This window comes from Peromyscus maniculatus, chromosome 4 (genome assembly GCF_049852395.1).
Source record: "Peromyscus maniculatus bairdii isolate BWxNUB_F1_BW_parent chromosome 4, HU_Pman_BW_mat_3.1, whole genome shotgun sequence".
In the NCBI taxonomy this organism is placed as follows: Eukaryota; Metazoa; Chordata; class Mammalia; order Rodentia; family Cricetidae; genus Peromyscus; species Peromyscus maniculatus.
The window spans coordinates 78725499-78869677 of record NC_134855.1 but is presented as its reverse complement, the minus strand read 5'-3'; the positions used below and the strand labels follow the sequence as shown (position 1 = coordinate 78869677).

Sequence of the window (144179 nt, the reverse complement as noted above, 5' to 3'; positions counted from 1 at the left end):
ACGCAGTCAACGGTGCCTGCCCAGCTAAACCTCTGTAAGAGAGGATGCAAGGGGCTTTTATGTTGGTGAACACAGTAAGTTGTGGGAGGGTGTACCCAGAAAGGCAGGGGCACTCTGAATCCTACTCCTGTATGTGGCCTATGCATGTTTCCACGGCTGATCAAAAGTTGGATCCTTTACCACAAACCAATAATATCAATTCTGTCCATCCTCTGACCTGTTCTAGTTATGAACCGTAAGGCAGGACCTTAGGATCTACCTAGATTTACAGCATCTAAGCCGGGCGCGGACCTTTAACTCTGATACTAACTTTGAGTATATGGTGTGGGGATGAAACCGTCCACAAGAATCCCTCCTGGTGTTGAAATAAGTGCATTCGGAGTAAGGTGTGTCTTAAGTAAAACAAGTGAAAAGTCGAAAGCATAGAAAAGAGGGAAATCTTCCAGCAGCCCACAAACGCAAACACGCCACTCACACCATCAAAGACACCTGGGCTACTTTTCTAATCTTATCGCCAATGGCTTTATGGGAAAGACTTAGCAAATATGCTTGTGGGTGCACAGCACGTGTTACCAAGTAGTCTGCAAAGCCAGGAGGCTGGTGGAGAATCCATGCTGAGCAGAGCAGGCGGCAGGTAACCAGAGTTACGATTCCGAGAACAATGACCGGGAGTTGTCCATGGCCCAGGCATCGGGCCCAGAGTGTGTCACTTACCCCTTGTGTGCCAAACTCTGCTGAGTAGGGGGCATTGCCCCTACTTTTAAAAAGCCTTAAAGAGGTCCATTAACTTTCCCCGAGTCTTAAGCTAAGTGAAGAGACAGGAGGATTTTCTTGGGTTTAAGCCGGGATTCAAACTTCTTCGGAACTGTACAACACTGACTCCTAGACGCTCTTTTACGCAAAGTATTTATTTCATCGTCGACTACTCTAGCATACACCAAGTGTTCTTTAGGTCTCCTCTCCTCTCTTATCTTGCTCGCTGTCTCCACGAGGAGCCCTTCATATAAGCTTGTTCCTGCATGACTCCCTGTTAGAAGTGGCCACACAGTTTTCGGGGACAGGGCAAACTAACAAGCTGAAGCCACTTGTTACTCCAAAGTTCCGCCAAGCACTCCGCCACATGCCCGTGAGGCTGGCTGGCCCTGCTTCTCTGTGTCTGTTTGTTCCCAAGTAATCTGAGATGCTCTTGACGGAGAAATCAGAAGTTCTTATGATAAAGACTCCTCTAATAAGCTTCCTCTCCAGAGACTCTCACTCTTTTATCCATTCAACAAACATCCTGTGAGCCAATGACGGAAGAATCCCAAGGCTTCACTTGAAATGCCCTCAGTGAGACATTAAAGCTACAGCTGGCGGAACAATGACTTTCCTGCTTTCAGAAAATGTGGGCAAGTGGCCCCCTCACTGGTTTGCCTCCGTAGCTGAGCCACAGGCAAAGGGGAAAGGCCTTTGGAGGACATATGGACCCGGGATCAATCTTGGACTCCTAAGGGAGTATATCCTTCAACTGAAACAGTGTTTCCATGCTTACATTAATTTTGTTGCCAACTGGCTTGAAACACAAGCTAGCCCCCTGGGGTGACCAGTTAGTCATTTTGCAAAGAATATCTGCTTCCATGCCTCCATTCTTGAACTGTTTATTCTGGGGCTTCTCCGGCCGTTCAAATGTACTCTGTATTTCCTCGGGTACCTTTCCATCAGCCTTAGAGTACACTCCTGCTCTATCCTATACTTGCCCTTCACCTTAAATAAGTTTGTCGATAACCCAAACAGAAATAGTTTGCACATACCTGAATCCAGAAAAAGGGATCTTTCTTGAACTTTGCTGAGGAGAATCCAGGAGGGTGAGCTCAAGGTGATAAAGTGGATCCAGGGCCAGGGCAGGTAACGAAGACCAAGACTGCCAACTCCGTACAACCCCAAGGCTATCAGTTGGTTGTAGCCCCCCCAAAAAAATGTGGATCTCTGGCTGATTCAACAACTCAGGGTGACTTGGAATGTGAAAACTCAAAGTATCAGGGCTTCTTTTCTTTAAGATCTGGGCAACAGCTGGTGCTGGCCTGGGAAAGGACGATTTGTCCTCTGGCTTGCTTCAGAGTGTGAGGAAAATCCCCATTGCCCAGCCTGTAGCCTTGCAGCTCCACTGCGCCCTCTGCTGGACAAAATGATTGGGCCTCTTTGGGGAACAATGGTGCATGCGTTGGGCCTTGATATCTGGAGCTGACTAGAAATGTATTAAGAGTCTTGTGACAGAGAAAGACAGTAAATGGGTGAGTGCCTGGTTCTCAGAACTCACAATGACTTCTGGGGCAGAGGAAACTAGAAAACACAGAATTTATGCTTTGATTCTATTTTCACTTCAAAATCTGCAGCCTTGGATCCCAATCTAGCAGTAATCGCCCTGCCAATGGCAGAAGGTGGCTGCAGCTAAGGACTGCTCCGGGAGACTCCTAACTGGCTTTTTGTCCTGTCGAAGGTTCCTGGAATGGTTTTTATCCTCTTATTCCAACAGAACCAAAATACAGGAAAAACACAGCAAAGGACCAGAAAACTGAAGCAAAGGACTCTGCTCCAGGGTATGTCGGGGGATGTGTGTGTGTGTGTGTGTGTGTGTGTAGGCATTCTTTTTCAGGCTAGCAGCAAACACACATACTAAAGACATCATTTCTCTACCTGCAGGAAGTCACAGTAAGGGGACTCCATTGGGAATGATTAAATGCTCTGAGATGCTCCCTAGCAATCAAAAGCAACAATTTAGCCACAGCACTGGCAGCTTCTGGTAACTGTTCTTCTTCTAAATCGGCTTTATAAGCAGTTAAACTGTCAAGCCTTGAGTTTTATTCACTGATGCAATTTAAATACCATCTTTGACTTAGATCTCGTCTTTGTGTCTGAATGTCTAATCCATTCCAGCTTCTTGTTTCCCTTTGCAAAGGACGAGGAAAGAGAACAGACAAGGTTCTGAAGGGAGGCAGGCGGTCTCAGGAAACACGAGGCCTCAAAGATGTTCATCTGACTAGAACCCACTGTGTTCTGAAAGAGGCGTGGAGAGGGGAGTTTGTAGACTTTCCCAGGCAGCAGAGCGGGGACACAATGGGCCATGGTAAATCCATTGTTGGCTTCAGGAGATGAGCTGCTGCCCAAATGATGGCTTTTGTAACCTACTTCAACCCTGCTAGCTCTTAGCAATGAAAAGGCTGGTTATTGACTGCTGGGTAGGGATAGTCCATTGACCAGTACCCTATAAAGATGTCCACCTCCCAAGGAGCAAAAAGACATGTCTTGCCAACCCCAGCCCTATCGCTGGTGTAAGCCTATTTCTTCTCTCCTCTCTCTGCCCTTGTGAGTCTCTTTCCCAAAGCAGACAATTCAATTACACCAACATTCACTGGGATGAAGATAATAAGCAGAGGTGAAAATAAATTAAGATAGTCCCGATCCTCAGAGAGATCTGAAAGGCGGGGAGCAGGCAGACCAGAAGACACTTGGCGCAATCTGATCTGATGAAGTGCTGAGAGAGGTCTGAACGAAGCAGAGCAGGACAGCCTCCCTGGAAGACGCTCAACTCAAATGTCACCCTTTCAAGAGTCTCTACCTATTTCTCCCAGACTTACAGGGCCATCTATATACTCAATGGATGCACTCACTATGCTGGGATCGAGGAAGATGCAAAATCAGCTGGTCCTCCGTATTCTAACAGTGCATGAGAGCCAAGTGAAGAAGAGGATAAATAAGCAAGACATCTGAAAGCTGTACTTGCTGCAGTGAAGGAAGAAAACTATGAGGACCGAGGCAGTGCTAAGGAAGAGAGAACCATTCTCGACGGCACAGGGGAGCGGGAGAGAGGGCCCCTCTAGGAAATGGCATTGAAGCTGATCACCAAAGAATGCTCTAGAAGAAGGCACCAGCCAGCTGTGGAATGGTGGGGAAACAATGGAAAGAAATGGTCTGGGAAGGAAAATGGGTATGCCAGTGCAGGTACAGAAAGATCTGAAAGGCGGGAAGCTATGACGCTTCCAAGAAAGCAATGGCTGTTGCCCTGGCTATAGTGATTCCTGTGGCTATGGAGAGAAAGGGCCAGGCTTAAGAAACCTTTTGGAGAGAAGGGCATGCCCGGTAAGCTTGATTATTAGAGCTGAGATAAGAAAAAAAGGCCAGGGACAAAGCTGGCATTAATGACTTCAGAGCCTTGGCGTGTGGTAGCCCTGTTGGCTGAGGTGGGAGAACTTGGAAGGGAGGAGGTGTGAGTCTGTGGAGGAAAGCATCAACAGCTCCATTGTAGTAACGTGTCCCCATGAACCCATGTATTGCACAAATCGGAACACCAAGTAGGCCACGAGATCTGTCAGCCTCGGGGTAGAAAAAGACCTGAAATAGTAATGTTCTTCCAAAGATATCAAGAGGGTTGTGGCATGGAAATGTTCCAGGAAGGATCCAAAGAGAACGCAGAGCCAAAAAACATGACTGAAATAACATTGAATCCAAGGGGTGTAGAGCTAGCTCGGCGGTTAAACTGCCTGCAACACAAGCATGAGGAGCAGAGCTCAGAACCCCAGAACCCACTTAACAATAAAGTGTAGCAGCATGCCTGGAAGCCTTGCACTTAGATGAGCAGGGAGGAAGAGAGGAGAGGATCCTGGGGTGTGTTAGACAGGCAGTCTAGCAAACAGGTGAGCTTTGAGCTCAGTGAGAGACCGTCTCCAAAACTAGGGTGGAGAGTGGTAGAGAAGGATGTCTGACGCCAACTTCTGGCCTCCACATGTACATATAGGGATGTGAGCATTCACATGTGCTACACCACACACATACAACACACCACACACACACACACACACACACACACACACACACACACACACACACTCCAAGAAAATCCACACAGACGTTATATAATGACCTGGGTTGAAGGGGAGAAAAAGGACAGCTCCAGCTAAGGAGACATAAGAAGGCTCCTAACAGGTGAGTGGAGCGGGAAATGGCAACCACTGCCCAATAATGCTATCCTACACCAGCTCCTGACAGCGATGCCACAGAGGCAGGATGAAATGGCTGCCCACATCTTCAGGTCATGAGAACTGAGGATATAGCCTTGCCCATCTGGGCAGGTAGTGTTTCCTTCTTCTCCACTGTGAGTCGTCCTATGGGTGCTGGCTAGTCTTATGTCAACTTCACACAAACTAGAGTTATCTGAAAGGAGGGAACTTCAATTGAGAAATCCGTTAGATCCAGCTGGAAGGCATTTTCTTAGTTATTGATGGGAAAGGGCCCAGCCCATTGTGGGCGGTACCATCCCTAGGCTGGTGGTCCTGGGTGCTATAAGAAAGTAGACTGAGCAAGCCATGAGGAGCAATCCACTAAGCAGTACCCCTCCATGGCCTCTTCATCAGCTCCTACCTCCAGGTTTCTGCCCTGTTTGAGTTCTTGTACTGACTTCCTTTGATGATAAACAGTGATCTGGAAGTGTAAGCCAAACCAACCCTTTCCTCTCCAAGTTGCTTTTTGGTCATGGTGTTCCGTCACAGCAGTAGAAACCCTAACTAAGACGTTATACCACAGGACTGGTTAGACATGCTGTAGGAAGCCTCAACCAAGAATTCCCAGAGACACCTGCTCTCCCCCACAGGAAGCCCAAAGCAAGCAATGAGCTGATTCCAGCTCTTATTCTTGTCTTCGACACAGTCTTCCACCAAGATTAGTCGGAATGCCTTCACTGACCCAGCCTTGCCCTCGGCATATACACATGCTGCATTCACACACCCTCAAACTAAGACAGAGGACCCAAGGTGCAGCTCTGCTGCCCTGTGTGTCACATTTCCTGTTCACCACCTCTTCTTGATTACCACTCCGAATAACAATTACAGTAATAAATTGTAATAATAATAGTAACAACTTTGGGGTGGAGGGATGTCTCAGGCATTGAGAGTATTTAAGGAATTCGCGGAGGATCCAGGTTCAGTTCCCAGCACTCATGTCTGACAGCTGACAACCACCTGTAGCTTGAGCTTCAGGGAACCTAATGTCCTATTCTGAAGACACCTGAACACACTTGAGCACACACACACACACACACACACACACACGCACGCACTCACGCATACCCGAACACACATACATTTATACATAAAAACAAACCTTTAAAAAATGTCTTTCGTTCATTTTCTCTCTCTCTACCAGTTCAAAACCTCCATCAGCAGCATGACAGAGCCATCACTGTGCTGACTCTGGTCTGGCAAAGATGGCCTTGGAACTGATTCATCCAATGGCCACTTTGCAAAACTTGCCTTTTCAGTACGTCTGTAACAGGCGACATCATCAGCCACTCTGAGACACCGAGTCCCTTCTGATCCTTACATCCCAACGTATCCCAGCTTTAATGTCCCTCATCCCCAACCTTTACAGACACTACAGCTCACCGGGGTCCTTCCTCGGTGCCATTCTTAATCCGTGTCATGATCAGTCAGGATGAGTCTGTTTACCTTTCCCATCACAGTCGCACTCCATAAAGACTAGGATTCTCACGTGAGCGTTTCTGCCTGCTGTTCCACAAACACGAAACTGTTAACCCAGCACACGAGATAAGTTCCTTATCTTCTTCTCCCTTTATGAGGTCCATCCCTCCCCTGAATTTCTTCTCTGCACTCATCCTACCCCCATTTGCTTCAACCAGAAATCTGAGAGCTAGCTTTCTCCTCTCCTTGCCTCCATAGGCACTTGGTCATTGAGTACTCCTAACAGCACCAGAATATTCATGCCATGCCCTAATTCTCCCCACTCTCTCCTTAACTTGTCCACCTAAACCATCACTGTTATCTTCTCACTGGTCTGGATGACCATGCTTCTGCCCACTCAGAACCCACCAACATCATTATCGTAATAAAGACTCAGCAAAAACCCACATGTCTAAAAGAGACTGGTTAAATGGATTATTACATAACCATTCTGTGATCTACTATTAGGTATTGAAATACATGTTTTATATGTAGCATGTACATAAGTATACCTTTATATACATATGTACCACAAACTTAAACAACTGAAAGCATTGGGTGAACAGACAGACAGATTCAGCGGTTTGTACAGAATGTCCAAATTCGCATATTAAGGTTAAGATGTTTACATATGCATAGAAAAATGTTCCAAACATGAAGATTTCAAGAAGACAAGATCAGAGTGGGAGATATGCTTTGCCTTTATGCCCTCCTATGATATATGAGGCTTATATGTTTGCTTTTAAGAATGTCCATACTTTGTCTTATAGGGGGAATGGTAAAATTTTTGTTAAAAATAATTTTTGACAGTGACAACCAATTCTTTCAGACCTATCCAAGCCTTTCAGACCTATATGTTATTTCTATATTCAAAATATACTAAGTGTAGATTGAATCTAATCAGTGACCTCTTTACCAAAATCCTGGAAATGCGCACCACATCTATCTTCCATGGCAGGAGTGGGTGTTACTTATTTAGAAGAGGTGTGGAGAAGGAAGGAAGGCGATATCTAATGAGAGCAGCCAGCTGGCTTTGGTTTCTGTTGTCCTGCAGTTGTGACTCCTTGAACTGAGTTGTGCTGCTGAAAACACATAGTGACCACCAGTGCCATAGACTCGGAACACAGCTGAGGGACATGAGGAAATAAAGGGACACCCACAGAGGTATCCTCTCAAGGACTTGGGGTGTGCACAAAAGTGTTCTTCTATCTCAGGAAACATCTTACTATTCACCCATGGAACCGAGGGGGAAATGCAGAGGTGACTTTGCAGATGTTGACAAAATGCCCAGTGTGGGTCACTAGAACAGCACAGCAGATACTCCAGAAGGGGCTCACCAGTTTATGGCTCACTCTCCTCAGGATGAGGACTCCGGGGATAACACCGGGGGGTGGGGGGGGGTGGGGGGGGGTGGGCGGGAAACAGCTGCTGTCGAGGCTGCAATCGTCGAGAGCAGTTATACACTGGCTCTGCGATTTATTGTTATTTCTGGCCCAGCTCATTAAATTCACCATTCCAGACAGGAGTCAGACAAATGGAACCCCAGTTGATTTCTCTCTCTAGGACATTCCAGATAGCATCTTCCCACTGGGCCGGGCTTCCTCAGAAGGACTTGAGCTGATGGCTGGCGGGGTGGGGGGTGGGGGTGGGGTGGGGAGTGTTATAGCTAAAGCTAAGGAAGATGACAACCTCCAATAGTCCCTATTTCCTCCCTAGGGATTCATGCCCCCTTCCATTTCCCCCTTACCACACCCTGCTTTCAAGGTATAGTTTGGTGGATTGGCTGAATTACTTTTAATTGTAATTGACAAATAGTTCTATGTACTTTGGGCATGCAATGAGGTTTCAGTATGTATATATTACTAAACGACTAACTCAAGTTAATTAGCACACTGATTATCTTGCATATTTTTTTTCTAGTAACCAGACTTAGACTACAGTCCTAGCAATTTTTAAATACACAATACATTGTTGTTAGCTGTGGTCCCTGTGTTGTGATCTGGGAACTCGGGACAGGGAGATGGCTTAGCAAGTAATGTGCTTACGGCACACATCTGGGGACGCCTAGCACACACCTGGGGACCCCTAGCACACACAAAAAGGCTGAGTAGAACAGGTGTGGTAGCTGTTTGTAATCCCAGCACTTGGTGGGCCTGGACAGGGGATCCTTGGAGTATCTAGCCGAATTAGTGAGTTCTGGGTTCAAGCGAGAGACCCTGCTTCACTATAATAGGTGGAAAGCAATTGAGAAAGACACCCAACATCAACCTTGGAACAGCACACACATACACACACACACACACACACACACACACACACACACACACACACACGTGTGCCTTTGAACTTACTTATCCTGTCTACCAGAAATTTTGGAAATTTTGTATTTATTAACTGGCATAGCATATCCTTTTGCTACAGATGATAGCATTGAGGAGGAGGCTGTCATCTACTTCAATACACAGATTGAAGGCAGCTGAACTGATTATGTTGTTGTTTCCCAAACACTTATATGAGAAGGGAAGTAGCTACTGTAGTACACTACCCAATGCCCAGGCCTTCAACTTCAGAAAAATGGCAAAAAAAAAAGGGGAGGGGGGATTCATTGGCTTAGTTGTTAAGAGAATTAGATGGACAACTCTTGGCTGTGGCTCTTTCCAAACCCTTCATTTTACCCACATAGAGCCATGCCCCTGCCCCATCACAGCTCCACTGAATGGCTGGCTAATGCAGGGTAGAAAACGCATCTTTCCTCAGTCAGGGGGCATTCAGAAGTGCTCTAGATCATCCTGTAGGGGGGATGAGGCCTTGGTTGAGTTTCCACTTCTCCATCTGCCTTCTCCTCCTGCTTCCTTTACCCCATCTAGGGGCTTTTAGCCAACTCCATAGACTTCCCGTAAACTGCACACTCATCAGCCTCCAGCTCAGACCCTGCTCTCTGTGACCCACCAGCATCAATATTCCAAACCCAACATGTCAAGGCCTATGGAAAAATCCAAACCCAAGTGGGTTAGCTCAGATAAACTCGCTCAGTAATCAGTTTTTTATTTGAAATGCTTGCAATTAATCTGTGGCCACAGCACCTAATTTCATCTGAAATGGTTATGGTCATGATCTTAAAACCAACGTTTACCTCAATGCTACAAGTCCATGGTGATTTCAAAATGTTGGCTAATGGATGACTTTGAATTTCAAGAAGACACTGGGAATTAGATTCGGTCTATAATTCTGTCACTCTCGAATCCATTCTTAGAAGTTGGTTCCATTTTTATTCTTGGCATTTGTTTTCTAGACCACATGTTGCATAGAAATATAAACAACAAGAGCTGAAGCCATTTCCAGTGCCATCCATCCCTATGGGACACCTGAGCTGTATACTGTCAAGTGATGCCCATCCATTTCCACCCTAAGTGAGCACTTCGCTCAGAATGGCTTCCCCCTACTTTTCTGTAAAATCTGGCCATCAAATCCCAACTGGCTATTTAAGTAAAGACTGAAATAAAAACAAGCAAACAAACAGACCACTAAGGTCTGGGAGGCTGACTTCCCCTGGCACTTAATAGGGGATGCTCTCCTTCCGCCCTGTGTCCTTTCGCCTTATCTCCCCTCAGCACTGCTGCCTTGTTTGAAAGCCCTCTGGTCTGATGTCCACAAACTGGAATGCGACAATAGTCGGCCATTACCTAAGCTTCCTCTTACGTCGTTTTACAGCGCCATTTTCTCCGAAGCATCCTTATTGGAGATAAGCTCATCTCTTTCCTTCTTGTGCATAACCTATGACATTTGTCAGAATCTCGTTTTTTCTTTGGGGGCGCTTGCTTTCTCTTATCAAAATGACTGGAGACACACACTCACAAAACTGGGGGAAAAAAGAAAAGGAAGGAAGGTTTATTAAAGTTGGAGGAAATGGAGGGGGGTAATTGTGAAATGTTCAAAATGCTACATTAGATGACAAAGGGGGAGGGGCTTGGAACCCAGTGACAGCATTTAATCAAAACTTCTCTAAGTCTCAGTGTCTATCTATAAAACGAGCACAATATTATGAGCTTTTTCCAAGATTAAATTAAGTCATAGACATGCAGTCATGGGAAGCTGGAATAAAACTAAACGAACGTCCCTACTTAGATCTGTCTAGGGTGACATCTTCCATCACTCCAGTGTATGACAATTGTCTCGTGACTATCAGACTGTGTGTGTGGTGGAGCGAGTCTGTTTAATCAAAAGGGAATGGGGTGCGGTGCTGTTCTGTGCTCTGCCCTGCTGTGGGACCTGGGATTTCCTAGGGGCGGAAGGGCTTCCAAAGGGACTCAACATTTCCACAGACACTCACTGCTCTTACTGACCCCTGCTGGGTGATCAGCAAACTCTGTTCTCTTTAAAAAGGGGTGGGGGGTGGTTTGGGGTGGGGGTGGGAGGCAAGGGGCCAGAGAGACAGAATAGTGAGCAAGAGTACTTGCTGTTCTTCCCAAGGACTAGAGTTCAGACCCTAGCAGCCATGCTGGGTCATTTACAACAGCTTAACTCTATCTCCAGGGAATCCAATGCCCTCTTCTGACTGTCTCCATCATGGGCACACATGTGGCAGACACCCAAACACGCACAGATACAGATAAAAAAAAATAAATAAATCTTAAAAACATGTCACACAGATTTAGCCTCTGAGTCCTTGCCAATTCAGAGAGTGTCCGGAGAGTCATCACTATTTGCACTGGGCAAAGTAAATGACATCCAGAAACTGAATAGGTTAAGTCACTGTCCACATAACCACATTTGATGACTGCTCAGCTACGTTTGCCTCAAAGAAGCACAGAGGCTCAGCCTAGCGATTGGCCCGCATGATCCTCCCAGGGCAGTTTGAATGCACTGTGTAGAGATGAGGCAATGCCATTAGCTTTGTTGAAATCAATAATTATGGAGGAACCCTATTAAGAGCAACTCAGGGCAAAGTTTAAGCCGATAGCAAGAAGTGGTTAGGGGAAGGAGTGGTTACGGGTTACAAGAAAGAAGTTGGGGGCTGAGGAGATGGTATAGAGGTTTCTGTTCTTGCAGTGAACCTGAGTTCTGTTCCCAGCACCTACCATGGTCACTCACACCATCTCCATTTCTAGTTCCAGGGTACCCAATGACCTCTTCTGACTTCTGTGGGCACCAAACACACATCATACACACACACACACACACACACACACACACACACACACACACACACACAGGGAGAGAGAGAGAAAGAGAGAGAGGGGGGAGGAGAGGGAGGGAGAGAGAGAGAGACAGGCATTTGTACACATAAAATAAGAAAAAACAAAACGTTTAAAGTGTCTGGAATTACATGGTATTCTGACAAAGTCTTCCAAACTCAAACTGTAAAAGCACTTAGGCATAGTATATGGATGTATACCATGTATGTGTATATATACAATAATATATGGTAACAATGTGGGTTCCAAGCTTGCACTCTCGGTTACTGTCCCAGAGAGGTAAGGTATTGTGCACAGAACATGAGCGACATGCCCTCCCAACAACGGTGCCCCACCTGAATGACATGCCCTGTCTCTGGGTTCTGTCCATGCCTCATCTAGCTAACCACTGCCACGGAGAGGAAGGAATGTGACCCACTAGTTAAAGGCTCCATGACCCAGGATCACTGAATTTAAGGTCTAAGAAATTTGGGGCAAATTACTAAATTATTTTATGGCACGGTTGCTATATCTGGAAAAACAGGACTAATAATGATGTTTGCTATAGCATATACTATAAGAATTAAGTAAATTTGTAGATACAAAGTGCTTTAAAAATTGTTAAAGCTGTGGGGCCTGCTGGATGGCACAGGCCTGTAATCCCAGCTCCTAGAGAAGCTAAAGCAGAAGGGATAGCAAGTCCAAGGCTATAAGTGAGTTCAAGGCCAGCCTGAACAACTTAGTGAAATTTTGTTTAAAAACTGGGCGGGGGAAAGGGGGGGATGAAAAGAGAGAATGGAATGTAGCTCAAAGGTAGAATGTTTGCTGTCAGATGCAGTCTCTAGTATCAAACACACACTCATACATGCAGGAATACAAACATATACACCCACACATACACAAGATATTGGCTTATAATCACATAATAAATGTATTAAGACAGAAAAGTGAATTCTTTGTCAACAGATTTCCAATTTTCTAGAGCAGCTAAAGTCAGGAATTAGGGACTAGAAAGACAGCTCAGCAGTTAAGACCTCTGGCTGCTCTTCCAGAGGACCCAGGTTTGATTCCAAGCACCCACATGGCAACTCACAACAACCTGTAACTACAGTTCCAGGGGATCTGACACCCTCTTCTGGCCTCCATGGCATGCATGTAGTGCACAGATATACCTGCAATCCAAACACCCAAACACATAAAACAAAAAGAAAAATTCAAAATTAGGAATTGTTTTCCAAGTAGGCAAATAATTTGAACATTTTCAAAATCCACTGAGAGCCGAAATAAGAACACACTTCTGGGCCACATGTGGTCTGTAGTGTCCAGCACCTCACATTCAACGCTACACAGGAAGCAAAGCCAAGGCAAACAGAGGCTCTGAATCTGTCTCCAGTTCCATGATCCTGAGAGAAAGCAGAGGCTGGAGACCAGGAGTGGGAGCATGTGATTCAAAGTCCTGTGACAGATTAGGAACAGCAAATGACAGATGGTCGTCCTGACCAATGTAACAAAAGAAAGTCCCGCCTGCCATTTAAATGAATCTGTTAATATACATGACACACAGGGACAATATCTACATCTTTGTCCCCAAGGACCTCATACAAGGTCCTTGTCATCATCCATCCTAGAGGGGACTGGGGTTGACACAGATCGAGTCCAGCTGCCCAAGTGGAGTTCATTCCCTTCCTTCTCTGTTCAAAGGCCAGCCCTTGCTCAATGAGTCCATAATCCAAGGCAGCTGGCGACATCACCCAAAACTCCAGCTGACAGTTCTGCTGTCAGTGACCACATCTGCTTGTCTAAGTGAGGCATTAAGTAAACAGATGAAAGAAAATATCAGTGCCGTTGAGAAATAATCTTGAAAATGCAGCAAAACTATGAAAACAAAGGTATACCCTTGAAAAGGTGAAGAGTCTGCTTTCCCTGGCTGTCAATATAGCCGAGGCCCATTGTCTTCTCTGATGTTATTTGAAGCCAAGCAGACAGGTTCATAGTGAGATATCAGTCGTTGTCTCCTCCGCTGATGAATATGCAGCCCATCTGCCTCCAATCAATAAGAGAGCACGTGGAGATGGAGCCAGTGAGATATTTTTAAACACTCCCCCTAATTAATTCATTGTAAGGACGTGGCTCTGCAGGGTGAGGGGCGGGCAGCGGGAAGGGAGAGCCATCCCACAGCCCTGGTAAATAAAGAGATTTGCTGTAATCTGGATTCCAAACCCTTTCTCCGAAGCATGCCTCCTGCCCCACAACAAGCAGCTAAGGGCAGGGAAGGGGTGGCTGTGGGTAGGCAGACACTGTCTGCCATTTGTGAGATGTATTCTTCAAACCGTGAGGACAAGTTCTTGAAATGCAAACCTAACTAAGACTTTTTATCCTGAGATCTGTGCTTCTGCCTACTAATGCTAGAGGATTTTAAGCTATCCATGTTTCAGTAGATTAAAATAATGATAGCAGGCGATCAAAGTGAAGACTCCGTTCACTCCAAGAGACAAGGCAGTCCAGTGAGGGAAACAATTCACTATAGAAAACAATTGAGCTTGCCGTTACAGGGGGGAAATTCACACACCTTTACAGCTGATACAGCCATGAGGGAAGGTGCACAGGGCATTGTTAAGAAATTACTCTGTGTTTGAGCTCTGAACTGTGAAGCAGCCAGGCATATCTGGAACTGATACAGCACACTGACCCAGAGTTGCTGTGTGAATATTGTTTGTTTGTGTGGCCAGGTCCGACACATCACAAAATGTGGACGCCCAAGGAGAGGACGCCTCATTGTATGACAGAAAGGGGAAACAACGTGGCCATTCGGTTTGTAATAAGCTGCCATTTCTACTTTCCAAGTCTCATTTGGATTTAGAAATTGTTTCTGGAGAATTAAGCTTTCAACTGCTCACATGAGATTGCCTTGGTAAACGTGGAATGGCTTTATCATAGCTCCATTCATATCCATTTAGCCCTAGGAAGACAATTTCTATATTCTTGAAAACAAGAAATGAATTCCAGTGGAGCCTGAGGCATACAATACGCAAGCCCTTCTAGATACCATCTCCTCTGCCCTCCACTCACCCCGTAATAAGCCCACTCTACGAGCTCACCCCCCTGCTCCCTTTGATTTCATTTTCAGAGGAGGGGGGCGGGTAAGACACTCACTATGTTTAGCATCGTGCGCTGGGAATCATAAATTCAGGGGTCTCCCTTGGCAGGGCTTTTTTGCTGTCAGCAGTTTTCTGTTTCACTTGCTCTCAAAGTCAGACTGAAATCCAAGCCCTCCTGATTGGTGCAACCCTGACCCCTTGGCTCCTGGGAGCTGATCAGAAGATAGATTGCCAGGAGTCTCTGATATATGTGGAGACCTGGCCATCCCTGGCCCTCAGAAACATATTTCTAAAATGGTTGTCTCTTCAGCATCTGGCCACTCCACTTTGACCCAGTCAATAACAGACACTCGCTTGCCTGTCACCAGCGACTTATAATCTCTTTCCAATTTGGGTCAGGAACCTAAAAGCCATCTCAGTAATTCCAGCCATGCCTAGGACTCAGGAACAACAACAACAAAAGCCACGCAACTGTCAAAGGAACCTTGCTTTCATAGGAAAACCCTTCTCAGAACCTGGAAACTAGAAGAGTTCCTGCTGAATTTTACAAAAGCCACGCTGATATTCCCAGTGCAACATGATCAGAAACTTCAGGTAACCCAACAGTGGTAGGTATGGTCTATAAAAGGGCAAGGATCAAACACACCAGATATAAAATATTCTAAAGGGCAACTTGCCAGGGATGTACACAAAGATTTTAAAGGAAGCCGACAATAAGCACCAGCCATGCCTCTCATACTCATTCCTGACAACTGACATTTCCAGATGATACCCCAAAGCTCTGCCAAATCCCAGAATCTTCCTGGAAAGATGGCTTGACGTTGTACACAGTTTTTTGTTTTTGTTTTTGTTTTTTTGAGCCCTGAAGTCTATTTTCATTGGATTGCCTACTTCATAGAGCTATTGAAAGATGTGAATATAAAGATATACAAATAAGCTTTGAAACGAGTGCTAAACAGTTATATTTATTGCCTCTAATAATTCTATAAAGAGTAGTAATTAGCATATGCTGTTGTTGGCAACTTGATCACCAAATAAACATTCACCAGATCGATTGGTTTAATATACCATCCCACTCCCCCAGTATTTTGGAATAGAGTTGAGCTGAACATGTATAAACTGAAAGCATGTAATTACAGTGCTATTTTGGCATCCTTCTTAGCAATGTATATTTCAGAAAAAGAGCTTTAATATTGTTAGAAGACAAAGGCTAACAAAAGAGATCAGCTTGGGGACTCTTCCTGAATTTCCTTTTCAAGGTGCATTACCCAAAGATATCAGAAGGGGCAAATGGATCTCACCAACCCATGAAAACAACCTGGTAATAAAAGTCCTCCACTGGGAAAGCCTTCTGAAAGTCATCTCCAAGGCCATTTGTGTCTCTTTATCTCCACCAGGGAAGCTAGCAGGTGCATTCCACGCAGCAGAGATTCTGCAAAGGCTTCTGGGAGACAACAAGGGTTTTGAGAATGTCTCCAACTGACCAAATTACTGCTCCTAAATAATAACATATTTTTCTACATTTGTTTCTCAGTTTTCAGGGTTTTTTTTCCCCCTTATTCTTTCATCTCTTAAATACAAGTTCCTTTGACAATCATTTCCCAACCCTGCCCAATGCACCAGGATGGCACTAATTGGACTAGAGTTGGTTTTCAGTCCTGCAAATCACATCTGCTTTACGTTAAATGTCAAACCACTTGGCAGCTCTCACTTAGGATGAAGGAAAAGGCAGCACATTTGAGCAGTTGTATTGCTGTCTCTACCTTCTCCCTCTGGCCAGCAGAGTGGAGAGTAAGTTGGGTGCAGCATTTGGAAGACGATATTTTTTGAAGAGGTTTTCCAGCTGAGACTCTGAAGGCTGAAGTAATTGTAGAAGGCTCCTGTAGGTAGCCAGAAATACCTTTATACCTGTTCTAAGATGAAAGCCTTTTAAATCAAACACAGAGGAATGCTGATGTTAAGCTACATGGGTTCTTAATATTTAACTCTAAAGATGTGTCTGAACACAAGATACCACCTTCCTTGCAAACAAGTACCAATTTGGAGCATCTTTTTTTGGATAAGTAATCATTTCAAAGGTTCACCCTGGCAAATAGGGCGATGTGAAGAAATTCTGATGCCAGGCACCTTTGAAAGGACTCTAGGGAAGAGAGAAATAGATGAATGGGTTCTTTCTCTCAGATACAGTTTTAGAAGTATTTTCCTTGTCTGGGGTTGGAATCTAGAAGTCTGGCTGTGAACACCATCTTTCCACTCCTGCTTAGAGATCCACCACCCACCACCTCACTAAAAGCTTATGGAGCTGGTGATTTCTATCAAAAAATGCTCCAGAAAATACCAGAACCAGGGGCTCAGTGTAGAGTCCTGAGAAGTACCGGATACTTGCTTTGGACATCATGTGTGGATCCAGTGATCTCTTGCAAGCAGCTAGTGCCATTTTGTGAAATAACCTGAAAGATGGGGTCCCCGACCATTCTTTTGATTCACTCCTAGGCTCTGGAAAGCCTGAAAAGTTTTTGTTGGAGACAGGACCAGGATGCCTTGGTATGAGTCTTCAAGGGGCTCTGTTGCTCTTGCATCCCCCATGTCACCTATACTAAATACAGTTGTCTTTTTATATTACAGAAGTGATCACCATGACAACTGCAGCCTCAAGAGGCAACCCAAAGGCCACAGGCAAAATAAAGAAGCCAGTGATATTCCCAATAGAGTCTGGAAACTCTTGCCCTGTTTCAAGCTACAGGTTTTCTCCCCTCCTCTCGGGAAGCACCCAAATCTCTTCCACCCTTCCTTGCTGCTGGCCAGGGAGATTCCAACGTCCAAGGGCAAAGATCTCTTGGGCCAGGGCTCGCCCCCGCCCCCTACCCGCGCCCAAAGCCAGAGTTCAAAGCCAGGTGCTGCTCCTCGCCCCGCCCCGGGCTCTGGTACTGGCTCATTCATTCCAACCGGTCCCCACCTTGCAGCCCAGACAGTGTCTCCTGCACCACGGACAATCTTTTATTGCCTTTAAATCCCTGAAATAACCTCCAAAGGGTTTATTTTCACACTTTTTCACACCTCCATGGTACTTCGCCATTAGATCCAATTCTCTGCCTCCCGCATCCTCAAAGGACAGCTAATCCACCAAAGAAATCAGTCCCCTTCCCCACCATCTCCAGCCTGGCTGTCGCTCTGCCAGGGTTTCAGAGGTCCGGAGACACAGTTCTCTGTCCCCATCTGGGATAGGGCAGCACCACCCCGCGCGCGGCTCCCGCTTCCCAGCAGGTACCCAGAAAAACCCTCTCACCCTTCCGTTGATGCCATGGCGTGGGGAACGCCCCCTCCTCCCGGGCACGGTCTGGCGACGGTGGCGGCGAGCTGGGTGAGCCCCGAGTGCGGCGGGGAGCGGTATTTAACGGGCAGCCTCTCCCCGCCCTCGCACCCCCCTCCTGGGTAAGCCCTTTAGCGCCTGGCGCGCGCGGGAGGCTGCTGCGGGCGCTAATCCACGTCCCGGCTCTCCACCGCGCGCGGTCCACGTTCCCGTGCGCGGCTCGCGGCCAGCGCTCCGAGTGGCGCTGCGGGGATCCCACACTGGCTCCTGCGAGATCGCGCTGGCCGCAGGGCTGCAGGAACGCGCTCCGCGCGTCCCAGCCGCTACCTGTGTGTGTTTCACCCGGGGGCAAACCGGTGCGGCGAGTGGCCGGCACCGAGGGGCACCGGGGAAGACCGGGAGTGCGAGTGCGGGGGAGTGTGTGCGTGCGTGCGCGTGTGCTGGTGTGTGCGCGCCGGGGGAGGCGGTGGAGGCCGCTGCGCCCTGGCTCGGCGCCGGCCCGGGAGGGATTGTAAGGTTTAGCCCCGCCGGAGCTGGGGATTTGCAGGCGATCCCTCTCTATTTTTGTCCAGAGCTGACATCACCCGCGTCGCAGCCTGGGGCGACTTCTTTAACCGTCGCCCCTGCCCCCCATCTTCAGACGCTGTCCCTCCTCTGTCGTCCCTCCCCCACTAGCCTCCAGCCATAAATTAGCCAAGGGAAGAAAAAAAAAAAAGGCCCTCCGGTAGTCCGGGAACGCTTTGGACAGCCGGTGGCAGGAGCCCAGGATCTAAGGAGTCTCTATTGTTTCCTCTCGAGTCTGAGTGGCCCCGGGTCACCCTTTGCTGGGCCAAGAGCAGAGACCCGGGATGCCCCTCCGTCCCCAATCCTTGGAGAAGCCTTGGCGCTCCCCTTCTTTCTCTGGACACCTGCTTCGGCTCACATCGCACAGGCGGGCACACCCACCCTTATCATACCACTTCTGGGGTAGAGAGTACAACAGAATCCTAGCCGCAGAAACCCTCAGGTGGCCGGATGGAAGCGCGACCCAGCTGCGGGTTCTCCTTCACCAAGGCCCGAATAAATCTCGGGCATTAAATTATTCATCTAGATTAATATTAATGCGATTCCTCGGGGACAGGCGGGGTGTGAGGGAGGCCATAATTTCAGGGGGTTTGTTTTTTAATCCGAAAGAGGTCTGCCTGGAGGGCTCGGGCTAGGAAGGAGCAGAGAAACTGTCAGAACCGAGGGCTGGGGACACATCTCCACCCACCCGGCTCAGTTCTCCACAGGCCTCTAAGTCTAGGGGGCGGCGCGCAAAGACAGATGGGCTCCTGCAAGGGAGAGTCCAAGCCTCCTGCCCAGCTTTGCATAATAATGACAAGTTCCACGCAGCTTTTATTATCTCGGCGACTGGGACACAGCAGACACCTACAGCTCCGCCACCTGCTGACCGACTGTGTGGCCACCTGGGAGGCAATGCCTTCCTTTCCTGGGCTGGACAATGAGACTCAAAACAACCGCTTTTGCAGGGCCGTGATGAGAATTAAACAGACTATTCTGAAAGGTTTGCAAAGTGTAAACAAAGATGTCAAAAGGTGTGAGCCTGTCACTTGGCAGCTGTCAGGCTCTTCTGAGCTGCATCTCAGAACCCCAGCATTCTAATTTCTTTTCTGATTCTGCCTGGTCCGCTCCAGCGCTCCTAGCCCCAGGAGGAGCTCTTCTCTTCCATCTCCGCTTCTCTCCGTCAGCGGCAAACTCAAGATACCACCTTCAAATTCACCGTGGGAAGAAGATAAGTAACTGAATGAAAGACATTCAAAAAAAGGTTCAGCTAAACCAGGCATGGTGATGTATGCCTGTAATCTCTGCACTCAGCAGACTGAGGTGGGGAGTTCTCAGGTTCGAGACCAATCTGTGCTAGAGAGTAAACCCTTATCTCAGACACACACAAAAAAGAAAGAAAGAAAGAAAGAAAGAAAGAAAGAAAGAAAGAAAGAAAGAAAGAAAGAAAGAAAGAAAGAAAGAAAGAAAGAAAGAAAGAAAGAAAGAGAGAGAAAGAAAGAAGAAAGAAAGAAAAAGAAAAAAAGAAAGAAAGGAAGGAAGGAAGGAAGGAAGAAAGAAAGAGAAAGAAAGAAAGAAAGAAAGAAAGAAAGAAAGAAAGAAAGAAAGAAAGAAAGAAAGAAAGAAAGAAAGAAAGAAAGAAAGAAGGTTCAGTTAATTTTAAGGAATCTTGGAGGATTGTTTCTTGGGCAAAGGATTCAAAGAAGACTAGGCAGATGAGAGAAAAGGATAAGAAGAACACCAGGCGTGACTAACAGAAGTCAGCTCCCTTCGATTGTTTCCCTGCCAGTTACATTGACCAGACCTGTTCGGCCCAAGAGTCGGAAGACTGCCTCTGGTTTGGAGAGATGGCTCTTGCAGTGGGCCCAGGTTAGATTCTGAGCACCCAGAGCAGTTTCTGTCTGTAACTTCCCTTCCAGGCGATCTGACACCCTTTTCTGGCCTCTACGCGTTCCTACATGCTCCCAGTGCACAGACACATAACACATAAAAATTAATTTTTTTGATGAATTAGAATTATTTTAACATGTACTTTCTTTAAAGAATAAAATCTTGGATTGTCCCTTCACACTTGGGCTTTTGACTTTCATTAAAAAGAAGAAGAAAACTGGCATCTTGAAACCTGGCAGCGTGCTTGGCATTGCCTTCCAGAAGCCCTGTAGACTGTGACTTTGCATCTGAGGTTGCCATTTACTATTTAGGGTTTTTCCTTGCATTTCTGCTGAGGTGGCAGCTGGAGAACAAAGCCACGAGGATCTCTCGCAGACTGGGTATTAAGAACCCCAGAAGTACTCTTCTGTCATCAGCATCCCCTTTAAGCAGAGCCTAAGTGAACTGCTGTATAACGGTTATCCCTCAGCATCTACATAGTCCCAGAGGGCTCAGCACACCATTCACCAGCACTCTGCTACCCACAGGCTCCCGAGGCCCACAAACACAGAACACATTAAAAGATGGGGAAAGGAAAGCAATGAAATTGTTTCTATTTAAAAAAAAAAAAAAAAACTAATCTCATTGAAAATCATTCTTAATTATGTTTTCCGTGGTGAGGACCTTAGAGGGTTCAGGTGAATGAGTCATTGGGCATGCAGGATTAGATAGGTAGAGCCATTCTGGCTTGCCACGGTCCCTGTAAAAGGCTGTATCTGGATGCCCTGACATCACCTTCTGCGTTAGAGAGACATTTGCATTCAGCTGCCTAGGGAATTAGGTCTATTAATCATGTGGACTATGCCACAGATGATTCCGGCTCAGAAGAAATTGGTTCTCTGTCAATGCCCCAAAAACCCTGTGAATATCCAGTATGATTCCAACACTGGGTGTGAAATAAGATATTTTGATAGAGATTTAATTTGCTTTAGTTTGGTTTAAACCAGTAATATTCAGGCTGCTTTTTTGAGGTTTGGTTTCTGTCAGTCTAGAACTGATTTGATATTCATTCTTCTACCCCAGGCAAAAGCTGAATATTCACATATACAAGAGTAAATCGAGATCTCTATCTCCCACCTCATCCAAACCCACTCAAAATGGACCAAAGACATTTAGTGCAAAACCTGAATATGTGAAACTGCCAGAGCAAACACTCCAAGATCTCTGCATATGCATGTGCTTCTGAAAAAGACCCCAACATCTCAGGAAGTAACAAGACCTGGCAGGCAGGACTCTTCGGAATCCAAAAGCTTCACAAAGTGAAGAAAAGCCTACAGACTGGAAGAAAATCTTTGCCAACAACACATCTGGCAGGGGAATATCTAGAATCTATACAGAATTTAAAAATTAAACACCAAAAAGTCATGCTATGGGCAAGTGAATTGGGTAGTTTAATAAGAAGCACAGGTAGCCAATAAATATGTGAAAAGATGTTTGACATCTTATCCACTAGGAAAACTCAAAACTACACTGAAACTCTACATCACCCTAGTCAGGATGGCTACCATGAAGAAAACAAGTGATAATCAATGCTGCTAGAGATGTGGGAGGAGAGAAACACTTACACTCTACAAAAGTGAGTGCAAACTAGTGTAATCACTATAGAGATCAGTATGGAAGTTCCTCAAAAAAGTAAAAATTTAAAAACCATATGATTCTACTGTATCAATCTTGGATACACACACACACACACACACATGCACACACATATGCGCACACACACATACACACACACATACACACACACACACACACACACACACACACACACACACACACACGCATGCTGTGGATATTCGTATGCTGTGAATGTGTTGCTCTGATTGGTTAATAAATAAAGTGCTGATTGGCCAGTAGCGAGGCAGGAAGTATAGGTGGGACAAAGGGAGAGGAGAATTCTGGGAACAGGAAGGCTGAGGAGGAGACGCTGCCAGCTGCCACCAGAAGAAGCAAGATGTGAAGGCAGAACTGGGAAAAGGTACAAAGCCATGTGGCTAAACATAAATAAGAATTATGGGTTAATTTAAGTGTAAGAGCTAATCAGTAATTAGCTTGAGCAAATGGCCATACAGTTCATAAATAATAGAAGCGTCTGTGTGTTTACTTGGGTCTGAGTGGGTGTGAGCCAGGTAGGACCAGGAAAACTTTTGGCTACACATGCAAAGAAATTTTAAGCCAGCATACCACTGAGGTAATACATACCCATGTGTATTGATTATTCAAAATAACCAAGGTATGAATCCAGCATAGATGTCAACCAACAGATGAATGGACAAAGGAAATGTGGCATATATTCACAATAGAGTTTTATTTAGCCATAAAAAAAGACTGAAGTTACATAGTTATCAGGAAAATGATATAACCAGAGATCACTATCTAAAGCAAAATAAGCCAGACTCAGAAAGACAAATATTGGATGATTTCTTCCATATACAGAATCCGGAATATATATATGTGAATCAAGCATGGGTATACTTTCTCAGTAATCCACTTTTACCAGCCAGGCTCTGCCTTATGAACAATCCACAGTCTCCAAATCAAGGGAATTTGTATTGAAAAATATAAGCCCATGAGAAATATTTAAAATTCAAACCACAACAGCAGCAATGGTCATCTTAGTGTCATGAGGAGTAGATAGGATAACATGTAGGATGATCTCGACCTCATACATCAAGAGGTCTCTCAGACAAGTGCTCACAGGTGCACACACTGAATTGTGTTTACTACTTTTAGCTTACTTGTGAAGCCAGTCTCTCCAATCCAAAATATAACTTGCTTAACCCTCACCTCACAGCAAGCCCTAAATCCCCAGGGAGTGGATGGAGCCTTGATTCTGAGAATGGAACAAGTCCACCCCTACAGGTATTGGCAACATTTTTTAGTGTTGCATTGGTCTGACTCCTCAGAATTCCACACTGCAGAGATGGTAGAATGACATTTGCACATAGATTTGTCTTTGTAAGTCAAGTTCATGTATTCTCTGCTATCAATGTAAAAACTATTCTCAGAACTGAATAAAAAAAAATCAACTATGTGCTCTCTGATTGGTGATTTGATGGATTTTTTTAAGAAAAGGGATTCTTTTGCTTCTTGTTTTATTGATTTCTGACTTAAAACCTAACAGAAATTGAAGGAAGTGACTTAGAGTTGCATTAAGGTAGTGTTTGAACATCTTCCTGCTGGTCATAGCATTACCATAACATTTACTGAGAGCTTACAATGCACGGAAAGGCCCCCATATTCAAAGCTTTGTTTTATTCTCAAGATAACTTTCTACAGATGATATTAAAGCTGTCCCCAATTCACAGAAGAAAAATTGAGGCCAAGGATATTACAAAGGTTACTCTTGCTTTCGTAACTCTTAACTTTCTTAAGGTTACAAAATTGTTGGTTGTTTCAGTCTGGATCCTAGCTAGAAAATGATGACATACTCAAATTAAAAAAATAAAGTTGAGCTTAGTTAAGAGACCATTTTGAAGGGTGCACAGAGAGTGTGGAGAAACTGCTCGGGCTACGGCAAATCTGGTCTAGTCACAGTGTGGCACCATTATCCATTCAGAGCTGGAAAAGAGGCTACCCATAGCAAACTTTCTTGTCTGAACTTCTTGGACCACCAGCATGCAAATAATGACCCAGAGACTTTTTATTAATTATGAAAGCTTGGCCTTAGGTTAGGCTTTTTCCCAACTAGCTCTTATAACTTAATTAATCCATATTTTTTAATCTACATTCTGCCACGTGGCTCAGCTACCTCTTCTTAGTACGGCACATTCAGTTTGCTCCAAGTCAGCTAGCAAAATCCACATGCCTAGATTCCTCCTCCTCCTTTCTCTCTCTCTCTTCCCAGAAGTCCTGCCTATTCTCTCCTGCCTAACTATGGATTATTTAGCTCTTTATTAAGCCAATCAGAAGATGCCTTAGGCATAGACACATCTTTACAGCACAAACACATATTCTGCAGCAGTTACCCACTAGTTACTGTAGCAGGAATCTTAAAAGGTCTTATTAATAAAGTCAAACCTGGGAGCCAGTTATTGGGGTGAATGCTGGAAGATCAGAGAAGCAGAACAAGCCACAGCTAACCTCACCTTGCAGATTCCTCAGCTGATCCTGTTTCCTCAGACTGGAAGCCTCTGAGTCTTCATCCAAAATGAATCTCAGCTGAACTGCTGCTCAAAGCCTAAAAGCTTAATCAGCTCTAGTTCCTGGTTTTCATGCCTTATATACCTTTCTGCTTCCTGCCATCACTTCCTGGGATTAAAGGTGTGAGTCACTATGCCTGGCTATTTCCAGTGTGGCTTTGAATTCACAGAGATCCGGATGGATCTCTGCCTCCAGAAGGCTAGGATTAAAGGTGTGAGTGCCACCATTTTCTGGCCTCTGTGTCTGTCTACTGGCTGTTCTGTTCTCTGACCCCAGATAAATTTATTAGGGTGCACAATATATTGGGGAACACAACATCACCACATTTCCCTTTTTTGTCTAAAATTAAAAAAGCTTATAACTAATACAAGAAAAACTATATCCAATAAGTACAATAACTATATACAACATATACAAGCAATAAATACTTAAACAATGTCTAGTCCATTTGCATTTGACAAATTCAGAGAAAATAATTCCATTATCTATCCTATTTTGGTAAGTCCAAAATGTACCTGATTCACTTTCTATCCTAACTTACATTACTAAGAGAATTATCTTATAATGTCTTTCAAATTTATACACTTACACCTCTTTAGTGAGTTTCTTTTCTAAAAATGTCTAGTCCATTAACATTTGACAGATTCAGACAAAAACTCCATTATATATATTAACAATGCCCAGTCCAGTAATATTTGATAAACTCAGACAAAAAAAATTTTCATTACTTATTCTATTTAAAAACACATAGTTCCTTTTAAAAAGTAGATTCAATAATCTCCCTTTTTATCTTATCATGTCCATATTCTCTCTTTTTTCTTTTCATAATAGATTCAGTAATCTACCTATTGTCATTTTTATATCTTCTGTTTTTTCTTTTTAAAGTAGACTCAATGATCTACCCATTTATCCTATTGTTTCTTTATCTTCTTTCACAGAATAGATTCAATGATCTGCCTCATATCTATATTCTCTTTTTTCTTTTTTTTTTTAAACAAAAACTCTGAATCTAATCTCCTTGTTCAGCTTTTTTCCTGACCATTAACAATTAACAACTTGTAACCAACCATCATAAACAATGACAGTTATCCATAAGTCATTGAATGACCAAAAAACACCCACCCCACCTCTTGGGAATGTGGGCATAGTTTTCTTAAAATTATTTCCTGCTTTCTGGGGGTGAAGACATCTTTAGGGGATCCTGAAAAGAAAATTTTTGGGTTAATTTTCAAGTCTTGGGAAAGGAAGCTGTATCATTTGTTGTCCAGTCTCTGCATGATGGGAAAATGTAGGGCTTGTCTCAAGTCCTTGCTCTAGTTGTCTGTGAATCTGGATCATCTTAGCTAGCCATCTTGAAATTGTCCTGAGCAATTTGTTGACCAAAGCAGATCTTTCCGTGGTGCTAATCAGCTTAGTGCCTTTACCATAGTCCATGTGGAATCATTGTTGTGGGGTCCCACCATGCTTTTGAAGATTTCAAAGTTCCTGTTAAGTGTGGTCATGGTTCCCTGCAGAAGTGTGTGTGTGTGTGTGTGTGTGTGTGTGTGTGTGTGTGTGTGTGTGTGTGTCCTCTGTGGTTTGGAGCAATCACAGTCTGATAAATGTCTGTCTCTTAGAACCATGAATATTCTTCCCTAGAAGAAAAATCTTTACAGCAATTTCTCCCTACCATTTGTCATGCCAAACTTTTCCAAACTGACCTAGCTTTTTTTGTAACATGATGGTCTTGGCAATTCTTCTCTGAACAAGCAGCAGTAAACCCTTCGTCCCAGGTAGCAGCATCACCACAGTCATCAACACAATGAGAAGCCAGCAACTTGGAACAGTAGCCGCTGCTTCCATAGTCCCACCATCGTTTGTGGCTAGGCCCCGGCCAAAGCTTCTCCTTAGCAAGCCTCCTAGGCAGGCCTCAAACTCGGGATCCTCTTGCCTCTGCTTCCTTCAGTAAATCCAACCAGTGTGCCACCACAACTGGCAACGTGTAGCTCAGGTCTGAGCTGGGACCCACAAGACCACAGGCAAGTAGCTTTTTCAAGAATTCATACCATGAACGTTGAGCGCCAGATGTAGCACAAATCTTAAAAGGTCTTATTAATAAAATCAAACCTGGGAACCAGGTACTTACTAGGACCCCAAAGAACACCCAGTGTGGAAAAGGCCACCTGACAGAGGCTTTGTGGCTGTGGCAATCCAGTGGAGGGGACACAAGGCTAAACACTTCTACCCCACTTCCTTTCCATCCTTCAATCCCTACAGGGCTCCTTAGTGATTGGAATTTGGAGGGTGAGATCAGGAAACAGGTCATGGAAAATCCTGTTTTTCTTCTTCCCAGAAAACAAGGGAGGAAGAAGCCAATGCAGAGGGATCTCCATGGCAACAAAAGAGGCTGGAGTTTGAGTGCTAGCTATCTTCTTGCAGAACCTTGTTTTGCCCCCTCTCTGCTAAGATGTTTATTGTGGCAACAGTGTCATTCACATTAGGACAGGCTGCCCCTATAACGTGCAAGGACACTCCACATTTCTGGCAGAGAAATTGGTTTGGTCAGTTTCTAGAGATCAGAAAAAAAAAAAATTCTCATTTGTATCATGGGAGGAGTCACCAAATGGCCCCAGAGAGACCATGCCTAAATTCTATAATTCTCTGAGGTCTTCTCCAATGATACAGGAGCTTAGTTGAGTCAAAGAAACAGAGGCTCATCTTCCCATTGTAGCTTCTGAAAATTCTATTTCTATCTTGCTTTGCTCCTAAGTATTTGAGAATAGTTTTTGCACCTCCACACAGGGGCCAGAGAGGCGGGCCTCCTAATATAAGAAAGCAAAAGGTCTTGTGTGCTTTCCCATAAATGACTGATGAATTAGACCATTCTCCCTCGTGATGACAGCAGAGGAGAAATGTTTTAAACTTCAAAGTTTATCAAAGAAAATGACCTAAAGAGAGAAGTAAAAGCCAGTGATCCCAAGATTACCCATTATAGAAAGAACGTAGACTGTTCCCCAACAGACTCAAATGCTTGTACACTTACTTGGTCTTAGGCCTCTGGTGCTCTTTGAGGAGGTTGTGGAAACTTCATATATAGAGAGAGGCAGAGCTGGAGAAAGTGGGTTGCTGGGGGCGGGCTTTGATGGTTATAACTCTTCTTGCTTAGCCTCTCTGCTTCCTGGACAGTGCCACCTTATAACACACAGCAGCACCCTCCTTCTACCATGGACAGAGCCTCTCACATCATCACACTTGTGATGGACTCTGCCAGATACTTAGCCACAGCAATGGGAAACATAACTAATACATCCTCTCAAAGGGGACTGTCATTTGGAATGTCTGAGGAACTATGCATTCAGTTCTTCCCCCGAAGTCAATTACTGTTGCATCTGCCCTGTTCTTTCTGGTGATCAATGCTCTCCAGAACTTAGTAATGAGAAAACCGCCCACCACCAGCTCATTAGGAAAAACAACTGTGTCTGTGGTTCTTTGAAAAGTCAGAACTACCCAGAGATCAAGGGTATTCTTTCCCAGTGTCTAGGCAGGTGTTATTGGAAAAAAAGACTGTGCTGTGGAGGCAAACCATCCTGTGTTTGAATCTCAGCACCTCCACAAATAACACCAAACATGACATGGAATGTGTCACCCAACTCTTTTGACTCTGTGTTCCCCTTCTACACTTGCAAAATAGAAATTATTCTTATAGCTTTAAAATTTTTGATCTATAAAACAGCTATCATAGGGTCAGGCATATACTGTGCATTCATTAAATGTCTGTGCTCTGACCTCCATATATACTTGAGGAATTGTAAGCTATCTGTCTGTATTGCCTTTAAAACTTTGGTCCAAGGTGATGATGCTGGTGGCCTTGGCTGCCTGAGGGTCATGCTCCAGACTCTTGACAGGGGATGTGGGGGCTGTAGCCTCTGCCAGGGACTTGATTTCTCCGTAGAGTGAGTGCTCCTATGACTTGCCTCCCTCCTGGTGATAAAGGACCAAGAAAGGACCACCATAAGGAGAGGAGGCTGTGAGAAAATGGCAAGATATTGGTGCTCATGCCCAGCAGGTATCATAGTGGGATCATCAAGAAACAAATCCTGGATACCAGGAAGTACTCAGCCATGCAAAGGCAAGGGGGTGGGGCACTCCCAGCTGGACAAGGTGTGAAGTGAGTAATAGATGGCGGAGTGATGGGGGGGGGGGGAAGAACCGAGAGAATAGGTGGTGGAGAAATGGAAGACGAGTGGTTTGTGTGCTATGAAATGAGGCGGAACAGGAGACTTGAAGGTAGTTGCTGTCATTGCTCCCTGGGAAAAGGGGAATTACACCACCCATCAACAGAGCCAGTAACAAATGCAAACGCTAGTGGGCCTGTGCTGTCTTCCTTCCAGGAAACTGACTACTGTGTGAGTCACTGTGACTCCCAGAACTGCGTCTTAGTCCAGGAAGAAGAGCAGTGCCTGCAGAATGGAGACCCACACCAGACTGGACATGTCCTGCTGTGTTGACTTCTCATCATTGGCCTAGCTGCTGACCTCTCTAGCTGGCTGTGGTGGCAGTTCAACCATGAGACTGGACAGCTGTATGTTGAATTGCAGTTTTACTGAGCTGCATCTAACTTTGGCCAGAGATTTATTTCCTCTGGAAATTTAGGGTTGGACAGACACTTGAAGACACCCAGAGGCCCCACTAATGTGTGGCTCACCCCCAGCATGAGCCACTGTGATGTCCAAGTAGGAGGTGGAGAAACAGATAGTGGAACAGATTGAGCACTATGAAGGTCTGGAGACACGAGGAACATTTGAAGCCACTTGAGACCACGGTGAAGTCCCGGCCTATGCTGCCACTGAGGGCCACGTCTGGGTCCATGGCCATTTAGTAGCAGGGGTCTGTGTTAATGTCTATAGCCCATGTTACCACCAAAGACTATATGAATGTCCCTGGTCTGGACTGCTACCTGGGACCACATTGATATCCAAGGGCTTCACAGAGCTGGTCCCGCCCCTCACTGGCTACAGCATTCAGGAGAGTAGCCCCCTGAACCTCGCCCGGAAAGCACAGCCACAGCAGGGCTGGCCCTGGTGACTGGGTTGCAGGTGAGCTGGCCCTGAGGCATAAGAGTGGAAGAACTGGCCCTGTCCCTCATCTGTCATTTGGTGGCATGAGCAAGGGAGAAATCTCCCCCTCCACACACACACCCCTAGTCACTCCTCAACACCTGCAGAGCTGGCTGGCCTCAGGGGCATGAAAGCTGGTCCTGCCCCTCACCAGCTACAGCACTTAGGAGAGCGGGCCTTGCACCTCACCTGGGCAACACAGTAGAGCTGGCCTGGTGGTGTGGGTACAGGTGAACTGGCCCTGAGGTTGTGAGAGCAGAACTGGCCCTGCCCTTGGCTGCCTGTGGCATTGGGTGAGCTAGTTGGGGCAGTGCTGGAGCACTCACCCGGGTGGTGAGGATACAGGAGAGCTGGCAGATAAACCAACTCAGCTACCATCCAGGGCTATGAGTTGGCCCTCCCAATCTATGAACTGCTGGAGCATGTGAAGGGGCTGGTCCTGCAGAACCAAGGCTGCAGGACCTCCATGACACAGGACAACAACAGGATAACCAAGAGGAGTCCCGGTGAGGATCCTGTATTGGTAGTGTAAAAGAAGCCAGAGGCCTCGAACAAGACCAATGACTCATTGCAATAAGCACTTTCAAGTAAAGGTGTATGGACTAAAGGGTATACTGTGTGACTCTCAGTGGCACACTACAGCCTCCACAACAAGACTTTTTTTGGTGGGGGGAGAAGTTGCAAGGGCAGAAAGCAGATACAAAGGGACAAGGAGATGAGTAAGATTGGGGTGCATGGTATGAAGCCCACAGAGAATCAAAAAAAAAGTTAAACAAAAGAAACTTTGATCAAACTAGAGCAGGGTGGCACGCCCATGTAATCTCAAAACTCAGGAGGCTGAGGCAGGAAGATTGCCAGACTCAGTAATGTAATGAGATCCTCATCTCAAAGCAACCAAAAATAAATAAATAAATAAAAACTAAACTGCCAAACAATCACTAAAGCTGTAAGGTTAGACATTTGATGGTTTTTAAAAATTAATAAAGCATAAGTTCCTTTCATAAATGAAGAGGAGTATAAAGATCAGTGTAGAGTTTCTATTTTTGAGGAAAGATATGTTAAACTGTTCTCTACACTGCCTCAGAAGCCAAGATCACTCAAGACGAGAACTAGAGATGCCTGGAACTAAGAGGTCTAAGAAAAAGAAGGGAGACTGGAGCAAGAAAAAGCAAGATGGGGGTTTCTACTGGTGGTACCTGCTCACTCCAAGAATAAGCATGAAAAGAATGGGCACTGGAGCTATAATATGATCTTCAGAATTAAACCAGCCGGGGAACCATCCATCCCAAGCGTGTTTGGAGCACTAAGAGGGTCGGGTTGATTTCATCAGCTTCTCTTTCCATTTTGAATGACTGTGAGTAAGTCATTTAATCCTCTGGCTGTCCATGAGTGTAGTAATGAATGGGATCCGTCACACAAAGCCCTTGGCACAGCTCCAGGCACATGGCAGTAACAATTATCACCTTTAAGATGCCAGCTCCCCGGCTGTCACTAGTTTGTCACTCAGAAAGTCAGTAGTGTGCTTTGAATTCAGCCACACAGCACCACTAGCATTGAGCCAGCCTGTATTGGGGAATATTATAAGGGCCACTCCACGTAGTTAAAAGGAAGATTTATTTAGTGGATGACTTACAAATGAAAGAATGGATAGGTCGCGGGGGTCTGGGGAAGGCGTATAGCAATCCAGCGGTGTTCTCTGGAGCTCTGCACAATCAATCTCCACCATCCAGGGTCCAGGCGCAGAGAGCGAGCCCCGAGCGAGCGCTTGCCCATCCAGCTCTCAGGTTTCCAGCACCTCCCCTCGCCCCGCCTCGTAGGCGTGACAGTTGCCAGAGTCTCAATGGGGGTTGGAGCTTCCAGATCCAAGCTGGAATGACTACCCACTACATCTCCCCCTTTTTGTCTAAATAAGAAGGTTCTAAACTAATACAAGACTATATACAAAGGAATGGTTATCAAATATTGTCCAGAAATAATGAGGGATAATGACCTAGATAAGATGTAACTACAACCAATGCAAACAATATCAAGCAAGAAACACATTCTAAAATCCAGAGAAGTATAGAGCATAGGTAAACGGCATGTTATAAAGATCATTCAAAGGTGTCCTATCCTAAAGAACCTGAATCTAATACTTAATATGTTCTATCTAAGATATTATATATACTAAGTTGTAACTATAACTGCTAGTCTTCAATCCCATCAAAGACCTGAGAAGGAACATAATGGTACTTGAGAAATGGTAGACGGATGCAAGCAACTTCGGGAGTCTTGCAAGAGTAGACCAAGACAGCTGGCAGCCTGGACAGTTGGGCGCCAGATATTGGGGAATATTATAAGGGCCACTCCACGTAGTTAAAAGGAAGATTTATTTAGTGGATGACTTACAAATGAAAGAATGGATAGGTCGCGGGGGTCTGGGGAAGGCGTATAGCAATCCAGCGGTGTTCTCTGGAGCTCTGCACAATCAATCTCCACCATCCAGGGTCCAGGCGCAGAGAGCGAGCCCCGAGCGAGCGCTTGCCCATCCAGCTCTCAGGTTTCCAGCACCTCCCCTCGCCCCGCCTCGTAGGCGTGACAGTTGCCAGAGTCTCAATGGGGGTTGGAGCTTCCAGATCCAAGCTGGAATGACTACCCACTACAAGCCTGCAGCCTTGTCTTTACACCATGGCCACTGGATAGAAAAGAAAGGCAGTTATCCTTTCATGTGTGCGAACTTCAAGATACAATTTGAGTTCATTCACTTTTCCTTGTGAGCACACTTCACAAACGACAAATGAAGAAGTTCTATTTTTGTCTCACTCTCTAAGCTAATGAGAAAAGAGATGTTTCTTCATTGCAGCTTCAATTCACACTGATAGCTTGGTCTAAATATACTCTCTATGGGCATAAACCCTCTCATTAAGCACCCAGAAGGTTGAAACATTTCACAGTTACACTTATTGCCTGATGAATTCTAATAGAAAAGAGTGAATTCATTCTTGCTGAGTGTAGATGAGGTTGTCAAGAGAACAATGTAAAAAGGGGGAATTGTGAGATCTCTGCTTACCATTCCCAAATCAGTATGTCTAGCACAAGATTCCCTGGGGCTCAGTGTCAAGGTTAGCTCAGATTCACTTGTGTGTGCCATAAAAACCACAACGTTTTAAATGAGAACGACTACCTCTTTCTTGGTAGGTTGATACTGTTAAAGTGGGGAGACTTTAAGAGTGACTGGTGATATTTGAATTTCTACACCCAGTTTCTCCCCAATCTTGGTAAAAGTGGACTCTTTCTTCTGCTGGGACATTATGATCTTCAATAGTGATGTCCTCCTAAACAGCAAGAGGAGAAAAGAGAAACTTATTGTCTTCTAAGGGATTTCTTCACTTGATAATCAGTTCATTGTGGTTAAATACTTTCTTAACCAGGAAAGGGACTGGACCAAGGACCTGGGCCTGGGCCTGGTGCCTCCAGAAAACCCAAAGATGTTCTGCTTTCTCTATTTACTTCTTTGAAAATTCCTTAATAATCACAAGAGAGGCTGTGCAGCAAATCCCAAAACACTGTCTTAAAAGATGACCTCCACTAAGGAAAAAGCTAGCTCTTCAAGAGGATTCTAGATTCACAGATCATGTTTTCCCACTGAAGGCTAAAGACCTAAATTATGCCTTGGCATACTCCAGAGAGCCGGGGCTCTCCCCAGTTCACCTCAAAATTCCACCATTCCCACCTGGAGACTGTTTTGTTGTGGCACCATTTCCCCTCCAACTGCAAATAAACTTCCTGAGTCCAATTAGTAGCATTCTTTCTCTCTCCAATGTGAAATCACATTCCTAGAAACCGTAAGTACAAGAACAGAACCGGGTGTTGATTTGTTTTCCTCAGATTGCAATCTGGAATTTTATTCCTCATCTGAGAACATTGTTCCCCAATTTGATGGGCTGGTTTTGTTTGCTTCCTTGACAAAGGTCTCTCTCCCAAGACTAGACCAAGCTTCTGGCTAAACACTGAGTGAACTGGGTTACGAACGTGAAGGGAGCCCTTAAAAATGCAGCCATTGAGACTGTCTTCTTAAAATGCTGGGCCTCAACTGCACATCCGGGCAGAGCCCAGCCAGGGAAAGCGACAGCCACTGCCAAGAAAAGCAGAGAGAGACCACACTTTGCTACCAAACCACTCCCAAATGTCCTCCTCTCTCCAACAGTGCAGAAAAACATAAACTTCCCCAAGCCCCAGGGAGCCCAAGTATACAATCAGAATCACCACAGGATCCCAAAGAAAGCGAATCAGGTGGGATCGATGGTGCCAGCCTTGCCCTTCACACACGCTGTGGCTGCCACCTTTCCCCTTGAACTCATCTCTCCCATAGAAGATAATTCCATGTTAGAACAGTGCAGAGTTGGGCCAATGCTGAGTCCTTTACATCCAAGCTAAACAATGGAAAATCCGAAGTCAAAGCCAAGGGATCTGGCTGATGTGAGCCTCATGACTAACGCCTGGTGCACGTCCTAGGAATTAATAAAAGTCGATGGGGACGGTGCAGCCTGGCAGTGCTCTCTGATCTGATGTTCCCAGCTTTCAGCACGGCCCCACGTCATGTGACTCTGTCTCCAGCCTTACACTCACCACTCTGCTTGCCGTACATTCCTCTGAAGCCTTAGTGGTTTTCTATTCTACAAATGTGCCAGGAGCCCACCTCAAGATCTCTGCACATTTCCCCTCCTCCCCTCCTGAATGCTCTCCCTCACTTTCCTCCTCATTCTAGAGCTTACATCCTCAGCTCAGCTTAAGGAGGGCAAGGCCATTTTCCCCATCCCTTCTACATTAAATAAGAGCCCCCCAACCCCAAATAACACACCCTTAAAGCATGCTGCTTTTTCCTCTCCAGTACTAATCATGCTCTCTCCCTCCCTCCCTCCCTCCCTCCCTCCCTCCCTCCCTCCCTCCCTCCCTCCCTCCCTCCCTTTCTTCTTCTTCTTCTTCTTCTTCTTCTTCTTCTTCTTCTTCTTCTTCTTCTTCTTCTTCTCTCTCTCTCTCTCTCTCTCTCTCTCTCTCTCTCTCTCTCTCTCTCTCTCTGGTATTTATTGGCTTAATTTGTTTTTCATATGATATATTTTGATCCTGTTCTTTCTCCTCACCCAACTCCTTCAAGATTATTCCCACCTCCCTATCTACCCAACTTCATGTTCTTTCTCTTTCACATAAAAAAAAAAAATCAAAACAAGCAAACAAAAAACCCTAAACCAAAACATTAAATAAAAAAGAAAGAAAGAAGCAAAAAGCGCACAAAACAGTGAGTCCATCATGTGTTGGCCAAATATGTATGGGAATTCGGCGTGCCCTGGAGTCTGGTTGATATATTCAGTGTCACTACATTGGAGAAAGCAGATTTTCCTTCTCCCAACAGGTATAAATTGAAAATAGCTTCTTGGGTAGGGGTGGGACTTTATGTCCACTTCCCCTTCTCTGTGCTGAGATTTCTGTCTGGCTTGAACTTCTGTAGACCTTGTGCACGTTGCCACAGTCTCCCTGAGTTCATATCTGACCATGGTTTCTGCTTCCGTGCGTATGTCTCAGCTGGCATGCCTGATTTTCCACCATGAGTGTTGCCCTAATCCATTCCATATAGAAAGCATGCATTAGACTTTGGTTGAGGAATGAACAAAAGATAGGTGGAAAATAGATTGACTCATGATCTCTGGTTGAATTCAAGATGGAAGAGGTTTTATAGAGGTAATGGCTGATAGAGACAGTAAATGTAGCAGGCCCATTGAGTTTTTAGCAGGTGATTTGATAACACGAAAGTTGTTAAATCCCCAAACTGTGAAGATTCATATTCAAGGCCTATTTTCATGACTCCAGAAAATGGTGGGTATTGTCCTGTAAAGAAGAGTTTTTTGGGAACAGCAAACTATGACTGTGCAGCTGAGCCTAGTTCCTTTTAATAAGTCCAGTACATACCACTCCCCTTCCCCCACATCTGCACAGAGAAGACTGCATTTTAAAAGTCCCTTCAAGCCCTGGCTCCTTGCCTCAGAAATTTGTCCAGATGACTCTTACCTTCTAAGATCTTTTGGCCTTTGGCCTCAGAGGTTTCTACTCATCCTTTCTCATGATTAACCCCACTCCAAAGTTACTTCCATATGCTCAGACCTCAACCGCATTCTAACACTTTCTTTTTCTATACCCTCCCGACTCTGTTTACATTTCTCATAAATGGCTTCTTGAACTCAAATCTTTTCCTCCTGGGAAACAGAAACAAAACAAGCACTGCTCTAATAGCAGAGAGGATTTGTAGAGTGAAATAGGCCAGGTACTATTCATACCCTTAGCCCTTAGATGCATCATCTCTCTGACTTAAAACCACATCACTCGCATTTACAGAGGAGATACTACTGTGTGCTAGATAGAGACTATCTCCTGCTCAAGGTCACATCATGTCTGACAGAGCTGGGACTGGGTCTTCTAACCTCAGTCCACTAATGCCTTTTTAGAGCATTGCTTCTGTCTTTTTACTCTCCCGACAATATGAAATGACTGCACATTAGAAATAGAAGTGTATTATTAGAGGAGATGGGTCAGTGAGTGAAGTGTCCGCCTTGGAAGTAGAAGGATCTAAGTTCACCTCATCCCAGAGCCCACCTCAAAAGCTGAGCAGAGTGCTGTGTGCTTGGGAGATGGAGACAGGAGAATCCCTGGAGCTCACTGGCCAGCTAATCCTTCTGCACTGTGAGCTCTAGATTAAGTCAGAAACCTTGTGTGTATCAAAACAAGATGGAGAAGCTGCAAAGGGTGGCACATGGCTTTAATCTCAGCATTCCAGAGACAGAGGTAGGTTTATCTCAATGAAGTTGAGGCCAACGGACTCTATCTCCCCAAGATATCCTCAGCTGCTTTCTCAGCTTCAGATCTGTCTTGAGGAGGAGGAGGAGGAGGAGGAGGAGGAGGAGGAGGAGGAGGAGGAGGAGGAGGAGGAGGAGGAGGGAAAGGCATGATAGAAGAAGACACCCAGCATCAAGATCTGCTTATTACATGAGGTGTAGAATGGGATTGCTTGTATCTCAATTCACCACAGTCACAGGATGACCCTTCATGTTAATGTCATTCTTCAACATGATTTGTCTTTAAAAGGATAACACCACAGCCTTGCCATTAATGCTCAATCAACCTCTACATACAAAAGCCAAGCCAATAGAATATTGAATATTAGGGGTTACAAATGTATATAAGGACCAGAAACAAGCCTGTGAGGTGTCTCAATTCGTGAAGGCACTTGCTGCTAATCCTGACAACCTGAATTCAGTTCCTGGACCCACACGGTGGAAGGAGATAACTGACTCCTGAAAATTGTCCTCTGACTTTCACATGCATGTCACAGCATGCGTGCATTTGTGCAGCATGTGCAAACACATGCACACATAGCCAGAAATAAATAATAAATACATGCTTTACAAGACAAGTTAAAAAGAAAAAAAAACAGAAGCAACTACTGCATAAGAAATGAGGACCACACTATTGGAGATAAATCAGGGTCCTGTTGGCCTCTCTCCAAGGTACCCTCAGTTGAGAGTCACTTTTTCACAGTGGCTCTCCATGACTTGCCATGGCTTTACATGTGTCAGCCTAAGGAAGAGAGCTTTTGTCAGCCTAAGTAGAGCTTTGTTGCAGAGGTCCTTGCCCTGTGTGAGTCTGGGATAGCCTGGGCTTAAGAGAAACATGAGCTTTGGAAAGAAGAAAGCTGTGGTGATATTGTGTTCCCCAATATATTGTGCACCCTAATAAATTTTACTGGAGTCAGAGAACAGAAGAGCCACTAGACAGCCATAGAAGCCAGAAAAGGGTGGCACACACACCTTTAATCCTAGCATTTTAGGGGCAGAGATCCTCTGGATCTGTGTGAGTTTAAAGCCACACTGGAAACAGCCAGGCATGGTGACTCATGCCTTTAATCCTAAGAAGTAATGGCAGAAAGGTATATAAGGCGTGAGGACCAGGAACTAGAGCCCTGGTTAAGCTTGTAGGCTTTTGAGCAGCACAGTTTAGCTGAGATCCATTTGGATGAGGACTCAAAGGCTTCCAGTCTGAGAAAACAGGATCAGCTGAGGAATTGGCGAGGTGAGGTGGCTGTAGCTTGTTCTACTTTTCTGATCTTCCAGCATTCACTCCAATAACTGGCCTTGGGTTTGTTTTTGTTAATAAGACTCTTTAAGGTTCATGCTACAGAAAGTGATGGCTGTCTTCATACTCCGAAAGGCGATACAGTCCACAGGACACTGTAGCAGTTCACATCCCGTGTCACTTGAAGTTCACCTTGCAGCCAGCTGCAGCAAATACCCAGGCCCCGATCCTCCAGAACCTATCAGAAACCTCCTTCTGGCTTCTGTGAATCCTGGACCATGTGAGAAGGCCTGGATCCTCCACCAGGCCACTCACCTTAGAGGCTAAGGTAAGCAGAAGACAAGCAGGGTTTTCATTTGTCTTCATAAAACCCAGCGTGTCTCTCTTCTGCCGACATCACGTCATTTTCCTTCCTGAGTGCTGGCCTGGTTGATTCAGACCCACCACTGGAAGCAGAGGCATCGGCTTGGCACACCCGTTTCCAGCAGTGCCCACTGCCGCATATGGCCATCACAATCCCTCATTTTAGGTGACTCTCGGGGGTTCTGGTTCTTAGAAAAACCTCTGATCGATGAAATGCCAAATCTCCACCTTATAGGAAACCTCTCAGCCTTCGAGCTCTACTGGAGAATTCCACACCGGGCATGGAGAGCATTCCAAAGCAGTCAGATATGGCCAAGGAACAGGCGTGTAGCTGAGCCTCCTATCCTGACTTGGGTCTTAGTGTTGTGGATGCAGAGACAGGGCTGGTACCTCAAAGGAGGCAAGAGATGGTTTATTCTTAAGTCAAGTATGAGTGACGATGGCTGGGTGCATGGATGAAGGTTACCCCCAAAGACATCTTTCGTTGTGGAAGCTATTATGAGATAGTTTATTACTTACAGAGCAAAAAAGTTATAAATCAAGACACTTCCCAAATACTTTGCTGGGGTTCACCAATGGGTGGGTCACAGGCAAGCAGGGAAACTCTGCTATAGGTTTCAGATGCCATCTAATGACAGCTTTTGGATTGGGGGAAGATAGTTGTTTGCTAAAAATACATTTTAAAGGTTATGCTAGTTACAGGGATGTCAGGTCAAACACAGAGGTGGGCAATAAATGGCTTTTGAAGGGACTAAAAATAGCTCAAGGTCATTGGCTTTGGCCTGCAACAGTTTAACTCTATGATTGTGATTTTCACTCATTTGGCCTTGTAGAATATTTAATTAATATTTTTCTGTGTTTTCTGGAAACTTCAGTTTACAAAGTGAATGAGTACTTAAGTCTACAAGGGCAGTGCTAACACTGCTGGAGAAGCTTGTGGCCATGAAACCACGAACCAAGCACCTTGCAGTGGAGTTGTGTGACGTCACAGGAAGCCATGACCTAGCGTCTATTCACCTCAGATAGGGCACTGACAGCAAACAAGAGAAACTAGCCCACCAAGTCTGGCCTAGTGAACCAGCGAGTTGACTGCAGCTACTTCACAGGAGCCTGGGTAAGGGACTGCCAACAGGAACGTAAGTGACTCATGGGCAGCAGCATTAGCAGAAAGCTCACCCCAACATTGGTGGTGATTCAGGAAAGCTGGATCTCTGGAACTCACAGAACAACTTACAGGAGTCTCGGTGGGCCTCAGATTTCCCCTCCCCGGCAATTGTTGCTGCTTTTACAACCTGGGGTGGTGGAAGGGAGGGGTGCATTCCACATCTTGTAAATTTCATGGGCCTTATAAGTTTCACTTGCTTCCTAAACCTCGTAGATGACACTGTACAGTAAAGAGGGTATAGAAAAGGTGTGGAAAACGATGGTCTAGGTTGGTTGGGGATGGGGCTTCAGATCAGGAATCGAAACAGACAGGTAATAGACACGTAAGAATAGGTGCCCATGTGCGAAATGCCCACTGAGGCAGGTGCAGAAGCTTTGTGAAGCTGTGCACAGATGACTACTCAAGCCCTGCCCAGTATTATAGGAGCCAAATAATACGACATAGGTTTAGTCAGCTTTCCTGTCCTATGACAACATACCTGAGATGAATAACCTAGGCTTTACCCTGAAGGAGCTATGTGAACTCTAGTCTCTCTCTCTCTCTCTCTCTCTCTCTCTCTCTCTCTCTCTCTCTCTCTCTCTCTCTCTCTCTCTCTCCCTCTCCCTCTATGTATCTCCAGTTTCCATCATGAGGGGGCATTTTTCCCCACCGTGTGCTCCTTCTATGATGTATTATGCCACTATGAACTCAAAGCAATAGAACCAAATGATCATGGATTGAGCCCTCTGGCACCACGAGCTGAAATAAAATAAGTCATTCTCTGAGTTATCCGTCATACCAATCAGAAGGAAATGGGAAGACAGGACCTTGAGTCCAGATCTCCTTGACTTAACTCCCACCATACTTTTTGAGATCCTAGCATTCTTAAAACACAGTTTTTTTTTAAATAACATCATGACTATCTGAAGAATCAATCCTCCAGCCTCAGCAAGGCTGCTGGTGACTCCTACCTCAGATTAAACCACTCTCCAATTCCCAACCTACCCACACTGCATGAGAATAAATGTGTCTTTGTTTAAATCCCCAAATGTTGGGTAACTTGTAATCAATCCATTGCCCCTTGATGAAGCCAAGAGGACAAAAAGAAGGGTTATGTGAAGGACAGGAGATTACTCATGGAAAACCTCAGGAACATATGAAAAGAGAAAGTAGATGTAATTCTCTTCTGGCTCAGAGAAATGTATGGAGGCACAAAGAGAAGAGAGAAAGCAGGACTGCAAACATACCTTTACTCCTGTCTTAGGGCTGAAGCCAGCAAGGTTAAAGCTCTCTGAAGCAGGTAGCAGGAGAATAAAGCTCCTGTTTGGATGGATAGGAAGCCAATGTCTTCCAGGATGGTCTGTAACAGGCCTGGGTTCTCCTCTCTTATATAGGACAGAAAAGACTGAGCAGTCCCCACAAAATAAGAAGCAGGTACCACTGGGAACGTGGCTTGGCAGTCTCTAGAGAAGCTGCCTCTGTGGCCAGTAAGTTGAGTGACCCAGACCAGGGTCAAATAATAATACCAGATTTAGGAATGCCAGTCCCCACAAGAGCTGAGGAGAGGCCTGGTCAGCAGGAAGGACCACAGAGCCACATGGAAACCAAACAGACCCTACACTAAACATTAGGAAAACACTGAGGAATTGGAAAGACCCAGCACACACGCCCAAGACCCAGCATGAATTTAGGAGTTCCCCCCATTGTCTTAATGCTCATAGGACACAAGAAAACTTGTGATGAGAAAAGAGAGGGAAATATTAGAAGTGTTGGTCAAGCCCCAGGAGAGAATGTACTAGAAATATCATAGAAAGTATTTGTCAGGTTGAACTTGCTTTTACCTCCATTCTAGTGAGAAGGGGGCTTCCAAGGACACTCATATTCATTGTAAGGAACCTCGAAGCCTTGGGTTCTTGGCAGATCAAATCTGGTGTAAGCAAACACATGATTCTGATTCAACTGTTTTGGAAACACAGACCTGTGGAGGTACAGGGTGGTCACATGGCTCAGTATGTAACTGTGCTTGCCACCATGCCTGATGATTTGAGTTTGATTCCAGGGCCCACATGGTGAGAGGAAAGCCCTAACTCTGAAAGCTGTCCTCTGGCCTCCACACTTGCATGGTGGAAAGCATACACTACACTACACTACACTACACACACACACACACACACACACACACACAATTGTAATTTTTTAAAAAGATTTGTGGGGGCTTAAGGCAGTTTTACACTGAGCCTGGAACATAGGAACTTGGAATCGGCTACTCCACATTTAACTTTTCTGTTACTGTGACCTGAGAGAAACAGTTGAAGAGAAGAAAGAGCCTTTTGCTCATGGTCTTAGAGATTTCATTTCATGGTAATGGAAAAGGCATGGAGGAGGGGAGCAGCTTGCATCATGGCAGCCAGGAAGCAGAGAGAAAATGCCTGCACTGGCTTGCTTTCTCCTTCCTCCCTTTTATTCCAGCTGAGCCCGCAGCTACTAGGATGGAATGTGGGAAGCTTCCCACCTTCAGGGTACGCCTTCTCTTCTTGACTAATCCTCCCTGGAAACAGCCTCACAGACACCGAACTGTGCGTTACTCATCTAGACACCTCTCCATCCAACTGAGCACGCAATCAAGATCAACTAGCATGTTACTCATACTGTCCTCTCTGTCTTATCTGACTTGCCTGCCCCATGCCCCTCCAAACTCCAATGACTGGTATAGAAAAGACAGCTTTTGATGGACACATTGGAAAAATCACACCCCTTGGCTCTATGTTAAAGCGCCCTTACCAAATCATTGGCCCAAATCTATGTAATTTATAAAAACAGCATGCAAAAATGAGAGTGGGACTTTTATTTTGGAGCCAACCCTTGTCTTATTGAAATGTGTACAGAAGATTGGAGAGGAAAAGAATCAGAAAATCTTGTGACAATATACATAGGAGCACGTGCCACACCTAAGTTCCTTTGCCTTGGGCTGCCATGCAGGCTCTTCTTTGGAACTTTGACCGAAGCCTGGTGCAGCCCAGAGTCGTCCCCGCCGCAAGTCAACTCTTTCAACCAGAACTGACTATGACATTCATGTAACTGTGAGGTTTACAAAGTCTGGGAAATTTTCTTTTCTAGTCACATGGCTTTCTTTGATGAAATTCAGTTCTTGCAAGCCCTGGCATCTTTTGGATGGTTTCCAAGCAGTCAGAAAGACAATTCCCTGCCAGGAAGCAAACACTACTCACCCCCTACTGAGGTATATCCCTGAAACCAGAAACCTTTCTGTAGCCAAGGTCATGGGCAAAATCATACTTCAGGTCCACACTGAGCCATATGCCATATATACAGATGGATGCTAGGAAAAGCTTCTCGGTGGCCTTGCAGCTGGTTCATTTCATGTTCCTCTCAATCCAGTCTTTGAAAGGCAGCACCTTGGTGAAGGCAGTGGACAGGCCATTGCTACATGTCTTGTCATAGCTCCAGCTGACCAGCCCCACCAGATGCCAACGGGGCTCAGGGGATGCTCGGCCTGGGAAGGACAAAGCGGCGATGCCCCCTGTCTCTGCAGTACAGATGTCAGAAGGGGTGCTGGGGTCTTGGCTGGCACAGAACATGTTGTCAGTGACACTAACGGGAATGCCATGGTCTTCGTGCTGTTCTTCACAGAGCAGTGAATCTACCACCCTGACCATTCCAGAATGCAGTGTGTCATTCTTAAAACCAGGGCTCCTCACATCTGCCAGGATGTTCCAACCAGCCACGGTGATGTGGGACTCCTGGAAGGAGGTGCTGAGGTCCCGAGTGGTAGCCAAGCAGATAGGTTGGACACGGGTACTGATGCGGGCCTTGTCTAGGAGCTTCAGAATGGCAATGTCAGTGTCCAGCAGGATGGGGTCGTAGTTGGGATGCAGAATGATAGCAGAAATCTACAAAAGCAAGAGACAGCAGCAGTGAACAGCCCGCTCTAGTGTGAACAGGAAGAGGCCAGTTGGGGGTCAAATTATTGAAAGAAACTATCTAAGTGACAGCTACAATTATTGAAGATACATTCCTCAAGGAATCATAAAAAATAATTGTGGTATTTTTGGAGTTGTCAACTCAAATGCCTACTGGGCCCTGGAAGGTGATAGTACATAGGTGGAGTCAGCAAGTAAGGCCATAGAAGTGGGTGTCCACGTCCCATCTGAAGTGGGCAGCCCATGTTTGTTCCAGATGATTACTGCTGTACAAAAATGTGATAAGCATTCTTATTTTTACCAGAGAAGGACACCAAGTCTTTCTTTGAAACATCTCAATCATTTAATGTTCAATCAACTGATTAAGAACACATATGTTAGCATTACCCATGTATAAGCCTTACATGTTAGCACTATCCATGTGTAAGTTCTATGTGTTAGCACTATCCATGTGTAAGCCCTATAAGTTATGTATTTACAATCTCTGGCCACTGTAAGCATTTCATGTACCTTCAAACCAGTAAGACAGAGCTATGTTTCCTAACAATGGTCCCTAAGTCTTTGTCTATAAAGATGTTCTCAGAATACTCTATAACACTTTTCCACAGGATATTTCCTAAGTATTTTATGCCTTCCTTGTCAATGTTTTTGACTGGAGCTTCTGAAAATTCATATTCCTGTCTTTCAATTTTTAAATGTATAGTTCTATTACTTGATCCTATTTCCTCGGGGGCTTCTTTCATGACATATTGGTCTGTCCCTCCCATTAGACTAGAGAAAATAGCTATGTTTTATTTTTCTCTCTCTATTTTCCATGGATAACATGTTGTAGGGGCTCAATAATAAACAGATAGATGATAGATAGATAGATAGATAGATAGATAGATAGATAGATAGATAGATAGATAGATAGATGGGTGGATGAACTGAGGCACATACAGAAGGATGGGTAGAAGAATGAGTGGACAGGTAAAAAGAAGGGTAGGATAGGACAGATGGACAGATGGATGAATGGAAGGAGGGTTCAGAACAAGTGAAAAGTATTACAGTTAGAAGTATCCTGGATAAAAACCTGCGTCCTCAAAGCCTACTTAAAATAATTCCCAAATTCAAATATGATAGATAATTAGTTCTCTTCTTTATTCAAGAAACACCTATTAATTTATCTTGATCTGAGTAGTCAGGGCCCTGTGACAAGTCACAACATCCCTGCAACAAATCATTTGAAACAGAGATAGCCATTAAACAAATAGCTTCATCAACGTTTAGCGTACTATAATTTATAGTACATGCTACTAGACACAGTACATGTATATTTTACTGTCATGTGAATGACTTTTGAAGACGACAGTCATTGATGATACCTGGCTCTACCTTGTTTTCAAAACAAGCAAAGCTGTGGAGGACAGCTGCATGGTTTGCTAACTTTCTCTATCGAGAGTCTATCAGTATGAGCCTCTAAGCCCCTGTTGCCTGCTAGGCTTTGGGATGGATATTGACATGCTGAAGGATGGGGCTGACACAGGCTCTGTTCTCCTGTGCTCATAGCTGGTTAAGTCAAAGCTCCAGTTTCCAAGAAAGCCCTCTCTTACCCGTAAATTCTGGATGGTCTTCTCATCCCGCTCATCGTCCCTGTAGAATTTTCCCAAGACAACCTTGAGGTCTGCTGTCTTGAGGATGGTGACCTTCCCCAGGTCAGTCACACAGTGGGCAGCCACAACCACGGTACGCTCATTCACCAGGGCACCACTGCAGACCAAGAACCATGCACCTTTGTGTAGCCCACCATCATGCACACCACTGGTCCTCCGGTAGATGGCTGCCTGCCATGGCCAGCGGGTCCCTTGGGTCTTCGCAGAGGCAACATTCTCGATTTTTCCACAGACTGTGGAGAAAACAGTTTAATAGGATCAACTCAGACCATTGACACCTGAAGGCAAACAGGTCACTCAACCCTGACAGCACAAATCTGAAAGGAAGAATCCAACAGAGGTAAGAACCACTAAGTAAACCAACCAGGTTTTCTCTTCCTTTTCATTTAATTTAATGTACAGATGTGTGTGTGTGTGTGTGTGTGTGTGTGTGTGTGTGTGTGTGTGTGTGTGTTAGCGCATAGACACATGTGTGCATATATGCGTGAATGTCAGGTATTAATGCTGTTTTCATTTCTCTCCACATTATTCTTTGAGACAGGACCTCAGCAATTGGGCCCAACTGGCTAGCCAGAAAACCCCAGGGATCTTTCTGTCTCTGCCACTCAGAACTGTGATCACAGGTGCATGCCACCGTGCCCAGCCAAACTCATGTCCCTAATGCTTGTACAGTAATTTACTTACCTACCAAGCTATCTCCCTAGCCTCCCTCCCCTTGTTATTAATCAACCATCTACATGTAGTGGGCTATAACGTCTAGAGTTAAAAGTGGAGGTTTTGTAGTTCACTGAAACGATAGGACTTTGGACAAATTGTTGGCCCCTTAGATCCTTGGTTTCTTCGCCTAGAAAATATACAGAGAAATAACTATGACTTTAGGGGCTTTTTGAGAAGACTGAATGGGATGATGTAACAGATAAAATCCCTTGACTGTCTTCATAAGCATGACCACAACAAACTCAGCCATACTATTCTCTTTTCACAAAGAGGATGAAGGTGGAAGGCGAGAATGTGCAAGCCTCGAATCTAGAACTTCCACATTTTATCTTACATTATCTCCTATCACCTCATCATTTAATTAATGGCAATTACTTACAGTCATTGGATAGGGAGTGTGAAAAGCGAGCCTTAGCAAGGCAGTCAAGGTGACATAAGCAGAGATCCTCTCACAGGTTTAATTTGGTATTTAATTGTGGCTCTTTCCTTTTTCTAGATGTGATAAATCCTCTACCAGAAAATATTCCTCTCAGAGCTAATGAGTCAATTTCTCCTGACCAGTAAGTTTAAGCCAAAAGGAGGGAGCTCTCATTGTGGAATTCCAGAGGTCACCAAACTAGGGGAAGCCCCGGAAGACCATCCCTTGCTCAATTAAACTTTCCACAAAAGCCTTCAATGGTCAACAATTCTTCACAAATGGTGTTGGAAATGGAAAGAGGCTCACGGATGAGACTTGACTCACTTGGGATACAGGATGGGGCCCGTCCACTCCACTTCCCAGTTCTCAGGCATGTTCTCCTGCTGCTTCCCAGGCGGCGGTAGAAGGGTGAGATGCACTCATACTGGAGCTGGGTGTGCAAATGTTGGTACCCAGGAGGGAGGTCTCCAAATGGAAGGACCTGCTTCTTGGTAGAGGCATCCTGCAGTTTCTGCTTGCTGAAGGCTGTGGAATAAAGCTGGTGTAATGGTGTCTCCCTGGATCAAGGCACACAGGACCAGAGAAGAAGAGCAAGACTTTAGTATCCAATTCCCATGCTGCTATTGGTTACACGAGAAGAATACCCCTCCCGTTTTCCATTTCCTGTCTTTGTCCTTTTCTCCCTATCTTTGTCTGCCCACTTCCTCTTTCCCTCCCCTCTTGTTTCTTCTTCCTCTCTTTCTCTCCCTCCCTCCCTCTCGCCCTTCTTCCCTCCCCTTCTCACTCTCTCTCCCTTTGCTACTGAACACATTCTCTTATGTCACTCAACAGTGTATTCCTTTGTTCTTGGCATGCTTCCAAGTACCTAGGGTTTTAATCAAACAGAATAAAGTCTGACATAATACCGCTACACAGAGGTACATGGTGTGTGTGTGTGTGTGTGTGTGTGTGTGTGTGTGTGAAACAGAGAGGGGGGGACATTTAACTGCAAAATTAAATAGGAAAAGAAGTTAATTTGAATGAGAGAAAGCCAGGCACATTCTTTTCTCTAAACATTATTATAATGGGGCAATATTAAAAACTGACTTGAGCTAAACTGTGTTGATACAGTAGCTTGATTTGGCAATTAGCAAATGTAATTAATTCACCTCGGAGACTTGAACTTTTTCTCAGGCAACACTGCTTGGGAGAAATACAAAAACTTGCATGTAAATGTGAGAAGGGGCATTAAATGGCCCTGAAGTCCAGGCCCCTAGAGACACTCTTTAGGGAGAGATGCACCACACGTTTCCTGCAGATTGTCCTTGCTTTACATTGACGCATAATGGCTGTCAGTCAGCAAACTGAGATTCCTTCAGGAACTGGTGTCTTCATCCCTATGTAATAATGAATGGGGAAACAAAGCCTGGAGGGCTACTTGGGGGGAGGGGTGCCTTGGGGATGCAGTAAAAAAAGACACCCAAGGTAGTATTTAGCAGTCACCATGTCCACTCTAGAGTCTCTGCCAAATCAATCTGATGATGTTGAAAATGAAATCTACTTCTTGTACCTCTATGGTGATTGGCTCAGGAAATATTCAGTCTACGTTGACTTCATTCAGTAAATATCCATTCTATGTTTACAGCCAGGTGTGGGGGCTTCTAAATGTGCAGTGTGCTTACCTTTTGGTTGCTGAAGCTACTGTTTGTTTCAGGAGGCTGCGGAACCTAAGAATACCCCTGGTTCACTAAATGCTAGGCTTGCTTTCTCAATTGCAGTAGTCACCTAGCACCTTTTAATCTTCCACGACAATTTCTGTAACAATAGGAAGCCCTGCTGTCTCTGTGTAGCTCAGGACCCCTGTACAGGCATCATCGCCTAAGTAGGGTGTCTTCTTGGAAGCTGGTGGATGGTACTTAGCAGAGAGCCCACCCCAGGGAAACCAGAGAAAGATCAGAAATGAGGCAGTCTGCATTCTACGGCCATTGTTCCCAAGGGAACACCTTCCCAGGAGAAAGACAAATATGGAGGAGAGCCTGAGCAGGGGTGAGATATAAATGGTGATCTTCCCTGAAGGGTAATCCAAGCAGTTCTGCTTTAAAGAGGCATCTTGTCGGGGCCTTTGAGGAAGTTACTTAACTTCTCTGCACCCCAGTTTCCACATATACAAGGAAATGTTAGTAAGATGCAAGTAATAATAAAACATGCCCAGCTTCAGAGGTTAGCACTAAATAAACTAACATCTGTCACATGACAAGAGCAACAGCTGGCACACAGCAAGGGTGCTGTCTGTGTCATCTATTAGTGTGGTTTTAATCCTTATAGCAATCTTCCGGGACCATTATTAATCACCTCTGGTTTTCAAAAGAGAAAGTGAAGGCCCAGTAACTTCAGGAAGTTGCTTAAACATAACTAGGATTGAAGAGAGCCAGAAGCAGATTTTTGAACCCTTGACTGTCGATCAGATTTACTCATTCAAGAACTACTGCAGCTTCTATGCGGCAGAGGCAGTATCAAGCAAGAAAACTTCAGCATAAACAAAGCAAGCAATATTCCTTTACTTGTAGGTTGTATATTTGAAGGGGAAGGGGGAAAGGAGAGAGAGGGGAGGGAGATAGAGAGAGATGGGGGAGAAAGACAGGAATGCCAAATGAAATCAGAATCATGGGGAAGGTCAGAGGAGACCAGGTAATGGAAACTGCCTGATGTGGTATCAGGATACGCATGTTGTTGCTGGTTTTGTTTGAAATGACAGCTGCGATCTGGGGATGTAGCAGTAAAGTATTTATCTAGCATGTGTGAAGCTCTGGATGCATTCCTCAATACCATAAAATGGTTTTTTTTTTTTAAATAATCATAAAAGAACAGTCAGAGATGGTCTCTCTGCTAGGTGAAAACAAGCTGAGAATTAAAGGGTGGAGGGGGCTAGAACTCTGTGGGATCCAGTAGGAACAGTTTCTAGCCTAAACAAGCAACAAGTTTCATGTTTCTGACATAGAATTATGCTTGGACTGGTAGAGGAAAACCAAAGATGTCTGCAACTGCAGCAGAGAGAGTGAGGAAGAGGAAGAAGGAAGAGAGTAGGAATAGTCTTTCTTGCCACAAGGTGCGTCTCATCTGTCTTCCCAAGAGAAGCATTGGGTTTGCACACAAGAGTTCATGTCCCACATCCATCAGTTTGCCTCATCTGGTTGGTCATCATCAAGACCATCTTCCTAAACCCTAGCTGGCTGCAGTGTTTAGCAGGATTGCCAACTCCTAGAAGCTGCCGTAATAAAGAAGCAGTCATTTCAGGAAGACTAAAATACTAAAATTCAACTCCTCAAAGATCATCAGGGAAGCCTCGCTTCTTCTCATCAGCCATCTGCTTTCCCACGATCCAGTAAAACTTGTACCTCTTCCAGTAGGAGCTACTTCTTGGCCAAAAGCAGCTGGCTAATGAGCCTCCATCTAACAAGCCCCATTCTTTCATGACCCGTTAGCACTAAATGTCCCTAAGAAATGCCAGGCTGCCTTTGGCCAAATACAACTGGAGAAGGGAGATAGTCATTAGCCTTGAAAGTGGAGTTCAGGGGCTTGGTCTCACCTTGACTGAACCTGCATCGGAAGGACCCTCTTTCTCACCAGGTCTGAGATCTTTGGTTCCCGGCAGGCTAAAAACAGATAGACCATGCTGTATGATTCTTTCCCATCTTCACCATGCATACCACGTCATCTAGATTCCCACCCTTCCAGACACTTGCATTCATTCCCCGGTCTCAGAGCCTAGATGTGTTAGGAAAACTTCAACAGTGTGTGTGCTTAGCAAAGATGTCAACTGCTTTTGACATAACCTGGAAGCTGCCTCTGGAGAATCCAGTAGTTCTCTCTGAAAAAGAACTGTTCTGCCGAGGTGTCTTGGGACAGTGGCACTTCATAGATTAGAGCCATCTGTTCCTGGGAATGGTGTTAACAAACTAGATCATAATGGGATAAAACTCACAGTGAAGGCCCACAGAGGGAATTCAGAAGTCCTTGTTTAAAACCAGACCACAGTGCCAATAAATAAGTCCCGAGGAACCAACCATTCCTTGTCCTGTCTCTGCAATGAAGGTCCTTAGCAGTCACCAGAGGACAACTCAGAGCCCAGTTTCAATTCACTGAAATCTTTCTTTCTTTTTTTCTTCCAGGGAAAACGAATCCTTCCCATCTCACTTTCCCAATCTAGCAGCCAACATTTGTCTAATTAGCAACTTAGAGTACTTTGGTTGTATTAATTTGTAAGAGAAAAGTTGACAAAAACCTCCAAGGACATATGCAACACCATTCCCATACTTAATGAAATAAAACATCAGGCCCTGCACTTGGAGGATGAAAGTCGCTTCTGGCGAAAGTCTAAAGTGATTTATCCCTTTCACATTTATCCCTTTTTTTCTCTTTTATTCCTTTCCCCATGATTCGGGGTGTTGACAAACACCCAGCAGAGAGAGTGGAGAATGGGGGCAATGATCTTGACAATCTAGGACATGAACACGCTTTTCTTTTCAGTTAAGGAGGTGTCAACCAAAAACAACTAATGGGTAAAGTCAGGAAGAAACTGAATCTCTGCTGGGATTTAGGGGGGGGGGGCTCCAGCCTCCCTATACAATAGTCCAGGGTTTTCTGTTCCCAATCTATATTTTAAATGTTCCTTTCTAGACAGGCTTTCTTTGAGCTTACCATAAGACAGATGCTTGCATTTCCATCTACACCCACTTCTTCTCCTGTCTTTCATCCGGTATACCATCCCAGCTCCTCCTAGCATCCTTAAATCTCTCCTGACGGCTACAGATCCTACCTACCTCACACCATCTACTCCATTTCAGGAATACTGATTTCGCTCTCTCCTTTTTTTTTTTTTTTCCTGAACTACTCATTTGTTCTTCTAACATCTTGCCCATTAGATGTTTCAAGGTCTACTATCTTAGTTTTTAGCCATCCACATCTGAAGTCTCCCCTTAGAGGGGGCCAGGAACGCATGCTTATTGACTCTTTTATTAGAAATGTGATAAAAAGCAGCTAGGCAAAGGCTTACAAATTCTATCCTTGGATTTACATATCTAAGACTAGCCTTGTCATGTTTCCCCAACTGCTCTTCTCCATCACCTTAGAGAAGATGAGAGTCAGGTCTTCTTGGAGTCCAGAAAAAAAGAAGCGAAAGTTTTACAAGATACTCTCCAAGACAAGAGTCACAAACGGTTTGAGGGTGACTCTGCAAAGAAACATTATTCCAGGGACTTAAAGGCAGACATGGGAGCCGTCAACGAATTACAACGACTCTATGCACATGTACAGAATCCAGAAACAACCCTGAGTTACCTTTTATGCAGACGGGCTGCTTCCCTGACCACTCTCCATCCTGCTGGCAGGTTCTTTTCTCGTTGCCACTGAGAACGTATGAGCCATTACAGAAGAATGACATAATTGTGCCAATTTTGACATGGCGCCCATTGAGAAGCCCAGGACCTCCTGTGATTTTCTTGTACCCATTGACTGGGCCCCCAAGGTCCGAACAGTTTCTTTCTTCAAGGACTAGAAGTGGAAGAAAGAAAAAAAAACTGTGAAAAGTCTGAGTCATCCGATTTTAGAATAGACTCTTCTCACATTTCATTGAATTAAAAATACAGTGATAGAGTGCCTGCTAACAGCAGTGCGTAGAAGAAACTCCGAGAGGAACTTCATCATAGAGAAGCATGTGTTAAACATGTCTTCGGCTTGTTTTATGACTTATTCTTAAATCAAGAAATCATTCGTTCTAAATATAAATCAGTTGGGCACTAAATCTGGGCCTTAGATGATATTGTTCATTTCTTTCTCAAACTGCGGAAACTGAGGAAGCCTGGACAATGTCACTATTTCACCTAGATTTTTCAATTAATATATCATGGTTTTACTTTTTGGTAATATTGTCTTATATGTTTCATTTCCTAACACTCAAGCAATTAAGCCAGACTCTACCGGTTTCCTACTTAGATTATATACTCCGAAAGCAGAATTGACTTGAAACAAGAATGCATATCTAAAATGGATTTAGACTTTAGTTTTTATCTCCTGGAAGAAAACAGTATGCTGAAACTTTTAGTCAAAAACAAACAAACAAACAAAGAAACCAGAGTGTTGAGGGAGCGCTGGAGAGATGGCTCAGCAAACGAGAGCACCAGCTGCTCTTCCAAAAGACTGGGGGTCAGTTCCCCGCATCCACAGCAGCTCACAACTGCCTGTAACCCCAGTTCCAACAGGATCTAGCTCTGTCTTCTGGCCTTCAGACATCAGGTGTGTAAGTGGTTCACGGACACAGATGCAGGCAAAACACCCATGTGCACAAAATAAAGTAAAACAAAATGGCACTATGTAATATAATTGTAGATCTAGCAGACTTCCCTGATCTCCAAATAGAACCTCCATCTGCGCAGCTAACATTCATTATGAAGAAATTTCTATTCTTTCATTCCTGTCTGACAGAGTCAAATGGCATCAGCAGCTATTCTGAGCATTTCAGCCACGGCCTGGATAAGCAGCATTATTGTCTGAAACAGATTATGACACAGTAATGACTCTGACCAGCCTAGGGAAAAACAGCGAGTCTCCTGAAGAATCCAACCTTTAATTATTGAATTTGGGACCAAGCTTCTCAGCTTCCCTTATTTCTTTTTGTTTAATATTTACTTTATTTTATGTGTATGAGTGTTTGCTTGCATATATATGTGTGTACCACCTATATACCTGGTGCCTGCAGAGGCCAGAAGAAGGGATCAGATTCTTTGAACTGGATGGTTGTGACCCACCATGTGGGTGCTGGGAACAGAACTTGGGTTCTCTGCAAGAGCAAAAAGTGAGCTATTTCTCCGGTGCCTATCCCTGATATCTTGCAGCCATTTCTTCCAAGGCATAGACTCATTCCTTTGGAACAGTCCCCAAGTAAGGCAATTGTACATTCTACATGCCTTTCTTCCTACAAATGCCCCAATCACCTTCCCAGCAATTTATTTACTTGCTCCCAGGCAAGAAGAGAATTTTCATTTAGATAATACCTTTAAAATATTCAAAAATTTAAAAAATATTGTTTCTATGTGCCACTTGGGAAGATTGCTAGAACCAGCCAAATGAGTGGCTTGACTCTACTTGGAGACAGTCCAGGCCATATGGCAATAGATCAATCATAATCTGTGTGCCTTGGGGTTATGTAATATAAGCAGCTCCTCTTGTGAGTGAATCCTAAGCTCCTATTTTAAGTGTAAGAAAAAGGACCTCACTGAGCAAGCTGTTCAAAAATACTGAGATGGCATAACAAAGCACTCCACCTCAAATGGACTCAGAAAACCTCGGTGCTATGTTTTCAGGAATGAATCCAGCGTGGGAGAAACAGGCAGAGAAAGCAGCCAATGCTGTAGCCTTCAACTAGTACAGATGCATTTAGTTCTGAACACACAGCTGGAAGGCCACTACCAGAACCTAGAGACTACAATAAAAAGGACAGTGTATCCCACTTGCATGTTTATCACTGTGGAACTAGTCATAACATAATAATTGGGAGATTTTAAGTCGAGTTACTGGCCTTTAACATGATTCAAGACTGAAATGTCTGGATCTATGCTCCCATATAGTAACAATCAACCGGAGTTTGGAGTTGATAAGTAGCATTTTGTCTACATGGGGCAGAGCTACTCACTTGGCCGTGACCCTCAACTAGACTGCCTAGCTATGGCTTTTACTTAAATCTGTGGCCAATTAGTCTAGGAGCTGAAGATTGTGTAATACAAGTGTTGTTCTTCATGAATTTTGAGCTTTGCTCATGGCTCATGGTGGTATTCAAAGCAGTCCTGAAAGTGAGAACTGAAGAATAAACTGTAGCCACATCAGCTTCAGCAGAGGGAAGAAATCCTTTCTACTGATGGTTCAGACAGGAAAACCTGAGAGCTGGGATGTTCTTTCCTGGGAAGGAGGCACTTTCATAGTATGACAGATTCCCACACTATGATTTAGCATGGGCTAGACCCTCAGGGATCATAAATCTGCTACATTTACTGTGGGTTTGAACACTGCAGAATTCTTGAACCTTTGGAGGAAATAGATTTAGAATATTGAAGTCATTCATTTCTCTCACTGGAAAGGCTTTAAAATAAGAATGGAAGAGAAGTTAATCTGGAATATATCACCATCTCTACCCAAGCTGTGAGGATATGAGTCTATTTTCACAATTCTTCAATGTGTACACTTTACAACATGACATTTGTCAAATCAGGTCATATGTAAACTTTTCATATAGCACATCTTATTTCTGAGCTAAGAAAAGTCACAGTTAAATCAACAGAGCAGCTGAAATTTGGTGAGAACTTAGGACAGAGAATTCTGAGACCACGTAGTGGTTTGAAGTTATTGCATATATAATGTCCCCAGGATAAGTCCAAGCATACTTCTAAGAGAAGAGCCAATGGAATACTCAGTGTCTCCCTCAAAAGCCTTGTGTTGAAATCCTAACCACTCCCAATAGCATGGCATTCAAAGGTAGAATGTTTGGGAAGTACTTAAATCATGAAGATAGAGCCCTTGTGAATGATATTACTGCCTTTATAAAATGGAATCCAGAGAGTTCTCTCTCTTGCCTTCCTTCATTTCAGGACTCAGCAAGATTCTAACACCTAGGAAGTGGGAAGCAGATCTTTTCTAGGCAAGTCATCTTCCAGTGTCTTGATGTTGGACTTCCTAGCCTCTTTAACTATGAGAAATAAATGTTAAATCACTCGATCTCTGCCATTCTGTTGTAGTAGTCACAACTGACCAAGATGGAAGACAAGGCCGGGCGGTGGTGGCGCACGCCTTTAATCCCAGCACTCGGGAGGCAGAGGCAGGCGGATCTCTGTGAGTTCGAGGCCAGCCTGGGCTACCAAGTGAGCTCCAGGAAAGGCGCAAAGCTACACAGAGAAACACTGTCTCAAAAAACCAAAAAAAAAAAAAAAAAAAAAAAAAGATGGAAGACAAGACCACATTACTGAATATCAAGAGAAGCAGATAATAGAAAGAGCTTCATTAAAGATCTAGAGAACGTAGTTTTGTGATACCACTTTAAAAAGTAACTATGCTGAATATGCTCAAGAAAACCAAAGACAAGACTGATAATTTTAGCAGGAAACTATAAGCCTTGAAATATAACCACAGGAAAAATCTAAAATGGAAAAGTACAATGATAGAATAAAAAATTCAGTGGATAATTTAATAGGGATTCTAATGAGACTGAAGAGTACTAATAAGCTGAAAGAACACTTACAAGAAAAGAATTATAAATAAGCCTAAATGGCCAAAAAGGTGAAAATGTATAGGAAAATAAATATGTATAGAAAAATGAATAAATATGTATGTAAATTGGTGTCCCTGGATGAGAGGAGAAGGAGGAGACAAAGCTATGTGCTAAAAATATTCTACAGATTCATAGTCTCAAATCCCCCCAAACACGAAGAAACTCATACACACACACACACACACACACAAAGCAGTGAGGGGGTGTGGAATAATGTAAAATAGTCATTATCTATGGCTTTTAACACTGAGAATAGCTTTTTGTTTCTTTATATTTTGTTTTCAAATTTTGCAGTCATACAATGTCAACAGACAAAAGTTTCTTTTTTATTATTTTGTATGCTGTTTCTATTGATAGGCTCTCAAAAATCAGGCAAGACAGCCTGGATCCTCTCTGGTAAGTATCTGAAGTCAACATTTGCTGTTCTGTGCCTTTTGGTAAATGTCCCATAGCCTCTCCATCCCAAGAAAAATCTCTTTAATATCTTGCATAATCATTGACCTAAACAAGTTTTTCCATGAAATCTCTTCAGTCACTGGGCACTGGTGGAAAGTAGAGGCCTTCTAGCATCAGAGTTCAAACAAGCACAAAATCCACCAATGAGGTAGAATTCATTCAATTTTCTACTGAATGAACAATAATTGGAAATTTATGTCTCCAAACCTTATTTTTGTTGTGTGTAAAGTAGGACTATAACATGTATGTGCTTGGGCTGAAAATGTAAAAAAAAAAAAAAAGTTTTATTTCCTATGTTTGCATTTGTTTACAAAGTAGTCAACTACTTTTAAAATCCATTTTCCCAAATTTAAAACACATTACAGAACATCCCAAAGAGAAGCCTTAAAAGGCCATTATTAGCACTACTAGGGCAGTGGTTCTCAACCTGTGGGTCATAACCCCTCTGGCAAGCCTCAATCTCCAAAATTATTTACATTACTATTCATAACAGTAGCAAAATCACAGTTATTAAGTAGCAACAAAAATAATTTTATGGTTGGAGGTCACTACAACATGAGGAACTTGCATTAAAGGGTCTCAGCATTAGGAAGGTTGAGAACCACTGCTCTAGGGCATAATGCAGTGTTCCTCTCCATTTTCTGAACTTTGGGTAGTTTACCAATGATGAGCTTCCAAGTTCAAGTTGACTCAGACTTCTGGGTACCAAGTGCAGTGTCTTTACTTTCTCATTTTAATCCTACATAGTAAAACCTTACATTTTTGCTCCTATAGCAAACAGCACCTGGACATTATTGTCTCTTCTCTCCCATTTCCCTATCTTCCAAAGCTGCACACCCACTTATGATGCCTTTGAAGGGAACTCTAAGACTTGGTCCACTCACTGTTGTTTCTCCTCATTTAGATATCTCCCTGGTGGGTATACAGATCATTCGAATCTCATCAGAGGTCCTTCCCACAGGTTTCAAAGCAATTCCCAATCCTCCATGTATTCTCTTTTTAGAAACCTTTGTATCTCCCCATTGGACAGATTCATGATTCTTTTCTGTTTGATTTTTTTTTCAAGAGCTTTATGTCTCATTTCACCTCAGTGGGATGGATATTTCAGACACAACCAATAGAGAATTTGAAATACCTCTATCTCTGGCTTAAAGGAGCTAGAGCCCCTACTTGGCTAAGTAGAACACCCAAGATTAATAAGAGATAGCACATTGCCTTGTTCCTGTTGATACTCAGCCTGGGGACACAAACCCATTAAATGCAGCATGCCCTTATAAGCTAGTTCATGAACAAAACAGTCACCAGAGGGGCATCTTTATGGAATATTGTTTCAGATGAACAGTTAAAGGTCTTCCATATCCTTAGTTCCTCTCTCCCTGCAAGGCACTATATGAGGTGGTTCATTATGATTCCATTTACAGGCATACATGTGATGATGTTAAACTGTTCTTATCTTGAATTCTACAGGAACCCCCATCAGGTTCCTCATATCTCTACACCAACATAAGATATCTGCTCTCTACTTCTCCAGGTGTGTCTTGCTGCTTGGAGCTGGCACCTGCATCCTTCAGAGGACTGCCCTTGGGTATGAAAGCTAGCTTGCCCAACCTTGATCTTTTCTCACCCTTCATCCAACCAAGGGTTGCCAATAGGATGGGCATGTTTTATGAGCTGTAATTTTCACTTTCCAGAACCCTGCAGGATCAGGCTGCATTTGGGAATTTAGTAGAAAACATCTGGACTGGTTTCCTCCTCTTTTATGTCTTCTCCAGTTCCCTGACTGTCTGACTCTAGGAGTGCTTGCTTTAACAAAAATCTAGTCCCTAACACTTGAGCCAGGAGAAACTAGCCTAAGAGAGCTCTACTGTTTTCTTAGCCTGAGGCACCAGAGCCTGACCTGCCTTCAGTTCTTGATTCTACAGACAGAGATGGGCCCCTAGTGAGGCAATTGTCAGAGCCATCAGCATGACTGGGTAATGAGTTCTTGAAGGAAGGTGAACAGGAAATTAGAGAATACGCCCTTAGAGAAAGAAGGACTTCCAGCTTCCATAGACACTCTCATGCTCCAAGCTATTGTACACAAAGTGGTCAGGTGGTGTAGACAATGGGATTTCTCAGGATGAAGAATAAAGACTTGCTCAGGATTCTCCTTGATGATTCACTGCTGTCTACATAACCCGATTCTATACAGCCTGTGTATGAAGAAGGTGCTGCAGTGACCAATACTGGATTCCCAATTATAGATCTGAGGGCTGGATTTAAGTTGATTTAGAGCAAATAAAGTTATATTGTTTTTCTTCCTCCTGACTGGTCCAGTAAGAATCACTACTGACAGCTGAGATGACCAAGGTCATAGATCTATAAGAAGTGGACGTGAAGATGGCAGCATTATACAACATGTCAGGACCTTGTGATATTGTCCTCAGGAAGAGTGGTTCATTTGTGCACACTGATAACACCACTTTTGGGCATCCAAATAAGTAACATTGACTATCACAAAAGGAAGTTCCTACTGGAGCTGCCTCACCATCCTCTGATAGGTATCAGGCCCTGGGGCAGAGCCCATCCACGGAAAAACAGCCTGCTGTCTCTTCCCTTATGTCATTATCCATATAATATTCCTGTTCACAAAAGAAATGCATTTCATGAATGAATCTAGAATTTTAATGTGATACACTAATCTTCTAATAATATTCTGTGAATATTTATCAATTTTCTTTTGTTTAGATCTCTAAGTCTAAGCTCAGATTTGTAGACAAGATGGGTTTAAAAAAATGCCTGGAAACAAAAAACCAACTTAATTTGTCTTTCCAAAATCTATCACGTCACTTGTTGGCGGGCTGGGATGATGCTGATCGATCACTACATATTTAACAAATGACCCCTACCCATGTCAAGCAGAAAAAGGCATCGGCAGATATTTTTCTGTATCTTTTAAAAACATTTTTTGTTTGAGAAATACATACATGAATATAATGCATTTTGATCCAGTCTCCTCCCTCTTCCCTCACCTCCAATTCTTTCCCTATTCCCACCACTACCTTTCCCTCTTAACTTTATGTGCTCTTCTCTCTCTCTCTCTCTCTCTCTCTCTCTCTCTCTCTCTCTCTCTCTCTCTCTCTCTCCCTCTCTCTCTCTCTCTCTCAATCTTGGTTGCACAGGTATGGGAACATCTACTGGAGTGTGGGTAGCCTTTCAGGAACTATATCCCCAAAGAAAATTTATTCTCCTTCCTCCCAACAGCCATCAATCACCAATATCTTCTCAGCAAGCGGGGAGACTTCATGAGTCCTTCCCCCATCCATGCTGGAACTGGCTGGCTTGATTTTGTGTGAGTCTTGTGCAGCTGCTGTGAGTTCATGTAAGTAGACAGAGTGGTTTTTCCATATCAAAACCAGAAACACAAGTGATGTTAGTTCTGGCTTATTCTAAGATGCTTGTGTGCCCAGCCTTTCCTCAGCCTCACTTAAGTACTTACAAATGAAAAGGACTCATGACATTCCATCAATTTATTTATTCTTTGGGTCTGGTTTCTACCATGCTAAATCTTTCTGAATGAAGAAAACCCTTAGCCAGGCCTGGTGGCACAGACCTGTTATCTCAGGGACTCAAGAAGCTGAGTAGAGGAATGGAGCAGGAATCTGAAAAGGTCTTACTAATAAAAACAAACCTGGGGCTAGGCATTGGGGTGAACACTGAATGATCAGAGAGACAGAACAAGCCACAGCCACCTCACCTTGCCAGCTTCTCAGCTGATCCTGCTTCCTCAGACTGGAAGCCTCTGAGTCCTCACCCAAATGGATCTCAGCTGAACTGTGCTGCTCAAAAGCCTAAAAGCTTAACCAGGCTCTAGTTCTTCGTCCTCATGCCTTAAGTACCCCTCTGTTTCCTGCCACCACTTCCTAGAATTAAAGGCTCTTGTCACCATGCCTGGCTATTTCCAGTGTGCCTCTGAACTCACAGAGATCCAGATGGATCTCTGCCTCTGAAATGCTAGGATTAAAGGTGTGAGTGCCACCATTTTCTGGACTCTATGTCTATCTAGTGGCTGTTTTGTTCTCTGATCCCAGATAAGTTTATTAGGGTGCACAATATTTTGGGGAACACAATACCACCACAAGGGAATGCTGCAAGCTCAAGGCCAGCCTGGACTACAGAGTGGGCTCAATGTCAGCCCAACTTAGTCAGGCCCTAACATGGCAAGAGGTCTGGGATGTGGCTCAGTAGCAGGGCGCTTCCAGAGCACGTGTGACACCCTGTGTCCAACCTCCAGCCCTACAACAATGAAGAAAAAGAAGAATCTCAGGAGTTCAATTAGATGTAAGAAACTCAGTTTAATTTCTTTAGGCTAACTGACTCCACTCATTCAGATGCAACACGTGAGGGCGTGGGGGATAAACAAATACACACATCCTTTCCATTAGCATCAGCTTGCCTGTGACTAATGCCTTTATTCTAAAATCACATCAAAAGAGAGCATGCTAACCAAGGAATAAGGAAGGTAACTGTGGGGCTTTCAGCGAATTTGAATAGGGTTTGAAGGACCTCAGCAAACACTAGCTGACAGCAGGAGCTGGCTGGAATATGGCTGGCTGGCAGCACAGGTTCCATGAGGTCAAATTGCTGGAACTGCCTTGAGACCACTTAGGCAGCTGTGTGGTCCAAAGTAAAGCCTCTTACTCTACAGGTAGAAAGCCAAGTGAAATGGACCCAGATTGTAATTCAGATGTTCTGCCCAGAGCAACGATTGGGGACTTGTAATTAGAGTTCTCAGTTTTATCACACTTGTGCCATCTCTAAGGTACCGCACAGTGACTGCCACTTAGTTAGGGCACATGTTGGAGTCAGTGCAATCCATCCAGTATATCAAGCACAAGTCCACGAATCATAAAGGATGAGACATTGAGAAGAGACTCAGAAATGCTTCTTCATGATAAGAGCAGCTGTGTACCACACTGCCTGGAAAATGCTAGGTAGCAGTTTGAATAAATCTTTAAGAGGATCCTAAATTCTCAAGTTTAACACTTTACAAATCAACAAAATGGATATTTCATAATTTGAGCATCCTTTAAATAACGAAGCCCTAAAATACGTGCCACTTGACATTGATTGAAAGCTTGACTAGTATTTTAGAAGTACAAACAGATGAGGATCTAATTGACTGACTGCCACAAGTCCATCCCTTGTCACCTTGACACACAAACACATCACTTGTTAAAACATACCATGCCACCCTACAAAGTTCTTGTTCATCTCATAATGCAAAATAAATTCACTTCATTCCATAAGTCCCATTAATCTTCATATTCTCACTATTGCTCAAAAGCTCAAAGGATTTTTTTTTTTGAGACTCAAAGCAAACTCTGAGACATATGAACCAGTGTGGAATAAAAACAACAAACTTCCATACCTCCAATATTGGCACAAAGTAAACATTCCCATAGAAAAGAGGGGTGACACCAGATTGAGCCCCAAACACAGCACAGCAAAAGTCAAACGCTATAGTCCCATGCCCAGCTTCTGGGGGAAATGCTATCCTTCTTGAACTCCAAGAAGCTTGGGAACCCTGGCCCTGTGGCTTTCCATTTCACAGCTCACATGGTCGCATCATTGGCTCTCCAACCTTCAAGCTTCATTACCAGATATTCTGGGTCCCTACTTTACAGACAGCAGGCAGGGGGGCTTCTCAGCCTCATAGTCATAGAATTGTGTGTGTGTGTGTGTGTGTGTGTGTGTGTGTGTGTGTGTGTGTGTGTGTGTGTGTAAAGGAGTTCTGGTCAGAATAAAAGTAAATGTTTGTACCCATAGATAAACTTGTGGTGACCTTTCTCTAATCATAACAGCTTCTTCTGTTTTTTTATTGTTCTTACTCTACTCCTTATTATTTTTAATTAATTATTATTATTGACATCCTTCTTGATTTCACAAATGGTCTATCATGAAGCACAAAATGATGAATGAAGAAGTATATTTGCCTTTTGGCAAATTTCAGTCATGAAATGTTTGTGAAAGCTGAGTTATCCACCGAGCAAAAGTTGGGTTTGGTATTCTCCCTAAAGCAGTTTCTGAGCATTGTAACAAAGGACACAGGCCGGAAGTCTACACAAGTGTCACCCTATGATCTAGCTGTGGTGGGAGCTGGGGTGGAGGGTGTTAGCTTCAATTCTTAGCGTACTCTTGACATCCACCCAACCTCACTCGTCACCAAAATCAAGGAAAGAACTTGGGACAGTTTGGGTTCTGTTGGGACAAGGCATTTGCCTCCTCACTGAGGTTTTGTTGTTCTAAAATCCAACTCAGCACAAAGGCAGTGCTCTGAGACAAGCGAACCGTGGCCCCTGTCTCTTCCATGCCTTCTCTTGTCGGGTTCATGCTTGGATTTGGTGCTCCTGGACCAAAGCAAGTGTGTTTTACTCTCTTGAAGGTCATCACCGGTCGGAAATAATGGCGCCAGCTGATGATATAATCTTCACCAAAATCTCCTTTTATCCCTTTCCAGCGGGTAGAATTCGGCTTCCCCGATGTTTTCCAGCCCTCTGTGGGTGTGAATGAGGTGCTACCCATGTGAGGTTGGCTTGGATGGCACACACTGCTATTTATTCATCCGGCAGCAATTTGGAGACTGGGGCTTAATTGGCTATTTGATCTTAATCAGTATTGTCTTGGGCCTCTGGTACACCGTGTCTTTCAAACACCACTTTCCGGTGCTTGAATGGCCTATTTATTTAAAACAGCCTGTGTCCAAGAGACGGTCAACAGTGACCATTGTTCAGAAAGTCAGAATTGTTTAAAGGTTTTGTTCAAAATCAACCTGGCATATTACTGTGATAGAGTAAGTGGGCCACTTATGTGATATGAGAAGCTCGATGGCTCTGCTTCTGGCTCTGCTTCGATAGAATAGTCTTCTTTGGGTTTCCCAACATTTCAGGGTTTGTTTTTGAGTCATCATCAAGATGGATATAGGTCTGGAGAGACAGCTCAGGAAGTAAAGTGTTTGGCACACAAGCTTGAGGACCTGAGTTTGAACCCCAGAACCCACATGGAATCCCAGCACTGGAGAAGGGACAGGAGGAACCCTGTGGCTCTCTAACTAGTCAGGCTAGCTGAATGGGGAAACTTCAGTTCAGGGAGAGACACTCTGAATAACAAGACAGATGGCCTCCGGGAAAGACGCCTAAGGTTGATTCTGGCTTCTACACGCACATCTGGACATGTGTGTATGTGTGCGCGCGCGCGCGCACGCGCGCGCGCGCGTGCGCGCGCGCGCGCGCGCACACACACACACACACACACAAGGAGCTGGGCACAATGGTGCATGCCTGGAATATCAGGACTTGGAGATTGAGGCAGAAAGATTGCAAGGTTGAGGTCAACCCAGGTGACAATAGTGAGAACTTGTCTCAAGAAAAATACTGTTGTTTTTTAGCACATGGATGCCCACAAGAATGCCTCGGAATTTACAAAGAGGACATTTTCACCTTTTGAAGTTGGTAGAGACCAAGTAAAGAATGTTCTGCAAGGCAGGATTTAAGAAAGATGGGAGTTTTATGACCTATGTCTGGGGCTGGAGTTCCTCTGGGGTTGTGGCCTCAGGAATGCTTGTTTTCATTTCAGGTTAAATTTATTTATTTATTTATTTATTTATTTATTTATTTATTTATTTATTTATTTATTCATTTATTCATTTATTCATTTATTCATTTATTCATTCATTTACTTACTTACTCACTCACTCACTCACTCACTCACTCACTCACTCACTTACTTACTTATTGGTTTCTCTGGGTAACAGCCCTGGCTGTCCTGGAACTCGATTTGTAGACCAGGCTGACCTCGAACTCACTGAGATCCACCTGCCTCTACTTCCTAAGTGCTGAGATTAAAGTTGTATGCCACCACCACCTGGTCCATTTCAGGTTAATTCTTTGGTGCCCCCACTCTCCATGGACACACAGCCCATTCCAGCTCTAATGGATTACCAGTGAACCCAGGACCTACCTAAACTCTGCCTCCTGCATTAAGTCCTGCCTCAGTGACCTCATCGGCCAAAACAAAAGCCAGGAGGGCCAGGCCAAGAGCAGGTCGATGGACACAGAACCTGAGCATCCCTACAGCAGGTGGCCCTTGCCACATGGTCAGCTCCATCCTATGTCTGTGGGAGCAGTTGAGCTAGTGAGTAATTTCTATGTCTTCACCTATTTCTCCACTCTTTGGGGAGAACACTGTTTGTTAATCTCTGACTAGGAAGACACTCAACCCATTACATACCCTACATGAAACAAGAGACAGAGCAGGGAAGGAAAAGGTTGAAGAGTAGATGGGCATGATCCATGAATGCCATAGACATGTGTAGAAATATCACATAAAAGTTCATTAATTATACAGTAAGAGGGAGGAGTGGGGGAGGGGAAACTGTGGTTGGGATGTATTGTAGGAGAGAAGAATCTATTTTCAATAAAAATTTTAAAAAATCTTGTAGCTATGTAGGAAAGAAGAAAAGGGATTTGAAAATAAATTAAGATTATTTTATGAATGAGATTAGATTATTATAAAATGAAAAAAAAGAAAGGTCAAAAATATAGTCACTTTTTTCTTTGATGTATCTTAGTGAGATTCTATCCTAATGTATCATTTACATTACTGTCAGTCATTATTATAAATAATATGGAATATTTTAGTGGTTTATTCACTGAAACTTTATAATAAATTTTAAATGGCATTTTATTTTAAAAGAGTCATTAATAATCATAATCTTAAAATAATAGCTCCTAATACTCAACTCTGTCTTATATGAATCATTAGACTTCATCCCCACAAACACCGTGAGAACTACCTATTATTTTTCTGAAATTTCTAACAGGAAAATGGAGGCCCAAACACGTTAAATCACTCATTCGGGGCTGACAGACTGGGAAATGCAGAGTCACAGTCTACCCAAAGTCATCCAGCCTTGAATTCCACCACCTCCCATTAGACAAAGATGTATCCATCTCCCGAATGTTCAGGATAAAAAAAAAAAAAGCCTTTGGAACTGAGAAAAAAGGCAAAAAAGACGGTGAGTCTATTTTTTAAAATGCCTCACCTGCCAGATCTCAGGGCAGTTTACATCAAGCCCTCTCCATTTCATTTACCCATCTAAGATGAGACGTGGCTGCCGCCCACTAGGTGTCTCCTACATTCTCTTTGCGTCATGTTTTCATGGACCCTCCCAAAGTTCCCAATGGCTCATTCGGATGAGAAACTTGGGCTGCTGCTTTGAAGCTCAAGAATAAAGTGTGCCTCTTATCCTGCTCTTTCTCCTTGGTCCTTGGGACAGACCAGTGGGAAACCTTCTGAGACTCCAAAAACCCCAGTAAGTCCAGATTCACTGTTTTCCTTTAATTGGTGAGGACTGATTTGTTTTGTTCCAAGGAGCGTCAGAGCCTGCAGTGTGAACACTGTGACTGAAGATTTAGCCCATTTCATTGGCCTTCATTAGGATGCAAAGGGAAAGCCCAGCTCTGTCAACTGGGCCAGAGGAACAAAGACAACATGGAAATTGGAGCAGGCGATGAATCTCTCACTCTCCACTCTTTCAAAACAAGATTCGGACCATTTACTAGAAGACCCGCTTTGTCCTTGTGCTCCATACAATGAAACAGGAACCCTCAGAGGAAAGAAAGGGCCCCGTTTTCTCACATGGTGGCCCGGGGATCCTGGAGGTCGCTGGGGGTGTTGGCAGGAGGCTAGCTGAGCCTGAGGGCTAAGGAGGGGCCATTCCCCCTAGTTAGGTTTCTGAGAAGGTCACTCAAGAGTAGAGGGAAGGTTTCCACCTTGGGAAAGGATTCAGGGAAGGCGAGGCTGAGAGCTAACATCTTCAGGCTGTTCTGTCAGGGGCTTCGGCAATCCTCCTGACCACTGGAATAAAGTTAAACCACCTGAATCTAATCAGGAAGTCTCTCTTCAGACCAATGGGTTCCTTTGAGTAGAAATCCATTTCCAGTTTGATGAGGATCACCTCTAGTTTCTGAAGTACAGGGTCAGTTCTTATTTTGAAGAGCAGCAGTTATATTAAGGATCATCCTGCAGATTTGATGCAAAGGTGGTAAAGGCCCACCTAAGGGAAAACTAGTTCCTTACAGTCAAGGCAGTGAACTATCAGGCCCAGATGAGCCCAACTATTCCAAGCTACCCTACGTATAAAGGAATTAATCAGATGGACCGCTCAATCACCTGGCCAAGGGACCGCCCTTCTCCGGAAGGCAGGACCACTCCTAAAGGCAGGCTCACTTTAAACGGAGCTAAAGAGAAAGGCAGAGCAATTGCTCCTTTGATGAGTGTCGATATTTTCCCTTCCCAGAATTCCTGCCCCAGCGTACTCTGTTAAGGAGCGCAGTCTGTCCACTTTTCCAAATCACTTAGAAAAGCCTGTTTTTTTTCCTTCTACGCCTTTTCCAACCATGCTTTCCCTGACACTCGGGACTTCATTGCCCCCCTAAAACTGACCCCCTCACCATGTGTCTGCTGGTGCACGACTGCCCTCCACACTGCCTTAACTCAAATGGGATGGCTTTTTTCCCTTCTCTCCTCCATTCTCCTCCTCGATTTACAGCTCGCCTGACCAGGAGGGTTTTTTTTTTTTTTTTTCAATTAAACTCTAGTAAAATTGTCCTCTTTGAATAAACATTGACTTTGATGACTTTCCAACTTTTCCTGCATTTTTAATCCTTTAATCAGCAGAGAAAAGGAACCCATTACTGCAACCCTAGATAGTATCAGATTGCTTAAAAGCAAATCTTCCTGTGTCCTTTCAGCAGTGGCTCTCAAAAAATATAACCATGTGTGCCCTCTGAACAGACAGTACAGCATCTGGGAATTCAGTTTCCATGTGAACAACAAAATAATGTAAGGATCTGATTGCAGCTCTCTTCATAATAACAAAATATTTAGAACAGTAACAAGTCCATCTTAAGGAATTAGAAGAGTGCATATTTTCACATTCACCGTAGAATAGTCAACAATCATTTTGTCTGGGAGAAAGTCTATGCCGTGGACGTTGACAACACATTGAAAATTCGTAAGCATGCTTTCATTTACTTTCGTTTAAAATAGAGTCTTCCCACCTTGTCACTCCTGACACTGAGGCTGGATAACAGCAGCAGAGCCTGTCCTGTGTCTGGAAGGATGCTCAGCAGCATCCTTCAATCCACAGGATGCATCACCATCCAGTTTTCATCCAAATCATCTTCCAATATTTCCAAATGCCATGTATGTGTGGATATGGGAGGCAGAGCTGAGAATCACTGGTTTAAAGTATGATTTAGATATCTAACTTAGAAAAAGTCTGAGAAACATAGACCTAGCATTCCTCAAAGTGGTTCCTCTGAGAACAAAGATGGGTCAGGAAAAGTAATATTTCATTTTTATTTTATATACCTAATATTGCTCAACTTGTTAAAAATAAACGTATGTGATGTGTGTGTGTGTGTGTGTGTGTGCGCGTGCGTGTGTGTGTGTGTGTGTGTGTGTGTGTGTGTGTGTGTGTGTGTGTGCGCGCGCGCACGCACGCGCATTTGTGTATGTTAATGCTGTGCATACACACAGGCCATGACGAATAAATGGAAGACAGAGAACAACCTCCAATGCTGGTTCTTGTCTTCCACCCCTGCCCACACACTGCATGCACCAAGACCACCAGCTTTCCAAAATTCTTCTGTCTCTACCTTCCATTTTCCCATAGGAGCATGGAGATTACAGATGTGCACAGTAATACATCTGGTTCTATGTGAGCGCTGGAGGTTTGACCTAAGGTCCTCACACTTTTGTGGCAAATATTTTGCCCATGGAGCGACCCTCTCAAACCCCTCTTTGATTTTGGAAAGTATATGTTTCTTCAGGAATTAAGTGGGAAAATCTATTCCTATTCCACTCCCATTCACAGGCATGAGAAATGAGGAGAAAATCTAACGTCAAGGACTGTTTGGAACAGAGGGGCTGACGAACCCTACCTGGGGGAAAGGACTCAGTGTTGAGCAGAGGTCGTCAGTCACCTGGACTCTCATCACACTACATGCTATGATCTGCACCTGAGATATCACAAACTATGAGAAATGTGCGCATCTCCTGGCTCTGAATTTGCTGGGGACCAGGTTTAAAGGTGCATCAGTAAAGGACAGGACTCTCATTCATGCCTTGGTGCTCTTGAAGCTGCTTTTAAAAGCAAGTGCCAGGTCCAATTTGGGTATTTTGGAGTTTGGCGATTCTCCAAAAGCTTGCCTGCATTTCTTGCTAATTTTGAAAGAATTCCCTCTGGGGATATTGCTCCAGCCCATTGATATCCTCGGAAGAAAAACAAAAGTGCATGTGCGTGTGAGCACACACACACACACACACACACACACACACACACACACACCCCTACTCAGTTTTACTCTCTTCATGGAAAGGCTGCCATGAACAATGGCCAAGATCTGCTCAGAAATAACCAGGTAAACTGAATGGCTGGATTTTTGTGATGCCTCACCGACTGAGTGAGTTAGAATTCACCCTGAACTTCTTATCAGGAGAAGCAGACCTAGATCTTACAAAAACAATAAAAATATAATTTCCCAGACTGCTATTAGCAAATGACAGATGACCGCCCATCCCCAACTCTTCACCCAGCTGCAAGTATGCAGTGCCGGGTTTACAGTTTCTGATCTGTATTGAAACATGGACAGGGAGAATTAATTCCCTTGACCATCTCCCTAGGGGGTCATGATGGTTGTTTGTTTGCTTGTTTTCATTTGTCTGTGGCTTTTTGTTGTTGTTGTTGTTGTTGTTGTTTGCAGTGCTGAGGACACATGCTATGCAAGCACACCATCACAAAGCCACACCCCAACCTTGCCTGGTATTTAAAGTGATTTGAGACCGTTTATGAATCAAGCTACAATCCACGTGCCTTACACTACATTCTTTCTTCATGATGCTTGTTTTTCTTTTGATAGAATAACTTTACAGAAAAATCCACTTTTGACTTGCACGCCACCTATGCATAGTTTAGTCATAACGTCTGGAGCAACTTACTTTTCTCTCCTGATCTGAAACAGTTCTTAAAGGTGTCTGGCTTAAGTGGTCATGTTTTGCTTTCATCCAGTGTTACCTGTTTATCAGAACTGTGGCTAGTCATCCAGAAATGAAGCCTACCTTCCCTTCATTTCCCTTCTGAATCTCAGAGCTTACTGTTGCTCAGACTCTAGACAACACATACAAATCCTTGAAACGAGGAGGAAACAACATTGCTCTCATCTGCCTTACACATAACACAGAAGCCTCAAATCAGGGAGGGACCATGGATCTCAGCATCATTTTCTAAGCCTCCTACACACTCCCGCCACTGTGCTGAACCAGAGGTTTTAGCAGAGCACAGTAGCATACTCAGAGACCCACTGTTGAAACGCACGGTTCATAAGGAATGCTAGGAAACATGTGCCTGAAAAACACAGCAACTCTCAGATAGCAGAGGCGCACAGAACGCGTGTGTGTGTGTGTGTGTGTGTGTGTGTGTGTGTGTGTGTGTGTGTGTGTGTGTGTGCTAGTCCGGAATGACTGGAGAAGACATGAACAGTGCTCTCCCCTTGAATCCATTCCTCCTGTTCGTATGCTCTCCTTTTCCTCCCCCACTGAATCCTGTGGCCTGTATGATTTCAGGAAACTGATCCTCGGTTCCTGGAACCACACTGAGCATCTGCTCAGGAAGCTAGGCATATGTTCTAGTTTCCTTTCTATTGCCAAGATAAAACACTCTGACCAAAAATAACTTAGGGAGGAAAGGGTTTATCTCTCTTACACCTCTGGGTCACAGTGCACCATTGAGGAAAGTCAAGACAGGAACTCAAATCAGGAACCTGACGGCAGGGAGGCTTGCTGTTCCACACAGCATTACCTCCAAGCGGGGAACGCACTCCTAGCCCAGGAAGAGCGTCAGAAATGATGGAAGAAGGCTGGCTACTCACTGGCTCATTTGCAGGCTCATGCTTACTTCTACAGCCCAGGAACACAGGTCCAGAGAATGGTGACATGCTGGGTCCTGCTATAATCAATTAACGAAAGAGACAATCCCCAACAGGCAGCTCATAGCCTTGCCCGTCTGACCTGGGCAATCCCTCAACCGAGAGGCCCTTCTCAGGTGACTCTAGGTGGTGTCAAGTTGACAGATAAGCTAACTAAGACAGCGTGCCTGAGTTCACATTTCCCTTCTCCCCCAGGGCAGCCTTGGCTAGTGACTAGCTGCTGTGTGGTTAGAAGAACCCAGTACCCTTGCGCGCACTTCACTAGCATTCCAGATTTCAATATCGCCAAGCAGTGGGCCCAGGTTTTTTCTTGAAATTGCTTTTTGCTTGACTTCTTTCCATTTCTAGGTCAGGTCTCCCAAGCCATAAGAGCACCTCTGGGGATCTTGTCCTTACAGCCTCACTTGCACACACCCCATCTCTGGATCCATTTTGAGGAGCCCTGCTCAGCACATTATCTTCCTCCACTTGTCTTCAAAACCTTCATTCTTGCTCTGCACATCTCATTCTGCACACTCCATTGCAGAGCAATAGGTGGAGGAAGTGGCACGAATTTTAGGTCTCAAATTTCCGCTAGGACACACATTATACATAGAATCTTGGTTACCAGGCACCATAATAAAGTATTTCTGGTCATGATGGTGAAGTTCCTCTTTGCCAATGGCATGGTCCTCAGCACCACACAGCAGAGCTGGGAAGTTGTGGTGTCATGGGACACATACTTCCCAAGGCCAAAGGATATGCCCTGTTATATGTATGTATAAACTCAGTCGGTTCAAATTTCTCTCTCTGGCAAAAGCTCAAATCTAGTATCAGAAGAGAATTGTGTCCTGCCTTTTCAAGGACATAATTTAGAAATCCCTGCTGCTTTGGTGTGGGTCATTTGTTTTAGTTTCACCTGGTTTCCTTTTTTAAGGGCCCCGGGTTCCTGAGGGCTGCTACTGCTCTGCTTTGGACTGTCCATAAGAACCAAAGAGCTAGCAATTTAACAGTAGAGCCAATCCATGGCACAAGGAAGAAAGCCATAGCTCAGTGGAAAGACTTGTGTTTAGCATGAAGGAAAGCCTGGGTTCAGTCCCTAGCACCCAAACCAAGAAAGAGGCATAGACAGAGAGAGAAAGAAGGAAAAGAGAATGTGGCTTGGGGGACTGTGGAGATGATTCAATGGGTAAAATGCTTGCTGTGAAGGCATGACGGTCTAAGACTAGAGTCCTAGCATCCATTTCTTTAAAAAGTCATTCTGACAGTACACATCCGCAGTCTCAGCACTGTGAGAAGCAAACAGGAAGATGGCCTTGCTGTCTGGACAGGCTAGCCAGTCAATGAGTCCCAAGTTCAATGGAGAAAAATAAGGGGGAGAGCGATAGAGGAAAACACCCAACATCAAACTCTGGACTCCACAGGTGCTCACTTACACACACACACACACACACACACACACACACACACACACACACACAATGATGACAATAATGATGGCAACAACTATGACTCAGAAGCCCCTATGATGTGCCATCTCCGACAGACCACTGGAGACACCAAGAAACCAGAGTGCTGTAAGCCCCCAAATCCCTGTGGATGCCCCCACTAATACCTTAAAACCCACCAGGAGGCATACTCACGGTTTTCACAGCGCTGCCCAGTGTAGCCAGCCAAGCAGGCACATTTGTAAGACCGAGTTGCATCAAGGAGGCATGTGCCATCATGGAAACAAGGGGATGAGGAACACGCTGAAAGAGAAAGGCATCTGTCAATGTCACCACCAACAGTGAATCCACCTCCTCAAGTGTAGCAGGATCTTAAAAGTTCTTATTAATAAAATCAAACCATGAACGCTGGAAGATCAGAGAAGGAGAACAAGCCACAGCCACCTCACCTTGCCAATTCCTCAGCTGATCCTGTTTCCTCAGACTGGAAACCTCTGAGTCCTCATCCAGAATGAATCTCAGCTGAACTGCTGCTAAAAGCTGAAAAGCTTAACCAGCTCTAGTTCCTGGTCCTTGTGCCTTATATACCTTTCTGCTTTCTGCCATCACTTCCTGGGATTAAAGGCTCACTTTCTAGGATTAAAGGTATGAGTCACCATGCTTGGCTGTATCCTTGAACACACAGAGATCCAGGTGGATCTCTGCCTCTGAAATGCTAGGATTAAAGGCATGTGCTACCACTGCCTAACCTCTATGTTTAATATTGTGGCTGTTCTGTTCTCTGACCCCAGATAAGTTTATTAACGTGCACAATATTTCGGGGAACACAATACCACCACACTCAAGCCTGTAATCTGAGCCAATGTGTTTACCCCAACTTCTTACAATGGTATTGTTCATTTTACTGAATTCATGATGCTGTGATTTGAGAATGCAGAAAGCACAATGACATTAAGTGTCAAGTGGTGCAGATGCTGCTTAACATGTCCAAAGCACCTAACAGTATGTTCAAGGTACCCACATGTTGTGGAATGTTATTTTAAGATGTGTTACCTTTGCTTATGCTGTGGAACATTTGTTTAAATGATGCAAAGATGTGTTGCATTCTTTTATATTGCATGTGTTTAACTCTGTGAAGCTGCGTTACTGTGCCTGTCTAAAACACCTGATTGGTCTACTAAAGAGCTTAATGGCCAATAGCAAGGCAGGAGAAAGGACAGGTGAGACTAGCAGGCAGAGAGAATAAACAGAAGGAGAAAAAGAGAGAAGCAAGATCAAGGAGCAAAAGAACTCAGAGAGGAAGATGCTATGGGCCAGCCACACAGCCACACAGCCAGCCATGGAGTAAGAGTGAAAGTAAGATATACAGAAGTAAGAAAAGGAAAAAAATCCAGAGGCAAAAGGTAAATGGGATAATTTAAGTTAAGGAACACTGACTAGAAATAAGCCAAGCTAAGGTCGGGCGTTTATGAATAAGAATAAGTCTCCATGTCAATTTATTTGGGAGCCAGGTGGTGGGCTCCCAAAGAGCCAAAGAGTAAAGAGTAAAAATAACCAACAACACCCACATACAGAAGGCAAACACACAGGGGCATTGCACCAATGAAAGCAGCATCATGCAGTATCTCTCCCACAGGGACTCGGCAGGTTCGTCCTCGAGGTCATGCAACCAGCAAACAAACGCTGGGGAAAAGGAGACTTTTCCGTGGTGCAGCTGCCTGCAAACTGCACAGGCAACTCCAGCCATCAGGAATCATCATCGTGCTGGGTTATGCCTCCTGAGTGGCACAGTTCCTGCAAGGAACTCTTCACCCAGGTTCCTGCAAGAACCCCTAATAAACCACTGTTTCATTAAACCAGAATTAGATGGGGTGTTTTTTAGACTCCCCAAGAAGTGCCACTCAACCGGTAATAGGTCAGATCTCTTTGCTGCAGAACTTCCTAGTTCAGTGGCCTAATGTACCTGTGAAGTTCCAAGAACACACATAGTATTCAGTCTTTTCAAATCTTACTGAAGCTCAGAACCTGTGGCTTACTGAGCATCTAAGGGGCTTTTTTTTCCCTGCAAAGGCCAATGGAAAACATTAGTGTATGTGTTAGCCCTCATTCCTAAATCCATGTATGCTTATGTAGAACTCTATCCCTGGGCTCAGTTCAGTGAAATAGTAGTGAGGGCCCTGGAGAGACAGACACACAGGACTTCCAATTTACCAGATCAAGGCTATGTAAAGGAGAATACACAATGACTGAAGCATAATGTAGGTAGTTTACGGTGGACAAAAGAAGTGCTACAGGTTAGTTAACAAAAGGGCAACGTCAGAACTCAATGGAGAAAGAGAAAGGTAGCAGAGAAGAGAGAATGTGGGAAAGGCCTGCAGGACAGATTTCAAAGTACAGGTTTGGGCCGAGTGACCTTAGCCAGAGGGAATAAGTCAAAGGTGAGCCGACAGCTGGGAGTGTTTGAGGGACGGATGAGAGGTGGTGCCGCCTGCTGTCACCAGCCCTCCTCAGAAGAGGAAGATGCTTCTTTAGTCACAGGGCCACAAGCTAATGACCTGCCACTGTCCACCCTGGCTACCTTGCCAGCCAGCTCCGGCTGCATGTTCCAAACATCCACCGATGCTTCTCACTGCATCTCCTCAGTCTACTCTGCAGGGTGCCGTTGTGGAATGAGGAGCTAGCCACAGACTGACCACACTCCACTCCAGCAACACTACATCTTTCCCTGTACAGCACCGTAGGACCCAGCATGAGAAGGAACCAGACCCTCGGACAATAAAGAACAACTACAGAGAGCTGCTGTGGGTACCATCTTCAAGGAGGGGAAGACTCGGCAGTCAGGATGCTGGTCTTGAACAAAGGGTGTGGCTGAAGAAGCCTGATTCTGGGGCCTCTTATTTCTTCCTTCCCTGAGACTCTCACCTTAGCCCTTCCTCCCACGGCCTCGCCACTGCAGGCTTGTTCTTTCTTCGTTACTCTCACACAATGGCTTTAACATTTGACCTTAGAGCAGAAGCTTGTTGTGTAAAACATGAGAAATCCAGACTCACAATAAAGAGAGCTGAAGTGACTCCTTAGAATTCAGGGTTCTGTCCAGATGGTCAAGCCTACCTCCGGATAAGACCAGATAGGGCAGGACTGAAGTTGACCTTGGAGTAATCAAGTAAATGGTGTTTAAGGTTTAAGACTTTAAAAAATATATTTCTGGGCCTGGAGAGATGACTTGGAGGTTAAGAGCATTGGCTGCTCTTCTAGAGGACCCAGGTTCAAGTTCCAGACCCCACATGACAGTTCACAACTGTCTGTAACTCCAGTCCCAGGTGATCTGATGGCCTCGATGGGCACCAGGCATGCACACTGTACACAGACTTACATGCAGACCAAACACACATATGCATAAAATAAATATTTTTAATTCTAACTTTTCGACAATCCACACATGGATACTGTGCATTTTGATCACTTTTACATCTGCTCTCAGCCTTCCACGCCCCTTCCTACTCCTGCTAACCCCCTTCCTGCTTTCCTGTCTTTCTTGGTTTTGTTTGTTTATTTTTGTGACCCACTGAGTTTAACTGGGGTCATTTGCCTGAACACAGTGGGAGTTATTAGTGGAGCATGGGCTTGTGCTGAAGACCTGCAATGCCTATGGCTGAGGCGGTCATGAGTGCTTAGACTATGGAAGCTTCTTCTTCCAGAGTGTCTTTAAGGATCAACCCATCTTTACTTCCTTTTATTATTTCTTAGAAAATTGAGGCCCAGAAAGGCAGAAGAATTTCCCCAAAGTCACATAACTTGGTCATAAAGCCAGCACTCTTAACCATGAGTGGCCTCTTCACATGATTGCTAGAGTCAAAAGCTTTAATACAAACCCTAGGCTCCACCCTCATACCTGTGTGACCCTCAATATACAACGCAGCCCATGTGGGATCCAGCCACCTCCTCTGGATAAGGAAGGCATAATTCCTTGTTCCAGTTTTGGGTGAGCTTTGCTGAGGGGAGAAAAGGAAAGTCCTCATCTTTCCGCTTATTTTTTCCCTCTCTACGTAGGCTGCTTCTGAGATCTGGGCATCCTATCGTTGAATAAAGATGAACAAGGAGACCTAGAAAGGTTCTTTTACGGAGCAAGTCCTTCACTGCAACATTCGTCACTGTGCTTTTTACCTGTGATCTCCTCAAAGACAGCATGGAATCCATCGAAGTTCTTGGAGCCATCGGAGCGGAAAAGGACATGAAGGGAAGAACCCGTGCTCCTGATGGGAGCTGGCCGCTCGTTGCCACAGAAACGCTTGATGATGGGGCTGTCACTGTTATCCCCATCGCGAACCTCAACGTAGTCATACTGGCACATGTAGTCAAACTCCAGGCTCAGCATGCCAAACCTGTGTGGGGGAAGAGTGACAGAAGGAGCAGGTGGGCCCCCGTCCGTCCTGAGACCCTGCGGGTGAGCTCAAGATCAGATGACTTCATGGAGATAAACTAATATAGAAAACAGATAATAAAGAATGGGACTCGGGACAGGTGCAGAATAAGCCATATAAGAGTAGCGGGGAAAGATGGAGGAAAAAAGGCTGCTGTCAAGGTTACTGAGACATCTCCGAAAGCCTGACATCTGAGCCAAGATTTAAGTAATGCAATGGAGTCAGATTTGGGAAGGTCATGGGTGAGTGGTCTAGGGAGAAGAATGTATAAGTGCAGAAATCCTAGTGACTGTAATGAGTGTGGCATGTATGAGGACCTGAAAGAAAGTCACAGTTACTGCAAGGCCGTGAATAAAGGGAGGGTCAGTGAGAGTTAGGATGTGAGGGAGGGAGGACATGAGAGCTAGGCTGTGAGGGAGGGTGGTCAGTGAGAGCTAGGCTGTGAGGGAGGGGGGTCAGTGAGAGCTAGGCTGTGAGGGAGGGAGGGTCAGTGAGAGCTAGGCTGTGAGGGAGGGGGGTCAGTGAGAGCTAGGCTGTGAGGGAGGGAGGGTCAGTGAGAGTTAGGCTGTGAGGGAGGGAGGGTCAGTGAGAGCTAGGCTGTGAGGGAGGGAGGACATGAGAGCTAGGCTGTGAGGGAGGGAGGACATGAGAGCTAAGGCCAACAAGGAGAGCCAGAGTTTCACCCTGCATTCTGGGGAGTTCAGATTTCATTTTAAGTCCAGTGGGCAGCCATTGGCAGGCTTCAACAACGGGCTGATGGTTGAATTTCCACTGCACAAAAATCAGTCTAAAGGGAGGAAATGGTAGCATTGGTCAAAGTGGAAGCAGAGAGATGCGGCCAGATCCAGGACCTCTCACGGGGAGGATGGGTGATCCTTGCACTAAAATTGTGACAGTGGGTAAAAAGGGAGGATGTGGACGACTTTGAGATTATTTTACAGGCGGGAAGACAGATTTGCATAACAGCATGGATGTGGTTAGTGCTGCAAAAGGAGCACTGGGGATGACCATTGAGCTTTGGGCAAAACATTCTACATGTGCCTCCAAACCTTCCCACCATTTCAGCTGTCCCTGGCCAGGAAGCCCGTGTTTAAATAAGTCCAGTGAAATCCCGTGTCTCTGTGCTTCTCTGGGACTCTTGAAGAGCTGACGTGCTTCTTCCATTTTATTTTAGGAGAGATTTATTTTTGTGCCCTGAGTCTTGGAGACACTCTCAGAGGCTCTGAAATACCCATTTGTCTTGGTCTCTGAACTGCTGAAATATTAACTTGCAATATTTAACATCACAGACCCAGCCCAGAGTCCATTAAGCAGGAAGACGATGGCCCTTCACTGGCTCCCTGGATCAGAAAAGCCAACCATTGAGTCTCGTTCCCAAGCCCAGGTCCTGGGGTTGTGGGGGCACCAGAAATCAAGTCTGGTTTGGCACAGGAGGATTTAGGAAGGGGTCTAGTTTGCTTCTCCCTGTCACTTTTGGTGACGTGTGTCCCCTTTTGAAGGGCAGGAAGCCATTTAAGGAGCCAGATCGCACATGGCAACATTGGCATGAACTGGTTCACTCAGAAAATACTTACTGAAAACTTGTAACCCAGAGAACCAGGGGTTTTAATCACCTCCCCCTCACCGCTAGTTAGAGAAGAACAATAGCCCCGGAAATCCTGTGAATGATGGAATCATTCCGTCCTGCTGGAAAGGAAGAGGAGCCCTGTTCAAGGAGGTGAGACTATTCTGGAGGGAAGAACTGTGTCAATGTTTCATCCCTGGTCACCCAGACACAGGACCCTCCATCCCATCACAGTTTCCTTATAGGCTCTTACTCCTACCTCAGCTGGATGATAAACCCAGGTCTGGCGTGAATGGTCCACTCACAGTGTGCATTTAAGGGGTAGCTCTCCAGCAGAATCTGACCCTTTGAGGCTCGAAGAACCTGGCCACACCCTGAGAAGAGAAGAAAAGATGGAGACACAGACAACAGGGTCAAGAGAAGAGATACGGGAGAAATTCCAACAGGGCCTTTTGCCCAAGGAGGCTGAGGCAGGAAGATTGTAAGTTTAAGGATAGCCCAGGTTACAGAGCAAGACATTATTAAACAACAGTAACAACCAAATTTTCTTGCTCACAGCAGCGCCCACCCACTGGGACACTGACTTTGGCTCTTCAGCCCAATAGTAGCAGAGCTGAGAAGTCACAGAGACAGTTGGATCTCAGCAAATGAAAATATTGACCATCTAGACCATCATGAGAGAAACTGATCTACTCTGGTTCTATACAGAAATTGAGGTATCATAAACTCTAGATATACAGTAGTTCCATTCCAGAGCCAGCCCTCAGAAAAGCTAATCTCAAAGCTAATAAGAAAAATAGTATCAGTGGGGGTTCGTCCATGGCAAAATGACAGTAGAAGCGTGGATATGGTCTTAGGGAAAGAGGGTGAGACCCAAGGCTGTTGTGACTGCCTAAGATGTCTAGTCCGTCTCTTCACTGAGATGTGGGGCCGCTGCCCTGCTCCACCATGAGAATGTCATCTGCTGCTGTCCACTGTGGACCCCTGCAATAGTCCAGCCTCCTCCAAGCTGTCCTGCATATGTCCTAAACACCCAGCATTCTATTCTCCACAGGGACCCCAGACCTGTCCTTATTATCTTAAATGAATAAATAAATCAGATAGTATCACTCTCGATTTAAGCTCGCCAAAGTTCACCCCATGGGAGCACCTCCCCATGTGTTGTATAGTTATTTCCTCTGCATTGAAACATTTCTTCCAGAAAGAAGGGGAGGCTGGTAAGACTAATGAAGTCAAGGAAGCTTGTAAGATGCAAGAAGTTAATGAAACCTACAAGGCTAAGGATGCTCCAGAAACTTACAAGGTTCACAAGGCCCCTCCCCAATGATTTAAAAGTAGTAACAATTGCTGGGGAGAGGAGACTCCGGTGGGCTAAGCAGTTTGTAACGTGTGCAGTGCATGGTTGCCTAAAGGAAATTTATTTGTCTGTCTGTCTGTTTGTTTGTTTATTGTGAGGTAGCTGTCTTTGAGAGATCCATGCTCTTATCAGTAGCTCTACACATGAACTCCTCCTGTAAATAAGCCAGGTAAACTCAGTGATTCACCAAGCTAGACATCAGTGTCCTATCTAGAGTGGACAGACATTCCTTCACATCTCCCCAGGGAAAGTCACACAACACAGTGACATTCACAGCATTGCTTGTTGACCATGTGACAGCGCCTCTTAATCCCCTTCTGCCTGCCCACTCTGCTCCAGCAACAGCAGCCTTCCTAACACTAGGCCTTCAACTGGCTCCTCCTTCAACCTAGCAAGTTCATCCTCTTCCTGTCTCAGATAACTAACCTCAGGGGCCACTTATTCAAAGACCCTTCCTCAAGCATCCGTGGAAATGTCTGCCCCCACTCTGCAGTCTAACTTTATCATGTTTTGTCTTCTTTATAACACACCAAACACACACACACACACACACACACACACACACACACACACATACACACACACAAGTTGAAATCATTTGACTTTACTTCCTTACCTACTTTGGTAGAGCTGGGACCTTAGCTAGCTTGTACAGTTAGAATAGTACCTGGAATGTATGTCAAATGAAGGAAGGAGGGAAAGAGGGATAACCCTCATCTTAAATCTGGGGGGAAGAACATACATCTTCTCATTGCCTGGATGCTGAACACTGAGAATAAGAACATGATGCTCCCAGGCTCAGATGGCCAACAGAAGACCCTGCAAGTCTCTGAGCGTCATTACATTAGGACAGAAATTTCAAAGTCTAACTAACTGTCCTCTGAGGCTCAGCTTCAAGCTCACTAGCTGTGCAGCTTTACAAAAGTTACTTCACCTCTCCAAACCTCAGTCAACCTCGGTCAGATGTGAGTAAAGCAGCACTTAGGTCTTACGGTTTGTGAGGCTTCAGACAGATTGCGTGTGGAGGTGGTAACACAAAAATCAGTGAAAATCAGCTGTTGCTACTGGGCGGGGGGGGGGGGGGGGAGCAGGGATTTGAATGTGTGGATCTGCCGAATTCAGGTAGTGGGTCTTGGATGATACATCATACTGCCTTAGCGACCTTCTGATCTAACCCTCTCTCTCTCTCTCTGCATTAGGAAGCAGCAAGAGCTTGCCTCCTCTTTCAGCACGCAGCCGTTAGTGAAGTGCCCCCCACCGGAAGCACACCATCTTTCTTCCCACACACCTCACTCTCTTTCTCGCCCACATCTGCCCATCTGCTGCAAGGCTGAGGAAGTGCTCCGTGCTACACTGGGTGTGAGAGACAGAAAAAGAAGCCTTCCCGCACAGCCTCAGCCCTCCAGAGCCTGGCGGCTGCCCAGCCTGCAAGGTGTTAAATCCCAGCTCCCCCTACAAATCTCCTGCTGGGAGCCCCAAGTTAGAAGCAGCTTGAAGGCTGCCAGCCTACTTCCGGTTTCTTCCTCCCGGTGGAAGCTGAAATCAGACAGCCTGTCTGTGGGCCCCTCCTCATTCCGGTCTCTTTTGGCGAAGCTAGGACAGCTCCAGGGTTTCATGCAGCCTCTGGAGGGCTTGGAGCCCCCAGCCCCACCCAGGGAAGGCTGGTCCCTTTATGCCTGCCTGCCTGCCTGCCTTAGAGCTGTCCTCCAGAGGTAGCCAGAACTGCAAAGCATATGCAGGGCCTGAGCTCTTCCTGGTGTGGTTCCCTCTCACTCTGAAGGGGAGGGGATCTTTGGCTCCAAGAGGAGGAACAACTTCCAGCCAACCAAAGACAAAAAGGCCGCTTTCTGGAAATGTGCTTGGAGAGGGGGCACTGAGCAGAGAGGAAGAGAAGGGACCCCACTCCCTCCCACATTCGGGGCACCCTCAGCTCCCTTCCCTCTTCTACCGCTCCTCTGGAGCTGATCTGGGTGCAAAGACAAACTAACACACCTCTCTGTCCAGGACAGAACAGTGAATCCAGCCAGAGTCCCTGCCAAGGAAGTGCCACAGGCCAACCAGGCAGGTGGTCCTGAGTTAGAGGGCCAGAACAGGCTCAGGGCCCCGGAGACATGAGTGGGTTCCCTAATGATGTCTTACTGCACATAAGCGCGCGCGTGCGTGCGTGCGTGGTGTGTGTGTGTGTGTGTGTGTGTGTGTGTGTGTGTGTGTGTGTGTGTGTGTGCAGACCATCCCCAAGGCTTCCAAACGCTGGATTCACCCCTCTTCTTGCCCACAGTTACAGCTCAACATGGATGGGATAGGTGGACAGATCTGCTTCTGTTTTACAGAATCGAAAAGATGTCTTCCTTAATTTCCAAACTAGTAAGAGAACAGGAAGGTTCCCTCACAGAAAGGAACACCTCCAACATTCACGAAAGTCTCATCATCTCCAGCACTAGGTGTGGGGAGTGAGGGGCGAGAGAGACACAGCACACCTCTGAGAAGCAGCTTTTTGTTGTTGTTTTTCTTTACTCTTCCCTGATAGGGACTTGGAGAAAAGGTCCAGACAGTGAAGTATTGGTGCTGTCTCTTCTCTTTCAAAGATAAGGCAAGAGGTGGGACTCAGTCCATGAAAACAGCTTGGGTTTGAACCCTAGAAGAGTTCCCTGTTGTCTGAGCCAGCGCTTCTCATTTGGAGGTGAGAATGATAATAGTACCTGCCATCATAGCTTTTCTTATTTCCTTGTTTGATTAAATGTGATTTTTCTTTTTTTGAGACAGGGTCTCACATCATCCATGCTAGTGTTGAATTCGTTAGCTGAGGTTGAGGATGACCTTGAACTTTTGATCCTTCTCTTTCCACCTGCCAAGTGAGAGCGTTCCACAGGTACATCTCAATGCCTATTTTATGTGTTGCTGGGGATCAAACCTAGGTCCACTTGTACTGGGCTGGTACTCTACCAGCTGAGCTCTAACTGTAGCCCTGGTTTTCAACACAGTGACTGATTCCTAAAAACACTCTGTAAATAGCAATCACTTTATTCTTTCTATTAAGTCCTGTCTGGATCAGAGACACTACCTTAGCATAAGATTTCCAGAGAGAGAGCTCAGGTTCCGCTTTGTACTCTAGATCTCATGAGAGTCACATGGTGATCATGGTTAAAACCCAGCAGACACACAGCTGGCAGAGCTGAGGCCCTCATGGTGACATGTTAGCCTGCCAGTGCACTAGGCCAGGGTCAGAAAGGAAGCCAAAACCTTGTGTGTGACTCCAGTCATCTTCCCATCACCATTCAGGACCTCAGACAGACCCCCAGAACCCCGACCTTTGCTGCCCCAGTCCTCTGGGGTGGTTCAGTGGAGAAGATGGGGCCCAGGTGCTCACAGTTATGTGACAGCACCCCCTCTCCTCCATCCCTTCCCTGACCTGGGTGCATTAGCATCTTTCTCCATCAAACAGCTCTGATGAGGCCACAGGAAAGGCCAAATGAGGCTGTGCACGAAGGTATTAGAACAATGCCCAGTTAACAGTGAGTGCCAAGCAAAGGCTTTGCTTTGATAGGTACTCTTGTCCTCATCAGGAACTCTAGGGGTCCTGGAGTGACTTTCCAAGCTGTGATTTGGCCTAAAACTCCACTCAGCCTGGCCCTTTATGAAAACTGCCGATTGAATTTTCTTTTGTACTTAATAGTACAGTTGTGCGAGAGCAGGGACATTGTCTTGTTCACCTCTTTGTGAGTATCGAGCTGGTGCCCAATGAACGGTTAATCAAATGGGTGACCATACCCAAGAGTTCAACAACTCCCTGCCCAATCAAAGCATTTCAAAGCCCCTTTTTCATAGACTGCATGTGTTATGCCTTCCATTAAAATGACTGTTCAGCATCAAAAATATGTAGCATTGTGAGGAAGGAGATATTTTCTCCCCACACTGCCTGGATCTTTTCACAAAAAAAATGCACATAAGTCACCTTGCCAATCCGGCCGGAAAGATAGGACCTGGAGGAGGGTGGAAAAGGAAAATGCATTGATTGTTTTCAGTCCCCATATCTCTCCTTTGCTCCCCCCAGCCCCTCCCCCAATCCATTTCTTACATGTGTAAAAATATCACAATACAAACCAGTGTTTTATACAATTAAAATACACTAATAAAAAGATGGCACTGGGGACTTGATGCGTCTTGTCTCCGGGTGTCGTTGGTCTGACTTTTGTTGGCCTACCTCTAATTCTCCACTTCTTCCTCCTCCTTGGTTCCCTTCAACTGGTGCTTTTGTTGTTCTTTATTTCAAATACTGTATTGATAATTCTTGGATGCTCACTTTGTTCTTGTGTTTTTCTAAATTTCACCTGACATTTCTCATATGTTAGTCCATAAGAGACATAATTTCCTATAAATCCTTTAATATCATTGTTTTAAAGTTATTCAAAGCTCTAGTCTGAAAGTTCCACTATTTGATCATCTAGAAACTTACTTTGCTAATTGTTCTCTTTACTGCAGTTCTTTCTTTCTGTCTGTCTTTCTGTCTTTCTTTCACAGCACGTCACTTCTTTGATGAGGAATGCACTCTCCTCCAGCAGGCACATGGGATAAAGCTTGGTCGGTTTGACTCAGTCAGATCAGGAGTTAGTAACTGGGACATGCTAACTGGAACTGAGACATTCGACAGCAGAGCCCCACCAGAAGCGGGGTGGCTTTGAAACCCAAGCACCAGGAGCCTCATACACTCTTCCGTTCTTCCAGTCCTTCTCCTTCCCACTTCCCCGCTTTCCAGACGGCGCGACGAAGACCCTGGGGGATTCTGAGGCTATGAGGCCCTGAGACCGGGTTTATGACCCTGTAATGATACCCCCTGTAGAGATCTGCTGTCCAGCCTTACCCGGGTCAATTCACAAAACTTCCTTTCAGAAAATACTAGGAGGAGATTGTCTTCTATTTCAGCTTCTGCTCCAACAGGCTGGCTCATAGGATCACCAAGGCCCGGCTTCTGTTCTTCCTCGGACAGGCACAGTCTGGACAAGTCTGAACCTTGTCTTCCGCCTGCTTCAGCAACCAACTCCAGGGATACAGCATCCTAGGTCCTTGTTCATCTGGGAAAGAAACCCTACCTCTGGAGAGCCAAGTCTGTCAGGTTCTATAGTCACAGATAACTGCCGCAATCCTGATTGCATTCTTGCTAACCTAGTTATTTTTTACTGTGTGAGAAGAAGGGGTCTTCGGGCATTCTCCTCCTCCCCAGACACTGAGTTCCAGCTGGTGAGGCATCGACAGCTGTCTGTAGCAGTCCAAAGGTTAACGACCTGGTGTCAAGAAACTTATCAGACAGGAAACATGAAGTTCTATTTACCAAGGAACATTTATGCTGGCATGACTACTTCCTCTTTTTTTTTTCCTCTCAGAATTTTTCTTTTGCAATATACCTCTTTTATATTAATTTCTGCCCATGTCAAACACACATATGTACACACAGACATACATGTGTGTGCTCACAAACAAATAAGCAATAAATAAATAAATCTAAGTTCATTGCTCTGGATTAGTAATAAGAATAGCATTGTTCTGATTTTATTTCTATTACTATGTCAAAAAGCAACTTAAGGGAGAATGGTTTATTTGGCTTACAGTCCCAGGTTACAGTCCGTCATATCAGGAAAGTCACAGTGGTGAGAGCTAGGAACAGCTATTCTTGTCCACAGACAAAAGCAGAGAAAAATGGCGCATGCATACACGCTTGCTTGCTTGCTTGCTAGCTTCCTCCTTTGTATACTGCCTGGGGAATGGTGCCACCCACGGTGGGCTGGGTTTTCCTACACAACTTCACAGTTCCCTGCAGATGTACCTATCTGCCAAACTAGATAATTTCTTGTTAAGACTTTGCTCCTGGGTGATTCTAGGTTGTGTCCAGTTGACAGTAGAAACTAACCAGCACACACATTAACTGTTTATTGAGTAGTTATTATTTCTCAGACTATAAGGAACTTATAGGCAGCACTTGATTTATCTCTTACAAGAATAAATAAACATATTCTCTAGGGACCAAGGGCCACTGTTGTCTCTACTCATAAAAAAGAACCTGTGATTTGCAAATTTGTCAGCTCCAGGTTCTGGCTACTAACCACTACATGATACCCTCCTCACCATAGACCCAACCGTGAATTGTTCTTTCCCTAGAAAAGTCAGGACTCGCCAGGCAGTGGTGGTGCACACCTTTAATCCCAGCACTCAGGAAACAGAGGCAGGTGGATCTCTGTGAGTTCTAGGCCAGCCTGGGCTACAGAGTGAGTTCCAGTACAGGACAGGCTCCAAAGCTATACAGAGAAACCCCATCTCAAAAAAAAAAAAAAAAAAAAAAAAAAAAAAAAAAAAAAAAAGTCAGGACCCAGAAAGCTGTGGCAAGATGATGCAGGTTCAATGAGTGATCTCTGCTCCTCATCTCTGTCCCCAATCCCTAACCCACCCTTCCTTCTTCCTCTAATCTTTCCCCTCTCAAATTTTCTTTTAATCACTTCTGAATATATCCTTCTCAAATCATCTCATATTTCCTAGCCCTCAAACATTTGGGGGGCATGGCTCACAGCCAGTTCCTCTTCTCCTCTGCCTCTGCCCAAAACATAAGTAAGAAGATAAACGTATTAGGGGGCCATAATCTCTCCCCATAAATCCTCTCATCTGGGTTGCTTTCCTAACCTTCTTAGATCCCCAATATCCTTCAGCAGTTGCATTGTTGGGATCGCTGTGACATTAGCCACCAGGGTAACATCCACAAGGCCCCAGGTCCTCTTGCTGCTCAGATGTGTGGGTGAGCAAAGACCATCCTGAGGGTCAAGTTAAATAAATACTGTTCTAAGATGAACCTGGATACCCAGCTTTCATCCTGTATAAAAGCAACTCCAAATGGATCTAAGGTCTTAATATAAGACCTGAAACTCAGAATCTGTTAAGGGAAGTAGGGAAATGACTCAAGATAAGGAATAAGCAAAAGACTTTCTGAATAAAGCTAAGTCACTCCGGAAATAATGACAGCAATTGACAAACAGGACCTTGTGAAATTAGAGTTTCTACACAGCAGAGAAAATAGTTAATCAAGTGAGGGGAAAGTCTACAAAAATGGTAGGAAAATCTTCATAGCTATATGTCTGATATAGGATTAATATCTAGAACATGCAAAGAACTCAAAAACTAAACAGTAAGAAATCAAACCACCCAATAAATAAATGGGCTAATGGACAGACAGTTTGGAGAAGATAAATCACAAATGGCCAATAAACACATGAAAAAAATGTTCAAGCTTAATGGCCATCAGAGAAATAGAAATTAAAACTATATTAGTATTCCATCACACCCCAGTTAGAAAGGCAGTCACAGCCGGGCAGTGGTGGCGCACGCCTTTAATCCCAGCACTCGGGAGGCAGAGGCAGGCGGATCTCTGTGAGTTCGAGGCCAGCCTGGGCTACCAAGTGAGTTCCAGGAAAGGCGCAAAGCTACGCAGAGAAACCCTGTCTCGAAAAACCAAAAAAAAAAAAAAAGGCAGTCACTAAGAAATGAATCACAACAAATATTGGCAAGGATGTGGATAAAAGGGAACCCTTATAGATTGCTAGAACAGAAATAAGTCCAGTTACTATGAGTTTTTCTCAAAAAAACTAAAGCTAGAAAGGCATGACCCCGCTCTATCACTCCTGGGTACTCACCTGAAGGACTCCAAGCCAACACAACATAACAGAGACACATGTACACTGATATTTATTGCAGCATCATTCACAGTATCTAAATTATGGAACCAACATAAGTGTTCAACAATGTGGCAATGGATAAAGAAACATGTCCTGTGTACACATAGAATTTCTCAGCCGTAAAGAAGAACAAAGTTGTCATTTGTAAGAAAATGGATACAACTGGAGATGATCATATTAAGCAAATTAAGCCAGCCTTGGAAAGACAAATATCATATGCTTTCTCTAAAATGGTGTCCCTACATTTTATATAAATATGTAAAAATTATGTGTGTATACATGACATGGAAGCAGAAGCGAAAGGGGACTAATAGGAGGTGGGGGCTAAGAATGAGGGGTGGGAAGGCGGGCAGTGGCGGCGCACGCCTTTAATCTCAGCACTCGGGAGACAGAGGCAGGAGGATCTCCGTGAGTTCGAGGCTAACCTGGGCTACAGAGTGAGTTCCAGGAAAGGTGCAAAGCTGCACAAAGAAACCCTGTCTCGGAAAAAAAAAAAAAGAATGAGGGATGAGATGGAGAGAATATGTTCAATGTCCAATACGTATTGTGTAAAATTGTCCTTAGGCAACATAGTACCATGTATAATGAATATATGCAATGAAAATTAAATTTTTAAAAAAGGAACTATGGTGATATTGTGTTCCCCAAAATATTGTGCACCCAAATAAATTTATCTGGGGTCAGAGAATAGACCAGCCACTAGACAGACATAGAAGCCAGAAAATGGTGGCACTCACACCTTTAATCCTAGCATTCCAGGGGCAGAGATCCACCTGGATCTCTGTGAGTTAAAGGCCACACTGGAAATAGCCAGGCATGGTGACTCCGGCCTTTAATCCCAGGATTTAATGGCAGAAAGCAGAAAGGTATATAAGGCGTGAAAAACAGGAACTAGGTTGGTTAAGCTTTCAGGCTTTCAAAAAGCAGTTCGGCTAAGACCCATTCGGATGAGAACTCAGAGGCTTCCAGTCTGAGGAAACAGGATCAACTGAGGAACTGGTGAGGTGAGGTAGCTGTGGCTTGTTCTGCTTCTCTGATCTTCCAGCATTCCCCCCAATACCTGGCTTCAGGTTTGTTTTTATTAATAAGACTTTTTAAGATTAGTGCTAAAAGAACAAAACATCCATTTACACACACACACACACACACACACACACACACACACACACACACACACAAATCCTATTCCAGAAGCCATCCCTGGAGGGCAGCAGGTGGTTCCACGTGAGAAGCCAACTTTCCCGTCTAAGGAGCTCTGAAGACAGCCTTGGTCTTAACTTCAGATACTGGCACCTCAACTGGCAGCACTTGGTGACATCCTGAGTGAGTACCACCTCAACTGGCAGCACTTAGTGACAACCCTGAGTACCACTCCCCACTGAAAGGAATCCAGAGTCACAGAAAATGACCAGTTTCGGGCCCTGGGAAGAGAAATACACATGAACTTAAAATACTTATGAGGACTGAAAGGGGAAGGGTTACTCAAAAACCAACATGTGGAGACGGTTTAAAGGCTCTTCACTGGGCCAATTTGAGGCTTGGAAAGGAGAATTAGTTAGACATCATGAAATACGGCTGTCACTCCAGCGCTTGGAAGCATGCAGCAGGAGAACAGAGGCTTCCAGGCCATCCTGTGCTACATCCTGAGACCCTGTCTCAGAAGAAAACAGGAAGGAAAGATTATGCTAACATTATAAGACACAAAATGTTAAAGATTATAGTACTGAAAAAGAGAAATAATGTCACATATTGGAAAACTATGATTGGTGAGTCCAGACAGACAACATGGATGCAAAGAGTTCTTTCAACTCTGTAGACTTGAAATTATTCTAATTTAAAAGTTGAGAGAAAGAACAAAGAAACAGATCTTTCCTTTAATAATAAAGCCCCCTGGCTCTTAGCATGGATAGTTTGAGACCACCAAACTGTCTTTCTTGCACAGGAAGGTGAAAATGAGTAAGCTCTCTAGGCCCTGGACTCAAGCATTCTCCTGGAGCCTATAATCTGACCATAGCAATGGATGAAACAATCACATACTAAGTTTTAAGACCATTAGGAGGTGGGCTAATATTATCATCAATATGAACAGTTAACAAATTAAGGTGCTATTCTGTCTCTCCAGTGCTGAATGTTCTAATGCTTTAATATCACCTGATGTCTTTCAATGTTGACCGGCCTTTCCTCTTTCCTGCTAAGGCTGTACGCGGTACTCAGGGAGGGAAACTGCAGGAGCCCTCCAAGAGGTGCCCTACAGGAAAAAAAAAAAAAAAAAAAAAAAAAAAAAAAAAAAAACCCTCCTTCAAGATCAAGACAGAAAGGATTGTTTGGGCGCCATCTACTGGGGAAATTCTGGTACTGCCTTGTAGCTCCTGCATTGTGCCCAGGCCAAGGACAGGGCCACCCAACTACCCAGTCCCCTCATCACAGAAGGCAGCTTAATGCCCAGCTCCACATAGGTATTCAACAGACAGAAACATGAATCACTTCGATTTTATGTAGTGACAGAATGAAGTGTAGGTGGTAAGAATCTAATAGCATAAAATTGGTATCTTCTTGAGGTTGACCTTTTTCCACAGATGGAATTTACCCTTCTGAGGACTCACTGTATTCTGTGATGACCAGCCCAGGCTTCCATAATAAATGCTCCACTTGTGCTGGCAGCTGTGATGACATACAGTTTGTGCAGAAAGAGATTTTCAAAACAGGCAGAATGCAATCACACCGCCCCATGTGTCCAAGACAGAATCAGAGGCAGAGAGGAATCTGGCCCTTATTCTGTGTGTTTACTTCACAGAATCAACTGCTTTCCGTGTTTGTTTTCACTCTTTGTTATTGTTTTGCCTTCCTTTGCTGATTCACGGCTCTACAACAGCAGAAACCATGTCTGTTTGCTTGTCGTCCTGTGTCCGGCACCCCGGATGCATTCTTTTGAATGAATCTGCAAGCTGATGGATATCATCGCAGGCATCTCCTTGACCTGTCTAGTGGGATCACTGTCAGCTCCGAGGCAGCTGCTGTCCTTCAGAGAGCCTGGCTCCTAGAGTGTTACCATTAGACTTTGCAGCCAGCTCTCATACTGTGGCTCAACCCAAGACCCAACCAACAGAGTCTTTAGGAAAGGCCATCTATGGGATATCTCCGGGTACCTACTGTTCTGTAACTATGCCTTATTGATCTCCTGGATGCAAATATTCTTTCCCTCCCCTCGACCCCAAACACACTCACATGAGGTAAGTGGAGTGCATTTCCCCTTGGCATAAAGTACATGTGCCTACTGGCTGATTTGTAACTTAGTGACTTATTTTTGGCTGGTGAGATGTTAGTGAACTGATGTGAGCAGAAACCTTAAATGTGTCTCTGTGCCTGGATGAAGGGAGTTCTGAATGGCTTCTGCCTCCTGCCTGAGGCTGCAGCCCAGAGCTCTACCCAGGCCAGCACTGAACACTCCATTACCACAACCTTGGGAATGTCAGCTTAGAAATCCCGTTCTTTGACTATAACACCTCTGCTGTCTATGAGGCGCCACTGCTTGACTGTCGCCAGATCAGATTGTCTAGCCCAGCAGTTCTCAACCTGTGGGGTGCAACCCCTTTGGGGGGTCTAACGACTTCTTCACAGAGGTCACCATCAGGAAGCACTGATAGGATTCATAAAAGCACCATCAGGAAGCACATTAGGATTCATAAAAGTAGCAAGATTACAGTTATGAAGTAGCAACAAAAATAATTTTCTCTTTGGGGGTCACTACAACATGAGGAACTGTATTAAATGGCCACAGCATTAGGAAGGCTGAGAACCACTGTTCTAGCTCATGACTGTCCCCAGTCCCCATTCTGCCTCCACTAGGCTCTTTCTACTTTCATGCCCCTTCCAACTTGAGGCCATAGTCATGTCTTAGCCAGCTCTGGGTCAGCCAAACAGCAGACATCATTTCTGCTCCCGTGCAGCTGAATAGGAGCTCTCAACTACCCTAACTGACCACGTCACCTTCATAGCAGCTCATAGCAGCTCCATCTGCTGCTGCATCTCTGGATATTTGTGCATGCCTTACCACACTTGTGGTCCCTTTCCCGCTTCCTACAAGACAATGTTAAACCTTTGGGACTCTTGAAGGTCCCAGCCTGACTCCACTCTAATCTCAGCAGAGTGCCCAGTCCCTACTTTTCCTGAAACAACAGACCTATTAGATAGGAATTCTCTGGTAGAAGGTAAGATAATAGTGTGATGAGAGAAACGGGGGATGAAGCAAAAGAACCAGCAGTTAGAGCCCAGCTTGGGCAATATAACATAGTGGGTCCCTATTGAACGGCAGAGATGAACTGTAGACCTCGGTTTCTCAGGGCCTTACTCTTCAGTGCATGACCTCAGGTAAACACTCATACCTGTATGGAATGGCTTCCGTATCTGGAGTTCTTTGAGTTCCAGGAAACTAGTAGGTATACAGTCTCTTACTGATGCACGGATGTCCACTGATCTCAAGTGGAGCGCCATCTCACTTACCAACACCCACTTGGGCAGCTGCTCAGAGTGGGAATCAGACAAACTCGAGGTCCCTCACTAACATGGCTGCACAAACATGAACTAAATAAGGATGACACACATGAACACACCAAACGATAGAGAAAAACCCATGAAGCCTCAACCCTACATAAAGAACTACAGACAACTGAGTGTCTAATGCCAAATGGTCAGCCCTGGAAACATATATACAAGTAACATTATACAGACTGAACAGGAAGAGTGTGTGTGTGTGTGTGTGTGTGTGTGTGTGTGTGTGTGTGTGTGTGTGTGTGTGCTCGTGTATTTGCACATGTGGAAATCAGGGGATCTTTGGTGTCATTTCTCAGATACTTTCCATCTCTTTTATCTCTGGCTGGCCTGACACTCACCAAGTAGATTAAGCTTGGTGGTCTGCAATCTCCAGTGATCCACCTGTCTCCACCTCCCCTATACCACCATGCCTAGCATTTTATATAGGTGCTAGAGATCAAACTTGGGTCCTCATGCTTACAAGGCAAGGCATTTCACTGACTGAATTATCTTTACAGGACCCTGTGACTTTCCTAATCTACTACTGAAAGTAGTTTTATATTTTGACTTCTTACCATCGTATCAATTAGAGGCATATGGAAAACATTCAATATGTCATATATGTACATGGCATTGGGCTTTCACTATCTCTAAGCAAAGCAATAAATGCTTCATATGTGTTTAATCTCATTTAATCAGCTCTGTAAGGCAGACAGCATTCTTCCATATTTTTAAGAGGAGACAGCAACTATCATCAAGACTAAATGACTTGCCCAAAGTCATAGGAAGTTATAGGTAATTTTTACTTCAACCCAGGTCTGTGTCATTGCAGAGCTTGTATCCTGATCATTGTCCTCCCACACTATCTCACAGAATAGCTGCCAGGGTGCAGAATGGGTTATATCTGCAGCTGAGCTACCTGAGGAAAAAAATGAACAAACCCCCAAATTTAATTTCCTAGAACCCAATTAAAATGGCGTGGAAGTTTTAAATCTGCAGCAGAGACTGGCACTTCAAAATTTACCCACATTCTAGAACTGTTAGGTTCACCCCGGAATATAGACAAACCCTCTCCTCCCCTGGCTATGGTGGCATCTCAAAACTACAAGTGTTTGGCTACAAATCGGGTCCAGTGGTCGGGTCAGCATCACTCCAAACCATCTTTGTAAACAGGAATGTTGTTCATAGAAGTGAAGCTGACCGTCCATCCTAACTGCCTCTGATTCCACTAAAAAGCAAATAAAGAAAGCAGAGCTGCTGAAATCGCACAGCACGGGTATTGCTGTGGATGCAGGCTCTCAGAGGACATCCAAGGCCAGCCATGAGGTGTGTCTTGGCCTAAGAGAAGTGCTAGATTTCTATTCTACATTTCAAAGAACTTTTAAGCTTCGAGAAGAATAACAAAGACTAATCCTCCAAGATCAAGTACTTTGCAGAAGAATTCCCTTCCAGGTAAAGTGGTGTGCTGGCAGTTTGCTGTGGTTTCAAGGATTTAATTCAGGAGTTAAGAAATTTATCAAAGAAATTCCTATTTTAAATGTACTACAGATGGCAACAGTGGATGCTATTTCACTGTCTGCTGACCAAAGCCACCTCTCATGTTCTCCTGGCACAGACACCAGGCATGTTGTGTGTGCAACATTTCTGCTTCACTTGAGCAAAAGGCAAACTTGAAGACCAGATATGGAAGCTTCTGGAAGCAACAATCCCAAACGTATGTCTGTTATCCACCCTCAAGAGATGAAAACACATCTTTGTTTTCATAGTCCTACCTATCTATAGAGCCTTCTGGCCACAAACTTTCCAAAACTCAGATTCTAACGAGATAAACTTGAGTTGTGTTGTACGCTGGGACATGAAAGCTGAACCAAGTCTAGATGGAGCTTCAGCATGTGTGCAGGGCATCTACTTACGCATACAGTCTCCTCCGTACCAGCCTGCTCTGCACTCTGCACAGTAGAATCCCTTCACGTAGAAATCATCCAGAGTTCCGCCCCACGAGCCATTCCGGCAACTCTTGCAGTTTTCAAAGATGGTACAACCTGAAACATCACAAAATATTAGTCTACACGTTTGCAGATTCTGAGTCTTCTCGGGAGACAAACTGCATGTCTCTCTTTCTGCACAGCCCCATCTCTGCCTGGGGCACCTGGCCCTGGAAAAACTCCAAAGATCTCAGGTGAATCTGCTCATCCCAAGGAACAGGAAAGTCACTGGGATTCAGCAAGGAGTGTGGGGATTTGAGCATCTTCCTGATTAGTGGCTGTCGTTTTAAAGAAAGTCATACAAAACAGCTTGTAGTGCAGGGTGAAATCAGCTAGTGTGGTATTAGTTTTTGCTCTTTGCAAATTTATTTTATGTTTACTGTATAATAGAAAATTCAGACAAACAAAATAATTTATTTAATAAAAAGAAAAAAGAAAAAAATACCCAAAATGGCATCATCTGGAGAATTCTGTTAACACTCTTTCTTATACCTTGTGGCTGGGAAGATAATACAGACCCAAGTTCAATCCTAGAACCAGGTTTATTAAATAAATAAATAAGCTGGGTATGATGCATAATGGTGTGAATTTGTAATCCCAGTTCTGTGGAAGCATAGACAAGTAGATCTCTGGAGCTCACTGGTCAGTCTGCCTAAACTATTTGGCAAGTTCCAAGCCAGTGAAAGACCATGTCTCAAAAACAAGGTTGGACCATGCCTGAGGAATGGCAGTCAATGTTGTCCTCTGACCTCCTCACACATAAGCATACATGTATGTGTGCATACACATACAGCTGAATACATATCCACACACACAAATTAAGTTTCTTCAGTGTACTATGCATTTTGTTTTCATCATTCCTTTTTATTTATAAATGGTAAATACCTTTCTATTAAATATTCATCTACATCATGCACTTTTTTTTTAAAGATTTATTTATTTATTATGTATACAGAGGAGGGCGCCAGATCTCATTACAGATGGTTGTGAGCCACCATGTGGTTGCTGGGAATTGAACTCAGGACCTCTGGAAGAGCAGTCGGTGCTCTTAACCTCTGAGCCATCTCTCCAGCCCTACATCATGCACTTTTATCACAAAAATACATCATAAAATCAGCCCCTATGGCCAGCTAGAGTCTTGCCCTGGAAAGGTTAGGCAGGGAGTCCCCAGAGGAAAAGCACCCTAGAGAGACCTGAGTGTGGATCTTGTGTGGTTCTCCTCAAAAGCAAGGTCTCTTGAAGGATTGAGGGAGGGTGAGAAAACGTAGAAATAACTCCTTCTCATTTATCAGAACCTCAGCCCTGCCCTAATGCCCTAATGGCAAGATGTGATTAAATTGTATCTACCTTTCGGAATTGTTTAAAAATGCATTAACATGTGTAAAGTGTTTGGCGCATAGTAGTAAGTGCTCTCAGATTATGAACTATTACTATTGTGCTTTCCCATAATTCCACCTGGCTTATCCTTATCATTGTACACTCCATGCCTAATGTTACTGCTTATTGTACTCTCCTACAACAGACTCAATCAAGGAGATATATCTTCTTCTGCATTAAACACCCAGAACTCAGTTTAGTGCTGAATAAAAATTATCCCAAAGAGTGAATGACTAATGAACTGCTAGAGATGGCCACTGTTTGCTCGAGCTGACAACATGCTTCTTCTCTTCGTGTGTGTGTGTGTGTGTGTGTGTGTGTGTGTGTGTTGTACGTGTGTGTATGTGTGTGTGTGGGGTGTCTGTGTGGTGTGTCTGTGTGTGTGTATGTGTACGGTGTATGTGTGTGTGTGTATGTGTGTGTGTGTGTGTGTGTGTTGTACGTGTGTGTATGTGTGGGGGGGTGTGGTGTGTCTCTCTGTGTGTATGTGTGTGTGTATGTTGTTCTATAGCAGTTGGACTCAGTCCTCTTTCCATTTCCTCCTGACTTTGCTTGTCCTCCTACCCGAGAAGCTGAGCTGCTGGTATGATTAATGTGGTTGGCCCATCCTGTGCCCCACAACTGGGCTCCCTGAGCCTTCCACTCACTTGTCACTGAAGAGGTGAATGGACTCAGAACCTGTCCTCAACAACCCTGCTAACTCTGTTCCTTGGCACAGCCACACATTGGGGTCCTTAGGTTCCGGCCGCAAAACCCATCTTAGAGATGGAGGTGAGCCAGGCTCTGCAGGAGATACACTAGGAAGCTCACAGGTTGCCAAAGGGGCTATCACAGAGCTGCACAGCCTGGGATCAAAGGAATTCACACTGGTGCATCCAGGGCATAGGTTCAGCTGGATGTCACTGGAGGTTATCATTGACACCTTTGACACTGATGTCCCCAGATCTCAATTGCCCCTATATCACTTACAACAGCGAAGAGATGATCATTAAAAAAAAAAAAAAAAAAAAAAAGCCCAGCTGCCCTCAAACTTCCTATGTAGCTGAAGATGTTCTGATCCTATTTGCCTTGATCTTCAGAGGTCAGGGATTGATCATAGGTCACAGCACCAAGCTTATGCAGTACTTGGGGTCAAATCAACCAATTGAGTTATATCCACAGCCCCCCAAAACTAAGACCATCGCTTTCTTTTACGACAGAAATGTAATCTGAAGCTATAATGGCATTCCATTTTCCACATATGAGGTTGATAAAAATCCAGATGACATACTTTGTTACAGAGGTTGCTAAAACAATACCCTCACATACCCTCAGCATGAGTGCTAAATTCATAGCAAAGAATTAGGCAAAAGCTAGAAAACAGCATATTGCTTTCCTTTTACCCATGACCTCACTTCTAGGAATCTACCTCTAAGATAAACTGAAAAAATACTAATTAATGTGTGCTTAAGAGTATTCACTGTAGTGTTGTTGGGACAGGTTGGACTTGCCTAATCTGAGATTTTTTTTTAATTCAAATAGGATGTGTGTGTTTGTGTGTGTGTGTGTGTGTGTGTGTGTGTGTGTGTGTGCAAACATGTCACTTCAAGTAAAAAATTCTGTAGGCAGATAATATCCAAAACAAAGGATATATTTAAAAATACTGTTTAAAAATTCTCAGACTATGGGTATAAGTTGCATAAGAGATAAGGGAATTTCACATTTAGCCTTGGGTGCCACCTCTAAAACACCTCATTACTTATATATGCAAAATTCTCTAGAGTCTAAAATCCCAAATATGTTGGGTCCCAAGCACGGCAGGTAGTAAATATTCAACTGACAATGGCTAAGGGCTAGAAACAGCCCAGTGCCGACAAGATGCAGTAATTCACACACTGCAGTCCTATGCAACTGTGAAAAGAAATGAAGAGGATGGATCTGTCTGATGTAAAATATCTCCAGCACATATTGTTATGAAAAAAATACTACCAGATAATTAGCAATGTTTATGGTATGTTGTCTTTTGTGTGAAATAGGGAAAGAGAAATAAATGCATGTGTCTATTCCCTTGCATTTTCAGATATAGAAAACAATTAACCTATCTAGATATTAGATAGGCAGCATAACACCAAAGAGGAAGCCACATCCATTGATTTTACAATATAGCATTTTGATTGTACACATCTACTGGCATGCATTCCCAAGTCAAGGGTAACCATAAAGAATCATAACTGTATGCAGTGGGATTATTGGTGGTACAGACAATGCTATTCTTATCTTGCACATTTATAGTATGCTATAAGATGAGGCAAATAAGGAATTACATTAATAGTAGTAGGAAATGGTTTTTCACCTTGAGAGAAAATCAAAGTAGTAAACAGCCTTGTACTGTTATGTATAGACTTGAGTATTTGCATGCATTCTATTTTTCTTTAAAAAGGGTAGGTGGAGGATAGATACTAAAGGGATGACAGATAGATAGGTAAGTAGATAGACAGATGGATAGACTGATTGATTTATAGATAGATGATAGATCTACACTCTGACCACGTCTTTAAATCCAGCACTCAAGAGGTGGATTTTGCTCAAGAATAGTCTGAGCTGATGGAGAGATCCTATCTTAAAAGCATCAAGGTCTGGGCATGTAGCACAGTGGTAACATACCAGGCATCCTGGGCTTGATTCCTATCAGTGCAGGTGTGTGTGTGTGTGTGTGTGTGTGTGTGTGTGTGTGTGTGTGTGTGTGTGCGCGCGCGCGCGCGCGCTCTAACAAATATCTCACAAAGAAAGAAACTAAAAAATGATTATTTATTGTCTTAGGGTTTCTATTGCTGTGAAGAGACATCATGACCACAGCAACTCTTATAAAGGAAAACATTTAATTAAGGTGGAGGCTTACAGTTTCACAGGTTTAGTCCATTATCATCATGGTATGGTGGCATTCAGGGAGACTTGGTGCTGGAAAAGGACCTGCTACATCTTGATCCAAGCCAACAGGAAGAGGACTGAGATACTGGCCATGGCTCGAGCTTATATGAGATCTCAAAGCCTGCCTCTATAGGGACGCACTTCCTCCAACAAGGCCATACCTACTCCAATAAAGCCACACCTCCTAATAGTGCCGCTCCCTATTAGCTTATGGGGGCCAATTACATTAAAACTACCACACCTACCAACAATGACAATCCAAAATCCAGGAATACCTCCAATACCCAGACTGCACTCTTAGAATAAGAGTTTCTTGGAGAAATAGCTGATGAAAGATCTGGGCTCGAAATATATATGAAATCTGAAAGACTTGTTCATGATAGGAACCCAAGAAGCCTTCTAAAACTAGTGTGATCACACCAGTGGACATGTCTGAAGGACAAGGACTAAAGGACTAAATAGGCTCTCAGAGACCTAAAATGGGATCATGTACATGCTAAAGAAGGTAATGCCTGAAGTTGATAAACTACAAATATAAACAAACTGCAGTTCCCAAGGACACACACTGAGACTTCTTGGATCCCCAATGGTGGCTGCTAGTGAATCAGCTCACTGCTCGGAAAAGGAGTTCCAAAGCAGCCTTCTTCCCTTTGCCTTGCTTGCCTTTCAGGGCTGCAGAGTGATTCTTATGGGACAGTCCTTCACTCTTCAGAGCCAGTGATCACTCCTAGAACCTCTGAAGGAGACACTGCAGACCCTGGGTGCTGCCTGTTGGCTATACGTTTCTTGCCTATCATGTGACTGACTGACCCTCACATCACTTTATAATAGCTGAGGCTACCCTGTGGTTACCCAACAGCAAACACAGGTCTCTCCCAAACCATTCAAAGCCATGCAGACCACGACTAGTGTCCCATAATAGAGGAATCTTGAGGCAGTGTTCAGCCATTTCTCCACAGGCCCGTCTCGCCTGTCAGGGAGTTGGGGTGGTGAGTTTCCTTTCTGAACTCAGTGGTGCAGGTCTACTGAAGCCAATCCTGGTTTCATTTTCAAAGCTACTCTCTGTTCTTAAAGAAGGGAGAAGACGAAAATGAAAGAAATTCCACCAGCACGGTTTTGATATTTCATTCTTCAGCCTTCAGAAAGCCCACTGGGCAGTCTCTGCATCCTCCCATCTGACCTTTCCCAGAGGGACAAGATGAGCCTCCTGGGGTGTTGGGGGGGTCATAGTGTAATGCAGCAATAGTTTCTGGTTTTTCATGCTGGAAAACGTTCAGTGCCGGTCACGATGGAAATGCAGTGAGAGGCTCAGCATCCATCATCCTTGATTTCTGCTCTTCCCGACCAATTCCAAACTATGGCCAATTCCACTCACTGATGATTCTCAGCCCTCTCCCTAACTCTATCCAGCAGCCCCTGACCTTCATTGTAGCCCCCATTAGTTCCCTCTTGCCCCTCATCCTGCCCTCCTCCAGGTCCTTTCTCTATCTATAGCTAAAGAGAAATTGCTTTTAACCTTTCCCGTAAAGATCTCCAATAACCTGAATCTCATAGCGGGGCTTTGGGAACAACCCTTCCTAATTTGGCTCCTGCTCCTTCTTTCAAATAGCTCTCCCTTAATATCTCCTTGTCTGTCTCCCGTTGCTCACTTCTCACAGCACACACTTGCGTTTATTGCCAGAGGGAAATTTCTGGAATTCTCGAAGCCTCGTGCTTCCTCTTGACATAGGTTCTTTGCACGTTCCATCAACAGCTGAGCCCCTCTAGTCCCCTAGATCCTCTTGAGTCTGCTGCTTCCATCCTCAGAATACACATCACATCACCTTGCTAAACAAGTCTTCATTGATCTTGCCTCTGCCTCACCCCATTCTCATCCCTGTTACCATGGTACCCTGTGCATCTCTACCACAGTACTCACATAGAACCAATCGTGGCTCTCTGTTCCCCACCTTTCCTACCAGGCTGTAAGCTCTGGCAATGTTGGGCATGTGTCTTTAAACAAAATGACTGGAGAGATGGCTTAGTGGTTAAGAATGTATACTGCTCTTGCTGAGTTTGGTTCCGGCACCCATGCCAAAACTGCCTGAAACTCTGGCTCCAGTGCATATGACACCTTCTTCTGACCTCTGTAGAAATGTGCATGTGTACACACACCAACACACACACACACACACACACAAATAAATAAATAAATAAAAATTTTAAATAAAAAGCAACAGAACCGTCACATTGTCCTCTCCATGCCTGCCTAAGAGCTTCTCATCCTGCTTGCTAATTGAACAAATAAGTGGACAAACTCTCAGATTTCCGACTTGATCACTGAAAAGAATACTAATTCTTCTGATTCCTTTTCCTGCGGTTGGTCAGATTTAGCTGCATTGTGTTACTCTTAATAACTGTGGCACCATGTGGGAGTCCAGCTCTGACCGGCTCCCACCTTTCAAAGGGTTCTTGGGTGAAGAAGAGAGGAATGAGGATATTAGGTAGAAATACAGATGGAGACAAGGAGAAAGACAAAAACACAGCATAGCTTCAGGAGGGCTCTGGATCAATACCCAGCTGTGCCTAGAACTTTATTCAAAAGGGCTTTTTATAATAGGCAAAAGATCATCCTGTAGCTAGAATTTTCCTGCCTTGCCCACAGTCAGGACAAATCTTTGTCACCAGCCAGTCCCACAGCCACTCAGACCCAACCAAGTAAACACAGAGACTTATATTGCTTACAAACTATATGGCCATGGCAGGCTTCTTGCTAACTGTTCTTATATCTTAAATTAATTCATTTCTACAAATCTATACCCTGCCACGTGGCTTGTGGCTTACTGGCATCTTTTCATGCTGCCTGTCAGGGTGGCAGCTGGCAGTGACTCCTTCTACCTTCCTGTTCTTTTATTTCTCCTCTCTGTTAGTCCTGCCTATACTTCCTGCCTAGCCACGGGTCAATCAGGTTTTATTTATTGACCAATCAGAACAACACATTTACCATACAGACCATCCCCCAGCACAGCCAAGTGCAGACCATCTCAGACACCTGCACTCAGGCCCGTGATCCTAATCATCCTCTATGCGGACCTGCTGGGTAAAGCCACAAGGAACCCGAGAACGGGCTCCCACAGGACATACAGAACATCCCACAGCATCATCCCCTTGTAAGATCAAAGCACACCATACAGGCACAGGTAGACCCTTCAGAACATCTGGTAATGATGCCCATGACAAAAATCATCCCATTATGCAGCCCTGCTGGGTAAAGCAAGCCCAGACTCTCTGACCCAGAGTAAGGTCTCACTACATAGCTCTGTGGGCTCCCACAGCACCACAGCCCTGGATGGATGGCTGCCTGCTGCAATCCAGACATTCTACTCTGATAATGTGAAGACAACTGGGGGTGTCCCATTGCACACTCACCTGGATGAATCAAGCAGGAGTCACACTCATTGTCCTCATTCCTGCAACACGGGATGGTGTAACCCACCACTTCCTTCTTTCCTGGGCAGACACACTCAATCTGATCGTATTCACAGCACTCTCTACACATGATGTTCCACTCAGCTCCAGGGCAGGCTTCGTTGATGACGGTGTATTCTGCAATGGGAAACAAGCAGGTGAGGCCAGGGCCTAGCAGGCATTGGAAGACCCACAGACATGGCACCGTGAGGAAGCAATCTGACCCTACCAGAGTGTCATCTTGTCTGAATGAGAGGCACTGGTGTAACCTCTTCCCAAGCCAGTATCTCCCAAGTGAGGTGACCTACCCCAAGGGGTATTCAAAGCCAGTCATTGGTATACAGATGAAATTTGTTCTGTTTTTCACCTTATTTTTGGTCTTTAAAGAATCATGCTTCAAGGGCTATTGATGTAACTCACTTGGTAGAGTACTTGCCTATCTAGTATTCATGAAGCCATAGTTTTGATCCTGCACCACAAAAAAATGGGTGTGGTGGTACACACCTGTAATCTCCAGTTTTTAGGATGTGGAATCAGGGGGGTTATGAATTCTGGGCCATCCCTGGTCTACATAGTGAGTTCTAGGCCATCCTGAACTACAGGAGACCTTTTCTCAAATAAATAAACAAATAAATTGTAAAAGCGTGCTTCAGCAAATACAAGTTGACAAGCAGTAGAATGTCTTTATAATTTAGGTTCTGAACTTGCTGTTTCAGCTGTGTTGAAGATCGAAACCAAAGCATTCATCACCAAATGTGGGGCGTTTACCCACCACCCCCACAGCTTCCCAGAGTTTTCTTGAGTGTGATCAGCAGGAAATATTAGAAGGATTTATAGCGGAGATAAACAGATAGAAAATAAAGGATAGCCTCGAGAGGGCCTGGAACCTATTCCAACGGGCCCTGACTGTCTCTGGCCCAGGGTTTTTATAGAGATGCCAAGGGGTGGAACAAAAGACCTCCTCCCCCAGCACAGCCAAGTGCAGACCATCTCAGACACCTGCACTCAGGCCCGTGGTCCTGATCATCCTCTATTCGGACCTGCTGGGTAAAGCCACGAGGAACCTGAGAACCGGCTCCCACAACCAAACCACAGCCCCTCCTTGGTCTCATATCTATTTTTCTTGAGATATGTCTAGCCACTGTTTATAGCTGCACGTGTTGCTCACTGCACACCACCAAAATAGACGATTCAAATGCAGGGCTATATAAGGGAGTCTGGCAATGGGGCCCATCAGAAAAGCCCAGAGACCACTATCTAGATGGGGACATTCAAATGCAATGCTGGTCAAGTGGAGACTATGTCGTTGCTTCCAAACTTGGTTCTTCAGTGTTGCAGCATGCCATAGGCATAGTATCTTCAAATATAAAAGCAACAGAGAGGACAAGTACCTTCATTAGAATGTTTGGGAGAATGTCAAGGGTGAAGTCAGTACCCCAACTTAGTACAACCATGCATTCTTTCAGGGGAGAAGAAGTATTTGTTTGTGGGTGGGATATTTTTCCTTTCATTTTCTTCATTCCTTTTTATATATGCAAAAATATACCTTAAGTGAAAAAAGAAAACCATCTGGCAAAATCTATAACAGGGATCAGCTGGCGGCTGCACAGAGAAGCTCAGGCTAAAACTCAGACCTGCTAGCTTGTATTTAGTCTTCTTGTTTTCCTTTTTCCCCACTTTCCATTTCCAAAAGTGTTGCATAAGATGATAAAAGCAGAAGTGGGTCGGGTATTTGAGGAAGAAAGTGTATCTGTCTGGGAAAGATCCCATGAAACCTTCCCTAGAAACTCTCTGCAGGGATCCCTAGCATGCATCATGCCTAGCATCTGTGGTGACTTCAAGACCTTTGAATCTCATAGTTTAGCTCTCTGATTTTCTCCCCCAGGTTTGGAAATTCCAACACAAGATTGGTCACTATTAACTTACCAAATAGAACCATAAAAAAATCACCATCTACTCTCAGGCTCAGATTAAAAGAACATTCTAGATACATGCAAAAGAACTGCCTGTTTATTTATGGGACACTTCATTAAATTGAGTAAGTCTAGTTTTATGAAAGACTGGCTTTCTTTCATACTTTTGCACTAACATCAATGGACCGGCAATGACCCTGGCCTTGGCATTAGATTGACACGAGGCTTTGTTTCGAGAGCTCTATGCTCTGCTCAGCTGTGCCTCCATGCTCTTAGCCTAACTTCTGAAATCTAGATGGAAAGAGAAAGTGAACACAGGGTGATGTACAAGGGCAAAGCCCATGACTCCGGATTCATCAATGAACTTTTATTTTTATTATTAGGTTTTATTCTTTAAGAATTTCATACTGTATATTTTTATGATGTTCTACATCATCTACTCCCAGATTCTCCCCTCTCTACCACCCAGCTTCATGTTCTTTATCTTCTTTAAAAAAGAAAAAAGAAAAGAGCCACTAAAAGCCATGGAGTCCAATCTGTGTTGGCCAATTACTCCTGAGCACGGGGTTTGTCCTGGAGTGTGGTTGACATGCCCAGGGTCGCACCATGGGAGAAAACTGACTCTCACTTTCCCAGCAGTTATCAGTTGCAAGTAGCTTCTGGGCTGGGGTAGGACTTTGTACCTATGTCCCCTTCTTCCTACTGGGATTATGTCTGGCTTACACCTGCTCAGGTCTTATATGTGATGTCACATTCTCTGTAAACTCCCGTGCAGCTGCACTGTTGTGTCTGGGAAATGTGATTTTCCTAAAATCATCTACCCCCTCTGGTTCTTACAGTCTTTCTGACCCTTCTTGCACGTGATCCCTGAGGACTGAGTGGAGGGGCATGATAGAGACAGGGTTGATTACTCCCAAGTTTCTCATTCTCTCTACCTTGTCCAGTTGTTGGTCTCTGTGTTAACCATCTACTGCAAGAAAAGCTTCTCTGATGGGAGATGAAGAGTGCACTCATCTATGGGTATAGCAATATATCATTAGGAGGGTTTTTTTTAATAAAATTACTATTATTTACACAATTTTTATATACAGAATATAACTGCTTTCTTTAGAACAAGAAAATCTACAGATGATGGCTATTGCTATTCTTTTATCAAAAACTTCTTCAAGCAAGAAGTTCGTAATTTGCATTTAGAATAATATGGTGGTAAACAATGGATATTAATATTTTTGTCCGTGCTTTAATCGTTTATCAACAATTAGACTTTTGAACCATGATTGGCCACCTGCTGCAATGTCTGTGATCAGGAGGGAAAAAACTCAAAAAAGAAAGACCTGCAATCACATCTTCTTGAGATTTAGAAAACAAATTCTTTGCAATGTATTTATATCATAGATCTTTCCACCTTCTAATATTTATGTTTCTTTTTTTCCAATATCTGTTTTGAAGCTGTAATAGTAGGATAATTTGTCAACTAATTTGATTCTGTTTACAAGGAATGTCCTTATATTCTTTATACAATAAATTACACCTCTCATAAAATGAGTTTATTACAGAAGAATAAGAGACAGAGGCTAAAAAATAAATATTATACAGGGATATATAATAATTTACTCAGTCACAGTAATCTAACCCAAGTAACATTAAGGAAAAAAACTTTTCAGGACATAAAAATTTTTAAATTTACAAAAATGGCATTGAAATAGCAATGTGAATTATTCCCATGATTTTGTGACATTACTCACATGAAATAGATGCATACTTTTGAGAATTTCCATCTCATTTATAGTTCTTCCTTCATGACAAAGACGTTAAACCATAAATTTTACTCTAAGCCACAGAAAGAGAAATGCACTCACAGCAAGTTTCAGTGAATTAGCATCACTCTTAGACTCACTGAGCCCTAGCCTCTTTTGCTTAGGAACTTGAAAACTGGCCACCTTTTTATCATTGCACAAAGATGAAAATTACCTAGATGTAAAAATATTTTTCCAACTGAAATACATTCAAAGTGGTGCTAATAAGAAAGTTCATGGCACTAAGTACCTACATTAGAAGAAAGAGAGAGAGAGAAAGACAGAGAGACAGAGACAGAGAGATGGAGATCTCCCTGGCAACTTACCAGCACACCAGAAATCTCTAGAACAAACAGAAGAAGTAAGCACATCCAAGAAGAGTAGACTGCAAAAAACAATCAAACCGAGGACTGAAACCAATAAAATAGGAACAAAGAGAACAAAACATAGAATCAATGAAACAAAGAATTGGTTCTTTGAAAAAAACCAACAATATAAACAAACCCTTATCCAAACTAACTAAAAGACAGAAATAGACTATCCAAATTAACAAAATTGGAAACAAAATGGGGAACATAACAACAGACACTGAGGAAATCCAGAGAATCATAAGGACATACTTAAAAAACCTGTACTCTACAAAATTGGAAAATCTAAAAGAAATGGACAAGTTTCTTGATGGATACCACTTATCAAAGTTAAATCAAGATCAGATAAGCAATTTAAATAGACCTATAGCCCTAGTGAAATAGAAGCAATAATTAAAAATCTCCTAACCAGGAAAAAAAAAAAAAAAAAAAAAAACAAGAAACAACCCAGAACTAGATGGTTTTAGTGCAGAATTCTACTAGACTTTCAAAAAAGAGTTAACACCAGTACTTCTCAAAGTTTTCCACAAAATTTAAACTGAAGGAACATTGACAAATTCATTTTATGAGGCCACGGTTACTTGGTATCCAAGCCACATAAAGACCCAACAAAGAAAGAGAATTACAGATCAATTTCTCTTATGAGCATAGATACAAAAATACTCAATAAAATACCTGCAAACTAAATCCAAAAACACTTCAAAAAGATCATCCAGCATGACAAGTAGGCTTCATCCCAGAGATGCAGGGATGGTTCAGTATATGAAAATCAGTAAATGTTAGTCCACCATATAAACAAACAGAAAGAAAAAAACAACATGATCATCTCATTAGATGCAGAAAAAGCCTTTGACAAAATCTAACACCTCTTCATGATAAAAGTCCTAGAGAGTTTAGGGATACAAAGGATATGCCTAAACATAATAAAGGCAATTTACAGCAAATTAAATGGAAAGAAACTCAAAGCAATGCCACTAAAATCAGGAACAAGACAAGGTTATCCATTCCCTCCATACCTATTCAATATAGTAGTTCTATAGCTAGAACAATAAGACAACTGAAGGAGATCAAGGGTATACAAATTGGAAAGGAAGAAGTCAAAGTATCTTTATTTTCATATGATAGGATACATAAGTGACCTTAAAATTTTCACCAGGGAACTCCTACAGCTAATAAATGCTTTCAGCAAAGTGGCTGGATACAAGATTAACTTTAAAAAAAACAGTAGCCTTACTTTATATAAATGACAAATGGACTGAGAAAGAAATCAGGGAAACAACACCTTTCACAATAGCCTCAAATAATATAAAATATTGAGGGTTAACTCTAATCAAGCAAAAGACTTGAATGATAAAAACTTCAAGTCTTTGAAGAAAGAAATTGAAGAAGATATCAGAAGATTGGAAGATGGCCCATGCTCATGGATCAATAGGATTAACATAGTAAAAAATGGCCATCTTACCAAAAGCAATCTACAGATTCAATGCAATCCCCATCAAAATCTCAACACCATTTTTTACAAAGCTTGAAAGGACAATTTTCAACTTTATATGGAAAAACAAAAACCCAAGGTAGCTGAAACAATCCTAAACAATAATCGAAGTGCTGGAGGTATCACCACCCCTGATTTCAAGTTATACTACAAAGCTATAGTAATAAAAACCACATGGTATTGGCATAAAAACAGACATATTGATCAATGAAATCAAATTTAAGGCCCAGACATAAATCCAAACACATATAGGCATGTGATTTTGTATAAAGAAGCCAGAAATACACACTGGAAAACAGACAGTATCTTCAACAAATGGTGCTGGTCAAACCAGACATCTGAATGTAGGAAAATACAAATAGATCTATATTTATCACCCTGTACAAAACTCAAATGCAAGCAGATCAAAGACCTCAAAATAAAACCAGATTCACTGAACCTAATAGAAGAGAAAGTGGGGATATCCTTGAGCACATTGGCACAGGAGATCACTTCCTGAACAGAACACGTATAGCACAGGCACCAAGATCGACAACTAACAAATGAGACCTCATGAAACTGAAGAGCTTCTGTAAAGCAAAGGACACCATCATTCAGACAAAGCAACAGCCTACAGAATGGGAAGAGATTTTTACCAACTCCACATCCAATAGAAGACTACTATCCAAAATATATAAAGAACTCAAGAAACTAGAATCAAAAAATCAAATAATCCAATTAAAATGGGGTACATATGTAAACAGAGAATTCTCAGTAGAAAAATCTCAAATAGCTGAGAAACATTTAAAGAGATGTTCAACATCCTTAGCCATCATGGAAATGCAAATCAAAACTGCTTTGAGATTTCATCTTAGATCTGTCAGAATGGCTAAGATCAGTAACACAAGTGACAGCTCATGATGGCAAGGATGTGGAATAAGATAAATAATTCATCCATGGCCAGTGGGAGTACAAACTTGTGCAGCCACTATGGAAATCAATATGGCAGTTCCTTAGAAAGTTGGGAATCAATCTACCTCAAGACCCAGCTTTTGGGTATATACCCAAAAGATGTTTCATCCTATGACCAGGACACTTGCTCAACCATTGCTTTTCATTGCTGCTCTATTCACAATAGCAGAAGGTGGAAACAAAATAGATGTTCCTCAGCAAAAGAATAGATAAAAAATCATATAGTGCATTTACAAATGCAGTATCACTCAGCTGTTTAAAAAAATGACATCATGAAATTTTCAGGCACATGGATGGAACTAGAAAAAAATCATCCTGAGTAAGGTAACCCAGGCCCAGAAAGATAAATATGGTATTATTCATTTATGTGTGGATATTAGCTATTAAATAAATTATAACCAACCTACAATCCATAGATCCAGAGATGTTAGGTATAGAAAAAGAGACTGGGGGGACCTGTGGATCTCCTTGGGAGGGGGAACTAGAGTAGATATTGAGGGTGAAATGGGAGCAGGTGGGGATGAGAACAGGAAGATAAGGTAGGGATGGAGAGGAGAGATAGGGTTGAGGGAGGGAATTCAGGGAGAGTCAGCCAGAATTGAGGGTCATTTGAAGGATGATGTGGAAACCTAGTGCAGTGGAAACTGCCCAAAATGTATGAAAGTGATCCCAATGAGATCTTCTAATAATGGGGCATATGGAGTCCCAACTGGCCATCTCTTGTTACCAAATGAGGCTTCTAGTACCATGATTGGGTTGCATTTGGTTAGGTTGTCAGCCAAGGTGGTCCCATGGAAATCCCCAAATAAGTGAGGCTGTTGCTAAAACAGTGGGTTTCTCTTCAAAAACTGACAGCATGGCCCCATTGCTGAGGACAGCACTCACATAATGCTCTGAACCTTCCCTCCTACTCTAATGTCTTTGGTGTGGGAAGGTACTCTGCATGCTACCAAAAGAGAACCATAAGCATCAACCCAGCCACAAAGCTTTTAACCTACAATCCTTCCTGCCTGAAAGATATGCTAAGACAATGGTGGCACAGAACATGTGGGAATAACCAACCAATGTCTGATTAGACTGGAGGCCCCCTCCACCAGACTGAACCCGTACCTGACACTATTTGGGTGACTAGGAACCAAAAACAGGATAGCCCAGAAATCTAATGTAAAATCAAATATTACTGCTATCTTTAGAAAAAAAAAGTATCAATAAATTGACTCCTAATGATATTCTGCTATACTCATAGATCAGTGCCTTATTCAGCCATTGTCAGAGTAGCTTCTTCCTGCAGCAGATGGGAACAGATGCAGAGACCCACAGCCACACATTACACAGAGTGAGTCCTTAGAACACACAGCTCTAAATAGGATGTCTCCATCAAATCACTCTCTCAGAGCTCAGGTAAAGAGGAAGCAGAAAGAGTGTAAGAGCCAGAGGGGACAGAAGGCACCAGGAGAACAAGACCCTCTGTATTAACTGTGCAAGGCTCACATGAACTCACAGAGACTGAAGCAGCAAAGACGGTGCTCACACAGGTCTGCACCAGATCCTCTCACACATAGTGTAGCTTAGGATCTTTATGGGAATCCTGAGTGTGAGAACACGTGGGTCTCTGACTCTCTTGCCTGCTCTTGGGACCCTTTTCCTCCTGTTGGGTTTCCTTTTCCAACTTCAATGTGATGGTTTTTGTTTGATCTTATTATCTTTTATTTTGTCATGTTGGGTTGTTATCTTTTAGAAGCCTGTTCTTTTCTAATGAGAGGCAGAAAGGGAGTGGATCCAGAAGCGAGGGGAAGTGCGAGAAACTGGGAGGAGTAGAGGGAGGGGAAACTGTAGTCAGGATATTGTATGAGAAAAGAATCCATTTTTCAATAAAAGGGAAAAAAAAGAAAAGAAACACAAATAATGGTCAAGACGGCCATACAAAAAGCTCTGCTGTGGTCCACAGAACTGCGAAGAGCCTGTTTCTCCCTCCCCTTCCCCCTCCCTCTGACCTTTCCTCTGCTGTCTGTCCTTGGCCACTGCTTCTCATTTTCTTTCAGTTTCTCTGAACCCTCCTCCCCAAGCTCTTGCCCACCACGGGACTTTCCTCCATGCTTTTCCCATGACCTCTGTCCCAGCTCTGTATCACACCTGGTCAGGGAGGGGCTCTCTGGCCTTCTCATCAGAAGCACATTCCACACACATCCCACCAAGGTGTCTCTACCACACACTGCATCCTACTGGTTGTCTTTCAGCACACAGAGCTGTTTTTATTACAGCCAGCCCTCCTTATCCACGGCCTTGGCACATCCAGATTCAAACAGCTTCTAGTCAAATTTTGTAAAACAAATTTCCCTATGTTCAACATGCATAGACTTTTTAAAAATAGGTTTTGTTGTGTTCCATTGAGGGTGCCGTTTTAATTTTTTTTCATTCCTTTTTGATAAATGAACTTGAATTCTGTAACTTAGAAGATCTGAAACGTTAGGGTTTGCTGCAGCCAGTGGCAGTCAGGCTGCCTGGCAGGATTAGGCTTTTGTCTTTTCAAGTAATTTTCCTATTAAAAACAAAGAGGAAAAAATCTCATAAAAAGGTAAAATCATTATCTAAATATGTCAACTATTATATAGTGTTGTGTACGTCTGATAAGCAGAAATGCTTTAAAGCACACAGGAGAATGTGTGAGGTGCTGCACAAAGACGGATTTTATATGAGGGACTTTGCATAACCATGAGGGTGCTTGAGCCAATCTCCTTGGATACCATGGTGGGGTGACTGTCCTTGCTTATCTCCTCTCTCCTTTACATGACCCAACTGCAGCTAACTCAGTCCCAGCTGCCAGGAAGGCTGTGCCAAGAAGTGCAGAGGAAGAAAGCGTTGATCGTTGATCGAAGCTTATCAAACTCTAGAGCTAGCTTCCCCTTACCAGCCAAATTCCCAGGATCCTTCTTGGACCTCTGAGCTAGGAGAGTTGGCTTTGCCCCCATTGATGTATCAAAGTTGGGAGGGATGTGTCCTTCCCCTTGAGGGAGTACCTAGAGCAGTTGGTCCAGGTTGCCTCCACTATGGACTTGACTTTCTCCAATACAGCCCCTGCCTTGTGAGACTGTGTGTTTTCTGCCCTTTCCGAACAGCAAATGTGCACTTTCTCAATAGCAAGGTGTGTGCTCATGTCTTAACACTCTCCATCTCTCCACCCTAGACCATCATCCCCTCCCTGGTTTCCTAAAAAATTTCTAGATCCTAGTAACCCCTTAAGGTAGGTCACCACACGGATGAAACTCATTTGCAAATTTTAAAAATCATTTCTAAGACTGTGTATTTCGGCATGGAAGGCCAAATGAGGTTTGTTCTACTTCGGTAGCTGCCACATCTTGTTTGCCAAGCAGCAGATTGGTTCACTTCCAGCCTGGGTGCCTCCATTTTACCCGAGAATTAATTCCCTGAAGTAATTTCTCTAGCATGTCTCTACTTCAGTGAGCAAGCCCAGCTCTGCCCTGCTAGACGGTTCTATTAATAGAGCCTTCTCGGTCCCACATAATGACCTCAGGGGAATCCGGCAGAAGGGATTTTGCAGATGAAACTTATTAAGAAATCCTGGGCTGGGAGAAGGGTGCTGGACTGTCCAGGTGTGATCAGTGTAACCACAAGGAGGTGTAAGAAGGAAGTAGGAGAGTGAGAGTCAGCAAAGGAGGCGTGCAGACAGCAGTAGAGTTTGGAGAAGCGAGGGTCTTTGAAAATAGAGGAGGGGGTCAGGTGGTGAGTGAGAGGATTTCTAGAAAGGAGAAAGCAGTGGGTCTAGCATCCTGGTTTTGCCTGTAAGATTCATTTCAGATTTAGCTGACTTCCAAAAGTCAAAGGTGATCAATGTGGACCATTTGAGTCATTAAGTTTCTAATAACAGACTGGAAAATTAATAAGGGATTAACACACTGGGTCCACGCAGAGACAGGCTAACCCATGTCACATGATCATCCTGTGCCTCATTTCCCTGTGAGGCTGAGTACCAAGAGCATGGGTGAACTGATGGATTAACTCTTTCATTCCACAAGCAATTATTGAGTATTAGATATGTCCTAGGAAGGAGGCAATACATACCATTCCTGACCTCAAGGAGATCACAGTTTGGTAGAGGAATAAATGTGGGTCAGATGACCCCACGGGATCACAAACTGTGATAGAATAAACTTATGAAAATAAGTAGTCATGAAAGGACCTTTAAATTAAATGGGTTGTGGTCATTTAAATAAAATCATAGAAAGAAACTGATCTATTTGTAAAGATGAGACCATTTCCAGGAAGACGGGACATGACAAATAGAGGTCATTGCTTCAAAGGTTCATATGAAGCTCTTTTTTTCACAGTCTAAATTCACGGCCCTTCTTACTCTCTCAGCTTGAAAGATACAGCAACGTGGTCTCTGAAATAGAGATGTAATAAATAAGCAGATGGGGCTGCAGAGATAGCCCAGTAGTTAAGATCACCTGCTGTTCTTGCATAGTTCCTAGCCCCCACAATGAGGGACTCACAACCCCCTGTAACTCTAGCTCCAGGACATACAATGCTTCTCCCAGCTTCTACACATAGGTGTACATGTCCCCATACACAAACACACACACACACACACACACACGCACGCACGCACGCACGCACGCACGCACGCACGCACACACGCACGCACACACTTGAAAACAAAATAAATAATAAAAAAATAGACACATGAAATATCCTGTGGTGGCTTGAGTTAATGAGATAAGGAGATTTGAGGTGTAATAAGCAGACAAGAGCAGTGTCTTGGAAGTTTTCTCCATTTGCTGGAATTATAGTTGTGGCAAGAGTTACTGATGACTTGATTTCAGCTGTACAAATTCAAGGAGTTTCAGATGGTGCTGAGGTCCAGTTTCAGAACCTAAGACTGACAGAAACAACAGCAGCAGTAGACATTTTGTCTGTATTCTCTAAGTGTACTGAGTGTCATCCTTAGGGTTTCTATTACTGTGAAGAGACACCATGACCATAGCAACTCTTATGAATGAAAACATTTAATTGGAGATTCACTCCATTGTCATCATGTCATCATGTATGGTGGTATACAGGCAGACATGGTGCTGGGGTGGGAGCTGAGACTCCTACATCTTACAGGCAACAGGAAGTCCAACTGAGACACCGGGTGGTTTTCTGAGCATAGGAAACCTCAAAGCCCACCCCCATAGTGACACACTTCCTCCAACAAGGCCATATCTACTCCAACAAAGCCACACCTCCTAATAGTGCCACTCCCTATGGGATTATAGGGGCCAATCCCATTTAAACTACCATGTTGAGGCATGTTAGTATTTCCATAACTTTGAATACACTTCTGCATTCTTTATGCAATGTCTTCAGTGTGATCCAGTGAGGTTTATAGTGTGTTTCTCTTAAGTCAGAATCACTTACTCTAGCCTTCACTTTACCAGGGAGGAAAGGCTAAGGGTGGACCTTAGTTACCTTATTAGTGAAAGCACAGAGAAACACCCTGTGGTGGTTTGAATAAGTAAGCAGCATCCCTCCATTAGCTCCTGCCTCCAGGTTCCTGCCCACCTTGAATTCCTATCCTGACTGAACAGCAATGTGGAAGTGTAAGCTGAAGAAACCCTTTCCTTCCCAACTTGCTTTTTGGTCATGGTGTTTCTTTGCAGCAATAGACACCCTAAGTGAAGTTGGTACTAGGAACTGGAGTATTGCTATGATAGGCCAGACCATGTTTTTGCCTGCAGGAATGTGGAACACTTTGGGACTTTGGACTAGAAAAGTGATTAGACACTCTAAGTAGGGATTAATGGTACATTCTAGTAGGAGCATGGAAGACAGTGGTACTGAGGGATATGTGAATTGTGGGAGCCTGGTTCAACTGGTTTTAGAGGAGAAGAAGATTAATATGTGTGTGGTTGATGTATTGTGCACCCCAATAAACTTATCTGGGGGTTAGACAACAGAATAGCCACTATATTAAACATAGAGGTTAGACCGTGGTAGTACATGCCTTTAATCCTAGCATTCCAGAGGCAGAGATCCATCCTGATCTCTGTGAGTTCAAGGCCACACTGGAAACAGCCAGGCATGGTGACACACAACTTTAATCCCAGCACTTGCGATCTCATGTCTTGCTTGAGAAAGACACATGCCTTTAATCCCAGGAAGTGATGGCAGGAAGCAGAAAGGTATATAAGGCATGAGGACCAGAAACTAGAGGTTTTGGGGCTTTTAGGCTTTTAGCAGCAGTTCAGCTGAGATCCATTTGGATGAGGACTCAGAGGCTTCCCATTTGAGGAAACAGGATCAGCTGAGAAGTTGGCAAGGTGAGGTGAGCTGTGACTTGTTCTGTCTCTCTGATCTTTCAGAATTTACCCTAATACCTTGCTCTGTGTATTTCACTTATAAGACCATTTAGCAATTCATCTACATATGTGGCCTAGAGATTGTTTTTGTGATGCTCTGGCAAAGAATGTAGCTAATTTTTGCCCTTATCCAAAAAGTCTGCCTGAAGCTAAATTGAAGAGTTTTGGATTAATTGCTTTGGCAGAGGAAATCTCTTTTTTTGTTGTTGTTTTTTTGTTTTTTGAGACAGGGTTTCTCTGTGTAGCTTTGCGCCTTTCCTGGAACTCGCTTTGGAGACCAGGCTGGCCTTGAACTCACAGAGATCTGCCTGCCTCTGCCTCCTGAGTGCTGGGATCAAAGGCGTGCACTACCACCGCCCAGCAGGAAATCTCAAAACAACCTAATATTGACTCTGTCATGTGGTTATTAGTGTTCACTCTTATGCAGATATATAATGAAAAGGGACAAGCTGAACAAGAAAAAATACAAACTGTACAATTTGAAGAAAATAGGGATACCAGGAAGTGGAATGGAGCTAAGTCCTATGTTCAAAGAGATAAACAGATTAAAGAAAAACCTGCTGTTAAATGGAATAAAGTGGTGATCTCAGGGCAAGATCCTACCCAGCTAAACTTCCAACTTGTAAAAAAAGAATTAAAGAAAAATTTAGGGCTCTCTGTAGTAGTGCATGCACGCCTTTAATCTCAGCACTCAGGAGGCTGAGGCATCCACAATTCAGAGTTCAAGGACAGCCTGATCTACAGAGCAAGTTCCAGGACAGTCAAGCTTAGGCAGTGAAGGAAACCATTGAAAACAGAAAGCTGGTAAACAATGTTCCAGTCTCAGCTTTAGAGTCAAGGATAGAAGAAAGGGGTTATGGATTCTCCCTCTGCAGCTAAGGAAAGCTTCTAAGACCAGGTATATGTCAGGGACGTCCCTGTATGGAAGCCTAGAGGGGCCATTGAATGAAGCTGTGAAGGTAAAGGCTGGATTGTGTTGGAGATCCCAAGAAGTTGGAGGTGCCAGAGTTGTGGGATACCTGCCGGAGAAAGCTGCCAACAGGGAGTGGAAACAGCCCCAGAAAAAGAAGTGCATTGCAGTGAACAAAGCTGCAAAGAGTTGGAGAATTAAAGAGTATTTTGATATCAGATATGGAGATGCAGTGTTTGGAATTTGCCCAAATGGTTTTTTGGTCTTTCCTTAGTCTAGTATTTCCTCATTATATTCCCTTTCCTCCCTTTTCGAACAGTAATATATATCCTGTGCCATTATATATATTGGAAGGATGTGATCTGCTTTTTCATTTTGACTTCACAGGCATTACAGTTAAGAGATTGCCATGACTCTCAGAAGAGACTTTGGACTTTTAAACAAGTTTAAGACTATTATAGACTATGGGGACTTTTGAAGTTGAACTAAATGCATTTTGCATTATGATATGGCTACAAGCCCATGTGGGCCAGGGAACCAGATGTGATGGTTTGAATAAAAATGGCCCCCATAGGGAGTGGCACTATTAGGATGTGTGGCCTTGTTGGAGTAGATGTGGCCTTGTTGGAGGATGTCTGTCACTAGAGGGCTGACTTTGAGGTCTCAGACGCTTAAGCCAGGCTAGCAACTCGATGTCTCTTCCTGCTGTCTGCGGATCAAGATGTAGAACTCCTCAAGCACCATATCTGACTGCACACACCACACTTCCAGCCATGGTAATGATGGACTAAACTTCTGAAACTGTAAGCCAGCCCCGATTAAATGTTTTTCTTTATAAGAGTTGCAGAGAGGGAGGAGAGAGAGAAAAAAATGGTCATGGTGTCTCTTCACAGCAATAGAAACCCCTAACTAAGACATACCCAAGCATCTTTTCTAGGGAATTCATTCTAAAAAGAAAAAATCCTAGGGCTAAGTTCACTACTTAAGGGAAACAATCTCATAGGGTAGGGTCAACCTTACTTTCTCTGTGTCCTATGGCTAAAACTAGTCTCCTCAAACCTCGGGTGTGTTGATGTAGGGGAAAGGTTATGCATGTGTGATGCATACACATAAGTGTGTGGGTATGGTGTCCATGGGCCTCATACGGAAGCCAGAGGAAAAAGTCAGGTGTCTTCATCTATCTCCGACCACCTTATTGCCTTAAGACAAGGACTGTCCCTAAACCAGAAGCTACCAATTGGCCCAAGAACTCTGGAGGTGCCCTTGTCTCTGCCCTCCTCAGTGTTGGGGTTACAGGCATACATAGCCAGGCCTGGCTTTTTACATGTATGCTGAGGACTCAAACTCAGATCCCAGTGCTTGTCAAGCAAACACTCCTCCAGAGTGAATCATCTCCCCTCCTCCTGGGCTCTCTGTACATACATTCATTATTTGCTTTTTGGATAGATAAAATAATTTTTCATTCCTAAATACTTTCTAAGATGCCATTTTAGGTTCATAATAAGATTCAGGGGGTAATTATAGAGATTGAACATCCATGCCTTCACGGTGTTCCCCACTGAGAACAGTCCCCTCCAGAGTGGGAATTTGTTACAATCCACCAATTATCACCCAGTCCACTTTTATATCCAGTTCACTTCTTGTGATGTACATCTCTTCTCTTCCTCATTCGCACACAAAATAATACATGTTTCAGTACAAAAGAAAGAGGAGGGCGATATCCTTGTGAACGCTTTGAGGAATTAAGAAGAACATCAATAAACCATAATAAATATTTAGAAATAGCCTCAACAACTTTCACATGACCATCTTTTACATCATGCTTTTGGTATACATATATATCTACATGTTGGTATTGATTGTTGTGTAACTACAGAGTCCCCCCACCTCTCAAAATTGATGCCATACTGTGATTCAGAAACTTTCTTCTAAACTTCTACCAGAAGCTTTTCCTTTTGACATGGAAAAGTCAGTGGTCAGTTGCTGATCATTGAAATTGCTGTGTAATTATCCTATATGTACAAGGGTTCTCCTGTGCCCCCCCCCCATTTTAAAAAACCGGGGTTAACCAATATCAGGAGTTGCCTAACATCTTAGTTCTGACTTGTAGAGAGAATGCCACGGTGATCTACACGAGGCTGCTCAACCAGCGCAGCTTCCACGCATTTGGTGAAACACGTGAGCAGGACAGGAAAGGCAGCTGGCTGCTGTCATCACTGTCACCATCATCTCACGCTCACTTTCACTGTCCTGGAACGTGCTGGCAGTTTGCTTTAGGGTTATCTGGCCCTGGTCTCTTTCTATTGCTGATGAACTGGACAAACAATTCCTTCAGCAGTTTGTACTTACAGAAGCGAAGGGGCAGAGAGGAATCCTGTCCCCATAGCAGAACCTTCAAGTGCAAAGTCTTCAACCTTATTAAGGATATAAGTGGGCATGCTAGCCATCAAGGGCCAGTCTGAAGACCGGGGACTCCATATGAAAACAGGAATCCATCTGTTTCATACCCTGCTGAAGCACCACATCATTTGTTACAACAGAGGTCCTAGCCAGGAGCACCCCAGAAGGTATCAAGGAAAGGCATTTTTACCATGTGATGGCACCTCCTTCTAGATGTCAGAACCTACCTTTGTGTCCATCAAAACCTCCACAGCCATCCCATCTAGCCTCATTTAACTAAAATTTCTGAGGTTTCTTTCTTAAACCAGATTTCATTTTATAAATCTTCCAGGACAAAAATGAAGGAAATAAATGCAGGAGTCCATGAGATACATAATTAGGTAGCTTGAGCTCCTCACTCACCCCTGCTCACAGCACCTCTCCACACTGGCTACCGAACCCCCATATTGCTACCTCACACCACACAACCTTCCTCCCTGCTGTAAGGTTTGGTCAACAGCTGGAGACCAGGGTAGAAGAATAAGACTAAGTCAGGCTGACAAAATGCGCCCTGGGCCTTGGGTGACTCCATCACTCCTCTGGAGACTTGGGAACCATTCTGTCCCCTAGCATTCCTCAGGCCTAGCCCGCTGAATCTCACATTCAATGATTCAGGCTTCCCTTCTCACAGTCCCCCCTTTCCTGGTAAGATACTGGCAACTACAAAGCCAAGTCCTTCATTGCCTCCCTTTGCAAACCATGGTGTTGAATGAATTCTTCAGGGATCTGATGTTTAAATCCGTGGGTGTTTGGGAAGGAAGGAGAGTAAGAATGGAATGTATCACTTGCTGTTCCTCTTCACTTTCTTAGCACAAAGCTCCACGGTGCTGCTCTGTCTACATGTGTTCCCGTTTCAGTGCCACCACACACTGGCTGGCTCTCAGTCTTTGAAACTCACCAGCTCATCAGTGCACATAACCACCATTCAAAATGTGTGTTGTTTTCTTCATTTAACAGGGAAGAACAGGCAGTAAATAGATGCCACACGTTATACATCTTTTAAGTAAAAGAAGACAGATCAGAACCCCACTCTTTTTTTTTTTTTTTTTTTTTTTTTTGGTTTTTCGAGACAGGGTTTCTCTGTGTAGCTTTGCGCCTTTCCTGGAGCTCACTTGGTAGCCCAGGCTGGCCTCGAACTCACAGAGATCCACCTGGCTCTGCCTCCCGAGTGCTGGGATTAAAGGCGTGCGCCACCACCGCCCGGCTAAGAACCCCACTCTTACTGGGGTCAACACTTCTGTCTTGCCAATGTGGTATATTGGTTCTCCAGAGCCTCAGCCTCTGACTTTACCATTTAAGAAGAAAGCAGCAGGGCTGGGGAGAGGAATCAATAGAGGAAATGCTTGACATGCAAGTATGAGGATCGGAGTTCTGATCCCCGGCCCCTTTATAGCAGCCACCTGTAATCCTAGTACTTGGAAAACAGATAGTGGATCCCTAGGGCATGCTCACTAGCTAAACTGACCTAATCAATGAATTCCAGGGTCAAAAAGAAACCCTACCTCAGTAAATAAAATGAAAAGTGACCAAGGACGACACCTGATGTCAACCTTTGACAAACACATACCCATACATGTGTATCCATATACACGCAAACATGTATAGGAGCATGCATTACCATTCACACGTAAACACAAAAAATAACTTTTAAGAAGAGAGCATCAGTATTATTGGTAAAAATAGAAACAGTTGAGACTCAGACTACCAACTTTTGACTAAAACTACTTACTCTTGACTCTGTCTATTAGTATACAGCTTTGGATGGCTCATCAGCTTTCTTGTACCTCAGTTCCCTCATCTGTAAAATGCAGGTATTGATAGTGATAGTTATGAAAAGGAACACAAGAAATGTAAAAACAAAGTGACAGACAGAGGACTCAGGAAATCCTCTGTGTTCTTATCTTCAGGATGAGGATCAGCAATCATACTCTGGGTCCTACCAGTAAGTAGGCCATCCAAAAGAGAGCTTTGCTTCAGAGAGTGACAAAGGTAAGCCCGGGGAAGAGAGTGGTATACCCCTAGAGCTCTCGAAATGATTGGTGAGTACCCTGGTTAATGATAGTAACATTTAGACCTGACCCACTTTTAAGTCACTCACCTGTATTAGCTCATTTAGACCTCACAACAATCCACTCACATCAATGTCACAGCAGTTGAAAATGGCAGCCGCCATGAAGGACTTTAGAAGAAATCCCCCATTTTATAGCCTGGAGTTATGACATCCAAGGTCACATAAGTAGCAAATATCAGAAATAGAGTTCAAATACAGGCAGCCTGATTCTTGGATCAGAGAGAGCACTTAACCAGTGCTGATCTGGCTTACGGACATTATTCCTGATTCTGAATGGCAGCAACAGCCTTACTATATATTGGAGCTTGTTCTAAGCTGGGTACAGGGTAGATTGTTCCCTTGTGTTTCCATGTGTTAATTCATTCTCAATGGCATGATGGTCTCCCATTTTATAGTTGAAGAAATTGAGGCAACAAATGTTCAGTACTTTGACCAAAGATACATAGTACTTGGCAGAGCTGAGACTCATCTGTATGCATCAGAAAGTAGCATTCTCATCTACACCAGCACCTGTGCTGAGTACCCAAGTTCAGGCCCATTCTGTTACCGTCACTACAGATAGAATTGAGATTTCTGCCTTTCAAACAAAATAAACACTCCTTTTAGAATTGCAGCTTTACTATGCTGCTTCAGCCAGCCTCCTTCCAGTCCATGAAAAGTTAGACTTATATGGCTTCTCCCTCCCCACTTGACTAAAAATCCAAGATGGTGTCCCTGACTCCTCAGTGAAGAAACCCTTGAAGGGACCCCCACGCTCTGGATCCACATCCATAGAACTCACTTCTCTTTTGTACTGACAGACAGTCATAGACAGGACATCTTGCCACAGGCTTTCCCCAAAGCCACAAAGGGATGAGGTTAAAGATGTCATTGCACTCAAAGATAACAATGACCGTGAAGGGCTTTGGAAGAAGAATTGCACAATTTTCAAATTTCACCATCATTCACTGTTTAATCTTTCTTTTTCAAATAACATCTTTGTTTAAACCCCAGAGAATGAAGAGAGTGAGAAACAGTGTGTTCTCCACAGGTTCCCACATGCACAGCATTTCAAGCAATTTCTTCGTGTTTCTTTGAACCATTCTTGGTTCTTCCCACCTGACTTTAGATCTTACTCGCTTTCCTCTAACACATCCTGTCTAAGTCCAATTTTTTTGTTTCTGTAACAAAACACACAAGACTGGATAATTTATAAAGAGTATAGTTTTATTTAGCTCATGGTGCTGGATGCTGGGAAGTCTAAAACCATACCATGGGAACTTTCTCAGCTTCTGGTGAGGGTCTTCTTCCTACATAATATTAGATGCAGGGCTTTGTCAGGTAAGATAGTGCAAGCAAGCTAGAGGACTTCACTTTTATATAAGGAAGCCACTTCCTTCAAAACCCAAGGGCTAATCCATTCACAAATAGACCTAATCATTTTCCAAAGTCCCACTTCTACTTCATATATGAACTTGGGGATTAACTCTCCTACATATAAAACTAGGGAACAGAGTCAAACCATAGTGCCTCTCATTCGTAGCTTTTAATAGGGCATACATCACTTCCTGCTGCCTTTCTTTAGAAATGGAAATTCCACATCCACAGCCTAAGGGAACTCAAAGCCTCCAGTCTTGGAGAAACTCCCCAGTTGCCTTAATCCTCAACAACTGTGGTGCAAAGTCCTTCAAGGACAGCTGCTTCTGCTTATTTTGAATTTGAGAATATAAGATGGACAAATTTTCTTCTTCTTTCTTATTAGCATTGGCTACTGGGAAAAAATGTTGTGGGCTAGAGAGAAGGCTCGGTGGTTGGGAGCACTTGCTGTTAATCCAGAAGACAGTTTCTAACACCCGATTACAAAGGAGATCTGATACCTCTGACCTCTGTGAGCATCTTCACTCATGTGCGCCTACTCACACACACCTACACAGAATTAAAAGTAATAAAAGGAAATTGTAAAAACAGTTGAATGATGCATCTAAATGTGCTTGGCAATAAATGATGAAATTTAAGGAATGCCTTTAATACCGAATCTGTATTTCCCAGGCATTCTACAAACCACTTTCTTGTTCCTAATCTTCCACACTTCAAAGTCTTCTGAATGAAGATGTTACCAGGGCTACCATGGGTGTTGATCTTCCACAGACTACAATCAGGTGTGTCCGATCCACAGTCCACCCAAAGACAGTCATGAATGCAGCCCAACACAAAACCATAAAAGTACATCATGCTTTGGCTATACTTTTAGTTACTCTATTAACCATTTTTAGGTAAGCTTTGCATATGACAACAATACGTTACAAAATTAAAAGGTTGGACATGCCTGGATCCACCACATCATTGCCGAGAGCTCATAAAGTTAGTGTTATTGTTTTCATAACCATGTTCACCAATGCCAGTGGAAGCCAGATTTTCCTTCTGCTAAAGACAGCTGACTAATAATAGATATCAAGTGCAAGAAGACAAGAAAGGGAGATGGTTGGTAATTGCAATGGTGAGTCAAGTCAGTTCTTGACCAACCCTGAGGTTCATGGCAACTTGGGCAGTCTAGCCCTTGCTATAGTTATCTCCTCTAGCTCTGCAAGCTAGAACAAGATGAAGGGAACTTCTCACTGAGGGTGTCTGGCTAATCCACAGTGAATAGTCATTGGCAGTATTTCATCTTCGTACTATTAAGGGAACCCCAGTGTTTGTGCTACAACATAACTGTCCCAGAATCATTTCTTCTGCTAAACACTGTCTCCTGAGTCCCTGTAAATTCCTGACATTGGCCTCATTTCAAATAAAGAGACACTAAGGCACAGAATGTGAAAACATTTCCCCTAAGGCTGTAGAATGCATGGATGGCAAAACCAAAGGAAGAGAGCATGTTTCATATGAGATAAATATATGTTGAGTGTTTGGGGATTTGTTTTTCTTTAACAGGATCACCAATGAATAGAATGAGACTAAGGATGGATAAAGTGAACCTCAAGAGGACCATGTAAGTCCCTTACTACTATAGATGAAGAAGCCTGTTATTGCTGCTTCTCCATTCTCCATTGTGAAGTTTATGCTACTGAGACAAGCAAGACTGGATAGGATGAAGGGCCATGAAACACTATTCTCCAGACTCAGCACAATCATTGCTATCATTAACTCACACAACTGTGGTTACTGGCACTGGGTCCTCACAAAACCAGCTCTGCCAACAATCAATTAAGGAAGGGGAGGCCATCATAGGTCTATTGGCTATCAAAATAATCTGGGAGAGGGGAAATCACTGTCTTTTGTGTGCCCTCTGCTGAATCTACCAGGCTCCGATGGATTTATGGTAGTTCAAACCTGTGGTCACACAGATGGCTTTGGCTAATCTTAATGGATCAGAAAACAAAATGAATAAGAAGATCTGTGGGGAGATGGATGAGGTGTTGGGGGGGGAGAGTGAGAATGGTCAGTGTGCGTGGCATACATGAATATTTTTAAAAGAAAGGAGCAGGTGGGAGACTTTAACCTCCTGAACATCCCCCATCTTCCAGGCAATGTGCTAACTACTTTAAGTTGTTCCACTTAAAACTTTGAATAAACCTGGACTATAGCCATCATTATCCTTAGTCTATAGCTTAGAGGGTTATGCAATCACCCGAGATGTAAAATAAGTAAAGAGGAAAAGAGTGGTAAATGATGGATCAGAGATTTGATACCAGCTTGTGTTTTAAATCATAACACACTAGATGCCATGTATATATAGATCACATCTACACATGTATATATATATATATACATATATATATATATAACCATTCAAATCTATACTTTTAGTCTTCTGTGTATATGCACAAATAAATGTGAATATACTCATACCAAGACATTTACGTCAAAGATGAACCTCATGTACATGGTGAGTGGGAGCTGAATCTCCGAGAAGATCATGTGTTCCCATGAAGATGCCTTTTATAGGAACAGCTGCTTTTGTTCCTCCCCCACGGCCACTGTTGTCATTGCATCTGAAACAAGTTTGGGCAGAGAGGAGGCAGGCAGTGTGAGGGCCAAGACAGAAAACATGTTGCATGCTGACAAGAACAATATTTTATAAAGGAAGAAAACAAGCTCGCAGAAATAGCAAGCAAAGGCCCAATGAACAACTGAAATGCATGTGCCGTCTCCATGGAATATGTCCCAGCTGCAAACAGCCACACTACTTCCAGGGTGTACAAATCAGTTATTGTGTGTGAACTATTCCAGAAGTAATGAGGAGATAACATGAGACTAGACTGGGGAAAAGGGGAACAGAGGTGGTTTGTAGGGGTGGGTATAGGCTTCCAGTGCTCCCACAAATTCAAAGGATGCTCAATTATTCCCATTGCTCTTGAAGTGGGGATCCATCTAGTTGAGAAATCAAGTCACAAGCCTTATCACTCCTCAGCACTATCACCACTGTGAGTGTTAATCAATCAGACTCACACCTCAGAATGCCCAACGATCCCAGGCCAATCACATTGCTTAAAGCAACTTGAATGCAGGAAATGAATTTTCTCAGTGAGTCATGCAGATGAATGCTAGCCAGAATTTTCTCATAGTGCCATGGATGCATCATCTTCCATAGGATCCTTTCAATATCTTGGCAGGTACTAGTAGCAACACCTTTAAAAAAAAGTCTGAAGAGAAGCCCATAATTTTTTGGACTTTAACATGCCCTTTTTTATCCTTTCTTCTGTAGAGGTAAGATATTCTTCGATGTTTTATTCATTGTGAGAGACTAGAATTTTTACAACTGTATCTCATGAAGCACTAATTCTACCCAGAATTTAAGATATTCTTTTTTTTGTTTTGTTTTGTTTTTTTTTGTTTGTTTGTTTGTTTTTGTTTTTCGAGACAGGGTTTCTCTGTGTAGCTTTGCGCCTTTCCTGGAACTCGCTTTGGAGATCAGGCTGGCTTCGAACTCACAGAGATCCGCCTGCCTCTGCCTCCCGAGTGCTGGGATTAAAGGCGTGTGCCACCACCGCCCGGCTAAGATATTCTTTTTTTTTTTTTTTTTTTTTGGTTTTTCGAGACAGGGTTTCTCTGCGTAGTTTTGCGCCTTTCCTGGAGCTCACTTGGTAGCTCGCCGGGCGGTGGTGGCGCACGCCTTTAATCCCAGCACTCGGGAGGCAGAGCCAGGCGGATCGCTGTGAGTTCGAGGCCAGCCTGGGCTACCAAGTGAGCTCCAGGAAAAGGCGCAAAGCTACGCAGAGAAACCCTGTCTCGAAAAAACCAAAAAAAAAAAAAAAAGAATGCTCTATGGCAAAACAACTTTGTGATCTGCTAATGATGGCTTTCTTTGTTGTTGAACTCTGTACTGTACTTTGTATATTATTAATCTCTGCATCCCCAGGCTTATCTCATCACAGCCTCCTGGATTCTCTCTTTTGGTATTAAACATCAACCTGGACTTGCAATTTGTGAAATCCACGTTGGGAGGGAATTGCTAGGATGAATGCCAAATTCTCTCAACAGGTTGTAAATGTTTTTAAGAAAAGGGCTTCGTCTTAGTTATCATGATATCCCAGCACCTGGAAACATTCTTGGTGCCTGATAGGTGCCCGCTAAACATTGCTGAATAGATACATGAGTATGGACATATGAGGCAGGAGTAATTGCTGAAGTGAAGGCCATTTGTGACAAAGATGGATGTTAGACACTTCTCTTGCTACAATATTTCCATCCTTATTGTGGAGTCTGGAGATCCATCATATCCATCAAGCTGGACATTTCTGTCTATTAAAGTTTGTGTCACATTTCTATAAGGCTCCAGACACTTAGTATTACATTGATGCATGAGCCAAGGAAGTCAATCTTACCCAGAGGAGATGCTGGGCACCATTTGGATGAGGGCAGTACAGCCCCCAGAGGCAGAAAGCCAGGCCAAGAAGTCCCAGACAAAGATACTTTGCCTCCAGCCACATCTTCCCTTGTGCTTAAATTCAGATAAGACAGGGGTATGTTGGAAATATGAGAGAATTTCCCAGCCATAATCTAAGCTCAGGTGCCATGTCTGAGTACACCTAAGACATTCCCCATCTTTATTGTTAATTCTAGAAGAGGGATCATGTGATCAAGGGGGTTCATTGGTCACCTTTAGTGAAATCTTTTGAAGTAATGGAAGGGAAAGTGGGTTTGAAGATAGCAGTATTTGTTCCTCATAGTCCTCAAACAGTTTAATCAATTAAAGTATATTGGACTGAGATTGCCCCCTCCACTCATGGGTTTTGCTGGGGGTTTTTTAAACCAAAGTTCGGGGTATGAAGAAAATCACTGAGTCTCCCTATAAGCTCCAGTTGGCTAAATATGTTCCTTGCTCCATTTTGGCAACAGCAGTAGCCATGGTTTTCCAATCACAAAACCAACTGACCAGACGTCTACTTATGTAGACACAGGCTGCCAAACCACTAACTCAGCCCTCCGAGACAGCCGGAAGCTCTGTGAGGGCAGTGGTAAAAACACCATACTTGCAGGAGTCAAGTTTTTATCCAACTGTGGAGGCTGAAGGGTGGCAGAAATAGGAGTCTTTGCTCTATGTGGCACAAAACCCAGGATGATGGTGTCTGGCAGGCACTGGATTCTCCAGGTTGAAATGACTTGGTAAAAGGCATCCTGGTATTTATGGGAAAGGACCAAGTCTCCATCTCCTGCAATATCCATCAGCTACGTTATGCCAAAAAAAAAAAAAAAAAAAAAAAAAAAGAGGAAAAGATGCTTACGGGCCAGCTCCTCCTATCCCTCAGCTTACAAGTGTTCAACTGATGACCCTGACAGAACCAGTCCATAAGAAAGCAGGAATACATAGTGTTGAGGCCAAACATGAAATCTGTCTCATGTTCAGTCTCTTCTCCTGCAAACATACACATGATTCAGATTACAAAAACTGACCATGGGACAAATTCCCACTCCCACTTCCCATATCTAATCAGAGTGGGCAACCCTGTGGACAGCCATCCCTGAAACTGGTTGGGTTTGGAGTCTGCTTATCAGCCCTTTCCTCTGTAACGGCTCCTCTCAGAATCCATGTGGTTCCACTGAAGCTGATTTTTCTGTTTTCTCCACATCCTCTTCCACAGAGGTGAGCAGATGCCCTCATTTGGGCCAGGCTGAGCACTTGAAGCATCCAAGGGATAGTCAGACATCAGGGTCTTTCATCATTTCTTCTGGTTGGATCTGCTGCTTACTGTGGTACTGTTTGTACCATTACAGTCCATGCCTTGTGCAATCAGACTGTCGGTCTGCATTCAGGACAGGCACTCAACATTCAACCTGGGCAAGGACTAAAACTTTGCCTAAGTTCTTCCACATGTGAACTTAGGCTCACAATCCTATTTCTTCCTATGTCTATTGCAAGAATTAAATATATATATATATATATATATATATATATATATATGTGTGTGTGTGTGTGTGTGTGTGTGTATACACATCTATATATGTATATAATGTATTCATCATAAACAGCCAGTTGTTTGGGTAACCAAATTTGGAATTAAATCCCTCAGGTAGGGTATAATATGACATAAGCCCCCTCAAAGTTGTCTCCAAAGTTGCAAATACTTTGGCATTTCACCAACAGTAAAGAATTTGACGTGCAATCCCTATTTACGCCATTCTCCACCTACAGGACCTGAACCTATCTCACAGGTCATTGCAATCTGGAAAAATGATAGGAGTGGAGTAGTGCGGTAAATAGAGTCACGTTGCTTCAAAGCCCGAAACATTCCTGCCAGCTTGAATTCTCCACCTTCCTTGAAGGCTGCTGTTTACAGAGATGAGGCTTAGCTGGTCATAGCTTTTAAAAAATACTTCTTTTTCTCCATTATAAGCCTATAGCTTTGGCTGAACATCTTACTATGACTGACGAATTTCTTCACCAGGGACCAGGCTTGGAATCTGGTGGGCTTTCCCCTGCTGATCTGGAAGCTAGGGTACTTTGGCTGGCCTCTGAGTTCTTTATTCTGGAGTTTGTGAGCTGGAACACGTAAACACTGCATTTCACTTCCATTGAAAACATAAGAAGAGGAGAGGAGGCTGAGTGCTTGTAACTCTAAATAGCCTTGGAGTGAGGCTGACAGTCCCTTCTCCACATTGAGGAAGAGATCACACCCTTCCCCATTTATCATGGACATGGCACTTTTTCCAGCATGCACACACCTCAAATCAGTTGCATCGTCTAGAGCTGGCCTTGGGGGAGGCAGGTGGAGAAGATTTCTTCAGCATCAGGATTTTCTGTTGCCTAATTGGCCAGATGGAAATCATTTTCTAACTCGAGGCCAATCATAGGTCCTTAGACACGGTGGTCTCTGCCAGTTCTGTCTCTCCAATGTAACCCAAACGTAGGCAAGACCGAGTCGAACTTCCATTCTATGCCAGTGACATCAAAAGGCTCCCCAAGATTCTGAGTATTCACAAGGGCCTTGCATGCTCTGTGGCACTCCCACTTCCTAATTCTTTGCTCCTAAGTATTTCATCCACAGTTTGTGACCAGACATAGAACCAGCCTCAGCCTCAGCTTCCACCACAAGCTCACACTCAAGGATATTCACGGGAGTTAAATACTGTACCAAAGGGAAAGGAGTCACAGAGAGAAGCAAGACCAGGTCCTGTGAAACTTGTGGGTTGGAACATAGTGGAGGGTTACACAGATAGAGAGCAGGAGCTTTTAAAGGTCCTCTTAGCAGTTTTATATGCTTGTACTTTCCCCAATCCAGCATCCAGCCTTCTGTGTTCTTTCTCCCCTCTGCCCTCCCCCTTCTGTTCCTGACCCTTCAAGAATGTAGAGCAGAAACTCAGGTGCTGGCAGCCAGTATCAAGCATGAGCAGGTGGGATGTGCCAGCTACAGAGAGGAGCCAGCCTCCCTCAGCACACTCAGGTTCCAATATTGCTAACCCTTGTGTTCCACTAGATACTTCAGGTCATGTAGCCTCTGGGTGATCAGTGTGCAGTCCTTGGCTCTGTGGTCTCTCTCAGCACCCCAACTACTCAAGACAGAGCAATAGTACCCTCCTAACAAGAATGGCAAGGGCTCTCTCTCTCTGTTTTGTGTATCTTGAGCTTTACCAAGGTTAGATGGGCTAGATAAAAGGTTAACAAGGTAATGTGATCTTGAAAATTATGCAGCCGAAGTTTACCTAAGGCTCCACTAATATCTTTAGATAGCTGTATTTATTTATTTAGTTTTGAGAAGGGGAGTCTCATGATGTAGCCTAGGCTAGCCTCAAATTTGCAGTTCTCCTGCCAAATTCTAAGATGATAGGTGTGAACCACTTGACATTACCCGAAAGTATTTTTTTATTGTAGGAAAATATGTATAATACAATTATCTTTATAATTCACTAACTGCGTGTGTGTGTGTGTGTGTGTGTGTGTGTGTGTGTGCGCGCGCACGCGCGCGCGCGCGCACACGCGCATGCAGGCACGCGCACACGAAAACACACATCATAGTTCATTGTCATCAACATTCACATAGTTGATGTCACACCGTCACCAACACTTATTGCCAAAACCTTTTCATCATATCAAGACACAACTCAGTATTCATTAAACACTAACTTCCAATTACTTTCTGCAGACCCTGGCAACTGACATCTTAATTTCCATCTTAATGAATTTCACTGCATCTCACTGTGGTGGTTTGAATGACAATGGCCCCCTGAGGCTCATGGGTTTGAATGCTTGGTCCCCAGTTGGTGGAACTGTTTGGGAAAGATTAAGAGGTGTGGCCTTGTTGGAGGAGGTGTGTCACTTGGGGGGGGAGGGCTTTGAGATTACAAAAGACGAGCACCATTCCCAGTTTTTTCTCTCTGCCTGTGTGAGCTCTCCAGCTACCTACTTCCATGCCCTTCCTCTACCATCATAAACTCTAACCCTCAGGAACTGTAAGCCCAGTTAAACTAGTTCTCCTATCAGTTGCCCGGCTCGTGGTGTTTTATCACAGCAATAGAAAAGTAAGTGTGGCACTCGTAAATGTAGTCATACAGTGTTTTCCCTCTCCGTGAACAGGTCTAAGTACAATTAGAGAGTTGTTGGTTACCGCCAAGGCATGCATGCCGCTACTTCACTTTTGGGAGTATTGTGCCATGCTGGTTGTTGTGGTCCACAGGCATCCTTGCTGGATAGGACTACTGGTTGTTTCCCTCCTTTGGAAGCTTGCATGGTGCCTCATGGTACCATGAGAGCTAGTCCTCAGGAAGGATGCTTTCAGGTCAGATCCAGCTCAGGGGCCTCTGGGTCCTGGGTCTGAAGTGCATCCACCATGAAATTATTTTCCTGTTGGGATGCCAGGCATTCTCAGAGTAGATGTTAGGGGAACAGCCTCTTCATGCTCCTCACACAACTCCACCCCTGCTAAGAAGGCCGATTTCCATAGCTCTCCTCGGAATGTGCTAACGTATCCATTATAAAGAACCTCTAATTTTTTTCTGGCCACTCCTTCTCCCTTGCTTACTCTCCACATTCCCTTTCTCAGCCGGCTGCTGCTGCTCACTGAGTATCTGTGCTTCCAATTATCTTCCCCACTTGCACTTGTGTTCATTCCTTACACGCTAACGTCTTTTGGAAGCAACGCTTGTGAAGCGATCCGTATTAAGATTTCATTTCCCCAGAGCCCCATATTTCCAATGAGGTTTTTCCTCTCGGGCAGAGTCCCGCTGGCAGCTCTGATGCTGTCTGGTGGAGTCAGCGGAGTTGGGTTTCCCCTTCACATGCTGTTTATGTTAGGTTTATCACTTGGCCCCATGCTTAGATTCTCCTCCTCCAACGTGAATCACATGTCCCCGAACAACAACAACTTCCCCGGACCAACCCATGGGGTGTTTACATACCAGATACTCTTTTTAGAAAAGCAATTAAAGGAAATGTCCTTCCAAGCTTTTCTTGACAGGCCCAGGGAGTAGACTCATTCCCTGCAGGAAGAAATACTTTCCTTCTCCACTCTTGCCTTCTGCCTTGAGCTCAATAATGGATAATCATGCTAAACACATAAAGCTGCTGTTTGGTTCAGCCAGCAACTTGGCTGACAGCTCACCTCACACCCTCCTCCGAGCTTTTCCATAGCAAAAGGTAAAAGAGATTCTTAGGTCAACAATAAATGAGTTTTTCAGCCCCTGGGCAAGTTGAGCTGTGTTTCCTAACTTGTATGGAATGATGCTGTCTCACTTGCCACTGCACAGAAACTAAGCAGGGAAGTGTTGGTGGCACCCTGCGAGTCTGGTGCACTGGGCCCAGGAACGTAGAGGAAGCAGGCTCCTCTAGAGTGGGTCTAGACCACCCAGCACACCGTAGAGATTTGTATCCAAAAGGCAGAGATGAAATGGAGATAGGTCTTAATACAGAGTCCTTAAGTCAGCCTAAGTGTTTAGGATGTTTGGATTATGAGCCCTCCTCAAAGGGCTGCTTCTTCCTTCTTTCAATACTGTATTGAGGCTGCACAAGATGTCAGTGGGGTAAAATTTGGAGGAGACAAGCTAACCATCTTCAGGCAAGCTCCGTGCCTCTGAGATATATACCCAGCCCAAACACTCCCACCATTGGGACAGTAAATCATTAAGGAAGATTTAGCTGAATTCAGGCAGGCTCCTGTACGTGGAAATTATTAACCAAACATGGGAAGGGAAGTCTCGTGTTTCTAGGCTTTGTGTTGACATAAAGGGGAGCTTCTGAAGGCTGTCTTCTCTTGTCCTGCAGCAGGCTACTGCGTTCAGCACCATTCCACTTCTGTGTCTTTCTCGGGCACTTGCCAGCCACCTGCTAGAGCAAAGCACCCCCTTTTGTTTGGTGCACAGGGGTACAGCCAATCAACCCAGAAAGGCTACAGGAGGGGCTCACAGGTGCCCTTCCCCCAAGCAAGTTCCCCCTCCTAGGCAAATCTCAGCTGTGCTCATCTGATGAGGTCTTACCTCCTCTCCTCACACCTCACCTCTCCGACTCCATACTTTATCTCTCCGAGAGTCACACCTGTCCCTCCAGCCTCACTTCCTCGCACCTCTACTCCCCCCCCCCCCCCCCGCCCAGTCTGACATCTCAGCCCTCTTCACTCTTCGCCCCTCAGGCTTCCTCCACCCTTTCAGCCTCACCTCACACCTCACCCTTCCAACCACCCAAGACAGATGAAGACAGAAGCCCCTGCTTCCCCCCTACTAGGGACCTCTTCTGAGACCTGCCATTCCCTGGCTTTTGCTCCATGGTCTGTCAAGAGGCTGCTACAAACCACCTCCTGCCCCAAGCTCTAGTGCCCCTAGGAGCCCATCTCCTGGGAACTGTGGGTCAGAAATATGACATGTGAGAAACAAAGGAGTCAGGACTCTTTCAAACCAAACACTGCACCCCCAGAAAGAGCTTGCCCCTTTTCTCCAAGCTTCTGCTTCACATTTCCCAGGATGTGGGGTTTTTTCTGAGTGAGCACATCTCCTGTACTGGGGATCTGCTAGGAAGAGTTCCCACCTTGAGACTTAATCAAGCAGGAGTTCATTAGAAAAATACCCACCCAATCCCTGCGCGAGTGCTTTCCCAGGAAACTTTGACTTTACAAATCAGAACCAGTAACTCACAGGAAATGGACTTCCCAGGGCAATGTGGTACTTTAAGAAAATAGACAGACAGACAGACAGACAGACAGACAGACAGACAGACAGATAGCATAGGAGCTCTCTTCTTTCCAGACATAGTCCAGCCCCGCAATTAGGAATGAAGCATTAGCCATTTCTCAAGGAGGACAACAGGGGCATCAGAACCACTACCAGATTGTCATGCTACAACCCCCAGCCTGGTCCGGCTCCCCAGGAGCCCCCAGGAGGGCTTCCAGCCACTAACAGTACCTCTTGGCAAGGATGAGATGAGAAGGAGCTGCAGGAACGCCAGCCCCAACTGCGCCCAGCGGTCCAGCTCCATCGTTCCCGCTGCTGCACCGGTGCCGAATGACTGGAGTGACGCCTGAGCGAGAGCAGAGCCTGCTGCTCTGCTCTTGCCGGGACCTCCCCAAGTCCCAGCTGAGCGGGAGCTCGGGTTTCAGCCCGCTGGGCTCTCCCACCCTCCGAGAGGGGAACCACCTTCGGCCAGAGCGACGTCAGCCCGAAGCTCTCCTCTTAACCCTTGAGAAGCTCGAGGAAACGTGGCCACGCCTGGAGGCTGGTGCATCGCGATCCACGGGAAAGCTACGGGGGACACCAGGGTCAGCTCCTTCACGCTGGACTCCCGTGGTTAACCTCTGGTGGGGATGAGGGTAGACATGAGTGGCGGGCAGCACCTGGCTGGGAACAGAAGTTGGAAAGGTTGTGGGACCTCTCATATGAGGTTAGGGACCACGCTCCCTCAAACATCCCACACCACCACAAACCCTGAGCTAGAAAACTGAGCTGAGAAGCTAGGGTTGAAGGCTGGTGTAGGAGGCTAGGAGGGGGCTGGGATGGGAGGCTGAGAAGGCAGGGTGGGACTGGAGCCTGAGACGGAAGGCTGAGGATGGAAGCTGAGAAAGACTGGACATGGAAGGTTGGAATGGGAGGCTGGAACAAGTGTTGGCTGTAGATTGCCTGGACCTGCCAGGCTGAGCCAGATTAGAAACTGGCTTGGGGGCGGGGCGGGGTGGGACAGCACAATGGCAGAACTGTTTACTGTTCAAGCGCTAGGACCTGAATTTAATCCCCAAAACCCAAGGAAGGAGAGACCGTCTCCTGTGACCTCCATGGGAGGCCGTGTACTCCCTCGCCCAGTAGGTGTTGGGCAGATAGAGGAGACCCACCTGTACTCTTCTCTCAGCTCTCCTGCTCTACCTCCAAGCTCTCCCCTTCTCTCCTTTGAGCAACTGCAGTTCAGAAACCAGGCCCTTTGCATACACAGGTCACTGGGGAAACCCTGATCTTCCCACAAAGCCCATGGCAGTGAGTTCAGCAGCATGAAGTACTTCCCAGTGCATACAGGCAGGACCCTAGTGCCTCTTTCCCACAAATAGGGAAATGAGCCCTTGAGAGTTAACTCATCTAAGGTCACACAAGTAAAAAGCACAGCTGGGTTTTGGGCCTGTGGCTCTCAGACCTACAGGCTATAGCCCTAACCACTTTGCAATATGGCTTCAAGGGTAAAATTCACATAAAAATAGGTTTAACCATTGTAGTCAAGATGTACAATCAATAGCATTTTCTACAGATTCTGGAAACAGGAAGATTCAGATTTTAAGTGACTTGCATGAGATCAATGAACCAATGGCAAAGCAAGGTGTACTCAAATCCAGTGCTGACCTGGAGCTCTGAGCTACGCCAGTACTAGTTTGTGATGTCAGATTAAACACAAAGTATGGGACATGGGTGATTCTTCCAGGCCAGAACTAGTGAAAAAAGTGGGATCTCCATGCATGGAGGAGAGTAGAGAGAATTTTCTAGAAGGAAGGTTGAACCAGTGCCAGTGCCATTAAGAAACAACATGTATTTATGAGTTAATCTCAAAACTTGTATGTATTCACTGTGGTGGTTTGAAGGAAAATGGCCCCCACAGGCATAGGGGTGGCATGATTAGGAGGTGTGGCCTTGTTGGAGTAGGCATGGCTTTATAGGAGGAGGTGTATCATTGAGAGTGGACTTTGAGGTCTGAGATGCTCAAGCCAGGCCCAATGTCTCCCTCTCTCTTCCTGCTGCCTGCCTATTTGGATATAGAACTCTTGGCTCCTTCTTCAGCACCATGTCTGCCTGTGTGCCACCATGCTTCCTGCAGTGATGATAAGGGTCTAAACCTCTGAGGTATAAGCCAGCCTCAGTTAAATGTTTTCATTTATAAGAGTTGCCATGGACATGGTGTCTCCTTGCAGCAATAAAAACTCAATGACGGAGACAACTTAAGGGAGGGTGGACACCAGAACTCAGGACAGTTTGGAAAGGCAAGAACCATGACACAGGGCTCCACTTTCTCCACTCAGGAAGATATGGGTGATCACCGTAAGCCAGAGCTCGGGAGAAGAGCAGACTCTCCAGCCATGGAGGGGAGTGGGTAGGGGCAGTGAAGAGGCTGGAAGACTCAGCATTCAATGACCTGTGTCTAAATCCTTGTTTCACATTCTTTTTTTTTTTTTCCTTTTTCTTTTCTTTTCTTTCTTTCTTTTTTTTTTTTTTTTTTTTTTTTTTTTTGAGACAAGGTTTCTTCATGTAGCTCTGGTTGTCCTGGAACTCGATCTCTGTAGACCAAGCTGGCCTCGAACTGTCAGAGATCTGCCTGCTTGCCTCTGCCTCCTGAGTGCTGGGATCAAAAGTGTGTGCCACCACCGCCCAGCTTGCTTCACTTTCAAGCTACACCACACGGAGTGAGCTACCCAACCCTCTCAACTTGTCTTCAGTATACAGCGAGTATAGTGATCAAACCTGTTTTGGAAACTCTTGGAAAAACGGAATGAGATTATACGTGCAAGGATACTACACGACCTAGCACACACTGACTGTTATAAATAAATGTTAGGCATCATCATTGTCTATCCTGAGACTGACCTTGAGGAAACATACAGTGTGGGCTCTCTTCCTCATTGTCAACGTCTCTGTCCAGGAGATATTTGTATAAATGAGCATCAGGAACAGCATTAAAGAGAAGAAAAATGACAAAAAGCAGAATATCTGAAAGAGTGCAAAGCAGAGAAAGACTAGAGAAAGGACATTTGCTCTGGTGCTGGCCAACCATTCTTGGTCCTTTGGTAATGGCAATGGGACAGAGGTGTGATAAGATAAAAAGGGAGATTGTTGAATGTACTCTTAAAAAGGAACTACTTGTTTGAAGTAGAATAAGTAATAAAAATTTTTTGTCTGAATTTGTCAAATGTTAATGGACTGGACATTGTTAATATATATAATGGAGGTTTTTTTTCTGAATCTATCAAATGTTAATGGACTAGACATTGTTAATGTAATTCTTGACTGTATATATTGTATATACTTACTGGATATAGTTTTTCTTGTATTAGTTATAAGCTTTTTTAATTTTAGAAAAAAGGGGAAATGTGGTAATATTGTGTTCCCCAATATATTGTGCATCCTAATAAACTTATCTGGGGTCAGAAAACAGAACAGCCACAATATTAAACATAGAAGTTAGGCAGTGGTAGCACACACCTTTAATCCTAGCATTTCTGGAGGCAGAGGTCCATCTGGATCTCTATGAGTTCAAAGCCACACTGTAAACAGTCAGGCATGGTGACACACACCTTTAATTCCAGGAAGTGATGGCAGGAGGCAGAAAGGTATATAAGGCGTGAGGACCAGGTACTAGAGCCTGGTTAAGCTTTTAGGCTTTTGAGCAGCAGTTCAGCTGAGACTCATTCCAGATGAGGACTCAGAGGCTTCCAGTTTAAGGAAACAGAATTGGCTGAGAAGTTGGCGAGGTGAGGTTAGCTGTGGCCTGTTCTGTCTCTCTGATCTTCCAGTGTTCACCCCAGTACCTGGCTCCAGGTTTGTTTTTATTAATAAGACCTTTTAAGAGTCATACTGCAGAGGTAGCTCCATCTCTAAATACCTGTGGATGTTGACTAACAATGATTATCTGAGTTATTATAGGCTTGTGCATGAAGAATGAAATTCTTGTTACTCAAAGCATTGTGGATATTAAGGCCTCTTGAGTCTTCAAACAGTTGACAGGATCATTTCTTTCTTTCCTCTCCCTCCATCACCCAATCCTCTTTCCCATAAATAGGGAAATGATCCCTTGAAAGTTAACTCATCTAAGGTCACACAAATAAGGGGCACAGCTGGGGTTTGGGCCTGTGACTCTCAGATCCACAGACTATAGCACTAACCACTATACTATATGACTTCAAAGGTAAAACTGCACCAATACTCAGTGGCCATAGGGCTGCACCAATACTCAGCATACCCTGGACAGGTTGCATTCTGGGTGATGAGCCTGAAGAGGAGCAAGCACATCATCCAAGCATGCCACTCTGACAAAAAGACTGAGCTGAGGCTAACTGATGTAAGAACAACTCCATGTTCCTTGCATTTGGAAAACCTCATTTATAAAGGCGTCCCCATTTCCTGTCTATGTGAGGAAATGCACAAGTTCGTCACTATAGCCCTCATGAGCCTGGAGGAAGCGATATACAAACCCTACTATCCAGTGCTTGTCTCCCAACGGCCCTTGTAGAGTTATGACTTCTCTCAATTTCACCCCTGGAAACTCATCTTCCTCATCCTTGACACTTCCCCACAAATGCATCGCTCTGCTAAGATGCTCTGTAGACACCAGGTGTATCGGTGCATTCTTGTAATACAGCCCCAGGAAGACCACCCCGGTCTGTTAGCCAGCCAGTCTAGACTAATTGGTGAGCGACTAGCCCATGAGAGATTCTGTCTCAAAGCAGGTGGACAGCATTCCTGAGAAGAATGGCATGAGGCTGTCCTTTATACACAGGCATACACACATGTATGCGAACTGTACACACATGTGCATGGGAACACATGCAAATATATACACACACATGTGCACGCCCAGGTATATGGATTGTACGTATATTTGGTTTTCTTTTTATTAATCTGTCTTCTACTGTCTAATTGACATAACCCCAATCAATGATCACAAGATGGTTAGAGAAAAAAAAAAGATATCCCCCTCCTTTATAAGCCTGATTGGCTGCAAGGAGTCCCTGGTTGCAGATCCTTGCTTCTCTGTAGCTAAGAACTGAAAATACACCCTCTTTTGTTTCTGGAATCCCCACAGGGGTTTACATGCTAGTTTGAGTCATTTGAGTTTGCAAATTTCCTTGGGTAGGGAACTTGGAAATCATTCTGAAAAAAAAAACCAAAAAACAAAACTCTGCTGTACAAAGGAGTATGAACATTAATGTGGCTAATTGAAAGCAGAGACCATCAGATAATGTTCTATTAAACTTCACAGGAGCTGCTGGGCTGGGAGGGGACATGCAAAGCTGTGACAATGATATGGGAACGTCAGTAGTTTATCTGAGGCTGTGCAGCTCTGCTGAAATCTCTTTTCTGATATGAGTGTAGATTCCTGTGCTGCATTAATATCAGCACCATTTTTAACATAGAATTTAGTGTTGTTCTAAATCCAGTCTTCTCAACAGGGAGTCTTGTGGAGAAAGGGGACTTAAGAGGGGCTTGAAAGTCTCCAAATGCAAGTGTTTTGTCCGCCATTTTTGGAGGAAGAGGAATCCATAGCCTTCTTAAAAGTCTCATCTACAAACTTTCATGAACATTGATCTTGATGATATTTTTTAAAACTTTGACTAAATATTATTTTTTAGATTTAGGAAAAATGGTTCTGTGCATCTAAGCAAATGTTGAGTCCAGGCCATAAACAACAAGATGTTTGCAAGGCCTATACCCCACCTTTAAAGGAGAGTATTCTTAGAGATGTAGAGATGAGTCAGGGGTTAAGAGTACTTGCTGCTATTACAAAGGATCTGAGTTCTGGTCCCAGCACAAATATAAGGGGTCTCACAACTATCTGGTAACCCCAGATCCAGGGGATCCAACACACTCTCCTCTATGGGGACACACACACACACACACACACACACACACACACACACACACATACACACACACACACACACACACACACACACACACACACACACACACGGCATGTACACAGACATACACATATACACATAGTTAAAAATATAATCTTAAAGAAAATAATATTCTTGATTTAGCATTCGCCCTGGATCAGGCTCCCTGGTGTTGACTCCTGACTGACCCCTTATGATCTATGGACTTAAGGTGGTCTTACTTCCCCCATTTGTTAAGTGGGAAGAAATAATGGTACCATCTCCCATAGAATTGGAGCAAATCGTTCAGAACAGTACCTAAAATCTAATATTTACTCGGTGTGTGATAGTAACATCCATGATTCCTTTTTAAAATTTCTGCAGTTATTTATCGTGTGTGTGTGTGTGTGTGTGTGTGTGTGTGTGTGTGTGTGTGTGTAGATCAGAGGAAAACTTCCAAGAGTTGGTTCTCTCCTTCCACTATGTGGGTTCTGACAATCAAACTGAAGTCCATTCAATGTTTTCCTTTAAAAGAGTTACTGTGGTCATGGTGTCTCTTCATAGCAATAGAAATCCTAAAGCCTTGGCAGCAAATGCCTTTACCCAACAAGCCATCTTGTCCACCAGACATCCATGCTTCTTATCCAATGCTCCAGGGAGTAACAAATCCCAAGTAAGAGGCTATGTATGAAAATGGCAGAATAACATGCCAGGAAGTAGGAATGACGGACAGGATGAAGAATTATCTCCTGCCCAGTGTGGTGGCACATACCTTTAATCCCAGTAGGCAGATGCAGGTGGATGTCTGTAAATTCAAGGCCAGCTTGATTTACATAGTGAGTTCCTGAACAACCAGAGCTACATAGTGAGTCTCTGTCTCGAAAAAGTGGGGGTGGGGAGAAAAACCACAAAAGTCTTGTCTCCTTATAACCAGTACTCAGAATTCAGCAATGGGCTGTAGTACACAGAGTCAAGCCACTTGCAATACCTACTAAGTTTTACATGAAAGAATGAGATGCTCCAACAAAACCTACACCCAACCCCTGTTGGCATCTTCCGGCTACACACATGCTATACACAGGGAACACCAGCATATAAAGACAGTTGGTTGTCTTTATGAGTGCCAGCAGTTCCCCATTCTCCAGCCTGGAAGTCTCTGCAGACTACCTACACACTGGAAAAGCCAAAGAAAGAGAGTGGTCTGTGAAGAGAGCAGGGTAATTAAGCTTGGCTTTCATCAGTATCACAAACACCACGTTCAAGTCGACCAGGACGAGAGAAGAAGAGGGGAGCACCATGGGAAGGAAAAAGGTCTTCCATTGGAGCCTGCTGTGACTGGCCCCACCGTGGAAGTCTCCAGACTTAATGAATCCCTGCTGTTCTCCTAAACAGCAAATAGCCATGTTTCTGCCTCTGGGGCTGGCTCAGCTCCGCTCCCTTCCTGCTGGGAGTCTGCTAGGAGAAGGTGCCTCTGTGGTTCTCTGGCCACATTCTTCTCGCTCTATGTCATTCGTGCAAATTGCTGAAAGCCCACGAGCCTCTCTGCTTCACAGTCAATGTGCTCCTGCGACAGCTGGAGAGACGCGGTCCTGACTTCCATGTGTGTATTTATGAACTTCAACTGAAAAGAATAGTTGGCCGCTGCACACAGCTTTACAGAAACACCGGCAAATGTCTGGCCATGATCCAAGTGGCTAGCTGATGAGTTAAAAGTAGTTGAGCCATTTAAGGTGCGAACACAAAATAAAGCCATTTCATGAGAAGGCAGCAGAGGGTGGAGGCGGGTCTGACCTCGGTGCACAAAAAGGGCGTTGTATGCAGCGGACCCCATATGCACCAAGGATCTACTGCTGACTGGGTGCATGGACTTAGAAAAGCTCATCAACCCTCTGGGTCTCAGTTTCTACATCTCTAAGGAAAATAGGGGACTGGTTCAGACAGCTCAGGGGATAGAGAGACACTTACAGCCAAGCCTGATGACCTGAGTTTGACCCTTGGGACCCTCGTGTTAGAAAACTGACTCCCACAAGTTATCCTCTGACCTTCATGGCATACACACACACACACACACACACACACACACACACACACACACACACACACACACTAAATAAATAATAAAATTTAAATGGATATATTTCCCATTACTGTACCTATCTATAAAATCCCACTATAGCTCTTTCAAAAACAATAATCCATTCAAACTGTTAGCTGAAATTAAAAAGTAGGTACTATTTTCCTCAGATGTGTAATTTAAACTACATTATATTGCTATTGGTTCAAGACAAAAGCACATTTTAAAACTGCATTTTCTTATACAATTATGTTTTTAGTTGGAGGTCTAGAGGTAGAATATACATTCAGTGGAAGACAAAAAAAAAAAAAAATGAGAGGCCTATTCTAATTGGATCCTGCCCATGTCCCAGAAACACCCCTGCCAGGAGCCTGGCTTTGAATATCTGCCTCAATTTCATCACTTTGTTTACTAGGTTGAGAGGGTTTTGTATATAAATCAAGCTGCTTCTCTCTATGGAGGGAAATAAATGGCATAAAGCAAATCCTAGACAAACAGTCTTGATTCATTCATTCAACACAAGTTATTGTATGCTATGTTCATCCTTGTAGATGCTAGCAGTGTGGCTGTGAGTGAAGCCTGTGTGAGTTCTCACTTTCAAGACACACAGACCATACAGGGGTAAAACACCGAGCAAATGTGGCGAGTACAGCCAAAAACAAAGACAGAATATCCCTGAAGCCAATAACAAGGAGTTCAATCTTCCCTGTGGGTCAGAAGCCCTTCCTGAGGAAGGGACATTGAACTTCAGACCTAGAAAAAAAAAAAGAGCAGAGTCTAGAAAAACAGAATGGACCGTTTAATAAGGAGACGAGGCCTTGAAAACAATGAACTTTATTCCAAGGACATTGAAAAACAATTTGAAAACCAGACAGTTACTGGGTCATATTGAACCTCAGAGCAGCTCTCTGTACCCTGCATTCAATTGGAGAGAAGTGACTTGATGGAGGAGGCAATAAGGAGGTCAGAAAGACGGGACCTGTGATTGATGGTGTGTGGAGGACTGAGAGAGGAGCCACAGGCATGTCCCTGTTTGAGGGCTGGGTAGATATTACATTGTGCATGGTAGAATGCAGAAGGAACCCCTATATTCAAGGAGAGAGGAGGAAGAAGAGAGAGGGAAAGGGGAAGGAGGAGAAGGAAGAGGCAACCACCATCAGTTGCCTGTTGTGTGAGCCAGCCTCGTAACCATAGTCTGTGAAGATGGGTGGTGGGTGTTGCAGCCCTATTCAGGAGTGAACTTGAAAGAGAGAAAGTCTTCACTATGGGCAAGGGCTTGAGGGCCACTACTAGTCATCTGCAGTGCGTAAGGAAAAGTAGTCTGATGGGAGCATACATATACAGGCTTGGGGTCCTACTGGCTGAGCAGGAGTCTGGATGGTTGGAAAGATCTATAGTAGAGGCAAGCAGACTGTAACAGGAATTGCTAAACAGTCTTATTAATAATAATAATAATAAAAACCCTGGAGCCAGATATTGGGGTGAAAGCTGAAAGATCAGAGAAACAGAACAAGCCACAGCCAACCTTACCCTGCCAACTCCTCAGCTGATCCTGTTTCCACAAAACCTCAGACTGAAAGCCTCTGGGTCCTCACCCCTGAGGGTCTCAGTTGAACTGCTGCTTAGTTCCTGACTCCTCACGCCTTATATACCATTCTCCACCCAGTCATGTCACTTCCTGGGATTAAAGGCATGTGTGCTTTCCAAGCAAAGGCATGAGATCTCAAGTGCTGGGATTAGTGTGTGCCACCATGCCTGGTTCTGTTTCCAGTGTGGCCCTGAACTCACAGAGATCCAGACGGATCTCTGCCTCCCAAGTGATAGGATTAACGGTGTGTGCCACCACTGTCTGGCCTCTATGTCTAATCTAGTGACTGGCTCTGTCCTCTGATCCCCAGATAAGTTTTATTTGTTAGAGCACAAATAAAACATAACCACATGTAGACAGGTATATGGTGGTGGGCATTAAGTGGGACTGTAAAGTGTGACAATAGTGGATGAGAATGCAGCCACCAAGAATAGGCACTGGACAGCCAAGGGTAGACAGTCATCGAGTCATGATGGATCAACTTAGGACTGTTTTACTTTATGATGATGTAAAAGTGATGCTGAAGTGGGATCTTTCTTCTGGACTAGTGATGCGCAGTATGATAATTATATGAGATGCTGGCCGAATCAGTGACCTTTGGCTCCAAAGTGGCCATAGGATCACAGAGGGTGACAATGAACAGTGCACCCTGTGCTGTGCTGCTAAACGACAGTTTTTAGGAGGTGGCCTGCGTGAACACATTTTCCATTATCAGCTTAGGATGGGGTTATCAGGAGCCCTCCCTGGTAAGTCAAAGAAGAGCTATAGACACAAACTGCTCAACCAGTTAGTAATAGCCAGAGATGGTCATCAGCCACTGACATCTGACATACATGCATGAACAGATGGTGGCTGAGATGGAGGCTAACCAAGGCACAGCCCCCTGGGCTATAGTTTACAGAAGCCAATCTGACTATTAGAACGTCTGTGTATGTCACAGGGCCCAGTGCTGAGTTCCCAGGAGGCACTGTTCAGATCTAGTGAGGTTGGGACAGAGACCAGAGACGTTGCTTTTCTAACAAGGTCCCAAATGATTCCAATGTGACGTAGGTCCATGGACGGCCACTTGCATGGTGAGGACTGAGATGGACAGATGTCACCTTATCTAAGGTCACAGAGGAAAGCTCTTGTCATAGGCTCTAAAGAAGTCATGAGCAAGTTAGCAGGGAATAGTTTCTCCTCTGAGTAAAAGGGGAAAGCAGCGGTGGGAGAACCTGACCCTTGGGAGCTGGTACCACAGGCTGAGTTTAGATGGATTAGGATGGTTTCCAGGTATGCTTTCGGGAATGAAGCCAGGTGCCTTACCAAAGAACAATTGTGAACTGTGTTTTCTCTTGGAAGATTTAGGACTGGCATTCTCTCTCTCTCTCTCTCTCTCTCTCTCTCTCTCTCTCTCTCTCTCTCTCTCTCTCTCTCTCTCTCTCTCCTCTCTCTGTCTGGTATGTGGTGTGTGTGTGTGTGTGTGTGTGTGTGTATGTGTGTGCAGGTACATATGTGTAAATGAAAGCTAGAAGACATCACTTCACTGGTTCTCCATTTTGGCTTTTGACAGGCTCTCTTACCTAGAATTCCCCCCAAATAAGCTAAGCTGCCTGACCAGCAAGCCCCAGGGATCTTCCTGACTCCCCACCTCTCAAGTGGGATTCCAAACTTCCAAAACCATGCCTAGCTCTCTTTAACAAGTGTTCTGGGAATCGAACTTAGGTCTGAGCCATCTCCCCAGCCCAGGATGCCTACTGTCTGTTTTCCTCCACCCGTCTGGCCTGACTATGGACATTACACCTTTAGTCTTGCATTTCTGTGACCTGCAGCAGAACTGCCCTCAGGGGAAGGATGCTGCTCTCCTGAAGAGTTAGCGGTCAGGAGGCACCTGGCAGGCCCTGAGGAACCCCACTCTGTCCATTACCTCCTTCGGTCTCTGCAAATCTCCTCCACTTTACTTCACAGCGAGCCTCCCGCAGCCTCAGGACAGCCATCAGTCAGGCTGGACCAGGGCCATGTCAACACCAAGTTCTGCTTGAATGTCCCTCTGGTAGACTAGGCCCATTTACCTGTGATTTGGCTCTGGACACTTTTCCTTATCATATTTCATTGGAAAATCTGATCTCATTGGAGGTTAGTTTCCCATTCTGTTTCTGGCCCAGGAACCAGTGGAAGGCAGCCAGAGAAATGTAAACAGGTAATGAAATGTAACAGGGTCCACACCGTCAGTGCTATTTCATGCCTCCAACAAGTCTGGCTTCCTCCACCGCATGGCCTGTGTCTGTTCTCCCTCACCATGGCAAGTGCTTCAGAAAAACGTAGGTATCTGCAGTCATTAAAAAGTCAACTGCACCTGCTGGACCAAGTTCAGGAAGGAGGGCAAGTTGGGGTCAGCCTGTAGGTGTGGGATGGGGTGACAGTCTGGCCAGAAGCCCAGAGGGGCCCATAAATCACAGGCTTCCAAAGGCCAGGCACTCTCCTGGGAGCCAGGTGAGAGCCCCACCTGCAGCTGGACCCCTGGATGCTATTAAACAGTGGCCCCAGGGGCCTTCTACAAGTGCACTGGGTTCCTTGCACCCTGGAAACAATTGACTGCCTTGTCTGCCCTTTCTCATCATGGGTCTCACAAAGCCTCTCTCTTTTACACACACACACACACACACACACACACACACACACACACACACACACACATTTGTTTCTCGCTTTCTTGCGCACGTGTCTTTCTGCCCTTCCTCTATCCTCTCGACTTCCCTTTTTCTTTTCTTCTTTTCCTTTAGTTCCCATTCACTTCTCTCCCCTTCTCCTTCTTGCAGGAAAGCAAGGCCAAGAATCTAAATATTGAGGTCATACTGGAACATCCTTGACTGGGGGCAGGGGGGCAGGGCATTGTAAACAGGACTGATGCCCTGCAGAGAGAGCATTTAGAACCAGTGGGTTCTGCCTGAAGGAGACATAGTGTCATTGTCCTCCACTTCTATTATTTCCCCATTCTAGCTTCTACTCACCTTTCCTGGCAACCCAGAGACCACCCCTCCAAGTCTCACCCAGTCCTGTTAAGGTACAGATTTGCAGGCATCTCTGTCTGTGCTGCAGCCATTAACTAGCACCTCACAGACTCTCACAGGCTCTCACAAGGAATCCAGATCCTCAAGGG

General features: G+C 44.3%; 2 protein-coding genes across 4 annotated transcripts in view; both read right to left on the bottom strand.

Moving 5' to 3' along the window:
• The window catches only part of Slc1a2 (solute carrier family 1 member 2), a 132822-nt gene extending 113783 nt beyond the window's left edge, over positions 1-19039 (bottom strand). The window contains exon 1 of one of the 3 annotated variants that reach the window (XM_076570165.1): positions 18047-19039. In XM_076570165.1, the coding sequence (XP_076426280.1) occupies positions 18047-18063 (17 nt within the window). In that variant the 5' untranslated portion in view covers positions 18064-19039. Of the gene's footprint in view, positions 1-1790; positions 2312-18046 lie in introns of those variants that run through there. The other 2 variants (XM_016002204.3, XM_042275811.2) reach the window with 2 other exon arrangements.
• Positions 19040-42218: 23179 nt separating this feature from the next.
• Pamr1 (peptidase domain containing associated with muscle regeneration 1) lies at positions 42219-132667 on the bottom strand. Its single transcript, XM_042275807.2, has 12 exons — positions 132639-132667; positions 131719-132150; positions 100580-100756; positions 92816-92944; positions 77563-77677; positions 75483-75700; positions 71514-71621; positions 51430-51642; positions 49679-49745; positions 46438-46670; positions 44919-45211; positions 42219-43296 (listed from the first exon to the last, which is right to left on the bottom strand). Exons 2-12 carry the CDS (start codon positions 131789-131791, stop codon positions 42760-42762), a joined length of 2163 nt encoding a protein of 720 aa, XP_042131741.2. The 5' UTR covers positions 131792-132150; positions 132639-132667; the 3' UTR covers positions 42219-42759.
• Positions 132668-144179: the final 11512 nt, after the last annotated feature.

What these genes read in the sequence shown, in the direction of transcription:
- Pamr1 (XM_042275807.2), bottom strand. Translation starts at nt 131,791, where the DNA reads ATGGAGCTGGACCGCTGGGCGCAGTTGGGGCTGGCGTTCCTGCAGCTC. An exon ending in TGTCTTTGAGGAGATCACAG is followed by an intron (nt 71,622 to 75,482) that starts GTAAAAAGCACA and finishes TTTCTCTTTCAG; the next exon opens with CGTGTTCCTCATCCCCTTGT. An exon ending in GGCCCCATCCTGTATCCCAA is followed by an intron (nt 45,212 to 46,437) that starts GTGAGTCAAGTC and finishes TTTTCTCCACAG; the next exon opens with TCTGTGGAAAAATCGAGAAT.